Source organism: Macaca nemestrina, chromosome 1 (assembly GCF_043159975.1).
Source record: "Macaca nemestrina isolate mMacNem1 chromosome 1, mMacNem.hap1, whole genome shotgun sequence".
NCBI lineage: Eukaryota > Metazoa > Chordata > Mammalia > Primates > Cercopithecidae > Macaca > Macaca nemestrina.
Window position 1 is genome coordinate 206,531,605 of NC_092125.1, and position 125,746 is coordinate 206,657,350.

Here is a 125,746-nt window from a genome sequence, read left to right on the forward strand (position 1 = left end):
ATGTTGGGGTGCTTCTCGAATGAATAAATTCAAACCATAAATAGGTCGCTCAAAATATTCAGAGTAAGCCGGGCGCGGTGACTCATGCCTGTAATCCCAGAACTTTGGGAGGCCGAGGCAGGCGGATCACAACGTCAAGAGATCGAGACCATCCTGGCCAACATGGTAAAACCCCATCTCTACTAAAAATACAAAAATTAGCCAGGCGTGGTGGCGTGCACCTGTAGTCCCAGTTACTCAGAAGGCTGAGGCAGGAGAATCGCTTGAACCTGGGAGACGGAGATTGCAGTGAGCCGAGATCGTGCCACTGTACTCCAGCCTGGGCGATAGAGCCAGACTCAATTTCAAAAAATACATATATATATTCAGAGTGATCCTGCAAAAGGGACATTTGATTGTGACACATCTCTGTTAAAACTCTTCCATGCCTCCCCAGCACCCCTAGAATCCAGTCCAATCTTCCATCTCCACCTCTCCCCACTCACCAGCCCTCATCAAAGGATGTCCTTTCCCCCAATGAGTCATCATTTTTTCTCTTGCCTCTGGGCCTTTGCACATGAAATTCTGACCACCTGCCTGCCTCTGCTGGCTGACTGTCTCAGACCTGTTCCCTTGTCAAATTCAGAGCCCAGCAAAGCAGGGATACTCAAGACTTTTTTTTTTTTTTTCCAAATAGTTTGACATTCAATAATTTTTTTAAACCACTGAAATAGCCAGGCGCGATGGCTCAAGCCTGTAATCCCAGCACTTTGGGAGGCCGTTCTGGGCGGATCACGAGGTCAGGAGATCAAGACCATCCTGGCTAACACGGTGAAAGTCCGTCTCTACTAAAAATACAAAAAATTAGCTGGGGGTGGTGGCGGGCTCCTGTAGTCCCAGCTACTCGCCAGGCTGAGGCAGGAGAATCGCTTGAACCCGGGAGGCGGAGCTTGCAGTGAGCTGAGATTATGCCACTGCACTCCAGCCTAGGGGACAGAGTGAGATTCCGTCTCAAAAAAAAAAAAAATTAATAAAAAATAAATAAATAATAAAAATACAAAAATTAGCCAGGCATGGTCGTGGGCGCCTGTAATCCCAGCTACTTCAGCAACTGAGGCAGGAGAATCACTTGAATCCAGGAGGTGGGGGTTGCAGTGAGCTGAGATCCAGCCACTGCACTCATTCCAGCCTGGGCGACAGAGTGAGACTTCGTCTCAATAAAACAAACAAACAAACAAAAAAACACTGAAATAGTGTTCATGGGAAAATTCAGAACTCTATTGGAGCTTCTTGGTCTTATTTTCTGGATGGTGAGTTTTGTTTTTATGTTGAATTTATACCTAGGCTGGTATGGCACTAGGTGACACGATCTGGCTCTGGTCTTGAAGTCTCAGCCTAGATGTCAACTACTCCTCCAGACCGGTTTAGATCTCTTCTTGGTGCTCCTGAAGCCTCTCTCTCTCTCTCTTTTTTTTTTTTTTTTTGTGGAGATGGGATTCTCACTATGTGCTGGGATTGCAGGCATGAGCTGCCACACCTAGCCCCCTATGGATTTTTTATATCCATATTTTTGTTTTACTTATTACTTTCCATTTTCTTACCCCAAGTCTGTAAGCTCCCTGAGGGCCTAATATTTTTCTACTTTTTTTTTTTTTTTTGAGACGGAGTTTCGCTGTTGTTGCCCAGGCTGGAGCGCAATGGCATGATCACGGCTCACCGCAACCTCTGCCACCCAGGTTCAAGCAATTCTCCTGCCTCAGCCTTCCAAGTAGCTGGGATTACATGCATGTGCCACCATGCCCGGCTAATTTTGTACTTTTAGTAGAGACGGGATTTCTCCATGTTTGTCAGACTGGTCTTGAACTCACAACCTCAGGTGATCCACCCACCTCAGCTTCGCAAAGTGCTGGGATTACAGGCATGAACCACCACGCCCAGCCATATTTTTCTACTTCTATACCTGCAGTGCCTAGTATAGAACCTAACATAAAACTGACCCAAGACATGTTACTCTCCAGTCTTTTTTTTTTTTTTTTTTAATTTCTTCTAAAAAAAATGGGATACATGTGCAGAACGTGCAGGTTTATTACATAAGTATTCGTGTGCTATGGTGGTTTGCTGCACCTATTGACCCATCCTCTAAGTTCCCTCCCCTTACCCTCCACCCCCTAAACAGGCCCTGGTGTGTGCTGTTCCCCTCTCTGTGTCCATGTGTTCTCAATGTTCAGCTCCCACTTATGCGCGAAAACATGCCATGTTTGGTTTTCTCTTCCTGTGTTAGTTTGCTAAGGATGATGGCTTCCAGCTTCATCTATGTCCCTGCAAAGGACATGATCTCATTCCTTTTTATGGCTGCATAGTATTCCATGGTGTATATGTGCCACATTTTCTTTATCCAGTCTCTCATTGATGGGCATTTGGGTTGGTTCCATGTCTTTGCTATTGTAAATAGTGCTGCAATAAACATACGTGTGCATGTGTCTTTATAGTAGAATGATTTATATTCCTTTGGGTATATACCCAGTAATGGGATTGCTGGGTCAAATGGTATTTCTGGTCCTTGAGGAATTGCCACAATACCTTCCACAATGGTTGAACTAATTAACATTCTCACCAACAGTATAAAAGCATTCCTATTTCTCCACAGCCTCACCAGGACCTACTGTTTCCTGACTTTTTAATAACTGCCATTCTGGCCAGGCATGGTGGCTCACGCCTATGATACCAGCATTTGGGAGGCCGAGATGGGCAGATCACGAGGTCAGGAGATCGAGACCATCCTGGCTGACACGGTGAAACCCTGTCTCTACTAAAAATACAAAAAAAAAAAAAAAAAAAAAAAAAAAAATTAGCCAGGCATGGTGGCGGGCGCCTGTAATCCCTCCCAGCTACTCAGGAGGCTGAGGCAGGAGAATGGCCTGAACCTGGGAGGTGGAGCTTGCAGTGAGCCGAGATTGTGCCACTGCACTCCAGCCTGGGCGACAGAGCAAGACTCTGTCTCAAAAAAAAAAAAAAAGAAAAAAAATTCGCTAGGTATGGGGGCACGCACCTGTAGTCCCAGCTACTAGGGAGCCTGAAGCAGGAGAATCACTTGAACCTGGGAGAGGGAGGTTGCAGTGAGCTGAGATCACGTCACTGCACTCCAGCCTGGTGACAGAGATAGACTGCACTCCAGCCTGGTGACAGAGCGAGACGCCATCTCAAAAAATAAATAAATAAATAAATAAAAATAACCGCCATTCTGACTGGCGTGAGATGGTATCGCATTGTGGTTTTGATTTGCATTTCTCTCAAGGCCAGTGATGTTGAGCTTTTTTTCATATGTTTGTTGGCTACATAAATACCTTCTTTTGAGAAGTGTTCATATCCTTAACTCACTTTTTGATGGGGTTGGTTTTTTCTTTTCTTTTCTTTTTTTTTTTTTTTTTTTTTGAGACGGAGTCTCGCTCTGCCGGATCTCAGCTCACTGCAAGCTCCGCCTCCCGGGTTCACGCCATTCTCCTGCCTCAGCCTCCCGAGTAGCTGGGACTACAGGCGCCCGCCACCTCGCCCGGCTAGTTTTTTGTGTTTTTTAGTAGAGACGGGGTTTCACCGTGTTAGCCAGGATGGTCTCGATCTCCTGACCTCGTAATCCGCCTGTCTCGGCCTCCCAAAGTGCTGGGATTACAGGCTTGAGCCACCGCGCCCGGCCGGTTTTTTCTTATAAATATGTTTAAGTTCCTTGTAGGTTCCGGATATTAGACCTTTGTCAGATCGGTAGATTGAAAAAATTTTCTCCCATTCTGTAGGTTGCCTGTTCACTCTGAGGATAGTTTCTTTTTTTTTTTTTTGAGACAGAGTCTCGCTGTGTCGCCCAGGCTGGAGTGCAGTGGTGCAATCTCGGCTCACTGCAAGCTCCGCCTCCCAGGTTCACGCCATTCTCCTGCCTCAGCCTCCCGAGCAGCTGGGACTACAGGCGCCCGCCACCATGCCCAGCTAATTTTTTTGTATTTTTAGTAGAGATGGAGTTTCACTGTGTTAGCCAGGATGGTCTTGATCTCCTGACCTTGTGATCTGCCCAGAACGGCCTCCCAAAGTGCTGGGATTACAGGTGTGAGCCACCGAGCCCGGCCGATAATAGTTTCTTTTGCTGTGCAGAAGCTCTTTAGTTTAATTAGATCTCATTTGTCAATTTTGACTTTTGTTGCAATTGCTTTTGGCGTTTTTGTCATGAAGTCTTTGCCCATGCCTATGTCCTGAATGGTGTTGCCTAGGTTTTCTTCTAGGGTTTTTGTTCTCTAGGCTTTTTTTATTCAGTCTGCTTTGCAGGGTAGATCATATTCTGTTCCTACTTCCTAATTCTGTCTGAGGAACTCCTACTCACCCTTCAAAACCCCTTCCAAATAGCCTCTCCTCTGTAAGCCTGTCCCAATCTCCCAGTTAAGTTCTCTACTTCTGTAAGCTCATAACTCCTACTGCAATCAGTGTCTTCCGCTTTTATTGTCATTTTTATGTGTATCTTCTCCCTCATCAGATTGGGAGCCACTCAAGGGCAGAGTCTGAGTGGACTGATCCCTCCATCCCCAGTGCCCTGCACAACCCTGGCCAGGGCAGGCAGCAATATATCCTTATTTTTTTTTTTTTTTTTTTGAGACGGAGTCTCGCTCTGTCGCCCAGGCTGGAGTGCAGTGGCCGGATCTCAGCTCACTGCAAGCTCCGCCTCCTGGGTTCACGCCATTCTCCTGCCTCAGCCTCCCGAGTAGCTGGGACTACAGGCGCCCGCCACCTCGCCCGGCTAGTTTTTTGTATTTTTTAGTAGAGACGGGGTTTCACCGTGTTAGCCAGGATAGTCTCGATCTCCTGACCTCGTGATCCACCCGTCTCGGCCTCCCAAAGTGCTGGGATTACAGGCTTGAGCCACCGCGCCCGGCCCAATATATCCTTATTAAATGAATAGACTGGAAGATGTCACAAAGGAGGTAAAATTGAGGCAGGATTTTGGACTGGGTGCTGTGGCTCATACCTGTAATCCCAGCACTTTGGGAGGCCAAGGTGGGCAGATTGCTTGTGCTCAGAAGTTCAATACAAGCCTGGGAGGCTGGGCCGGATGGCTCATGCTTGTGATCCTAGCACTTTGGGAGGCCAAGGCAGGAGGATTGCTTGAGGCCAAGAGTTAAAGACCAACCTGGCCAACACAGCAAGACCCCCTGCCCCACCCCCCATCTCTATTTTAAAAAAGAAGAAGAAGAAGAAGACCAGCCTGGGCAACATGGCAAAACCCTGTCTCTACAATAAATAAATAAATACATAAAAGTTAGCCGAGCATGGTGGCATGCACTTGTAGTCCCAGCTACTTGGAGGCTGAGGTGGGAAAATCACTTGACTCCAGGAGGTAGAGGCTGCAGTGAGTTGAGACAGCACCACTGCATTACAGTCTGGTGCCAGAGTGAGACCTTGTCTCAAAAAAATAAAAAATAAAAAATAAAAATAAATAAAAAATTCAGGCCAGGTGCGGTGGCTCACACCTGTAATCCCAGCACTTTGGGAGGCTGAGGTGGGAGGATCACCTGAGGTCAGGAGTTTAAGACCAGCCTGACCAACATGGAGAAACACCATCTCTACTAAAAGTATAAAATTAGCCAGGCATGGTGGCACATGCCTGTAATCCCAGCTACTTGGGAGGCTGAGGCAGGAGAATCGCTTGAACCCAGGAGACGGAGGCTGTGGTGAGCTGAGATGGTGCCACTGCACTCCAGCCTGGGCAACAAGAGTGAAACTCTGTCTCAGAAAAAAAAAAAAAAAAATTTCAGGCAGGATTTTGAAGGTAGGAGGAAAGAGAATAACAAGTACTTACTGAGGACACAGTACCAATAAGAACAGGCTGGGCACAGTGGCTCACACCTGTATAATCCCAGCACTTTGGGAGGCCAAGGTGGGCGGATCACGAGGTCGGGAGTTCGAGACCAGCCTGGCCAACATGGTGAAACCCCATCTTCCAAAAATTAGCTGGGCGTGGTGGTGGGTGTCTGCAATCCCAGCTATTCAGGAGGCTGAGGTGTGAGAATCACTTAAACCCAGGAGGCGGAGGTTGTAGTGAGCTGAGATCATGCCACTGCACTCCAGCCTGGGTGACAGAGAGAGACTTCAACTCAAAAAAAAAAAAAAAAAAGAAAGAACAATCATAATCGTCATCAGCAGCAGCAGCATCATCATGTCATCATGGGAACTATCACTAAGTGTGCCATAGTGTGATGAGTAAGAGCACAGATTAAGCTCCACCCCTTACTGGCTGTGAGAGCATGTGCAAGTTATACAAATATCCTTGTGCCCGGTGGCTCAAGCCTGTAATCCCAGCACTTTGGGAGGCCGAGACGGGCGGATCACAAGGTCAGGAGATCGAGACCATCCTGGCTAACCTGGTGAAACCCCGTCTCTACTAAAAAAAATACAAAAAACTAGCCAGGCGAGGTGGCGGGCGCCTGTAGTCCCAGCTACTCCGGAGGCTGAGGCAGGAGAATGGCGTGAACCCGGGAGGTGGAGCTTGCAGTGAGCTGAGATCCAGCCACTGCACTCCAGCCTGGGCAACACAGCGAGACTCTGTCTCAAAAAAAAAAAACAAAACCAAATCTCCTTGTGCCTCAGTCTCCTTATCTGCAAACTGGGGTTGGTAATAGTATCTACCGTATCAGGAGTTAAATAGGTAAATATATGCAAGGCGCTGAGAGCTGTGCCAGGTACACATGGGCACTGTGTATTTCCTATCACTGTTACTCTCTCAATCGCTGAAAACTTTGGTCCTGCCAGGCAGTTTTATCTGCCATCTCACTTGGTCCTCACAACAGCCTGAGAGACAGGGACTGTTGTCCCCTTTTACAAAGAAATGAGGCATAAACAGGCCAGGCAGCTTGCTAAGGTCACTTGCTGGGTAAGTGGCAGGAATGGGATTTGAACCTAGGTCTCTCTGGCCCTGCCACCCACCCCATTTCCCTGACCGTGGGACCTGCCTGGAGGAGGAGGAGGAGGAGGAGGAGGAGGAGGAGGAGGAGGAGGAGGAGGAGGAGATGGCATAGTGGGAAGGCAGGGAGGCTTCACCGAGCCGGGGCCTCGGAAGCAGAGCAGCAGGCATTTTTCCAGAGCTTTCATTTCCGTCTGCTTCTTCTAAGCAGGTGAAAAACCCCACCGAGGGCCCTTCCCTGAGTACCCCCGCCCCCACCCTGTTTCCTCCCCCACCCAGCACTGCCTCCATCCCCCACGCTGGCAGGGGGGAGGTCAGGCATGCAGCATGGGGGATGCAGGGGAGGGGAGTGAGGAGGTGGGGGAGCATCATTCCAGATCCTTCTCCTCAGCAACCCCCTCTTCCCCATCAAAGGCACTCAGGGAGGAGAGAGCATTCCAGGTGGAAGGAATGGCAAATGCAAAGGCTGCAGATTAAGGATGTGGAGGTGGGGAAAGCCTGCAAGCTTGGCTGGAACCGAGGTTTGGGGCCCCCTGGGATTGCTCAGTGGAGAAGAACTTGTTTGACGAGAGAAAGAGAGAGAGAGAGAGAGAGAGAGAGAGAGAGAGAGAGAGAGAGAGAGAGACTGTGGACCCAGCAAGAGCTCAGGATGCTAGAGGGAGGGGGGTGACCTGGAGATCATTCTGGGCTCTGAGTACAGTGCTCTCCACCCTTCTCCCCTCAGACAGGGGTCGGGGAGAGGGGAAGAGTGATTCTTCCTGGTCCCTGCGCTTTGTTGCTCCCCCTGGAATTCGTCAGCTGACTGCACTCTGTCAGTTCTGTACCTAGTGCTGGCTCATAGCTTTTTAACACATTCTCTCACTGTATTTGTATTTTCTCTCCAGCTCCATAAGACTAGTTTTATTCACTCCATTTTATAGGTTAGAAAACTGAGGCTCAGCCAGGTTTTTTGTTTTTTGTTTTTTGTTTTTGGCCGGGGGGCTGGGAACGGAGTTTCACTCTGTTTGGCTGGAGTACAGTGGCTTGATCTCGGCTCACTGTAACCTCTGCCTCCCGGGTTCAAGCAATTCTCCTGCCTCAGCCTCCTGAGTAGCTGGGATTACAGGTACCCACCACCATACCTGGCTAGTTTTTGTATTTGTATTTTTAAAAAATGTTTTTCGAGACGGAGTCTCACTCCATTGTCCAGGCTGGAGTGCAGTGGCACGATCTTGGCTCACTGCAACCTCCCGGGTTCAAGCGATTCTCCTGCCTCAGCCTCCCAAGTAGCTGGGACTACAGGTGTGTACCACCACGCCCAGCTGATTTTTTTGTGTTTTTGGTAGAGACGGGGTCTCACCACGTTGGCCAGGATGGTCTCGATCTCTTGACCTGGTGATCCACCTGCCTCGGCCTCCCAAAGTGCTGGGATTACAGGTGTGAGCCACCATGCCTGGCCTCAGTCAGGTTTTGTAACTTGTTCAAGGTAAGACAAGGCATAAAAGGCAGATCTGAGACTTGAACCCAGATCTGTTTCCAGAGATGGCAATTTGGCCTGCTGTACCGACTTAGGCAGCTTTCCCAAAGTGCTCACTGTCCCCATAGCAACAATGAGAAGAACTCTTGTGTGGACTGCACTGCAGGGCCTATTTCTTCTCCTCACAACCGCCTTGTACACAGAGCTGCTACTCCTATTTCACAGATAAGGAAACTGAGGCTCAGAGAGAGTGTGTGACGTGGCCAAGATTATCCAGCCATTCAGCAGCAAAGTTCTGGCGACTTTAAATGTCTTCTTGCTTCTCCTTGTGGAGGAAGACTGTCTGTCACCAGGTCTTATCAGGGAACAGGCAGGGGTTCCTTTTGAGAATTCGTAGGAAAGGAATAGGGGTTGGCCTTTGGAACTGGAGAACTTGCTACCAGCAGTGAGTAATTTCAGTGCTCTGGGAAACAGCTTTAACTCCTTGGGAAGCAGAGGAAAAAAGCTTTTTTTTTTTTTTGAGACGGAGTCTCGCTCTGTCGCCCAGGCTGGAGTGCAGTGGCGCGATCTCGGCTCACTGCAAGCTCCGCCTCCCGGGTTCACGCCATTCTCCTGCCTCAGCCTCCCGAGTAGCTGGGACTACAGGCGCCCACAACCGCGCCCGGCTAATTTTTTGTATTTTTAGTAGAGACGGGGTTTCACCGTGGTCTCGATCTCCTGACCTTGTGATCCGCCCGCCTCGGCCTCCCAAAGTGCTGGGATTACAGGCGTGAGCCACCGCGCCCGGCGGAAAAAAGCTTGAGAGTGGTAGCAACCCCTCTCAAGTTCCATGGCTGTGTTTGAATTCTACCTGTGTTGCTTCCTAACTGGGTAGCGTCCTTGGGCAAGTCACTTAACCTATCTGTGCTTCCTTTACCTCATTTGTTATTGATGTTTTGGAGACAGAGTTTTGCTCTTGTCACCCAGGCTGGAGTGCAATGGCACGATCTCAGCTCACTGCAACCTCCGCCTCCTGTATTCAAGTGGTTTTCCTGCCTCAGCCACCTGAGCAGGTGAGATTACAGGTGCCTGCCACCATGCCCAGCTAATTTTTGCATTTTTAGTAGAGACAAGGTTTCACCATGTTTGTCAGGCTGGTCTTGAACTCCTGACCTCAGGCAATCCGCCTGCCTCGGCCTCCCAAAGTGCTGGGATTACAGGCATGAGCCACCGCACCTGACCCTGTTTTTTTACATTTTTATCTATTTATTTATTTATTTTGAGCCTAGATTATGAAACTGGCTAAATTTTGTATTTTTGGTAGAGATGGGATTTTGTCATGTCACCCAGCTGGTCTTGAACCCCAGGCTCAAGCAATCCCCCGCCTTGGCCTCCCACAGTGTTGGGAATACAGACAGGAGCTACCATGCCTGGCCCCTTCCCCTCATTTGTAAAATGAGGATGATAATAACAGGACCTAATTTATAGGACTGAGGCTGGGCATGGTGGCTCACGCCTGTAATCCCAGCACTTTGGGAGGCCGAGGCGGGCAGATCACTGGAGGTCTGGAGTTCACGACCTGCCTGGTCAACATGGTGAAACCCCGACTCTACCAAGAATAGAAAAATTAGCCAGGCATGGTGGTGCGAGCCTGTAATCCCAGCTACTTGGGAGGCTGAGGCAGGAGAATCACTTGAACTGGGGAGGCAGAAGTTACAGTGAGCCAAGATTGTGCCACTGCACTGCAGCCTGGACGACAGAGCGAAACTGTGTCTCAATAAACAAACAAACAAACAAACAAATAAATAATTTATGGGACTGATATGAGGATTGATGAGTTAATGCATGTAAAGCAATTCGCACATTCCTGGCACATAGCAAATGCTCACTAAATGTTGATCCTTATTAATATTACCACTAAATGCACAATACCACCTCCCACCCTGAAAGCAACTTCTTTATCTGCATTGCCTAAAAGGAAAAATTAAGGCTCCTATTTTTGGACAACCTTCAAGCAATCAGTGTGCTAAGTTTTTCACATTTATGATCATGTTTAATTTGAACATATCTGGGAAATAAAAATAATTATGGCCATGCCTGGAGGCTCACGCCTGTAATCCCACCACTTTGGGAGCTGAGGTGCTGAGTCCAGGAGTCCTAGACCAGCCTGGGCAACACAACAAGACCCCATCTCTATTTTTTTTTTTTTTTTTTTGAGACAGAGTCTTGCTCTGTCGCCCGGGCTGGAGTGCAGTGGTGCAATCTCGGCTCACTGCAACCACCGCCTCCCAGGTCCATGCCATTCTCCTGCCTCAGTCTCCCGAGTAGCTGGGACTACAGGTGCCTGCCACCACGCCTGTCTAATTTTTTGTATTTTTAGTAGAGACGGGGTTTCACTGTGTTAGCCAGGATGGTCTCAATCTCCTGACCTCGTGATCCGCCCGCCTCAGCCTCCCAAAGTGCTGGGATTACAGGCGTGAGTCACTGAACCCAGCCAACTCCATCTCTATTTTTTTTTTTTTTTTTTTTGAGACGGAGTCTCGCTGTGTCGCCCAAGCTGGAGTGCAGTGGCGTGATCCTGGCTCACTGAAAGCTCCGCCTCCCGGGTTCACGCCATTCTCCTGCCTCAGCCTCCTGAGTAGCTGGGACTACAGGCACCCGCCACCGTGCCCGGCTCATTTTTTGTATTTTTAGTAGAGATGGGGTTTCACCGTGGTCTCGATCTCCTGACCTTGTGATCCGCCCGCCTCGGCCTCCCAAAGTGCTGGGATTACAGGCGTGAGCCACTGCGCCCGGCCCCCATCTCTATTTTTAAAAATTATTAAATAAAAACAATTATGATTTTCATTTTATCAATAAGGAAATAGAGGCTCAGAGAGGTGAAGTCACCTGCCCAAAGTCACACAGCTAGGAAGTGGTATAATAGTAATCCCAGCACTTTGGGAGGCCGAGGCAGGTGGATCACCTGAGGTGAGGAGTTCGAGACCTGCCAGACTAACATGATGAAACCCCGCCTCTACTAAAAATACAAAAAAAATTAGCCGGGTATAGTGGTGGGCACCTATAATCCCAGCTAATTGGGAGGCTGAGGCAGGAGAATCGCTTGAACCTGGGAGGCAGAGGTTGCAGTGAGCCGAGATCATGCCATTGTACTCTAGCCTGGGCAACAGAGCAAGACTTTGTCTCAAAAAAAAAAAAAAAAATTCAGCCAGGCAAGGTGGCATGTGCCTGTAGTCCCAGCAACTTGGGGGCTGAGGTGGAAGAATTGCTTGAGCCCGGGAGTTCAAGGCTGCAATGAGCCATGATTGCACCACTGCAAGCCAGCCTGGGTGACAGATTAAAACCCTGTCTCAAAAAAAAAAAAATTAAGTTCAGATGACAACTTGTCCAGTTCATGGATGTGTGTATCAGCTTGAACCCAAACCATCTGCTCCAACTGCTGCCTCAGGCTCACTTCCTTCCATGCTGGGAAGACCAAGCATTGTTTACTGAGCAACTTTTATGTGCCAGACAATTTACATATATTTCCCATTAAATCCTCACCCCCGCCTTATGACCCTCTATTGTTATCCCCATGCCTTAGAAGAGTAGCTGAGACACAGTGAGGTTTGATGACTGTTCAGGTCACACAATCCTCTGTGAGTTGGCAGACCTAAGATTCAAACCCAGGTCGGTCTGCCTCAAAGCTTGCATTCTTTTTTTTTTTTTTTTGAGATGGAGTCTCTCTCTGTTGCCCAGGCTGGAGTGCAGTGGCCGGATCTCAGCTCACTGCAAGCTCCGCCTCCCGGGTTTACACCATTCTCCTGCCTCAGCCTCCCAAGTAGCTGGGACTACAGGTGCCCGCCACCTCGCCCAGCTAGTTTTTTTGTATTTTTTAGTAGAGACGGGGGTTTCACTGCGTTAGCCAGGACGGTCTCGATCTCCTGACCTCGTGATCTGCCTGTCTCGGCCTCCCAAAGTGCTGGGATTACAGGCTTGAGCCACCATGCCCGGCCAAAGCTTGCATTCTTTTTTTTTTTTTTTTTTGAGACGGAGTCTCGCTCTGTCGCCCAAGCTGGAGTGCAGTGGCCAGATCTCAGCTCACTGCAAGCTCTGCCGCCCGAGTTTACACCATTCTCCTGCCTCAGCCTCCCGAGTAGCTGGGACTACAGGCGCCTGCCACCTCGCCCGGCTAGTTTTTTGTATTTTTTAGTAGAGACGGGGTTTCACCGTGTTAGCCAGGATGGTCTTGATCTCCTGACCTCGTGATCCGCCCGTCTCGGCCTCCCAAAGTGCTGGGATTACAGGCTTGAGCCACCGCGCCCGGCCAAGCTTGCATTCTTTCAGGGACTATAAGAAAAGTACAGAGACCCTTGATGAACAGCACCACTTTATTTGTTTATTTATTATGTTTTTAAATAAATGAGATGGGGATCTTACTTTGTTGCCCAGGCTGGTCTCAAACCCCTGGCCTCAAGTGATCTTCCCACCTTGGCCTCCCAAAGTGCTGGGATTACAGGCGAGCCCCCACTTTCAAAGCTGAGTTTCCTCCCCTGTAACATCCTCACTCATTCATTAACAACCATGATACTTTCCTTGGTGGCCCACAGGACCTGAGTGCTCCACCCTTCCTCCCCACTGCCATTATCCCCATTGGTTTCCATGCCTTTCCACACCCTTTCCCTTGGCCTGCGACACTTTTCCCAACCTCTAGTTTATTCAAGAACCCCAGGCCAGGTGTGGTGGCTCATGCCTGTAATCCCAGCACTATGGGAGGCCAAGGCAGGTGGATCACTTGAGATCAGGAGTTTGAGACCAGCCAGGGCCACATGGCGAAACCCCGTCTCTACTAAACGTACAAAAATTAGCTGGGTGTGGTGGCACATGCCTGTAATCCCAGCGACTCAGGAGGCTGAGGCACAAGAATCGCTTGAACCCGGGAGGTGGAGGTTGCAGTGAGTCGAGATTGTGTCACTGCACTCCAGCCTGGGTTGTAGCCTGGGTAACAGAGCAAGACTCTGTCTCCAAAAAAAAAAAAAAAAAAAAAGAGCAAATGAACCCCCATTCATTAACTCACCTCAGACATCATCTCTTCAGGAAAGTCTCCTTTGACCCCACCCCATCCCCTGACATTCACTCTCATAAACACATTGCACTTTACCTTCTGCTTCCTTATCTCAGTTTCTGTTTTTGATTTGTCTGATCATTTGGTTAACAACTTTCTTCCTTCCCAGACTTTAAACTCCATGAGGGTCTGAGTCTGTTTTGCTTGCTATTGTAGCTACGCCACTGTCAGGCTGCCCTCGATGTGGGTGCTTAATAATTTTTCACTGAATGGATGAATCCATGAATGAATAAATAGCTACCAGGCACTTTATATACATGACTCATTAATGCCACAATTAACTCATTGAATCCTCACAACTGCCCTTTTGTAATCATTTCAGAGAAGAAGTAGGTGAGGCTCAGAGAGCTAGAGAGTGGTGGCGCTAGGACTCGATCTCAGGTCTGCCTAACCCCAAAGCCACTGCCTTCGGCACAGCTGCCTCCCAGCACCCAACAGCCACAGCCAGGATTTAAATAGTCCTCGGTTGTCAGACCACATGTCCCAGTTTGAGCCTGGAGGACACCAATTCGGATGGCACCAGGGCCCTGCTGGCACCACCCCCTTGGCTGTCTCTGCCCTTCTGAAGTCTTAGGCTGCTTCCCCTCCCACTCCCTTCTTGGCCTCCTTCCTTTCCAGGGAGGGAAAAGGACTAGGAATTACAGCCAAGCAGCTCTTCTGGGAAAAACAATCCTGTGGTGAAAAGAGGCCTGTTCTGAGAGCAGAGAAACCTGGATTTAAGTCCTGGCATGGAGGCAGCCCTGCTGAGGGCTCACAGTGGCATCACTGCCCCCCTCTGAGACTCTCCATCCTCATTTGAGATTCTGTGTAGGTTCTCGACCCATCTGTCACCCCCTTTTCACGTCCTGACTCCTCGGACCCCAGAAACAGCCTGGGCACACCCCTAGTGTCACTTTTCTTCAGGAACCCTGATGGTTAACAATAGCTGGGGGGTGGCCTGTGCCCAAGTCTATGTTGATCAGAGAGATGAGGGACTGGCCTGGCACCCTTAAGACCTTTCCTGGAATGCTAAAGGGATGCGTGAGGGAAGAGTGCGGGGGGCGAGGGGAGGGAAGTCATTCTCATATGATAATAGGCCTGAAAAGGGAGAAATACAGGAGTGGAAACCAAAAGATACAGGTTTGAGTTCCGGGGCTGTTTCAAATTCCCTGGAGGACCCTGGGTAAGTCATGCAACTTCAGGAAGACTCAGTTTTCTCTTCTGCAAAAACGAGGGTAATAATCTGCCTTACAGAGTTGCCCTAGAGAACCAAGTGAGGTATCTTTGCTAACGTGTGAATTTGTCACATTTCTATCTAGCTGCGGCCTTTTTTTTTTTTTTTTTTTTTTTAGACTCGTTCTGTCTCCCAGGCTGGAGTGCAGTGGCATGACCTCGGCTTACTGCAACATCCAACACCCAGGTTCAAGCGATTCTCCTGCCTCCCAAGTAGCTGGGATCATAGATGCGCACCACCACGCCCAGCTAATTTTTGCGTTAATAGAGGTAGGGTTTCTTTTTTTTCTTTTTTTGAGACAGAGTTTTGCCCTTGTTGCCCAGGCTGGAGTGCAATGGCGTGATCTCGGCTCACCGAAACCTTCATCTCCCGGGTTCAAGAGATTCTCCTGCCTCAGCCTTCCGAGTAGCTGGGATTACAGGCATGGGACACCATGCCCGGCTAATTTTTTGTATTTTTAGTAGAGACTGGATTTCACCATGTTGGCCAGGCTGGTTTCAACCACCCGACCTCAGGTGATCCTCCTAGAGGCGGGATTTCACTTAGCCAGGCTGGTCTTGAACTCATGGCCTCAAGTAATCCACCGGCCTCGGCCTCCCAAAGTGTTGGGATTACAGGCATGAGCCACCGCGCCGGGCCTTTTTTTTTTTTTTGAGACGGGGTTTCGCTCTAGTTTCCTAGGCTGGAGTGCAATGGCGTGATCTCCGCTCACTGCAACCTCCTCAACCTCCTGAGTAGCTGGGATTACAGGCATGCGCCACCACGGCTGGCTAATTTTGTATTTTTAGTAGAGACGGGGGTTTCTCCAAGTTGGTCAGGCTGGTCTTGATTTCCCGACCTCAGGTGATCCGCCCGCCTCGACCTCCCAAAGCGCTGGGATTACAGGCCAGAGCCACCGCGCCCGGCCAGCTGCAGCCTTTTATAATCAACAAGACGAGCATATTCCCCACTCATGCATGAATCCTCAACAAACACTCCCGCATGTGAGGCACAGACGACTGCTCCTATTTTGCAGAAGGACAAACTGAGACCCAGATAAATTCTGGAAGATGTCTGAGGTCGCAGAGTGAAGTGGCTCAACCAGGGATCCGCTCACTTTGACCATGGCTTTTCAGTACTATCCCCCATTCCCAGCACCCGGGCCTCGCCCCACATGGACAGTGCAGGGCGGGCTAGAGCTTGTGACTCACTCTCCCCACCCTACTTTCTGCCCCGGCTGAGACCGGAGTGAAGGGACAACACCATCTGCAACTTGAGGGGTGTCCACAGAAAGTTTACAGGCTTGGCCCCTTCCTTTCGCCAAATATAGCGGTTCTTTGAAGGCTAACAAGAAGAATTAATCTTTCAACACACTCTGTACGAGGTTTTACACTCTCTTCGGTGAGTTTTCCCTACTTTGAACTTAGGAGTCCGTTTGCCTTAATCTCTGCCCCCCACTTCACTTGGTTTGCACCCCGCTGTTTACTCGGATTGCGGAAGTCGCCCGGGTGGAGCTCCGGGGAGGGTACCCGTGAGTACGTCTTTTGCGTAGTTATTTAACTGGCATTTTACTCAGGCCAATGGAATGCCCCGAAGCCCCGGGTGGGTTGGGCAGTGAACCAATCAGGGCCATTGGCGGGGTGTGGCTGCGTCCCAGGGCGGGGAATACCGTAATGGCGGACACGGGCCGGGCGAGCGCAGCTGGGGGCGTAGCGCGCTGAGGGGGGTCCGGCCGTGTGGCAGCCCGCTAGGCGGTCCGCGGGAGCACACTCTGTGCGGAGACTGTGCGGCCGGCCGGCCTTTCCTGTCGCTGACGGCGACTGCGGGAGGCCAGGTGAGCAACAAGTCCCCTTGGGTAGACCCCGCCGGGAGGCGCGGGCCCCGGCCGGGCCGCTCCTCCCGAGCCGCAGGGTTCCGGGGGAGTGGGTGCCGCGACTCTCACTGCGGAGTGGCAGAGGCTGGGCGAGTGGTCAGCGCGGGGTGGTGTCTTAGTCCACCCCACCCCCTCAGGGAGGGAGGGAGTGACCCGGAGTCCCCTTCCGAAACTTGGAGGGGTCCGCAAGTCTGAGGGACTACGAGTGTCCCGACCTGACCTGGTTCTGCCATCAGCTCCCTGTGTGATCTTGAGCAAGTCACTTTCCTCTCTAGGCCTTAGTTTCCCCATGTGTAAAACGAGGGTTTCGTCGGCAGATGTATGTACAGGAGTTGGGTCCCAGCTGTTGTCTGAGATCTTGGACAAGTTCTTCCCCAGGCTGAGCCTCAGTTTCCATCTCTGGACCACGAAGTAACTGAGGTGCTCGTTGAGGCCCCGACCTGCTAAATATTGAGGAGCGGGAGGAGGGCACTGTGTGTGTGTGTGTAAGAGTGCGTGTGGGTGTGTGCGCGTACAGGATGGTCTGCAGAGTAAGGAGGAGAGTTGTCTAAAGGGGCTATTCCAAGGAGGACGTGGGTGCTACCCAGACCATGATGGGGTGAGTTGGGGTCCTCTTGGTTCTCCAGGAACGCTAGAGCCTCTGAGAGGGGAAGTTTTAATACGGTTGTCCATAGAACCAGAGAAGAGGAAGGACTCCTTGGAGCCCCAAGGGGCTCTGATTGGAATTTAGGTCCAGAAATCAGGAGGGTTAGAAGGAGGAGGAAGAACTTTTATGGCAGCCCTACTAGGTGCCAACCCTCGCTTAGGCCTATGAACTTTTACAGTGACCCTTGAGAATTTACACATAAGGAAACTAAGTTTCAGAGGAGTTAAGTAACTTGCCCAAGGTCACACAGTAAAGGGCAGAGGTTACTTAACTAAATTGTTTCCTCTCAGAATCTCTAGGCAAGGGGGAAGTCACTGCCCACTTAAAAGATAGTGTTAGGGAAGTTTGCCTTGTTGCAGATTGGGGCAGAGGTCTGGCCCCAGGTATGTGATTTGACTTCTGGCATGGGGACAGTCTTGATCTCTGGAAGGTTAATTGTAAGTCCAGCCCCTTTATCCAGTCTGTAAGTTGGAAAGAACTATTTGTAAGTCGTAAAAGTCACTTTGAAGTGTGTCAGATCCTCAGAGAGCTCCATTTGAATCCTGGTGGGGTTGCCTGTAGAAGAAAGTTCAGCAGCTGTTAGTGTGTAGACTAGACTTTGGTTCAGGGTGGTGCTAGCCCATTCACTTTTCTCCTCCATCAGAGGGCCACATTTTCTTGGGATGGGAGAAATTTCCCATTTTTTAGTTCAAATTTCTTTGGATTTCTTGGGGTGAAAGGTTCAGTAGCCCGCCTCTGATTAAGCTTAATACCCCTTTCTTTGTGCAACCTGTTATTTGACTTCTAATGAGTGAAGATTGTGGATCTGAGGTAGTTGGGTACAATAACTTGCTGCCCTTAATTTTTCCAAACCTCAGAGCTTTTGATTAATCAGAGTGGTAGGAATGGCTATGGGTATTGTTCTCATATGTGAATGGTGGAGAAGAAAACTGGAAGAGGAAGTTGCTGAGAAAAAGGGCGTTTCTTAGCAGTGGAGCCAGTATGTATTTCTTTGTTTGAAATTCTAAAACCAGAAAAGCAGCAACTAAAGGAGGAAGGAAGGAAAGAACTGTGAAACTCTTTTTCCCGTTCAAATATCTTTAAGAACTGTTCCTGTCTCTAGCCATGTCCCAGGCTCTACTTTCATAGAAAAAGTCAATTGTAATTTGTTCAGTTTTCTTCTAGAATGAAATAATTTTAAATCTTAAAACCTCTGAGAATAATTGTTTAAAAATCAGAGCATTTTATTGAGTAAGTTATTTACAGTGGATTGTTCTTTTTCTCAGCATATTACTAATTCGGTCTTATATATAAAATATATAATATATAATAAAAATATATAATATAAAATAAATATATATAAATATAAATATGTAACATATACAATATATATTATAAATCATATATGAATTTATATATAATACATAAATGTCATATATCATAAAATATATAATATAAAAAATTTATATATAATATATAAATATATATTATATATAAAAATATATAAAACTTATAGTATATAATATATAATACATATAATATATAAAAATATATGTATTACATATAACAAATATATATATATATATCTGTCACCCAGGCTGGAACGCAGTGGCGTGAGCTCGGCTCACTACAACCTTTGCCTCCCGGGTTTGAGCAATTCTCCTGCCTCAGCCTCCCAAGTATCTGGGACTACAGGCATGCAACCCCACGCCTGGCTAATTTTTGTATTTTTTAGTAGAGATGGGGTTTTGCCATGTTGGCCAGGCTGGTCTCAAACTCCTGACCTCAGTTGATCCACCTGCTGCGGCCTCCCGAAGTGCTGGGATTACAGGCGTGAGCTGCCGCGCCCGACTGAGTCTTTGGCTGTATTTTAACTGTGATTTCAACCTAAGGAATTGATTTAGATATTACAGGATGCAAATATCACCATCACTTGAAAAACACATAATAATGTGTTTGGCTTTTGACACGTTAAGTCTTTTTTTTTCTTTTTTTTTTCTTTTGAGACAGAATCTTGCTCTGTTGCCCAGGCTGGAGTGCAGAGTGATCTCAGCTCACTGCAAGCTCCGCCTCCTGGGTTCATGCTATTCTTCTGCTTCAGCCTCCTGAGTAGCTGGGACTACAGGCGCCCGCCACCACGCCCAGCTAATTTTTTGTATTTTTAGTAGAGATGGGGTTTCACAGTGTTAGCCTGGATGGTCTCCATCTCCTGACCTCTGATCCGCCCGCTTTGGCCTCCCAAAGTGCTGGGATTACAGACGTGAGCCACCGCGCCTGGCCTGACATGTTAAGTCTTTTTATGCTTTATTTTCCAGGATTGTGTGTACATGATAGTTGTGAAGACCCTGAATTTATTGCACGTGAAGCTCTATTAATACATTAATTCTCAATGTGTTGTATTTTCTGTAAAATAATTAATCTTACTTGGTATACCAGTTCACAGTACCTTATTCAAAATCCTTGGCGCCAAAAAAAAAGTTATTGGGACCAAATGTATATCCGAATATAAAAATTTTTGGATTTTTGGGTTTTGGAAAATAAATATGATACTATGTGTTATGTAATACCCCAGAGAGGTCAGGGCAGCACTTTTTAAATCAGATGCATTATTATTTCTGTAGTAAAATGTCTGGATGTTCATACTAACTGGGATAAATAAATACTGCACTATTATTAGCCTTAAGTCATTTCTTGTCAGGTTTTGCCTCCAAATGAATAATGAAAAACCTATTTTTCACAGCCTTTGTATTTTGGAGATAAAGTGAAGGGATTTTAGATCTCTATAGGAAAAACTTACATGACAGGCCGGGCATGGTGGCTCAAGCCTGTAATCCCAGCACTTTGGAGGCCAAGGCGGGCGGATCACGAGGTCAGGAGTTCAAGACCAGCCTGACCAACATGGTGAAACCCCGTCTCTACTAAAAATACAAAAATTAGCCGGGTGTGGTGGCGCCCGCCTGTAATCCCAGCTATTCAGGAGGCTGAAGCAGGAGAATCACTTGAACCCAGGAGGTGGAGGTTGCAGTGAGCTGAGATCACACTACTGCACTCTAGCCTGGGAGACAGAGCGAGACTCTGTCTCAAAAAAACAAACAAAATTACATGATAACAAGAGCAATTACAAGGAAAAATATTGTATAGCCCAGCTAATTTCAAAGTCATGGGTCCTAAAAATAATATTACATAGAAGACACCTTTTTTTGTTTCTGTCATACAGAAATCTTACTGTGATTAAAATGTGCCTGATAAGCATTTTTCCTTATCTTACTGTGATTAAAATGTGCCTGATAAGCATTTTTCCTTAAGTACCACAATTTATCTTTTAATATCTTCACTGGTCTCTGAAATGTTAGAATGACACCCTCCACCTCTTTTATTTTATTTTATTTTATTTTTTATTTATTTATTTATTTTTTTTTGAGACGGAGTCTCACGCTGTTGCCCAGGCTGGAGTGCAGTGGCGCGATCTCGGCTCACTGCAAGCTCCGCCTCCCGGGTTCCCGCCATTCTCCTGCCTCAGCCTCCTGAGTAGCTGGGACTACAGGCGCCCGCCACCGCGCCCGGCTAATTTTTTGTATTTTTAGTAGAGACGGGGTTTCACTGTGGTCTCGATCTCCTGACCTTGTGATCCGCCCGCCTCGGCCTCCCAAAGTGCTGGGATTACAGGCTTGAGCCACCGCGCTCGGCCCACCTCTTTTATTTTTAATTTTTAAATTTTTATTTCTTTTATTTTCTTTTTTTCTTTTTTTAAACAGTAGAGATGGGCTTTCGAAATGTTGCCCAGGCTGGTCTCAAACTTCTGGCCTCAAGTGTTCTTCCCACCTTGACCTCCCAAAGTGTTGAGATTACAAGTGTGAGACTTCACGCCCTGCCCCCACCTCTTATTTAAATAGTAATTTGTAGGGTCTTTGCTCATCATTTTTTTGTGTAGCATTTAAGAGAATTGTACTTTTTGCATATAATTCAGAGAAAAACAAATCAAATGCAGATCTGTAGATTCATGTTTGCCAATTTTTTTTTTTTTTTTTTTTTGAGACGGAGTTTCGCTCTTGTTGCCTAGGCTGGAGTACAGTGGTGCAGTCTCGGCTTACTGCAACCTCTGCCTCTTGGGTTCAAACGATTCTCCTGCCTCAGCCTCCTGAGTAGCTGGGATTACAGGCATCTGCCACCACGCCCGGCTAATTTTTGTATTCTCCAAGTTGGCCAGACTGGTCCCAAATTCTTTTTTTTTTTTTTTTTTTGAGACGGAGTCTCGCTCTGTCGCCCGGGCTGGAGTGCAGTGGCCGGATCTCAGCTCACTGCAAGCTCCGCCTCCCAGGTTTACGCCATTCTCCTGCCTCAGCCTCCCGAGTAGCTGGGACTACAGGCGCCCGCCACCTCGCCCGGCTAGTTTTTTGTATTTTTTATTAGAGACGGGGTTTCACGGTGTTCGCCAGGATGGTCTTGATCTCCTGACCTCGTGATCCGCCCGTCTCGGCCTCCCAAAGTGCTGGGATTACAGGCTTGAGCCACCGCGCCCGGCCTGGTCCCAAATTCTTGACCTCAGATGATCCACCCACCTCGGCTCCCCAAAGTGCTGGGATTACAGGCATTAGCCACCGCGCGTGGCCATGTTTGCCAAATTTTAAAGCTGATTTTTTTCCTTTAGAGTACTCTTTTTTTCTGAGATGGAGTCTCGCTCTGTCGTCCAGACTGGAGTGTAGCGGCACGATCTTGGCTCACTGCAACCTCCACCTCCCGGGTTCACGCCATTCTCCTGCCTCAGCCTCCTGAGCAGCTGGGACTACAGGTGCCGCCACCATGCCCAGCTAATTTTTTTTTTTTTTGTATTTTTAGTAGAGACAGGGTTTCACCTTGTTAGCCAGGATGGTCTTGATCTCCTGACCTCGTGATCCGCCTGCCTCGGCCTCCCACAGTGCTGGGATTACAGGTGTGAGCCACCGTACCCAGCCTAGATAGTATGAGGTAAAAACTGTGGATGAGATTTGGGTCAAAATTTTGTTTACTTTTAATTTATGAAACTTCCACAATTTGCACATCTTGGTGTAAGGAGTTTACTAAAATACATTTAATTTTGAGTATTTTTATTTTAAGTGTATGCTATATGAGAAACTTCTGTTTACCAGCCATATGAATTTGGGTGGTTTCTTTAAATGGCCAAGGGCCTCTACTAGCACATTTTCAATAACTCAGGCTACTCTTAGTTTTCTCGGACATCTCTACTGTAGAGTGAGATGGACTGGTATTGTTGGAGGATGAAGAATTATTTTTTCTCTTTAGAAGAAAGCCCCATGACAGCATGGATTTATGGAATTCTGTCCTTTAAGAAACCACGTAGTTGCCTGGTTTGAGGGCCTGAATTCATCTACCTACTTGGGGTGGCTCCATAGTTCCTAAGAATGGTACCTTCACTGTCTTGGAGATACAAGGGATGAGAAGCTGTATCCAGAGTTGCAGGAGTATGATTGGACTTGGGAATGGGAAAAATTATTATTGTTATTATTTGAGACAGGGTCTCACTCTGTTGCCCTGGCTTGAGTGCAGTGGCAGTATCACAGCTCATTCACTGCAGCCTCAACCTCCTACGCTCAAGCAGTCCTCCTCTTGCCTTAGCCTTTCAAATAGCTGAGACTATAGGTGCGTGCTACTATGCCCACCTAATTTTTAAGATTTTTTAGAGATGAGGTCTCACTATGTTGCACAGGCTGGTCTTAAACTGAGCTCAAGCCATCCTGCTGCCTTGGCCCCCTAAAGTGCTGGGATTACAGGCATAAGCATAAGCCACCATGCCCAGACCCCTCACCCCCTTTTTTTTGTTGTTACATGAGATGGAATCTCACTCTGCCGCCCATGCTGGAGTGCAGTGGCGTGATCTCGGCTCACTGTAACCTCTGCCTCCCTCGTTCAAGGGATTCTACTGCCTCAGCCTCCCTAGTAGCAGCTGGGATTACAGGTACGCGCCACTATGCCTGGCTAATTTTGGTTTTTTGTTTTTTATTCCGAGACGGAGTTTTGCTCTTGCTGCCCAGGCTGGAACAATGGCACGATCTCGGCTCACTGCAACTTCTGCCTTCCAGGTTCAAGGCAAGTCTCCTGCCTCAGCCTTCCCAGTAGCTGGGATTACAGGCATGTGACACCATGCCTGGCTAATTTTTGTGTTTTTAGTAGAGATGGGGTTTCACTGTGTTGGTCAGGCTGTTCTTGAACGCCTGACCTCAGGTTATCTGCCCACCTCAGACTCCCAAATTGCTGGGATTACAGGCGTGAGCCACTACGCTTGACCTAATTTTGTGTTTTTAGTAGAGACGGGGTTTCACCATGTTCACCAGGCTGATCTTGAACTCTTGACCTTAAGTGATTTGCCCACTTCGGCCTTCCAAAGTACTGGGATTACAGGTGTGAGATGCTAATAATGCTTTAATATGGCCTCTGTATTGTGCTTCATTCTTGTGTGCTCCTCTTCCATTTCATGGTCAGACCAGGAATACTTAAGCAGCATCCTTGGTCTCTACTCACTGGATGACTGGATGCCAGTAGCACGCCCCTGCCCCAGTTGTGATAACCAGAAATGTCTCCAGATATTGTCTCTTTTATCCTGGGGGGATAGATTTCCCCCTGTTGAGAGCTACTGTATCAATAGGGGTAGAAGTGGTAGAACAATAGAGGAAAGTGATTATAGATGTCCTCAAGTGCATGTTCTCCTTTTTCTCCTTTTTTTCTGGTAATGCAATTCCTGTCTCTGACTTTGGATAAGAAAATGAGAAAAATCAGGAGGTGACCACTTAAAAATAGCCCCATTATTTTTATTCTGTTCAAATTTTATTTTATTTGGTTTAAATATATTAGAGCAGGGCAGATAGCTGAATTATTTATGCAGATCTAGGTAAATTTAATTTCTACCACTGATTAATATTAGATGGAGTAAAGAACTACTGGAATATTATTACCTACCTTGCATGAAAGACTGTTTCTCACAAAAGCTCATAGCTGAAAAGTTGAACACCTAAAGGATAACCAGCACTGCTTATATAAAGAACTTGCCAGAACTTGTCAGGATTCTTTGCTAATTTTTGAGCTTCATGGCTAAGATGTATCTCTTGATGTCCCTGCATAGACACTTTATAACTCCAAAAAGCATGTTTAGAATGGGCATGCTTTTCTAAGCTCAGTATTTTTTGTGACAGGCGGATTGGTCAAGGTAGTGGTCCTTGGTTCCTCTGGGCATTCATAAATTAATGACAAGGTAGTGGTAACATTTGAAGACTTAATTCTCTTTTGGCCAACTCTATACAATATAACATTATAATCATTCATGTCTTAGTCACCATTAAGGTAAAGTTGAATGAGTGTTTTTTCCCCATTCTGTTTGAAGTTATGAATGGTACTTTACAGAATTCAAATGTATAGTTATGAATAGTATCTCAGAATAGTTACCATTTATGCAAATGAAACACACTTCTTAACTTAGAAACCAAACAGAATTGAATTAGAAAAGAGAAGAATAGAAACAAGAATTGTTGAATGCTTGCTGAAGAAATAATGTTCAGATATAGAAGTATCTCAGAAAAATTTGCTTTTCATCATGATTTCCACAAACTAATAAACAATTTGAGATTGATAGGAGACGCTATTAAACTGCCTGTGATATTTCTTTTCAAGCTCTGTTTTTCTTTCTGGTAAAATACGGAGAAGTCTGAGATGTACTCTCAGCTGTAAGATTAATTCCATTTGAACAAAATAGTTTCTTTTTTTTTCTTTTTTTTTTTTGAGACGGAGTCTTGCTTTGTCGCCCAGGCTGGAGTGCAATGGCCCGATGATCTTAGCTCACTGCAGCCTCTGCGCAAGCCCTCCCCACCCACCGCGGGCTCAAGCAATTCTCCTGCCTCTGCCTCCTGAGCTGAGTAGCTGGGATTACAGGTGCCCCACGCCTGGCTAATTTTTGTATTTTTAGTAGAGACGGGGTTTTGTCACGTTGACCAGGCTGGTCTTGAACTCCTGGCCTCAAGTGATCCGCCCACCTCTGCTTCCCAAAGTGCTGGGATTACAGGCGTGAGCCACTGTGCGTGGCCCCAAGTTGTTTATTTTGAGAATACAGAAAGCCTTTTGAGAAAAAGCAGTGGTTTGACTCATTTCCAATTTGAGTGAATATGTGTATGTGTATACACACATGCATTATTTTTTTTTCATACGGAGTCTCCCTCTGTTGCCCAGGATGGAGTGCAGTGGTACGATCTCAGCTTACTGCAACCTCTGCCTCCCAGGTTCAAGTGATTCTTCTGCCTCAACCTCCTAAGCAGCTGGGACTACAGGCGCATGCCACCATGCCTGGCTAATTTTTTTTTTAGTAGAGACCAGGTTTCACCGTGTTAGCTGGGATGGTCTCAATCTCCTGACCTCCATACATGCATTTTTGGTTTTTTTTTTTTTTTGAGACGGAATCTCACTCTGTCGCCTAGGCTGGAGTGTAGTGGCGCGATCTCGGCCCACCGCAAGCTCTGCCTCCCGGGTTCACGCCGTTCTCTGCCTCAGCCTTCCAAGTAGCTGTGACTATATGCGCCCGCCACAACACCCGGCTAAATTTTTGTATTTTTAGTAGAGATGGGGTTTCACCATGTTATCCCAGATGGTCTCGATCTCCTGACCTCGTGATCCACCTGCCTTGGCATCCCAAAGTGCTGGGATCACAGGTGTGAGCCACCGCGCCCAGCCTTATTTTATTTTTATTTTATTTTTTTTGAGAGGGAGTCTCATTCTGTTTCCAGGCTGGAGTGCAGTGGTACGATCTCAGCTCATTGTAACCTCTGCCTCCCGGGTTCAAGCAATTCTCGTGCCTTAGCCCTCTTGAGTAGCTGGGATTACAGGTGCCTGCCACCACACTTGGCTAATTTTTGTATTTTAGTAGAGCCGGCACTTCACCGTGTTGGCCAGGCTGATCTTGAACTCCTGACCTCAAGTGATCTGCCCACCTCGGCCTCCTAAAGTGCTGGGATTACAGACATGAGCCTCCACTCCTGGCCATAGTACTCAGTTTTAAAAGTTTGCTCTTTTTTTTTTTTTTCTTTTTTTTTTTTTGAGAAAGAGTCTCACTCTGTCACCCGGGCTGGAGTACAGTGGTGCGATCTCGGCTCACTGCAAGCTGCACTTACCGGGTTCATGCCATTCTCCTGCCTCAGCCTCCTGAGTAGCTGGGACTACAGGCGCCCGCTACCATGCCCGGCTAAGTTTTTGTATTTTTAGTAGAGATGGGGTTTCACCGTGTTAGCCAGGATGGTCTCGATCTCCTGAGCTTGTGATCCACCCGCCTCGGCCTCCTGGGATTACAGGTGTGAGCCACTGTGCCTGGCAAAAAGTTTGCTCTTAAATCAGGTCTTGAGAAATTTTGTTTAACTGTGAAGAAGAAGGTTTTGGGTCATGCCTATTGATACTCCTTTTCATTCACAGTTGGGAACTATAAGTGAATTTCCCTTTGTAGAATATTGATAGTCTTTAAAGAATAGTATTTCTGAATACCAAACACATCTGTGGAATTATGAGAATTAGAAGACTAACTTCTTCCCTCTCTTTACTTTTAAAGTTCCTTCAGCATTCATTGGATGGAAATTTGCAGAGCACAGTGCTCCACTTTGTTGTATTCCATTACAGTTAGTCCCTAGCACTTGAGATATGTTAGTAGCTACAATTTTTTTTTTTTTTGAGACAGTCTTGCTCTTGTCACCCAGGCTGGAATGTAGTGGCGCCATCTCGGCTCACTGCAGCCTCTGCCTCCCTCGTTCCAGTGATTCTCCTGCCTCAGCCTCCTGAGGCTGAGACAAACCACAACTACTAATTTGCTTATTCTTACATCATATACTAGGATTATAAGCATGTGCCACCACATCCAGCTAATTTTTGTATTTTTAGTAGAAACGGGGTTTTACCATATTGGCCAGACTGGTCTTGAACTCCTGACCTCAGGTGATCCACCTGCCTCAGCCTCCCAAGATTTTTTTTTTTTTTTTTTTGAGATGGAATCTCACTCTGTCGCCTACCTGGGGTGCAGTGGCGCAGTCTTGGCTCACTGCAACCTCTGCCTCCTGGGTTCAAGCAATTCTCTTGCCTCAGCCTCCCGAATAGCTGGGATTACAGGTGCCTGCCACCACGCCTGGCTAATTTTTTGTGTTTTTAGTAGAGACGGGGTTTCACCGTGTTGGCTAGGGTGGTCTCGAACTCCTGACCTCGTGAGCCACCTGCCTTGGCCTCCCAAAGTGCTGGGATTACAGGCGTGAGCCACCATGCCCGGCCCTAGCCAAGATTTTTAGAGGTAAAACTTACATACAGTGAGATAGAAGTATATAATTAGATAAGTTTTTACAAATATAAACACCTATGCAGCCAACACCCACATCAAGAAACAGAACATTTTGGCTGGGCGCGGTGGCTCACACCTGTAATCCCAGCACTTCGGGAGGCTGAGGCGGGTGGATCACCCGAGGCTGGGAATTGGAGACCAGCCTGACCAACGTGGAGAAACCCCGTCTCTACTAAAAATACAAAAAATTATCTGGGTGTGGTGGCGGATGCCTGTAATCCCAGCTATTTGGGAGGCTGAGGCAGGAGACTCGCTTGAACCAGGGAGGCAGAGTTTGCAGTGAGCCGAGATCAGGCCATTGCACTCCAGCCTGGGCAACAAGAGCGAAACTCCATCTCAAAAAAAGAAATACAACATTTTTATAACCCTCCAAAGTTCCCTCCTTCCAGTTCCCCTTCCAGTCAATCTTCACCATTTTATAGGCAACCAATGTTCTGATTTCTGTCCCCACATATTAAATTTACCTGTTCTTGAATCATACAGTATGCACACTTTTGTGTCTGACTTTTTCTGTTCAACATAAAGTTTTTCACATTTGTCCATGTTGATGGGTATATGAACCCAACTCCTTTGATGCGTGTCTAGAGTTCTTTCCAACAAACCGCAGCTACTAATTTGCTTATTCTTACATCATATCCCTTTTTTTTTTTTTTTTTTTTGCTTTGCTATTTGCATGAAATTTATTTTCCACTTCTTTCTTTCTTTTTGAATTTTTTTTGGAGGCAGAGTCTTCCCTCTGTCCCCCAGGCTGGAGTGCAGTTTCAGGATCTCTGCTCGCTGCAACATCCACCTCCCGGATTCAAGCAGTTCTTCTGCCTCAGCCTTCCAAGTCTCTTTTTAGTAGAGATGGGGTTTCACCCTGTTGGCCAGGTTGGTCTTGAACTCTTGGTTTCAAGTGATCTACCTGCCTCAGCCTCCCAAAGTGCTGGGATTACAGGCGTGAGCCACCATGCCCGGCCTGCCTCCCATTTCTGATATCCTGGATTTATTTATTTAAAAAATCTCTTTAAAGTTACAAAAGTAATACTTGCTCATTGCAACAGATTATTTTTTGTTTTTTGAGACGAAGTCTCGCTCTGTCACCCAGGCTGGAGTGCAGTGGCATGATCTCTGCTCACTGCAACTTCTACCTCCCTGGTTCAAGTGATTCTCCTGCCTCAGCCCCTCGAGTAGCTGGGACTAAAGGCATGTGTCACCACGCCCAGCTAATTTTTATATTTTTAGTAGAGATGGGATTTCGCCATGTTGGCCAGGCTGGTGTCAGATTTCTGGCCTCATGTGATCTGCCAGCCTCAGCCTCCCAAAGTGCTGAGATTACAGGCATGAGCCACCGTGCCCAGTCATTGCCACAGATTATATAATCAGAAGTGAATAAAGAGTGAAAGTTTCCTGAGATTTATTTTTGTTTCTGCCTTTTCCCAATTATGAAAATAATGAGTGTTCTTTGTAAAAAAAATAAATAAATAAATTTTAAAAAAAAGATAATATGAAGCAGAAAATAGGTATCAGTCATTATCCTACCAGTTAGCATTTTGATACATTTTCCTCTCTCCCAGAACTTTGTTTACTACAGCTGAGAACATAGTTCAGGGATTTTTAGGTTTCTCTTTTTAGGTTTGTCACCTCCTCATTAATCAGTTCATGTTATTTCAGTGTTCATACTTTGGGCCACCCTAAATCTGACTAGCTGTTGGTACCATGGCTGGCTTGGCCTAATGGGGCACTTCTTTTTTTTTTTTTGAGACAGAGTCTTGTCTATCACCCAGGCTGGAGTGCAGTGGCATGATCCTCTGCTCACTGCAACCTCCGCCTCCTGGGTTCAAGCGATTCTCCTGCTTCAGCCTCCTAAGTAGCTGGGATTAAAGGCACCCGCCATCATGCCCGGGTAATTTTTGTATTTTTAGTAGAGACGGGGTTTCGCCATGTTGGCCAGGCTGGTCTCGAACTCCTGACCTCAGGTGATTCACCCGCCTCGGCCTCCCAAAGTGCTGGGATTGGAGGTGTGAGCCGCCGTGCCCGGCAATTGGGCACTTTTTTTTTTTAACATTTACTGTACACTCCTTTGGCTGGGTGTGGTGGCTCATGCCTGTAATCCCAGCACTTTGGGAGGCCAAGGAGGGCAGATTGCTTGAGGCCAAGAATTTGAGACCAGCCTGACCAACATGGTGAAACCCCATCTGTTATGAAAAAATATACAGGCCGGGCGCGGTGGCTCAAGCCTGTAATCCCAGCACTTTGGGAGGCCGAGACGGGCGGATCACGAGGTCAGGAGATCGAGACCATCCTGGCGAACACGGTGAAACCCCGTCTCTACTAAAAAAATACAAAAAAACTAGCCGGGCGAGGTGGCGGGCGCCTGTAGTCCCAGCTACTCGGGAGGCTGAGGCAGGAGAATGGCGTAAACCCGGGAGGCGGAGCTTGCAGTGAGCTGAGATCCGGCCACTGCGCTCCAGCCCCGGCGACAGAGCCAGACTCCGTCTCAGAAAAAAAAAAAAGAAAAAAAAAAAAGAAAAAATACAAAAATTAGCCGTGTATGGTGGTGTGGCTACTCAGAAGGCTGAGGCACGAGAATCGCTTGAGTTTGAACCTGGGAGGCAGAGGTTGCAGGGCGCTGAGATCATGCTACTGCACTCCAGCCTGGGTGACAGAGTGAGACTCTGTCTCAAAAAAAACACAAAAACCAAAACCATTTAGTGTACACTCTTTTATCACGTACCTCATTCTTCCATACCCACCACTCAACATTTCTTGTAGAATAGGAGACAGTATTGTTCCATGGTTAAGAGTATAGATTCTGGAGTCAGACCATCTGGGTTCAGTTGTGGGCTTCTCCACTTACACTAGCTCTGTAGCCTTAGGTAAATGATACATACAGCCTCTCGTAGCTTCAGAGATCTCATCTGTAAAATGGAGACCTATCTTATATTGTAAAATACAGAGCATATATCAGAGGCGTGTTGGAACTATTATGTGATATTATGTGATATTACTTAGTCCAGTGCTCAATAAGTGTTAACAGTTGTTATAATTAAGAAATGGCATATTTGGTTAGAACATCATCTACCTAATCCAGAATTCTACCCTTTTTTTTTTTTTTTTTTGAAACAGAGTCTTGCTCTGTCACCCAGGCTCTAGTACAGTGGCATGATCATAGCTCACTGCAGCCTCGAATTCCTGGACTGAGGTGATCCTCCTGCCTTGGCCTCCTGAATAGCTGAGACCACAGGTGCCTGCTATTGCACCTGGCTAATTTTTTTTTTTTTTTTTTTTTTTGAGACGGTCGCCCAGGCTGGAGCGCAGTGACCAGATCTTGGCTCACTGCAAGCTCCGCCTCCCGGGTTCCCGCCATTCTCCTGCCTCAGCCTCCCGAGTAGTTGGGACTACAGGCGCCCGCCACCTCGCCTGGCTAGTTTTTTGTATTTTTTAGTAGAGACGGGGTTTCACCATGTTAGCCAGGATGGTCTCGATCTCCTGACCTCGTGATCCACCCGTCTCGGCCTCCCAAAGTGCTGGGATTACAGGCTTGAGCCACCGCGCCCGGCCTTAATTTTTTTTTTTTTTTTTTTTTTTTGAGATAGAGTTTTGCTCTTGTTGCCCAGACTGCAGTGCAATGGTGCAATCTTGACTCTTTACAACCTCCGCCTCTCAGGTTCAAGCGATTCTCCTGCCTCAGCCTCCTGAGTAGCTGGGACTACAGGTGTGCGCCATCAAGCCCAGGTAATTTTTTGTATTTTTAGCAGAGACGAGGCTTCACCATGTTGGCCAGGCTGGTCTTGAACTCCTGATCTCAAGTGATCTGGCCTCCCAAAGTGCTGAGATTACAGGTATGGGCCACTGCACCTGGCCACATCTGGCTAATTTTTGTATTATTTGTAGAAACAGCATCTCCCTGTGTTGCCCAGGCTTGTCTTGAACTCCTGGGCTCAAGCAATCCTCCCACCTTGGCCTCCCAAAGTGCTGGGAATATAGACATGAGCCACCACACCCAGCCTTTGTGTATTCATGGTTAACCAGCTGAACTCAAGTTGGATGATTCCAATTTTGCTGGCAACATCGAAAGCATAGTCAGGAGCTGGTCAAACATATGTTGTCTTCCATTCTGATCAGGGTGTTGACTTTGACCACTTCAGTGTTGTAGAGCTTCTTCACAGCCTGTTTGATCTGGTGCTTGTTGGTCTTGACATCTACAATGAAAGTAAGTGTGTTGTCTGTCTTCTTCATGGCAGACTCAGTGGTGAGATGATGGCATAGGGTTCAAGTTTGTTTCCCCTGGGGGTGCTCTTCTGAGGATATTTGGGCTGTCTCTGGAGCTGCAGTGTCTTGGGCCACCAAAAGGTAGGTAACGTGTGGATCTTGTTTTCTTGTGTGTGGCTGTGGATGCCTTTTAGCATCGCCTTCTTGGCCTTCAAAGACTGCTTTGGCTTTGGCTTTGGAAGGGGCAGGAGCTTCCTTCTTCCCCTTTGGTGCCATCTTGGTTAAAAGGCAGAATTCTACTTCTTAAAACCTTCCACAGGGTTGTTTGAAGGGAAGGCATGAAAATGTTCAGCTTCAAAATTCAGGCCTGTGTTGCCCCAAATTGACAATTTCTCTTATGGGAATGTCACCTATGAATTTATGCTATTTTTGAATTTTTTTTTCTTACATTCTGTACTCCCCACCTGAGTAATGAGTGCTATGCTGTACTATACTTCTTGTTTTTTTTCTTTTTTCTTTTTTTTTTTGAGACGGAGCCTCACTTTGCTGCCTAGGCTGGAGTACAGTGGCACAATCTGGGCTCACTGCAACCTCTGCCTCCCTGGTTCAAGCAATTCTTCTGCCTCAGCCTCCCAAGTAGCTGGAATTACAGGCATGCACCACCACACCTGGCTATTTTTTGTATTTTTAGTAGAGACAGGGTTTCACCATGTTTGCCAGGCTGGTCTCGAACTCCTGACCTCAGGTGATCTGCTTGCCTTGGCCTCCCAAAGTGCTAGGATTATAGGCATAAGCCACCGTGTCCGGCCTATACTATTTCTTTTTTTTTTTTTTTTTTTTTTTTTTTTTTTTTTTGAGACGGAGTCTCACGCTGTTGCCCAGGCTGGAGTGCAGTGGCGCGATCTCGGCTCACTGCAAGCTCCGCCTCCCGGGTTCCCGCCATTCTCCTGCCTCAGCCTCCTGAGTAGCTGGGACTACAGGCGCCCGCCACCGCGCCCGGCTAATTTTTTGTATTTTTAGTAGAGACGGGGTTTCACTGTGGTCTCGATCTCCTGACCTTGTGATCCGCCCGCCTCGGCCTCCCAAAGTGCTGGGATTACAGGCTTGAGCCACCGCGCCCGGCCTACTATTTCTTATATATACTAGATTGGGTAGTAAACCATTATTTTTTATGGGTTCTGATACAAGCAATAGCTACTATATAGTGAATATATACTCTGTGCCAGGCAATGTGCACATCTTCATCTTCACAGCAATCCTTCAAATTAGTTGTTACTTACTGGTAAAAGAGGCACAACAAAATTAAATAACTGCCTGTGGTCACATAGCTAAGCCTACTGGGACTAGAATTCAGAATCCCCATTTCTCTGATTTTAAAACCTGGGCTTAAGAAATTCTTTTTAAATGTATTTCTTGGCCAGGTGTGGTAGCTCACACCTGTAATCCCAGCACTTTGGGAGGCCAAGGCAGGAGGATTACTTTACCTCAGGAGTTTGAGACCATCCTGGGCAACATAGCAAGGCCCTGTCTGTAATTAAAACAATAAATAAATATACTTCTTTCTTTTTCTTTCTTTCCTTCCTCCTCCTCCTCCTCCTCATTCTTCCTTCTTCCTCCTTCCTCCTCCTTTCTCTCTCTCCCTCTTTTTTTTTTTTTTTTTTTTTTTTTTTAAAGAAACAGGGCTTCATTGTGTTGCCCAGGCTGGACACAAACTCCTAGGCTCAAGTAAACCTCCTTCCTCAGCTTCCCAGGTAGCATGTGCCTTTCGTTGCACATGGCTGTTTCTTTAGATTTCTAACTGCTTCATAATTTCTCTTTTTTTTTTTTTTTTTTGAGACGGAGTCTCGCTCTGTCGCCCAGGCTGGAGTACAGTGGCCGGATCTCAGCTCACTGCAAGCTCCGCTTCCCGGGTTCACACCATTCTCCTGCCTCAGCCTCCTGAGTAGCTGGGACTACAGGCGCCAGCCACCTTGCCCGGCTAGTTTTTTGTATTTTTTAGTAGAGACAGGATTTCACCATGTTAACCAGGATGGTCTCGATCTCCTGAGCTTGTGATCCGCCCGTCTTGGCCTCCCGAAGTGCTGGGATTACAGGTGTGAGCCACCGCACCCAACTGCTTCATAATTTCTAAGATGTGATACAGAAGTCTCTATCTACCACTTTGTTTCTTGTTAAAGTATCTAATTTACCATATTTTTAAAAAGACATTTTTTTCCCCCAAGACAGAGTTTCGCTCTTGTTGCCCAGGCTGGAGTGCAATGGCGCGATCTCAGCTCACTGTATCCTCTGCATCCTGGGTTCAAGCAATTCTCCAGTCTCAGCCTCCTGACTGGCTGAGATTACAGGTGCATGCTACCACGTCTGGCTAGTTTTTGTATTTTTAATAGAGACGAGTTTTCATCATATTGGTCAGGCTGGTCTCGAACTGCTGACCTCAAGTGATCCGCCCGCCTCAGCCTCCCAAAATGCTGGGATTACAGGCGTGAGCCACTGTGCCTGGCCTTAAAAAGACATTTTAAAAAATCTGTGCTCATATGGAAGCCCCTCTGGTTCCTTTGGTCTTTTGCGATATCTTTCTAGGCCTTCTCTATTTTACCTTTTTTGTGCTATGATGACTACAACTACACATTCTACTCAAGGTACAGGTACACTTTGGTTTGTACAAGGATAGGATAATATGTTCTGTGTTTCCAAAGCTTTCATAATGACAGCCACTATTTTGTTGCCTTTTTGTAGCTGTATTCAGGGTACAGTCTAGGGACTTTGAAACCCCTTTCCTATGTTAAAACAGGTAGCTTTAGAGCTCATCATCTGATACAGTTTGAGCTATTTTTCTGTCACTAAATTACCTTATTTTTGTCTACATGGAAGCTGTTTTTCACATTCCTGAACACATAGAGCCTTGCACCATTGTACTTCTATGTGTTGCTGTAGAGTCATCTGCAAACTGGGAAGATTTCACTATTGTTTTTTCTAGATAATTTCTAAAAATGTTAATTGTGGTAGATTTCAGCCTTGATCCGTAGGGGACCCTTTATTTATACATCTTTAGAGAAGGGACTGTGTCACAACTCTCTTATTTCTGTTTTTAGATGAATTCTCTGGGGGAAAAATAGTCTACTTATTTGCTTTTTTTGTTTTTTGTTTTTTAGTTTTGTCCACTTAATTCTCATTACACCATGTGATGTAGTTTGAATATGTATCCTCTCTAAATCCCATGTTGAAATGTAATTCCCGGTGTTGGAGATGGGGCCTGGTAGGAGGTGTTTGGGTCATGAGAGCAGGTCCCTCATGAATGGCTTGGGCCATCCCCTTGGTGATAAGTGAGCTCTCACTCTGAGTTCATATGTGAAGTGCCTACATGCACTTTTCCTTCCACCATGAGTAAAAGCTTCCTGAAGCCTCCCCAGAAGCACATGCTGGCACTGTTTCCTGTACAGCCTGCAGAACTGTGAGCCAGTGAAACCTCTTTTCCTATAAATTACCCAGTCTCAGATATTTCTTTATAGCAATGCAAGAATGGCCTAATATACCATGTATCTTCTCATCAAATGTGTGTATGTGTTACCTGAGGCCTTGTAAACAGTAGGTTTTCTGTAAGCCTTTGCTATATTAAACATTCAGCAATAGGCTAATGCCTAGTATTGGGTTATTAGTTTAACATTCAACAGATTTATTAAGTGCCACTGTGTGTCATATACTACTAAGGATGCAACTCAGTGATCTTGAAAGAAACAAGGTCCATGCCCTCATGCAGTTTGGGAAGCCTTGGATAGACAGTAAAGACATAAATAAGACTGGCTGTAGTGGCTCACGCCCACTTGGGGAGGCATGAGGCCAAGTATTTTGGGAGGCCAATGTAGGCAGATCACTTGAGCCCAGGAGTTTGAGACCAGCCTGGGTAACATGGTGAAACCCCATCTCTACAAAAAATATAAAAATTAGCTGGATGTGGTGGTGTACACCTGTAGTACCAGCTACTCGGGAGGCTGAGGTGGGAGGATCACTTGAACCCAGGAGGCAGAGGTTGCAGTGAGCCAAGATTATGCTACTGCACTCCAGCTTGGGCAACAGAGCCAGACACTGTCTCAAAAAAAAAAAAAAAAAAAAAAAAGGCATAAAATGTTAAAGATTGTGATGTATGTTAGAAAATAAAATAGAGTGCTATAATAGAGAGTAATAGAGGAACTTAGATAAGGATGGTCAGGAAAGACTTCTCTGAGAAAGTGATATACTGAAAGTAAAGAATGAAAATGAACCATCCAAATAAAGAAATGAGGGAAGAGAGTTCCAGGGAGAAGGAACTGGTAACGGCAGAGGCCCTGAATCAGGAAAATCCTTAGTGTATTCTGAGAGTGATGGAAGCCTACCATGGCTATATATTAGTGAATGATGGTAACAAAATATGTGATTGGAGAAGGGTAGGAGCCAGATATTTCAAAGCTTTTTAGGACTATTAAGGGGTTCTGTTTGTTTATTTTTTGAGACAAGGTCTTGCTCTGTTGCCAAGGCTAGTGGCACAGTCATGGCTCGCTGCAGCTTTGAACTCCTGGGACTGAAGTGATCCTCCTGCCTCAGCCTCCTGAGTAGCTGGGACTACACCACACCTGCCTAATTTTTCAATTTTGTGTTTAGAGATTGGCTGTCACTATGTTGCCCAGGCTGGTCTCAAACCCCTGGCCTCAAGCAGTCCTCCTGCCTCAGCCTCCTAAAGTGGTAGGCTTTCAGATGTGAGCCACTACATCTGGCCAGGAGTTTTGTTTTGTTTTGTTTTTGAGACAAGCTCCCACTCTGTCACCTAGGCTGGAGTGCAGTAATCTGTGGCTCAAATGATCCTCCCACCTCATCCCCGTGGGTACTTGGGACTACAGATGCAGGCCACCATGCCAGGCTAATTGTTTTATTTTTTATGGAGATGGAGTCTCACTATGTTGCCTAGGCTATTCTTGAACTCCTGGGCTCAAGTGATCCTCAGCTTCAGCCTCCCAGAGTGCTGAGATTACAGGCGTGTGAGCCACTTTGCCTGGGTGTGTTTTATTTTTAAGTAAAATGGGAAGTCTGGAAGAAGTGTTTTGTTTTTAAATTGAAGTGCTTGAAGATTAAAAAAAAAAAACTTTTTAATGAAAAATATCAAGCATATATAAAAGTAAAGAGAATGATGTAATGAACTCCTGTGTATCTATCTCCTAGCCTCAACAAGTATCAACTCATGGCCATTACAACAGGTCTTTGAATAACATTATTTTGTTCAACTTCATTGCGTTATAATGTTGATGAGAAAAAAAAAAGTGTTTCTGGCTAGGGCTACTGTCTGTGTAGTTTGCACATTCTCCCCACATCTGTGTGGACTTTCTCCAGTTTTTTGGTTTCCTCCAGGTACTCTGGTTTCCTCCTGCATCACAAAATTGTGCATGTTTGATGAATTGGTGTCTCTACATGGTCCCAGTCTGAGTGAGTGTGGGTGTGTGTGTAATTGATGGGATGGCATCCTGTCCAGAGTTGGTTCCTATCTTGCTCCCTGGGCTGCTGGGACAGGCTCTGGCCACCCATGACCCTGAACTGGAATAATTAGGTAAATACTTATCTTTCTTGTTTTTATTAATCTTTCTTAAATGTTTGTATAGCTCACATTTGTTTCAGTGTTTAATATTAGAAGTGTTTTGGTCTTTAGAAGTTTGGTGATGTTTTTTGTGACCAGAAATATGCTATAGGAACTTAACTTTACATTAGACTATGGTTAAATTGGTTTTGTTATACATTGCGTTGCTTAAAATGGTGATATCCAAGAATCTGTTGATGAGTTAAGTGAGGACTTACTGTGTTGTTTTTTCCAATACCCCTCTTTCCTCCCCTATTACAATCTTTTCAATGATTAGCAATGTACCTTTTTTTTTTTTTGGGCCATGGGGTCTGGCTCTGTTGCCCAGGCTGGAGTGCAGTGGCGCAGTTTCGGCTCACTGCAACCACCGCCTCCTGGGTTCAAGCGATTCTGCTGCCTCAGCCTCCCGAGTAGCTGGGACTACAGGTGCCCACCACCACGCCCGGCTAATTTTTTGTATTTTTAGTAGAGACGGGGTTTCACTATGTTAGCCAGGATGGTCTTCATCTCCTGACCTTGTGATCCACCCGCCTTGGCCTCCCAAAGTGCTGGGATTACAGGCATGAGCCACCGCTCTTGCCCATTTATTGGCTATTTGTATGTCTCTTTAAATCTGTTGCTTCTTTTAAAATTGGGTTATTTGTCCTTTTATTGTATTTTAATAGTTCTTTATTCTGGATACAGATTCTTTATCAGATACATGATTTACAAAGATTTTCTCCCATTCTGTGGGTTGTCTTTTCACTTTTCATGATCATGCCCTGTAAAGCACAATTTTTTTGTTGTTGTTTGTTTCCCTTTTTTTTTTTTTTTTTTTTTGGAGACAAGGTCTTGCTGTATCTCCCAGGCTGGAATGCAGTGGTGCCATCATGGCTCACTGCAGCCTTGAATTTCTGGGCTCAAGGGATCCTCCCACCTCAGCCTCCTAAGTAGCTAGGGCTACAGACTCACATCCTCATGCCATGCCAATTTTCTTCCCCTTTTTTTTTTTTTTTTATACTTAAAAAGTACCTTGCTTATGATACTTAAACCATAACTTCACCTTTTTTGTAAAGATGGGTCTTGCTTTGTTGCCCAGATTGGTCTTGGAACTCCTGACCTCAAGTGGATCCTCCCCTTGGCCTCCCAAGGTGCTGGGGTTACAGGCATGAGCCACCCTGCCTGGCCTGATTTCCCCCTCGCTTTTTTTTTTTTTTTTTTTTTTTTGAGACAGGGTTTCACTGTGTCACCAAGGCTGGAGTGCAGTCGTAGAATCTCAGCTCACTGCAACCTCTGCCTCCTGGGCTCAAGCAATCCTCCCACCTCATCCTTCCAAGTGGCTGGAACTATAGGTGCTAGCCACCATGCCTGGCTAATTTTTGTATTTTTTGTAGAGACTGGATTTCACCATGTTGCTCAGGCTGGTCCTGAACTCCTGAGCTCAAGTGATCCACCTGCAGTGGCCTTCCAAAGTGCTAGGATTACAGACTTGCGTCACTGTACCCAGCCCTGATTTCCCTTTTTTTTTTGAGATGGAGTCTTGCTCTGGCACCCAGGCTGGAGTGCAGTGGCATGGTCTCAGCTCACCACAACATCAGTCTTCCGAGTTGAAGCAATTCTCCTGCCTCAGCCTCCGGAGTAGATGGGATTACAGGCGCCCGCCACCACAGCTGGCTAATTTTTGTATTTTTAGTAGAGACGGGGTTTCACCATGTTGGGCAGGCTGATCTCCATCTCCTGACCTCGTGATCCGCCCGCCTCTACCTCTGAAAGTGTTGGGATTACAGGTGTGAGCCACCGCACCCGGCCCTGATGTCCATTTTTAAAAGACTAACCCAATTGCTACAAAGAGAGTGGATTATTTGGGGGCAGGACTTGATTGAGGTGGGTTGAACAGAAGGCTACTGCAGAAATCTAGGCAGTGATAAAAGTTTGAACTACTAGGTAGGTGGCTAAAGAGATGGAGAGAAATAGATGTGTTTAGTATATATTTTGGAGGTAGAGCTGATAAAACTTATTGATGGGTTGGATTTGTGGGTCAAGGAAGAAGATAAAGATTGAACAGGCCTTCCTTCTGGACATTCTTCTCTTAGCTTTTATGACACAGTATTGTTCTGGTTCTCTTTCTGCCTTTCTCATCCTCCTTTGTCAGTCTCTAAGTTGTCTCAGGCCTTGCTTCTCTTTTTTTGCTTTTGCATGGGGAGGTCATCTACTCTTGTGTGTGTGGTTTTTTTTTGTTTTGTTTTGTTTTGTTTTGTTTTTTGAGACAGGTTCTTGCTCTGTTGGCCAGGCTGCAGTACAGTGGCGCCATCCTGGCTCTCTGCAGCCTCAGCTTTCTGGGCTGAAGTGAGCCTCCCACCTCAGCCTCTCAAGTAGCTGGGACCACAGATGTGTGCCACTATGCCCAGCTAATTTTATTTTTGTAGAGCCAAGGTCTCACTGTGTTGCCAAGGCTGGTCTCGAACTTACGGAGTCAAGTGATTCTTCTGCGACGGCTTCTCAAAGTGCTGGGATCACAGGTTTGAGCCTCTGTGTGCAGCCTACTCTTGTGTCTTCTATTACAACCTTCATGCAGTAACTCCCACATCTATATTTTTGCCTCTGAGCTCCAGTACCAGAATTCCTATTGGACCACTTCATTGATGTCCTGCTTGCACCTCCAGCTTTTCATGAGCTGTCTGCTTTTGAGAACCTGTGGTCAGATTGTACAGGTTGTCTCCTCCTTGCTTGGGAGGCATGTTTACCGGCTTTAAGGATGAGTTTTATACCTTTTATGTAGGTTTTAATGATGAGTTCTTTGCTTTAGAGAAGTGCATTCCCAAGAAAGATGCATAGCACTCCTGGGCAGCATTTTGTTCTTCAGAACCTTGTGAGGAACACAGGTTCAATGAGAAGGGTCAGCTTATCTCCTGCCCATCCCACTCCCCAGCCCCCCAAATCCCCTGACTTACTGTTCTTCATCCTGACTCATGTATTTCTATTTATTTATTCACTCAGCCAGTCATTTATTGAACACTATTCAGGGCTGGTATAGGTCTGCCAGCATGCGAAACGTGGGCCCCACCATTCTCCCAGTTCATCCGATTTTAAAATCTTAGTTACTGTTGACTTCTCAACTCCTGCCTGTTTTCTTGCCCAGATACTCTCAGATCCCTCCCTGTCTTTTCCTCCCACTACATTTTAGGTCCTGTGTTATCTTTTGCCTTGATTATTTATCCTTATTTTCATCCCCCTCCCCAGCTCTATTCTTTTCTGCTATACTTAGGTGAGGTGTATAGTTTCTTCCTAAATATTCTATCATCTAGAACTCCAAATGTGTGACTCCCAATGCTTATTGACTAAATTACAAACTCAGCCTGATATTTAAGATTCTATGGTCTAGCCCCTACTTGTCTTTCCAGCCCTGCTTCCCACTATGGGTGCAATAATGCGCTCATCTTCATTTCCCAAAAATGTTTCATTATATTCTGCCTCTGTGCTTCTGCTGACACTGTCTGTACACTTCACATATAATACTCCCTTCCACTACATGTCCAAATCCTATTTTTCATGCCGTTATATGACACTCTTCTCTGATGACTTCTGATATACTTAAAAAGTACCTTGCTTATGATACTTAAACCATAACTTCACCTTTTTTTCTTTTTTTGACACAGAATCTCATTCTGTTGCCCAGGCTGGAGTGCAGTGGTACAATCTTGGCTCACTGCAACCTTTCCACCTCCCGGGATCAAGCAATTCTCCTGCCTCAGTCTCCCGAGTAGCTGGGACTACAGGTGCACACCACCACACCTGGCTAATTTTTGTATATGTAGTAGAGATGGGGTTTCACCATGTTGGCCAGGCTGGTCTCTAACTCCTGACCTCAGGTGGTCTGCCAGCCTTGGCCTCCCAAAGTGCTGGGATTACAGACATGAGCCACTGCGCCTGGTCAACTTCATCACTTTTTACCTTGTTTTATGTTTAGGTACTTTTCTCATTTCTCTTATATGACTAAAGTCCTGAAACAGAAACTGTTTCTTATATTTCTGTGCATCTTCTATGTTAGTGCCTTTGTGCTTAATAGTTAATAAATATTTGCTGAATGTGATAATGTTGTAGTGTGTCCTGGAGGCAGTACACTGGGATCGAATGATCTCTTGAAGTATTAGCCAACTCTGTGACTTATTTTCATATATTTTTGTAGATTCAAAAGCTACAAGAAGTTTTTATAGATAAACTTGTCTGCTCATCTCATTTTTTGGAAAATTATAGAAAATTTCAAACATATACAAATGTGGAGAGGATGATATAGTGAGCCCTTATATGCCCAACACTCAGCTTCAACAATTATCAGCTGATGGTCAGTCTTGTTTCATCCATACCCCTATTCATTCCCTCATCCCCCTTGGATCATTCTGAAACAAGTCCCAGACATATCATTTCAATGCTAATTTCTGTGTATAGCTGTAAAAAATAAAAGACACTCTTTAAAAAACATAACCACACTGTATCCTGTTGATGTTTAGATTTCCACAATTAATTTATCTTTCCACTCTCCCTTCATCCCTGCCATCCTTTCTCTCTGAACATTTGGTTTATTTGAATCAGGTTTCAGACAAGGTCGATACATTGATTTGGTTTACATAGCTTCTTTTTTTTTTTTTTTTTTTTTTTTTTGAGACGGAGTCTTGCTCTGTCGCCGGGGCTGGAGTACAGTGGCCGGATCTCAGCTCACTGCAAGCTCCGCCTCCCGGGTTTACGCCATTCTCCTGCCTCAGCCTCCCAAGTAGCTGGGACTACAGGCGCCCGTCACCTCGCCCGGCTAGTTTTTTGTATTTTTTTAGTAGAGAAGGGGTTTCACCGTGTTAGCCAGGATGGTCTCGATCTCCTGACCTCGTGATCCGCCCGTCTCGGCCTCCCAAAGTGCTGGGATTACAGGCTTGAGCCACCGCGCCCGGCCAATTTCTGTGTATAGCTGTAAAAAATAAAAGACACTCTTTAAAAAACATAACCACACTGTATCCTGTTGATGTTTAGATTTCCACAATTAATTTATCTTTCCACTCTCCCTTCATCCCTGCCATCCTTTCTCTCTGAACACTTGGTTTATTTGAATCAGGTTTCAGACAAGGTCAATACATTGATTTGGTTTACATAGCTTCTATGTCTCCTTTTTTCTTTTTTTTTTTTTTGAGACAGAGTGCCCCCTCTTTTGCCAGGCTGGAGTGCAGTGGCGTGATCTCAGCTCATTGCAACCTCTGCCTCCACCACGACACCCAGCTAATTTTTGTATTTTTGGTAGAGACGGGGTTTCGCCTTGTGGGCCAGGCTGGTCTTCAACTCCTGACCTCAGGTGATCTACCCTCCTTGGCCTCCCAAAGTGCTGGGATTACAGGCGTGAGCCACGGTGCCTGGCCTCTTTTACGTCTTTTTTATTTTTTATTTTTATTTTTATTTTTTTTGAGACGGAGTCTCACGCTGTTGCCCAGGCTGGAGTGCAGTGGCGCGATCTCGGCTCACTGCAAGCTCCGCCTCCTGGGTTCACGCCATTCTCCTGCCTCAGCCTCCTGAGTAGCTGGGACTACAGGCGCCCGCCACCGCGCCCGGCTAATTTTTTGTATTTTTAGTAGAGACGGGGTTTCACTGTGGTCTCGATCTCCTGACCTTGTGATCCGCCCACCTCGGCCTCCCAAAGTGCTGGGATTACAGGCTTGAGCCACCGTGCCCGGCCTTTTACGTCTTTTTTAATCTACAGGTTCTCTCCGTTTTTTTTTGTTGTTGTTGTTGTTTGTTTGTTTGTTTGTTTCCGGAGACGGAGTTTTGCTCTTGTCGCCCAGGCTGGAGTTCTGTGGTGCGATCTTGACTCATTGTAACCTCTGCCTCCTGGGTTCAAGTGATTCTCCTGCCTCATCCTCCTGAGTAGCTGGGATTACAGGCGTTAGCCACCACGACCGGCTCATTTTTGTATTTTTAGTAGAGACGGGGTTTGACCATGTTGGTCAGGCTGGTCTCTAACTCCTGACCTCAGGTGATCCACCTGCCTCGGCCTTCCAAAGTGCTGAGATTGTAGACGTGAGCCACCACGCCTGGTCAGTTCTTTTTTTCTCTTGTGGTTTTTTTGTTGTTGTTGTTATTGCTGCTGTTGTTAAAGAAACAAAGTTGTGTAATTTTCCCGTCTGGACTTTGCTAATTGAATTTCTGTAATTCATTTATGTTCCTCTATTCTTTTTATTCCCTATAAACTGGTTGTTAGGTCTAGAGAGTGTTGTCTAATAGAAATATTCAAGCTTCAAATTAAATTTAAAATTTCAGCCTGGTCAACATGGTAAAACCCCATCTATACTAAAACAGAAAAATTAGCCGCTTGTGGTGGCATGTGCCTGTAACTCCATCTACTTGGGTGGCTGAGACTCGAGAATTGCTTTAACCCAGGAGGTGGAGGTTGCAGTGAACTGAGATTGTGCCACTATACTCCAGACTGGGCGACAGAGTGAGACCCTGTCTCAAAAAAAAAAAAAAAAAAAAAATTATTTGGCACGTTAAAAAGATAAGAAGAAACAGGAAAATGCTTTGTCGCCCAGGCTGGAGTGCAGTGGCGCCATCTCGGTTTACTGCAACCTCCGCCTCCCAGGTTCAAGCGATTCTCCTGCCTCAGCCTCCGCAGTAGCTGGGACTACAGGCGTGTGCCACCACGCCTGGCGAGACAGGGTTTCACCGTATCAGCCAGGCTGGTCTCCATCTCCTGACCTCGTGATCTGCCCACCTTGGCCTCCCAAAGTGCTGGGATTACAGGTGTGAGCCACTGTGCCCCATGGAAATTCATTTTAATAATATACTTTATTTTGGCCAGGCACGATTTAAAAAGTAGCTGGGTGTGGTGGTGTGTGCCTGTAGTCCTAGCTACTTGGGAGGCTAAGTTGGGAGCCCAGGTGGTTGAGGCTGCAGTGAGCTGAAATCAGACTACTGCACTCCAGCCTGAAAAACAGCTCATCTCAAGAAAAAAAAAATCACAATAACTTTTTATTGATTATATGTCATTATATCACTGTTAAAATAATAAGAGTTTTCAGGCTAGGGTGTGGTGGCTCACACTGGTAATCCCAGCACTTTGGGAGACTGGGGCAGGCAGATCATTTGAGCCCAGGAGTTTGAGATCAGCCTGGACAATGTGGAGAAACCCCATCTCTATAAAAAATATAAAAATTATCTGGGTTAGTAGTGCACGCCTGTAGTCCCAGCTACTTGGGAAGCTGAGGTGGGAGGATCACTTGAGCCTGAGAAGTGGAGGTTGCAGTGAGCCAAGATAATGCCACTGCACTACAGCCTGGGTGTCAGAGTGAGACCCTGTCTCAAACACACACACACACACACACACACAAAAAAAAAAAAAACAACTAATGAAAAAAATAATAGTTTGCAGCTATTGGTAAAATAAAGTATTTTTGTTTGTTTGTTTTTGAGACGGTGTCCAGGCTGGAGTGCAGTGGCCGAATCTCAGCTCTCTGCAAGCTCCGCCTCCCGGGTTCACGCCATTCTCCTGCCTCAGCCTCCCGAGTAGCTGGGACTATAGGCGCCCGCCACCTCGCCTGGCTAGTTTTTTGTATTTTTTAGTAGAGACGGGGTTTCCCCGTGTTAGCCAGGATAGCCTCGATCTCCTGACCTCGTGATCCGCCCGTCTCGGCCTCCCAAAGTGCTGGGATTACAGGCTTGAGTCACGGCGCCCGGACTAGATTTTAATTCTGTCATTCTTTTTTTTTTGTTATTTATCAAAAAACAACAAATACTGAAATACTTCAAAAAAGAAAAAGTTTACCATATCAACTCTTTGGTTACCCTGGGGTTTGATATGTACAAGGAAGGCAAGATAAATACTTAATTCATTCCCTTTATTCTTTTATTTACTAGTTTTCAAAATAATGAGTTGGTTTTCAGATATACTCCAGAGAGGACCAGTGACTTTTTAGGGTTTTTTAGGGAATGATCAGGAACTTTTAGGTGTTAACATATTTGATGTGTTTTAATCCATTGTAGTTATTCTTATTGATGTTCAATTTGTTTCATATTGGACCAGTGGAAGTTCTTCAAGCTCGCTCCTGATTCCTTTTGACATAACTTCAGCAGTCTTCGATAGTGTTCCTTCCTTTCTAGTACGATAAGGTGTTCCCAACTCATCTTGTACATTTTCTGCCCTTTCGCTTAAGAGCTCTGGATCCTTTTAGTGGAATATTGTGTTTAGAGACCACATTATTAGCTCCCTAATTTTGTAAAAGAGGCAACTGAAGGCAAGAGAATTCGAGTGATTTAACTCAGGTAGCACAGATTTAGTGCCATAATCTGCCCTAGAACCCTAGGCTTCCTTAGCCATTGCCATTTTGTCTTGCTTCCTCTGCCTAGTCTCTAGGACAGGTGGTTTAACTACATTTTAACTTATACTCTAGGGGTCATCAGGGGAAGATAGGTTTTGTGGGTCACCATGGAGGTAGTATTAAACCTCATTAATTTGGGCTAATTGGGGGAAAACCTAGTGAGAGTGTTATAGGTTGTTTTTCTTTAGGTGCAGCTGTTACTTTGAGTTCATACAGTAATTGAAACTAGGCTAATAGTGTTACCAGGTTATTTTGTTAGATAGAGATCCTTGTACCTGGTTTAATGAATAGCTGAGAATGATGTGCAAATTAACTTTAATTGTATGTAAATTAGACTTGAAATGCTTAAAAACAGCTCATTAAACATTTCTCCCTGCGATCTTATTTACACTGTTTTCTTAGTCTTTATTAGAGTGCAGAGGTAAACTTCAGCTCAATTCTGAATTTATCTCAACTTTCATGTGTGGAGTCTGTATTAATAAAGTGTTGCTGTAACGTTCAGAGAATTTTAGAGAGATATTTGAGAAGTAAAGAGGAACAGCATCTGAAAGTCAGACATCTGGCAGTCTCAACCAATCAGAATGTATTTCCTTGCATCTAAAAGTAAGCTGTTTTTCTCCTGCTGCTTTTGGAAATAAAAAATAAAAGTAAAGGCTGTAATCCTAGCACTTTGGGAGGCCAAGACGGGTGGATTATGAAGTTCAAGATCAGCCTGGCCAACATGGTGAAACCCTGTCTGTACTGAAAATACAATAATTAGTTGGGCGTGGTGGCACGGGTCTGTAATCCCAGCTACTCAGGAAGCTGAGGCAGGAGAATTGCTTGAACCCAGGGGGCAGAGTGAGACTCTGTCTCAAAATGAATAAACAAATAAATAAATATAAAAGTAAGCTGAAAGTGCTTCTAAGTGGTAAAGATTGTTCATTTTACCTCAAAAGTAGCATCACCTCAGGGCCTCACTCAGATAATTGTGTGTGTGTGTGTGTGTGTGTGTGTGTGTATTTTTTTTTTTTGGTGAGACAGAGATTTACTCTTGTTGCCCAGGCTGGAGTGCAATGGCTCACTGCATCCTCCGCCTCCCAGGTTCAAGCAATTCTCCTGCCTCAGCCTCCCGAGTAGCTGGGATTACAGACATGTGTCACCACGCCCGGCTAATTTTGTATTTTTAGTAGGAAATGGGTTTCACTGTGTTGCCCAGGCTGATCTCGAACTCCTGACCTCAGGTTATCCGCCCGCCTTGGCCTCCCAAAGTGCTGGGATTACAGGTATGAGCCACTGCACCCAGTGAAAATTGTGTATATTGAGACACAGAGGACCCAGGTGTATGAGGGCTGACTGTGTTGCCTATTGACTCTGTGGCCCAAAGTGTCATTTGACCTCTTTGAGCCTTAATTTATTTGTCTATAATTAGGTAGTTAAAATTGGGAGTAGTAATATATGTTTTTTACTTCACAGACTGCAAGATTCATATCAGCTAATTAATCAAGTGATATATTTATTGAATTAATGAGAGATACGAAAGGACTTTCTGTTTTTTTTTTTTTTTTTTTTAGACAGTTTTCATCTGTCGCCCAGGCTAGAGTGCAATAGTGTGATCTTGGCTCACTGTAACCTAACCTCTACCTCCTGGGTTCAAGTGATTCTCCTGCCTTAGCCTCCCGAATGACTGGGATTACAGGCACCCACCACCATGCTCGGCTAATTTTTTTAATTTTTAGTAGAGATGGGGTTTCACCATGTTGGTCAGGTTGATCTCTAACTCCTGACCTTAGACGATCCACCCGCCTTGGCCTCCCAAAGTGCTTAGATTACAGGCGTGAGCCACCATGCCCAGCTGAAAGTACTGTTTAACTAGAAGCTTTGTATGACCAAAAGTATTATTAGAATAATATGGTTGAGGCTAGGAGGCCGGGGTGGGCGAATCACCTGAGGTAAGAAGTTCCAGACCAGCCTGACCAACATGGAGAAACCCTAATCTCTACAAAGAATACATAATTAGCCAGGCGTGGTGGCGCATGCCTTTAATCCCAGCTAACACGGGAGGCTGAGGTTGCGGTGAGCCAAGATCATGCCATTGCACTCCAGCCTGGGCAACAAGAGCGAAACTCCGTCTCAAAAAAAAAAAAAAAAAAAAGAATAATATAAAGGAGGCATGTTAATACATACTCGTGATCAGAAGCAGGACAGCAGATGGAGATTCAAGTTGTCTGTCCAGAACTTTGTAGCCATTTTACTATATAGGCATATATAAACCTCACACCTCAGGTGCCTCTGACAGTATCACAGTTTTTTTTTTGTTTTTTTTTTTTTTTTTTGAGACGGAGTCTCGCTCTGTAGCCCAGGCTGGAGTGCAGTGGCCGGATCTCAGCTCACTGCAAGCTCCGCCTCCCGGGTTCACGCCATTCTCCGGCCTCAGCCTCCCGAGTAGCTGGGACTACAGGCGCCCGCCACCTCGCCCGGCTAGTTTTTTGTATTTCTTAGTAGAGACGGGGTTTCACCGTGTTATCCAGGATGGTCTCGATCTCCTGACCTCGTGATCCACCCGTCTCGGCCTCCCAAAGTGCTGGGATTACAGGCTTGAGCCACCGCGCCCGGCCCTGTTTTTTTTTTTTTTTTTTTGAGGTGGAGTCTCGCTCTCTCACCCAGGTTGGAGTGCAGTGGCGCAATCTCAGCTCACTGCAAGCTCCGCCTCCTGGGTTCACGCCATTCTCCTGCCTCAGTCTCCCGAGTAGCTGGGACTACAGGTGCCCGCCACCACTCCTGGCTAACTTTTTGTATTTTTAGTAGAGACGGAGTTTCACCGTGTTAGCCAGGATGGTCTTGATCTCCTGACCTCATGATCCGCCTGCCTCAGCCTCCCAAAGTGCTGGGATTACAGGTGTGAGCCACTGCACCGGGCCAGTATCACAGTTTTTTTTTTTTTTTTTTTTGAGACGGAGTCTGGCTCTGTCGCCCAGGCTGGAGTGCAGTGGCGCAATCTCGGCTCACTGCAAGCTCCGCCTCCCGGGTTCACGCCATTCTCCTGCCTCAGCCTCCCGAGTAGCTGGGACTACAGGCGCCCACAACCGCGCCCGGCTAATTTTTTGTATTTTTAGTAGAGACGGGGTTTCACCGTGGTCTCGATCTCCTGACCTTGTGATCCGCCCGCCTCGGCCTCCCAAAGTGCTGGGATTACAGGCGTGAGCCACCGCGCCCGGCTCAGTATCACAGTTTTATAGCAGTACCATTGCAGATGTGAAGACCCCGAGTTTCTAAGAAAAAGTTAAGGCTGGGCGCGGTGGCTCAAGTCTGTAATCCCAGCACTTTGGGAGGCTGAGACGGGCGGATCACGAGGTCAGGAGATCGAGACCATCCTGGCTAACACGGTGAAAACCCATCTCTACTAAAAAAATACAAAAAACTAGCCGGGCGAGGTGGCGGGTGCCTGTAGTCCCAGCTACTCGGGAGGCTGAGGCAGGAGAATGGCATAAACCTGGGAGGCGGAGCTTGCAGTGAGCTGAGATCCGGCCACTGCACTCCAGCCTGGGCCACAGAGCGAGACTCCGTCTCAAAAAAAAAAAAAAGGCTGGGCGCGGTGGCTCAAGCCTGTAATCCCAGCACTTTGGGAGGCCGAGACGTGCGGATCACGAGGTCAGGAGATCGAGACCATCCTGGCTAACACAATGAAACCCCGTCTCTACTAAAAAATACAAAACACTAGCCAGGCGAGGTGGTGGGCGCCTGTAGTCCCAGTTACTTGGGAGGCTGAGGCAGGAGAATGGCGTGAACCCGGGAGGCGGAGCTTGCAGTGAGCTGAGATCCGGCCACTGCACTGCACTCCAGCCCGGGCGACAGAGTGACACTCCGTCTCAAAAAAAAAAAAAAAAGAAAAGAAAAAGTTAAAATATCTATAATACATTCTGTTTAGAAAATAATTGATATGTACAATATATTTTACATATTTTCCTTAAAAATAACTTCAAAAAGCATAGTGTCTAAATAATTATTTACATTATCTGGCCGGGCACGGTGGCTCAAGCCTGTAATCCCAGCACTTTGGGAGGCTGAGACGGGCGGATCACGAGGTCAGGAGATCGAGACCATCCTGGCGAACACGGTGAAACCCCGTCTCTACTAAAAAAATACAAAAAAACTAGCCGGGCGAGGCGGCGGGCGCCTGTAGTCCCAGCTACTCGGGAGGCTGAGGCAGGAGAATGGCGTAAACCCGGGGGGCGGAGCTTGCAGTGAGCTGAGATCCGGCCCCTGCACTCCAGCCCGGGCGACAGAGCCAGACTCCGTCTCAAAAAAAAAAAAAAAATTATTTCCATTATCTGACAGTTCTACTTTATATGAAATCTGCCATTCTCTAAAAGCAGCTAACGGCCAGGCATGGTGACTTATGCCTGTAATTCCAGCACTTTGGGAGGCCAAATCAGGCAGAGCACTTGAGGTCAGGAGTTTGAGACCAGCCTGGCCAACATGGTGAAACCCTGTCGCTACTGAAACTACTGAAATGAGCCGGGCATGGTGGCATGCACCTGTAATCCCAGCTACTCCAGAGGCTGAGGCACAAGAAATGCTTGAACCCAGGAGGCGGAGGTTGCAGTGAGTCTAGATCGCACCCCTGCGACAGAGTGAGACTCCATCTAAAAAATAATAATAATAAAATAATAAAAATAAAAGCAGCTAACACCTGCACTAAATATCAGCAAATGTTCTAAATTCTTTTATTATATTTACTCTTTCATTTTTCTCAATAATCTTATGAAGTAGGTGCTATTATTAATCTCCATTTTACAGATGGGGAAACTGATATACAGAGAGGTTAAGAAATCTACCCAAGATTTTTTATTGGGATTCTGGGTTGAGGAAAAAATTTTCCATAAAGAGGATTAGTATGGGAGGGTATGGTGGCTCATGCCTGTCATACCAGTTCTTTGGAAGGCCAAGATGGTAGGATCACTTGAGCCCAGGAATTTGAGACCAGCCTGGGCAACATGGAGAGACCCCATCTCTCATTTTCTCTCTCTTTTTTTTTCTTTCTTCAAGAGTATTAGTGAGACAACTGGTAGAATTTAGATAATGACTTCATGAAGTTAGATAATAATAGTGTGTTGGCCAGGCGCGGTGTCTCACGCCTGTAATCCCAGCACTTTGGGAGGCCGAGGTGGGTGGATCACGAGCTCAGGAGATCGAGACTATCCTGGCTAACATGGTGAAATCCCGTCTCTGCTAAAAAAAAAAATACAAAAAATTAGCTGGGTGTCGTGGTGGGCGCCTGTATTCCCAGCTACTCAGGAGGCTGAGGCAGGAGAGTGGCGTGAACCTGGGAGGTGGAGCTTGCACTGAGCCAAGATCGCGCCACTGCACCTTCAGCCTGGGCGGCAGAGCGAGACTCCGTCTCAAAAAAAAAAAAGTGTTAATTTTCCTAGTGTGATAATTGTACTGTAATTTGTTTTTAGAAAATAACCCATTGAAGTATTTGGAGAAAGGACATGATGTCTACAACCTATTATCAAATGGTTAAAAAATTAGTAATAAGGCCGGGCACGGTGGCTCACACCTGTAATCCCAGCACTTTGGGAGGCTGAGGTGGGCAGATCATGAGGTCAGGAGTTTGAGACCAGCCTGGCCAGCATGGAGAAACCCCTTCTCTATTAAAAATACAAAAAATTGGCCAGGAACGGTGGCATGTGCCTTTAGTCCCAGCTACTTGGGAGGCTGAGGCAGGAGAATTGCTTTAACGTGGCAGGCGGAGGTTGCAGTGAGTCGAGACTGCACCACTGCACTCCAGCCTGGGTGACAGGCAAGACTGTCTCAAAAAAAAAATTAGTCATAAAATAGTGAGTGGCTGGGTGTGGTAGCTCAGACCTGTAATCCCCACACTTTGGGAGGCCAAGGTGGGAGGATAACTTGATCCCAGGAGTTTGAGGCTGCCTGGGCAACATGGTGAAACCCTGTCTCTACCAAAAATACAAAAAAATAACCAGGCCTATTGGTGTGTACCTGTAGTCCCAGCTACTTGAAAGGCTGAGGTGGGTGGATCACCTGAACCTGGGAGGTCAAGGCTATAGTGAGCCATGATAGCGCCACTGCACTCCAGCCTGGGCAACACAGTGAGACCTGGTCTTAATTAATTAGTTAATTAATTGTGTGTGTGTGTATGTGAATGTGTGTAGAGAGATGTGTAAAGTAAATGTGGCAAAATGTTAGCAGTTAGTGAACCTAAGTGAAGGGTATATGGGAATTCTTTGTAATATTCTTGCAACTTTTCTCCAAGTTTGAAATTATTTCAAAATAAAAAGTAAAAAACTTTTCTAAGTTATACAGCTGAAGAGTATATGTAGCAGGACTAAGATTTGAACCCAGGTCATTTGATTTCAGAATTCATGTTCTGAATTATAGGACTATTTTGCTGTATTCACAGCGTTAGATAAATGAGGTGTATCTGTACTGCATTTTGACTATGGGACTATGATTGAACCCTGAACATGGGGCTATGTTAACAGCTCTGCCTCCTGGTTCTTCAAGGATAGGATGATCATATAATGTAAATTGGTTCACTTTTAAGAGTGAGAGGAAATACTTTTAATAATCACTCTGGGATTATTGATATAGCAAGGTGAATGGACACCCTGAAATGATACCTCTTGGCAGAGTTTAGTTTTCACAAATGTGACAGGGCATGATAATTGCTTCATTTTAATTGAATCTTGTTTACCATGGATTGTTATTTATGTAATACAGGTGCATTTTTTCTTCTGCCATCAGAACTCAGGCCTTTACCTGGTTCATTTTCATATTCTCTCGATTTTGCTAATTCTTTTACTTCCCTCCAGACCACTCAGGAAATACTCTTTGTCAAACTTCATTTCCTCCAAGTCTGAAAAATACCAGCAGGAATTTCTATAACACTTGTCCCATTAAAAAAAAAAAAATTGGCATTTAAAGCCATAAATCCCAAAATATCTTTATTAACATGATTTCTACAAGGAGAGGAGCTGGTAAATGCATCTGCATTACTAGACTGGCAGAGAAATATTACTGTCATCAACTTCCTATAGATATTTGGAAATAACCTTATTGTATGGTACTAGAGGCTGTGTTAATGTTTGTTAAAAAGGATTATACCAGTCTAGACTCAAAGCATATATGTTGTCTCATTGATCTGTTGTATCATACTTATTTGCAGTAACACTGTTCTGGAGCTGCATCCAATTAGAGGTTGTCCTTCATTGATAGAGGGTTAGTATTTGTAGTCAAATCGCTAAACTTTCAAAATTATTCTAATAGAATCTATTCTGGATTTTTAAAGATCAAACTACCTCTTTGCTTCCTTATACAGTATGTATTTAACCAAGTATGTATCCACTAGGGTGATAGGGGGTGGGACAGGCAAGGACACTGAAATTTATATCAGATAGCTTTCTTACCAGTTAACTACTATGGTATAAAGTTTGGGGGAAGAATGGATAAAACAAATGTGAACCTAAGTTTTTTTTAAACCACTAAAATTACTTTCCCCTTAAATTATGAGATGTCCTTTTATAGTAACAATAGTCTTAATTACATTTTTATTTTTTAAAAATAATGTATATTTTATAGTTCAAAGCTGTTTAAATTTCCTATTCTTGGTGGCTGTTTTCTTTAAATTCAGTGAATTCCTATATTTAAAAGGATAGATGTTTTATTTATGTCAAATTTTATGAATGTGGCCCAGCAGGGTGGCTCAATGCCTGTAAATCCTAGCACTTTAGGAGGCTGGATCACTTGAACTCAGGAGTTGGAGACCATCCTGGGTAACAGCCAGACCTTATCTCTACTAAAAATTTAAAAAATTAGCCAGGTATGGTGGCACATACCTGTATTCCTAGTTACTTGGGAGGCTGAGGCAGGAGGATCACTTGAGTACGAGAGATTGAAGCTGCAGTGAGCTATGATCACGCCACTGCACTCCAGACTGGATGACAGACACGGCCAGGTCTCAACAACAACAAAAAAATTCACAAATGAGAATGGCCTCTGAAACTTTTTTTTTTTTTTTTTTGAGACAGAGTCTCACTGGTGTTGCCCAGTGGAGTACAACGGAGCGATCTAGGCTCACTGCAACCTCTGCTTCATGGGTTGAAGTGATTCCCCTGCCTCAGCCTCCTGAGTAGCTGGGATTACAGGCGCACGCCACCTCACCCAGCTAATTTTTGTATTTTTGTTTGTTTGTTTGTTTTTTGAGATGGAGTCTCACTGTCGCCCAGGCTGGAGTGCGGTGGCACGATCTCGGCTCACTGCAAGCTCCACCTCCCGGGCTCATACCATTCTCCTGCCTCAGCCTCCCGAGTAGCTGGGACTACAGGCACCCGCCACCACGCCCGGCTAATTTTTTATATTTTTAGTAGAGAAGGGGTTTCACCATGTTAGCCAGGATGGTCTCGATCTCCTGATTTCGTGATCCGCGCGCCTCGGCCTCCCAAAGTGCTGGGATTACAGGCGTGAGCCACTGCGCCCGGCCTAATTTTTGTATTTTTAGTAGAGACAGGGTTTTACCATGTTGGCCAGGCTGGTCTCAAACTCCTGACTTCAGGTGATCCGCCCGCCTCAGCCTCCCAAAGTGCTGGGATTACAGGCATGAGCCTCTGCGCTAGGCCGCCAATTTTTACAATTTTTATTTTTTTTTGAAACGGAGTCTCGCTCATAGTGGCGTGATCTCAGCTCACTGCAAGCTCTGCCTCCCGGGTTCACGCCATTCTCCTGCCTCAGCCTCCAAGTAGCTGGGACTACAGGGACTACAGGTACCCGCCACCATGCCCTACTAATTTTTTGTATTTTTAGTAGAGACGGGGTTTCACCGTGTTAGCCAGGATGGTCTCGATCTCCTGAGCTCCTGATCCACCCGCCTCGGCCTTCCAAAGTGCTGGGATTATAGGCGTAGGTGTGAGCTCCCACGCCCAGCCTTTTTTTTTTTTTTTTTTTTTTTTTTTTTTTTTTTTTGAGGCAAAATCTCGCTCTGTCACCCAGGCTGGAGTGCAGAGGAGTGATCTCGGCTCACTGCAACCTCCACCTCCCAGTTAGTTTCAAGCAATTCTCCTGCCTCAGCACCCCATGCAGCTGGGATTACAGGCGTGCACCACCACGCCCAGCTAATTTTTGTATTTTTAGTAGAGACGGTTTTTCACCATGTTGATCAGGCTAGTCTTGAACTCCTGGCCTCAAGTGATCCACCCTCTTTGACCTCCCAAAGCGCTGGGATTACAGTGAGCCACCGTGCCTGGCCTAATTTTTGCTTAATTTTTAAAAATCTTTATTTTTGAGGATAACTACAAGTATTAGTTATCTTTAACTAGGATCAACCTTGCATAATCACAATGAGCTATTACAGTAACAAAATAAATACCTATTTGCCTTGAATTACCAATTTTGTGTTTTTTATTTGATATAGGAAATCAACAAGGCCTTTTTTTTTTTTTTGAGTCTCCGCTCTGTCACCCAGGCTGGAGTGCAGTGGCGTGATCTTGGCTCACTGCAACCTCCGCCTCCCGAGTTTAAGCAATTCTCCTGCCTCAGCCTCCCGAGTAGCTGGGACTACAGGTGCAGGCCACCATACCTGGCTAATTTTTTTTGTATTTTAGTAGAGACAGAGTTTCACCGTGTTGCCCAAGCTGGTTGTGAACTCCTGAGCTCAGGCAATCCGCCTGCCTTGGCCTCCCAAAGTGCTGGGATTACAGGAATGAGCCACCGCGCCTGGCCAACAAATACTTTTGACAACATAGTGTGTGCAAAAGACACAATCTCCTGTCCAAAAGAAACCTACATTCTGAGAACACAGAGGTACATTAAAATATTGAAATATTAGGCTGGGTGTGGTGGCTTATGCCTGTAATCCTAGCACTTTGGGAGGTAGAGGTGGGAGGATTACTTGAGGCCCAGGAATTCAAGACCAGCCTGGGCAACATAGTGAGACCTAATTTCTACAAAAAATTTTAAAAATTAGCCAGGAGAGGTAGCTCACATCTATAGTCCTAACTACTCAGGAGCCTGAGGCAAGAGGGTCACTTAAGCCCAGGAGTTTGAGGCTGCAGTGAGCTATGATTAAGCCACAGCACTCTAGCTCGGGCAACAGAGTAAGACCCTGTGTCTTTAAAAAAAAAAAAAAAAAAAGGCCGGGCGCGGTGGCTCAAGCCTGTAATCCCAGCACTTTGGGAGGCCGAGACGGGCGGATCACGAGGTCAGGAGATCGAGACCATCCTGGCTAACATGGTGAAACCCCGTCTCTACTAAAAAAAATACAAAAAACTAGCCGGGCGAGGTGGCGGGCGCCTGTAGTCCCAGCTACTCGGGAGGCTGAGGCAGGAGAATGGCGTGAACCCAGGAGGCGGAGCTTGCAGTGAGCTGAGATCCGGCCACTGCACTCCAGCCTGGGCGACAGAGCGAGACTCCGTCTCAAAAACAAAACAAAACAAAACAAAACAAAAAAACAAACAAAAAACAAAAAAAAAAAGTGACAATATTGTTGAATCCCAGATCTTTATGTCTGGATTATACTCTGCCATTATTCCATTCTTCCATTCTTCTATCCATTTTGTCTTAATAACAATAATTTTTACTAATCCGCCTCGTGGGCTCAAGTGATCCTCCCACCTCAGTCTCCTGAGTAGCTGGGACTACAGGCGTCAGCCACTATGCCCGACTAATTTTTGTAAGGTTTTGTAGAGTCAGAGTTGTCCAGGCTGGTCTTGAACTCCTGAGCTTAAGGGATCCACCTACCTCAGCCTCCCAAAGTACTAGGATTATAGGCATGAGCCACTGCACCCGACCCTACTAATCAATTTAAGAAATACTGTGCCAGTTAATTTGAAGACTTACATAAAAATGGACAAACTCCTAGGAAAAGATAACTTATCAAGATGATGTGAGAAAAAAATAGAAAACCTGGTCGGCATGGTGGCTCATGCCTATAATCCCAGCACTTTGGGAGGCTGAGGCAGGTGGATCACTTGAGTTCAGGAGTTCAAGATCAGCCTAGCCAACATGGTGAAACACCCCATCTCTACTAGAAAAAAATACAGGCCGGGCGTGGAGCTCACACCTGTAAATCCCAGCGCTTTGGGAGGCCGAGATGGGTGGATCACCTGAGGTCAGGGGTTTGAGACCATCCTGGCCAACATGGCGAAACAGCATCTCTACTAAAAACACAAAAAAATTAGCCGGGCGTGGTGGTGGATGCCTATATTCTCAGCTACTCCAGAGGCTGAGGCAGGAGAATCGCTTGAACCTGGGAGGCGGAGGTTGCAGTGGAGCTGAGATCGTGCCACTGCACTCCAGCCTGGGTGACAGAATGAGACTCTGTCTCCCAAAAAAAAAACAAAAAAGAGAAAAGAGAAAACCTTTAACTGTTAAATGAATGGAAGTTTTACTTAAACAACTTCTTCCAGAAGAAAGCACCATGACCAAATTATGTATTTATTTATTTATTCCTAACCACTAGGGAATATCCAAGTAATTATCCAGTTAGATTTGATCACTTTCAAGATACAGCTGTAGTTTTAAAATCAGTTATAAATTTCACTTTCCATGTTGTTGTCCCCCACATTAAAATGGTGAACTATGGTTTACATTTTTACTTCCTGGCCTATTTGATATGGATCTCTACTAAGGGGACCCAATTGTCCTATTTTCTTTTTCATTAGCTCCTGCTGCTTATCTCTTTCCTTGCTTTTTCTCTGATTTTTTTTCTTCATAGTCTGCAAGAGTCAGAAAGAACCTTTCCTTTTTTTTTTTTTTTGAGACAGAGTCTTGCTCTGTAGCCCAGGCTGGAGTGCAGCAGTGCAATCTCAGCTCACTGCAAGCTCCGCCTCCCGGGTTCACGCCATTCTCCTGCCTCAGCCTCCCGAGTAGCTGGGACTACAGGTGCCCGCCACCACGCCTGGCTAATTTTTTGTATTTTTAGTATAGACAGGGTTTCACCGAGTTAGCCAGGATGGTCTCAATCTACTGACCTCGTTATCCGCCTGCCTCGGCCTCCCAAAGTGCTGGGATTACAGGCGTGAGCCACTGCGCCCAGCCTAACTTTTCCATTGTTTAGAGATTTGTTTCCCAGTAGATTTCTGTTCATCTTTCTATCCACTTACCAGGAATTTTATGAAGATTTGATGTGTGACAGAAGTGCTGCTTAGCACGACAAGATTTGAAAGATAGTACCTTCCCTCAAAGAACTCACAGTCTTCCCGTTCCAACTGTAATATGGGATGGATTCTATAATAAAGTAATAATAGAGTGCTCTTAGAGTAGATGAAAGCTTGATTAATTTTTTCTGGGGAATGGGGTCAGGATAGTTTCATGGAAGCAATTACACTTGAACTGGGCCAGGAAGCATTAATCACATTTTAAGAAGCAGGAAAAAAACAAAAAGGTAAGTAACCCAGGAAGTGGGAAATGTCTTGAGTGAAATCACAGAGACATCGGAGTGCAGGGCTTCTGTGGTGAGCAGTGAGTGACGAGGCTAGAGCATTGGAAAGGTGTGGCCAGAAATGAGGCTAAACAAGTACGTTCGTGTCAGATAGTGAAGGGCCTTAAATAACACATATTCTCTCTGATCATTCTTAGTCTGATTTTTCTCAGTCTCGGCCTTTCTCACATCCCACCTCAGTCTCCTGAGTAGCTGGGACTATAGGCGTCAGCCACTATGCCTGACTAATTTTTGTAAGTTTTTGTAGAGGCAGAGTTTTATCATGTTCTCAGATAAAAATTTTCAGCTTTCCTGCTATGTCATGTGTTGATACATGCCAGAGGTTTGGTCATATAGTTTTACCTTGGTGCTGAAAGAGACCAGACTTCCTCTGGTTAATTATTAGGAGGTAGCTGCTGGCACATACTCTAGCCATTCCAGGCTTGCATAGAGAGAGCTTGATCTCAGTGTTTTGGAAAAACAAAAAGTAGCTCCTTCCTATGAAAAGGGTTGGGGATGCTCAGCCTCATCAGTAATTGGAGGAATGCAAATTAAAACTGCGGTGATTTATTGGTTTTATGTTCATCAGATTGGTAAAAATTAAAGTCTGACAAAAAATATTGGGAAGGATGTGAACTAACTAGAACTCTGCAAGCAGAAGTGTAAATGAGCACAACCATTTTGGAAGAACAATTTGGTATTGTCTCATAATTAAAGATGTATATGTCCTGTGACCCAGAAATCCCACTCCGGGGTATCTACCCTAAAGAACTCTTACATATGTGGACTAGGAGACATGCACAAAAACATCCATATAAACACCATTGACAATAGCAAAACAAACTAACAAAAATTCAAGTGGGAGAAAAAATCCCAGTGTCGATCAACTTGAGATTGGATAAGTAAATCATGATATGTTCCTATAATAGAATACTATATAACAGTGAAAGTGAGTAAACTACAGCTATAGCAACATAAATTAATCTCAAGAACAAATTTTAGAGTAGAAAATGTTGCAGAAGGGTATATATGTTAATATTAGAAATAAAAAAATCAGGTCAAGACCAGCCTAGGCAACATAGACACTGTCTCTACAAAAAAATTTTAAAAGTGGCTGGGCACAGTAGCTTATGCCTATAATCCCAGCATTTTGGGAGGCCAAAGCAGGAGGATTCCTTGAGCCCGGAAGTTTGAGACCACCCTGGACAATATAAGAACACCCTGTCTCTACAAAAAATTTTAAAATTATCTTGGCATTGGTGGTGCATGCCTATGACTGCAGCTACTTGGGAGGATCACTTGAGCCCAGGAGTTTGAGGCTGCAGTGATCTGTAATTGTACCACTGCACTCTACCCTGAACAACAGGACAACAGTCTCAAAAAAAAGAAAAAAGAAAATTAGTTGGGTGTGGTGGCACATGCTTATGGTCCCAGCTACTTAGGAGGCCGAAGAAGGAGGATTGCCTGAGCCCAGGAGTTACAAGTTACAAAGAGCTGTGATCATGTACTGCACTCCAGTCTGGGCAACAGAGTGAGAGCCTGTATCTTTAAAATGAAAGAAATGAAAATTTTAGAGTCATATGAAGTTCTAGAATGTGAGACTAAACAATATAACATTTAGAGATAGAAATGTGATAAAACTATAAAGAAAAGGAAATGGTAAACACACACATTTAAGATATTTCAGGATAAAGAAAGGTGATGGCTTTGGGAGAGTATGCAGGGGGCTTTAAGGCTGATAGTAATATTCTCTCTCTCTTTTTTTTTTTTTGAGATGGAGCCTTGCTCTGTTGCCCAGGCTGGAGTGCAGTGGCATAATCCTGGCTCATTGCATCCTCCACCTCTCAGGTTCAAGCATCCTCCTGCCTCAGCCCCCCAGTAGCTGGGATTACAGGTATGCACCACCATGCCCGGCTAGTTTTTGTATTTTTAGTAGAGACGGGGTTTCGCCATGTTGGCCAGGCTGGTCTCGAACTCCTGACTTCAGGTGATCCTCCTACCTTGGCCTCCCAAAGTGCTGGGATTACAGGCGTGAGCCACCGTGTCTGGCCCTTTTTTTTTTTTTTTTGAGACAGAGTCTCACTCTGTCACCCAGGCTGGAGTGCAGTGGCGTGATCTCCACTCACTGCAACCTCCGCCTCCTGGGTTCAAGCAATTCTCTTGCCTCAGCCTCCCGAGTAGCTGGGATTACAGGCACCCACCACCACACCTGGCTAATTTTTATAATTTTAGCGAAGATGGGGTTTCGCCATTTTGGCCAGGCTGGTCTCAAACTCCTGACCTCAGATGATCCATCTACCTCAGCCTCCCAAAGTGCTGGGATTACAGGCGTGAGCCACTGCTCCCAGAATATTCTTCTTAAACTGGGTAATAGATAAACTGGCATTTGTTATATCATGATTCTTTCATATATATATATATATATATATATATATATATATTTTTTTTTTTTTTTTTTTTTTTTTTTTTGAGATGGAGTCTCGCTCTGTCGCCTGGGCTGGAGTGCAGTGGTGAGATCTCGGCTCACTGCAAGCTCCGCCTCCCGGGTTCCCGCCATTCTCCTGCCTCAGCCTCCCGAGTAGCTGGGACTACAGGCGCCCGCCACCTGACCCGGCTAATTTTTTTGTATTGTTTTAGTAGAGACAGGGTTTCACCGTGTTAGCCAGGATGGTCTCGATCTCCTGACCTCGTGATCCACCCGTCTCGGCCTCCCAAAGTGCTGGAATTACAGGCTTGAGCCACCGCGCCCGGCCTCTTTCATATATTTTTAATTTTTTTAATTTTTATTTTTATTTTAATTTTTTGAGATGGAATCCCACTCTGTCACTCAGGCCGGAGTGCAGTGGTGCGATCTCAGCTCACTGCAAACTGCCTCCTGGGTTCAAGCAATTCTGTCTCAGCCTGCCAAGTAGCTGAGACTACAGTTGTGTGACACCATGCCTGAGTAATTTTTTGTATTTTTAGTAGAGATGGGGTTTCACCATGTTGGCCAGGCTGGTCTCAAACTCCTGACCTCAGGTGATCCACCCACCTCAGCCTCCCAAAGTGCTGGGATTACAGGCATGAGCCACTGCGTCCAGCCTATTTATTTATTTATTTATTGACAGAGTCTCTGTCACCAGGTTGGAGTGCAGTGGCATGATCTTGGCTCACTGCAACCTCCACCTCCCTGGTTCAAGCGATTCTCTTGCCTCAGCTTCCCTAGTAGCTGGGACTACAGGCACGTGCCACCAAGCCCAGCTAATTTTTGTATTTTTAGTAGAGACAGGGTTTCACCATGTTGGCCAGGATGGTGTCCATCTCTTGACCTCGTGATCCACCCACCTTGGCCTCCACTGTGCCCGGCCTGCATCCAGCCTATTTTTTAAAAAAACTATATCTCTAAATAATGTTAAAGCATTAAGAAAAGATTGGTGGGCCGGGTGCGGTGGCTCACGCCTGTAATCCCAACACTTTGGGAGGCCGAGACGGGCGGATCACGAGGTCAGGAGATCGAGACCATCCTGGCTAACACGGTGAAACCCCGTCTCTACTAAAAATACAAAAACTTAGCCGGGCGTGGTGGTGGGCGTCTGTAGTCCCAGCTACTGGGAGGCTGAGGCAGGAGAATGGCGTGAACCCGGGAGGCGGAGCTTGCAGTGAGCCGAGATCACGCCACCGCGCTCCAGCCTGGGCGACAGAGCGAGACTCCGTCTCAAAAAAAAAGAAAAAGAAAAGATTGGTGACACTTGATCTAGCCTAGTGTTCTCCCTAGTTCTTCTTTTGCAAATAAACACATTTTTCAGAAAGTAAAAACTGAGGCTCAGAGAGATTAAATACAGTGGTCCCCCCTTATCCAGTTTCAATTACCTGTGTTCCACTCTGGTTCAAAAGCAGGTGAATACAGTGCAGTAAGATGTTTTGAGAGACCACATTCACTTAACTTTTACTACAATATGTTACTATAATTGTTCTGTTACTGTTCTTAATCTCTTATTGTGCCTGATTTATAAATTAAGCTTTATCATAAGTATGTATGTATAGGAAAAAAATACAGAGTTCAGTACTATCTGTGGTTTTAGGCATCATCTGAGGGTATTGGAACTATGATCTGATGATAAGGGGTGACTACCGTAATTTAATTGTTCAAGGAAGAAAGTGTGCCTGGTCTTTCAAACCCAGTATAGCACACTTTCTATCATCCTGTTTTGCAACTCTCCCATTCTGTAGATTCTGCCAATTAGAAGTGCTTCTACTTGGACTGCTTTTTTTTTTTTTTTTTTTTTTTTTTTTTGAGACAGAGTCTCGCTCTATAGCCCAGGCTGGAGTGCAGTGGCGCGATCTCGACCTCGGCTCACTGCAAGCTCTGCCTCCCGGGTTCAGGCCATTCTCTTGCCTCAGCCTCCTGAGTAGCTGGGACTACAGGCACCCGCCACCGCGCCCGGCTAATTTTTTTTTTTGTATTTTTAGTAGAGACGGGGTTTCACTTCTACTTGGACTTCTACCTCAGTCTTTCACTCCCTCATGTAGTACATTTTCCATACTGCTGCCAGAGAGTGCTTTCTAAATGCAAATCTGATCATGTCACTCTCTGGCCTCAATCTTAAATAGCTCCCTATAGCTTTCAGCACACTCTATAAGTGCTGTAACCCGGCATACAAGGCTCTCTGTGCCTCCGCTTCTGTCTGCCTTATTAGCCTCATCACTCATGACTTCCTGCACTTCAGCCACATAAGCCATTTGCTGTTCCTGGAACACGGTTTTTGCCTCTGCATATGCTACTCCCTCCACCTGGAAGTTCTTAACTAGGCTTATTTGTCCTTTACCTTTTCTTAACTGACCCCCCCCTCTTTGCCCCAGCTTGAGCTGGATATTTCCATTATACTTTGAACTTAATATTTGTAGTCACACTTACCAGAGTATTATTGTCCCCTTTATTTATATCTCCAGGAGCTTGCACACACTCTGAGAGCAGAGGAAGTATTAAATTAATATCCTAAGTGTATGTCACAGTGCCTGGTATATAAGTTTCATTGAATGAACAAATAATTGTGTATTACTTTATACAAATACAATATATATGCATGCTTTTTTTTTCTTTTTTTCTTTTTAAGAGATGGGATCTCACTATGTTGCTTAGGCTGGCCTCAAATTTCTGAGCTCAAGTGATCCTCCTGCCTTGGCCTCCCAAAGTGTTGAGATTACAGGTGTGAGACACCATGCTTGGCTCCATATATATTTTATAGTTGTCATTTGTGTGCCAGATTTTCATCAGGTCTACTCATATTTATTGAAGAAAGAAATGAAGAAGGAAGGGAAGGGAGGAGAAGGGAAGGAAACAGAAAAGAAGGGAGGGGGAGGCTGGGTGTGATGGCTCACACCTATAATCCCAGCACTTTGGGAGGCCAAGGCGGGCAGATCACCTGAGGTCAGGAGTTCGAGACCAGCCTGGGCAACATGGAGAAACCCCATCTCTACTAAAAATACAAAATTAGCTGGGCATGGTGGCGCATGCTTGTAATCTCAGCTACTCAGGAGGCTGAAGCAGAAGAATCGCTTGAACCCGGGAGGCGGAGGTTGCGGTGAGCTGAGATCGCGCCTTTGCCTGGGCAACAAGAGTGAAACTCTGTCTCAAAAAAAAGGATGGGGGGCCGGCGCGGTGGCTCAAGCCTGTAATCCCAGCACTTTGGGAGGCCGAGACGGGCGGATCACGAGGTCAGGAGACTGAGACCATCCTGGCTAACACAGTGAAACCTCGTCTCTACTAAAAAAAAAAAAAAAATACAAAAAGCTAGCCGGGCGAGGTGGCGGTCGCCTGTAGTCCCAGTTACTTGGGAGGCTGAGGCAGGAGAATGGCATAAACCCGGGAGGCGGAGCTTGCAGTGAGCTGAGATCTGGCCACTGCACTCCAGCCTGGGCAGCAGAGCGAGACTCCGTCTCAAAAAAAAAAAAAAAAAAAAAGGTGGGGAGGGGGATAAAAGAAAGGCAGACAGCTTGGTGGGTAGATGGGTGGGAGAAAAGTATTGAGGAGAGGAAAACAAGAAGCTGGTTTGGGAGATTCAGGGTCTTATTAACATTTTAGGCCAAGTACCTGGGAAGTTTAAAACACCCTGTATTTCTTTGGACGTGTGTTAATTTTCATGACTTATTCTGACATTCCTTAGCCTTTTTGGAGATTTCTCTCCCTTGGCTGATAACTATCATTTTTCTTTTTCTTTTTTTTTTTTTTTTTTGAGACAGAGTCTCGCTCTGTCACCCAGGCTGGAGTGCTGTGGCCAGATCTCAGCTCACTGCAAGCTCCGCCTCCTGGGTTTACGTCATTCTCCTGCCTCAGCCTCCCGAGTAGCTGGGACTACAGGCGCCCGCCACCTCGCCCGGCTAGTTTTTTGTATTTTTTAGTAGAGACGGGGTTTCACCGTGTTAGCCAGGATGGTCTCGATCTCCTGACCTTGTGATCCGCCCATCTCGGCCTCCCAAAGTGCTGGGATTACAGGCTTGAGCCACCGCGCCCGGCCTATCATTTTTCTTTCTTTACATTAGGGAGTAAGAGCTTTGAGGTACAAGAATGAGATGATTATGGCAGACAGCTCATGTTGGTCAGGGTAGTCTTGGTTTCTAATTTTTTTTTTTTTTTGAGACGGAGTCTTGCTCTGTTGCCTAGGCTGGAGTGCGATGGTGTGATCTCCACTCACTGCAATGTCTACCTCCCGGGTTCAAGCGATTCTCCTGCCTCAGCTTCCCGAGTAGCTGGGATTACAGGCACCTGCCACCATGCCTGGCTAATTTTTGTATTTTTAGTAGAGATGGGGTTTCACCATGCTGGCCAGGCTGGTCTCGAACTCCCGACCTCAGGCGATCTGCCCGCCTCAGCCTCCCAAAGTGCTGGGATTACAGGCATGAGCCACCATACCCAGCCAATAGTTTTTCACTTCTTTCTCTGCTCTGTCCCAGATTGGACCCTTGAGTTTGAGGGGTAAATGTAGATCCTGTCTCGCGACCTGGTGGGATACCAGGAATCTATTTCTAAAACAAAGGTTGAACTTGGGTTATCTTCTCTCAGGAAGCAGTGCTATGAGACTGGAGGTCCAGACACCCTCTTTATCCTTATCTTTGTGAGAGCCAAAGCACGAGAACCAACTATGGCTTCATTCATTTGATAAACTTTTTTTTTTTTTTTTGAGATGGAGTCTTGCTCTGTTGCCCAGGCTGGAGTGCAGTGGCCCGATCTCAGCTCACTGCAACCTCTGTCTCCTGGGTTCAAGCGATTCTCCTGCTTCAACCACCCAAATAGTTGGAACTACTGGCACGCGCCACCATGCCCAGCTAATTTTTGTATTTTTAGTAGAGACGGGGTTTCACCATGTTGGCCAGGCTGGTCTCGAACTCCTGACCTCAAGTGATCGGCCCTCCTTGGCCTCCCAAAGTGCTGGGATTATTGGCATGTGCCACTGCACCTGGCCTTGATAAACATTTATTGACCATTCTCTTAGTACCTAGCGTGGTGGTAGGCACTAAGAGATGACTCATAGCAGCATCCTCAGAGAACTCACAGTCTAGTGAGAGAGCAAGTAAAAAAACCACTCATTTTAATCCCGTGTGATGGTACAGACATGGACAACGTGTTATGGACATTTAGAGAACCATTATGGCATGTGGAAGAGGGGACACCAACTTCCTTTGGGGCAAGGCCCATCAAGAGGTGTTTTGCTTGAGCTCAGACTTGGAATACCTTATAGGCTGGTGGGAATTGTGGTGGGTGGTCAAACTTGAGCAAAGGTATGGAGGTAAGAGAGAACATGGTACAGTGGGGAGCGATGGGAAGGTCTGTAGGACTGCAAAGAAAGGTATATGTGTATGAGAATGTGACAGGAGATGAAACCGGAGCCATATAAAGGGCTGTATTGTGGATGCCTGTGCTTTTTTTTTTTTTTTTTTTTTTTTTTGAGATGAGGTCTCTCTCTTGTCACCTAAGCAGGAACACAGTGGTGTGATCTTGGCTCACTGCTACCTCTGCCTCTCAGGTTCAAGCAATTCTCCTGCCTCAGCCTTCTGAGTAGCTGGGACTATGGGCATGCACCACCGCACCTGACTAATTATAGTAGAGATGGCATTTCACCATGTTGGCCAGGCTGGTCTTGAACTCCTGACTTCCAGATCTACTCACCTCGGCCTCCCAAAGTGCTGGGATTACAGCTGTGAGCTATTGTTCCTGGCCAGTGGATGACCTTTTCTACTTTCCTAGATAAACGGGATTGTCAGTAGAAGTGTTTCCATTCGTCCAATGTTCGGTGTTAGTGTTTCTCTTACTATTGTCTTTTGAGTAAATGAGTTTTATCACTTTTCATTTCTTTGATTTGTTATTTTTATGATACCCAAATTTGGAACTCTCTTTTTATTCTTCAGGTGATTCTGCTTTGAGTACGATCTAGTCAAACCCTACACTCAGGCATTGTGGAATGGATGATACATTGCTTTTAAGGCAGTTTGGAAAGAGGAGGATTTAAATGACCTTCAAAGACTAATGTCAAGCCCCCATGTCAATGTCACTGCAATTCATGCATGCATGGAGAATGGGAAAGCAACTTAATTATGGAGGAGGGGAATTGTAACCCTGTTTGAATGGGTAGTTCAAAGTCCTGGGCCCGCCCCTAAGGCTCAGAAAAGGACTTTCTTACATTTGCTGCCAAGAGGTCAGAGGGAGAGCCCATATAAATACCATCCTCCCTCAGGGTGTGTGAGCCAGTCTTACTCTTTTACTTCCACAGATGCAGAATAGGTTCACCAAATAGTATTCTGATCTCCATTGAACAGAATCTGGCATCATATTGTCCTTCTTTAGAAAAGCAATCCCTTTAAAGCATAGAACATGGCAATTTTAGGTCAGCAGGCATTTAAAGACACCTTTTTAAATTTCAAGGGCTGGCCTAATAAGATATATTTTGTACAAAATACCGGTGTTACCAAGATCAAACTTGAATCGTTTAAATTTTGCAAGGGACTTAGTTTTAGATGCTGGTATACCTTTTACCTGTGGAATTACTTCTTATTTTCTTTTAATGGTGCTGTCCTTCTGGAGCACTGTGATCATCATCAGGTATCAGGCTCCATTCCTTCAGCTAAACTTTGGTAACTGTTCAGAATCCATTAGTGTTTGAGATGAGGGAACCTGCAGTAACCTATGTCACTGTCTTTTTGGATCATAAAATAACTTTTCGTCGTTAGGCTGGATGACTGCAGAAACCAGTGCCTTACATAGTCAGGAGCTGCCGCAACATAGATATAATCTGAACAACCAAAGGAATTAATCACAGCCAGCCTCATGCCTTTCATTAATTTGTTTTGCCAAATGGTATCAGTGAGGCAGAGATACACCTTTGGCTCATTAATATAAGATCTGAATGGGAAAAATCTATTTCATTGAAATCCTTAAGAGTTGCTGAAAACACATGATACGTCTTAGTATTTTTTTTTTTTTTTTTTGAGACGGAGTCTCGCTCTGTCGCCCAGGCTGGAGTGCAGTGGCCGGATCTCAGCTCAATGCAAGCTCCGCCTCCCGGGTTCACGCCATTCTCCTGCCTCAGCCTCCGGAGTAGCTGGGACTACAGGCGCCAGCCACCTGGCCCGGCTAGTTTTTTGTATTTTTTAGTAGAGACGGGGTTTCACCGTGTTAGCCAGGATGGTCTTGATCTCCTGACCTCGTGATCCGCCCATCTCGGCCTCCCAAAGTGCTGGGATTACAGGCTTGAGCCACCGCGCCCGGCCACGTCTGAGTATTTTAAATAGAACTCTTCTAATTTGGAGGGAAACTGCTGTACAAACATGGCCCATTGCTACCTTCACAGCTTATCTATTCATACCGCTCTTGCCTTTTCTGAATTTTGGAAAAAGTTCTGTGTTAATGTAAATATAATTTTATTTTTCTAAATACATACTCATATCTTAAAATAATACTCATTAGTAGATTTTGGTAGGAAAGCTCCATCTTCTTAATTTCTCATTTATATAAGCTTCTTCCCTGCATTCTAGAAGACATTCTTCGGTGTATAGACGGTGTCAAAGCCCATTTTCAAGGCAGTTTATAGAGATTTAGCTATGCAATTTATTTACCATTGGTCACTAAGAAAGTAAAAATGGAAGAACCAGAAGTCCGCTGAGGGAAAATGTTATAACAGCATACTCCAGGGGCTAGAGACCAGAAAGCAAGAAGAATACTCAAGGGTGGTCCCAGGGAGCCGTGATTGATAGTAACAGAATAACAATTAGGTAATGGAAAGTTTCGGCTACTGTACCAGAGACAGTCCTCTTCTTTTTTTCTTTTTTTTGAGATAGGCTGTCACCCTGTCACCCAGGCTGGAGTGTGGTGGCACAATCTTGGCACACTGCAGTCTCCACCTCCCAGGCTCAAGCGATCCACCCACCCCAGTCTCTTGAGTAGCTGGGACTACCGGTGTGCGCCACCACACCTGGCTAATTTTTGTGTTTTTTGTGGAGATGGGGTTTTGCCATGTTACCCAGGCTGGCCTCCAACTCTTGGGCTCGAGTGATCCACCTGCCTTAGCCTCCCAAAATGCTGGTTGGGATTATAGGCGTTTCTTCTAACAAATTTTGTCTTGGAGTTGTCTTTACAAGTGAAGCTTTTGTGATTATTGGAATGCGATAGAATTCATCTCTAGGCTTCTTGTCCCACTAAAGCATTAGAATTTAAAACAGACCCTTTAACATGATTTATAGCAGACAAGAAATAGCAGTTCAGTTTGGGCAGGTGGTATTTAATTGACCCTCTTTGCGGTTCCTGTAAAATTGTTTGTAGGTGAAATCACAACAAAGATCCATAAAGAACAGCTTTATATATATTTTGAAAGAAATATCAGTTTCTTGCATTTTTCTAATGTCAAAGGTTAATTTAAAATACTAATGCTGAAAAGATTAATTTAAGATATTAAATCTAGGCAAGAATACATGTACATATTGTAATTACTTTTTACAATTAAAGTAATTGGATTATATTTAATGAGCTATTTACATTTAATAATTAAAAAAAGACTCATCTTTTCAGTATTCCCTATATGCAGAAATAGATGGGAGATAACTCACTTCTGATGTAATTATCTTAGTTTGGGCTAAATAGGAAAAACAACTGTGCTTTTTAGAAAAAGAGTCAGAAGAATATTATATTAAAATACACATATACAGGTTAAGAATTACCCGTAGGAGCATTTTAGTTCATCGTAAAAGAAGATGAAAGATTAGGTGCTTTAAAAAAAAAAAAAAAAAAAAAGTCCCTGATGAGAAGATTTGATGAGCTAAACAGAGAATGAAACTTAAAGTGATTCTCAGAGACCCTGCAGATAAAAGTAACCTGTCAGAAGTGTTGGAACCCCTAATGCCTAGCTGTTTGAAAACAGGAGTTTGAAAAGCAGTAACATCTGCACATGTTATCTGAGGCTGGGATTTTAAATAAGCCTGTGTTTGTGTTGTTTAAAGGAAAGATGTGAAGCCCCTGAGCATCTGGCTAAAACTGGGTGCAGAGAGGGAGAAAGCAGTATGTTTTACTCATTAAAACCATTTCAGTTTTAGGGTAAATAGGAAGGGTTTCTTGTGTTATCATGCAGTCTTTTTTCCATGGGAAATAAAGTAGTCTGGAATTTGATGGCACTTGTGTATAAAGATGAGAAGTCTAGGCATATTTGTCTAACTTCTTAGTTTGGGTGTTTTGTGTAGAGTCAGTGTGGTGTCATGGAAAGAACATGAAGTTGGGACACAGTTGGATGTGGGTTTGAAAGCTGTCTGACTTTCATAAAGTTGTGAATCACTCTGGGTTTTAGTTTTCTAATCTGTAAAATCAAACTACTACTACTTACCTTGGAAAATTGTTTGGAGGATTAGAAATATTCAAGAAAATGTGAATAAATATCTGGTACATTTTAGGAATTTAACAGGTATTTATTGAGCAGACACTATAGGATGAAAAGAAATTTTAAGAATCTTACTTTGTCACCAGATAGTTGCTGTTGCTACTACTGCTTTATGTTAGGTTTGAAGATACTTTGTTTTTCAATTCCTGTACTCGAAGAGTTGTATACACCAAAAATCTATGCTATAAAATAGACTGTAGTGACTGCTATAAAAGAGGTTCAGCATACCTCATTGACACTTGGAGAGAGGAAAATGACTTTAGACTAGAAGAGTCAAGGAAGGCTTCTTAGAAGTGGTGACACTCACCTCAGGCTTTTAAGATGAAAGGTTTTTTGTGTGTTTTTATAAAGAAATACCACAATCCAGATAATAGTCTCTTGAAGAATGTTTTGCCTTCAAAGTACATAAAGTGAAAATACTGGATTGACTCTTGACTGTGATTTGGAAGACTGATACCCTTTGTTGTAATCCTTAAAATAGGTATAATGTAAGCAGAAGCCATCCATCTTTTTCAGTATTTGTCTCCATATTCCTGAAGAGCCTGTCTCAGAAGGTAAGAGGCCCACCTACTTCTTGGCCTCCACTGAAACCAAATAAAAGAGGACCATTTAGGAACACCTTTGTGTAATGCTCATTGTTGTTTAATTTGACCTGTTCTCTTCAGATAATTTCATTACTAGGAGGTACGTCCATATAAACTCATCATTCCTTCGAGTTAGTAATAATGAGAGCTATCAGTTACTGAATACCTACTGGGTGCTGGGTACCCCTCTGGAATGCTTACATATGTTATCTCATCTTATCCTTAGAACTATCCTAAGTTGGCCGTGATGGTTTATGCCTGTAATCCTAGCAGTTTGGGAGACTGAGGTGGGAGGATCACTTGAGTTCAGGAGTTTGAGACTAACCAGGGCAACATAGTAAGACCCTGTTCCTACAAAAACTAAAACATTAGCTGGGCATGATGCTGCACGCTTCTAGCCCCAGCTACTCTGGAGGCTGAGGTGGGAGGATTACTTGAGCCCAGGAGACTGAGGCTGCATGAGCCACATTCACACCACTGCACTCCAGCATGGGTGACCGACCCAGACCCTGTCTCAAAAAAATAAAAATAACTAAGGCCAGGCTTGGTGGCTCACTCCTGTAATCCCAGCACTGTGGGAGGCCAACGTGGGCAGATCACAAGGTCAGGAGTTCGAGACCAGCCTGGCCAACATGGTGAAACCCTGTCTCTACTAAAAATACAAAAATTAGCTAGGCATGGTGGTGGGTGCCTGTAATCCCAGCTACTCTTGAGGCTGAGGCAGGAGAATTGCTTGAACCCAGAAGGTAGAGGTTGCAGTGAGCCAAGATCGCCCCCACTGTACTCCAACTTGGGCGAAAGAGTGAAACTCCGTCTCTAAATAAATAAATAAATAAATAAAACTATAGTATAAGGTAGTTTGTATTTTCCCCATTTTATGGATGAGGCTCCGAGAGATTAACTACCCTAAGGTTATATAGCTAGTGACTCAAGAAATCCTTGCTCTCTTTGTCTGGACATTCTTCTGGATTTACCAAGCTATATTAATTTTTTTTTTTTTTTTTTTTTTTTTTTTAAGGTGGAGTTTTGCTCTTGTTGCCCAGGGTAGAGTATAGTGGCATGATCTTGGCTCACTGCAGCCTCCTCCTCCCAGGTTCAAGCGATTCTCCTGCCTTGCCTCCCAAGTAGCTGGGATTACAGGCATTTGCCACCACACCCAGCTAGTTTTTGTGTTTTAGTAGAGATGGGGTTTCACCATGTTGGTCAGGCTGGTCGCGAACTCCTGACTTCGTGATCTGCCCACCTCGACCCCCAACAGTGCTGGGATTACAGGTGTGAGCCACCAGGCCTGGCCCTTTGGCTAACTTTTTATGTTTTTCATAGAGATGAGGTTTACCCAGGCTGGTCTCAAACTTCTGGGCTCAAGCAATCTGCCCATCTCAGCCTCCCAGAGTGCTGGGATTACAGGCATGAGCCACCATGCCCAGCCTATTTTCATTATTATTATTATTATTATTATTTTGTTTTTTTTTTTTGAGATGGAATCTGGAGTGCAGTGGCACAATCTCGGTTCACTGCAGCCTCCACCTCCTGGGTTCGAGCGATTCTTTTGCCTCAGCCTCCTGAGTAGCTGGGACTACAGGTGCATGCCACCACCCCCGGCTTTGTATTTTTAGTAGAGATGAGGTCTCACCATATTGGCCAGGCTGGTCTTGAACTCCTGACCTTGTGATCCGCCCACCTCGGCCTCCCAAAATCCTGGGATTACAGGTGTGAGTCACTGCGCCGGCCTTTATTTTTAGTTTTTAACTTTGTAGGTACATAGTAGTTGTATATGTTTATGGGATCCAACAAATTTTAAAATTTCTTTGTAAAGATAGGGTCTTTCTGTGTTGCCCAGGCTGGTTATATTGATTATTTATTTTATTTACTATTTTTTTTTAGAGATGAAGTCTCATTTTTTTGCCTAGGCTGGAGTGCAGTGGAGCAATCAGTCATGGCTCACCACAGCCTCAAACTCCTGGGCTTAAGGAATCCTCTTGCCTCAGTCTCCTTAGTAGCTGGGACTACAAGTGCACACCACTGCACTCAGCTGAGTTTTTCTTTTTTTTTTTTTTTTTTTTGAGACGGAGTCTTGCTCTGTTGCCAGGCTAGAGTGCAGTGGCACAATCTTGGCTCACTGCAACCTTCGCCTCCTGGGTTCAAGCGATTCTCATGCCTCAGCCTCCCGAGTAGCTGGGACTACAGGCGTGTGCTACCACGCCCAGCTAATTTTTGTATTTTTAGTAGAGACAGAGTTTCACCCTGTTGGCCAAGCTGGTCTCGAACTCCTGACCTCAAGTGATCCGCCTGCCTCGGCCTCCCAAAATGCTGGGATTACAGGTGTGAGCCACCGTGCCCGGCTGTGTTTTTCATTTTTTATAGAGACAGGTCCTTGTCATTTTGCCCAGGCTGGTCTCAACATCCTGGGCTCAAGTGATCCCTCCACCTTGGCCTCCCAAAGTAGTGGGATTACAGTCATGAGCCACCACTCCCAGCCAGTATGTATTTGTATATCCAAACATACCTAAACCTAGAAAAGGGGCTGGGTGCGGTGGCTCACTCCTGTAATCCCAGCACTTTGAGAGGCTGAGGTGAGCAGATCACTTGAGCTCAGGAATTCGAGACCACCCTGGGCAACATGGTGAAACCCCATTTCTACCACAAATACAAAAAATTAGCCGAGCGTGGTGGCACGTGCCTGTGGTCCCAGCTACTCGGGAGGCTGAGGTGGGAGGATAGCTGGAGCCCAGGAAGGGGAGACTGCAGTGAGCTGAGATTGTGCCACTGCACTCCCGCCTGGGTGACGAGTGAAACCCCATCTCAAAAAAAAAAAAAAAGTGTTATGATCTTATGGGACCTCTGTCATATAGGTGGTCCATCATTGACTGAAACGTTGTTTTGTGGTACATAACTGTATTCTCTTGTAAGTCTGAGTTATAGAATGCATTTTAGTGTTAGAGAGATTTTTTAAAGACCACCTTGTCCACCTTCTGAAGCCGGAGGATTGCTTGAGCTCAGGAGTTCATGGCTTCAGTGCACTATGATTGTGCCTGTGAATAGCCACTAAATTTCAGCCTAGGTAACATGATGAGACCTTATCGCTAAAATAATATGTTTATATTTCATTGACTCGAGGTATACATTTTTTCCTCACATTTTAACATCGCTTTTTTTTTTGAGACAGGGTCTCACTCTGTTACCAGGCTGGAGTGCCATCACTGCTCACTGCAGCCTTGACCTCCTGGGCTAAAGCGATCCTCCCATATCAGCCTCCTGAGTAGCTGAGACTACAGCTGCACGCCACTGCATTCAGCTAATTTTTGTATTTTTTGTAGAGATGGTATTTCTCCACATTGCCCAAACTGGTCTAAAAAGCCTGAGCTCAAGCAATCCGCTCTCCTTGGCCTCCCAAAGTACTGGGATTACAGGCATGAGCCACCATACCCACCCCATTTTAACATCTCTTGAATCGTAATACCTCTTTCAATCAGTGGCATCCTAAATTTGATGAAATATGGTAGAAACCCGTTGGAACTGTAACTTTTCCATTAATACTAGTGGTAAAGTTCAAGACTTCTGTTTATCATATTAGATCTCCTTGAAAAACCTTTCCCTCTGTTTTTTACATCCAAATTCTACCCAGTTCAGATCTTGGGTTTTGGGTTTTGTTTTGTTTTGATTTTTTGAGACAGAGTCTTACTCTGTCCCAAAGGCTGGAAGGCAGTGGCATGGATCTTGGCTCATTGCAGCTTCAACCTCCCGCGTTAAAGTGATTCTCCTGTCTTAGCTTCTCAAGTAGATGGGACTACAGGTGTGTACCACCACACTTGGCTAACTTTTAAGTTTTTTTGTAGAGACGAGGTCTTACCATGTTGCCTAGGCTAATCTCGACCTCCTGGGCTCAAGTGATCCTCCACCTCGGCCTCCCAAAGTGCTGGGATTACAGGCATGAGCCACTGCACCCAGCCCCAGTTCAGATCTTTAAGGTTCCAAGGAATCTGTTCAGTCCTTTCAGTTCACAGTGATCTTTTCATCCTTTCTATTGTCATAATTGAACTTCTATTTATTTGCTATAGTGTTACTTAACTGTGGTCTTCTTTCTCTCTCCTCAACTAAATTATAAGCTCCTGGAGTCAAGGAAGAGATTTTATACTTCTTTGTGTCTTTTAGTGTCTTCTTGATAAATATTCAGTGACTGATAAGAACACTGTAATTAGTAGTTAACCATTAATACGACCTGAAGCTTATTAAGACAGTATTGTATAATGGTTAAGAGAACCATATATAAAACATTTAGAACAGTGCATGTGCTAGATAGATGTTAATCATTCTACTGCTACTACTACTACCACCACCACTACCATGATACTACTATTACTACTACTGTTGTTTTAATTATTCTGTGCCAGGCACTGTGCTAAACATTTTATAAATGCATTATTTCCTTTTTCTTCACAATAATTTTACAGACGAGGGGTCATGATAATTATTTAACAGGCTAGGAAATAGACTGAGAGATTAGACTGCTTGCCAAGGTTCCAAAGCTATAAAATGTGGCAGTGGTGGAGTGAAACCCACACCTGTGTCTCTTAATGTTCATGCTCTTGCTCTGCCCCACTGCTTACTAGATTTTTAGGGCTTTGGCAACTTCATGGTAAACTGAGGTTAGAAATGAAAGAACAGATACTTATTTTTCCCTCTGCTCAAGGACTTTAGCTTGTAAATCTCATGCTTTGAGTGCTGACTAAACATTGTGAGAGATGTACAGCTGCCCTTTGCTGCTGACTCTTAGTCACTTGGTGGCTTGGCCATTAGTGACAGATGTGTGTGTGACACTTTTTCAGGAATGAATTCTTGTTACAGCTGGCTATTGAATAGTTCATATGGAATTGCATGGCAGTTTGCTCCATAATTCCACTCCCTGTCTCACATGTAGTTGTGATTGCTAGGTCTCTCTCCTCACTTAAGTTGGTGTATTAATAGTCACATCTCAGGACCGCTGCTTCTGCCTGCTCCATGAACACACGGCGTGTTTGTGTATTGCCCTGAAGTGTCAACAGAACATTTTGCTGAATTTTCTTTTTGTTGTTGCTCTGCAACCTTGTTTTCCCTGGCCTTTCTCAGTTGTGTAAAGTTGGTTTCTTTTTTGGTCTTTCCATCCCAGAGAGGGTGCAGTTACTGCAAAGAGAAGCTCGAAATAAGAAGTAAGGCATCATAACAATTAAAACAAATGGTTACACAGCTAGCCAGATGAATTGAGACTTAGTGCCTGATGTGCAATTCAGCTCTTATTATCTCCTTCCTCTTCCATTTTCAAACCTGCCACCGTAGCTAATCCATCAGTGGGTACTCTAATATCTTGTCCAAAGGAAGTTTAACCTAGTACAGTACTCAGTGCAACTTGCAAGAGCCAAGAAAGAGAGGTTGCAGTCTAGCCCCATCTTCTCCATCCCAGAGTAGGATAGTAAAATGGGGTTAGACCCTTCCATAAAACCAGGCTGTGTATTGGACTTTTGGCTGTTTGTCTAGGAGAATACATGCCCAGGTTTGGCTTTCTCCCAGGTTCTTGGAGAGGTAATGCATTTTGTGTCTGTCCTCTTATCTCAAATTTCTGGGTACCACTAATTGGAGAGCACTCTCTTCTGTCATTGGCTATAAATTTAAAAAGAAGCGTTTGAATATGAAGGGTATTTTATTGCGGCTTGTGTGAGTTATTGACATATATCTAGTAATCTAGTGAACTGATTTGTTGAGGCTTGATACTTTTTTTGTTTTGTGTGTGGGTGTTGTTTTTTCAGAACAGCTTAGTTGTTTTTCATGTTAAACTCCTGTGTAAATTTAATGTTCACTTGATGACAATGGCTGAAAGAAATCTGGTACCTTATTAGGGGTAAAGGGTAAGATTTCTCCATTTATGAGTATAATTATTCGTAATCTATATTTATCCAATCAAAGTAAAACCCCATTTAGATGGGTAGTTTGAAGTATTTCAAACCATACAATTTTGGTGATATGGGTTTTACTAGAAATTGGCATTAGATTGGGAAAGTAAAATGAACTTTGTAACTGAAAATCATCAGTGACCACGTTGTAGATCCTGTGTCATTTAAGTGGCTCCATAACAGGGAATTGGGCCAAGATGGAGATACAAGAAATATTTTATGCGGGTAAATCTTTTCCTCAGAGCTCTGAATACTTTGCATATAAAATCTCTGTTTCATATAGCATCTTTCAAGCATTTTTTAGTGTAGTTTACAGCTGGACTAGAGGGATGAATTGAAATTTTATCCCCGATTGCCTGTCATCATTAGACTTAAGAGCTAGAATCCAGGTTTCCAACTCATAGTTTAAATGTATTTTCTTTTGGACAACCAGATGGATCCTGCTAAAAAGAGAGTCTAATTTTGGCCATTTAGAAGACAGTTTTCTATGAAAAAGTTGATACTAGAAGAAACCAATTTTGAAGGTTAAAGAGATTCCCCCAATTTTAGTTTTAAGAACAAAACTATGATTAGACCCTGAAGTGTAAAAAGGTAAGAACAAAAGGTGCTATTGCCCCCAAAAGATAATAAAAAGTGACGGAATTACCAGGTGTGAATGAATGGTCCTTCATGGATGTACCTTGTGCTCAAGGAGTAAGATACTGGAGTGTAGAAGTTCTGTTTCCTCAGCTACTGTCTTGAAGCCTTATCAAGACAAGAAGTATCCCTACATTGATTGGATGTAGGCACAGAATTGGTGTGTCATTCCTTTATTAAATTGGAAATACCTCTTTTAGATCACAAGTAATCTATTTTTCTCAGTTTTCCCAGTCAAATACTTTCTGTGTCTACCCGCAGGAGTTCCATTTCTGTCCTACTAGCTCCTTTGGACGTTGTTTTAGTGACCTAAACGGATTTGTCATTCCTTGTGCTTGGAGAGACAGAGTGGTTATATTTGTTAGTTCAGCCCCACCCTGTATTTCAACAGGAAGTGGGTGGGTGCATAAGCCTATAATGAAGTGTTCTTCCTTGTAGTTGCTGTATCGTAATGAGGACTGCTATATGCAACAGTAAATTCATACTTTAAACATTTTAATATACAGACTTAAATTACAGTAAGACCATGTATTGTCTATCATTTTGAAGTCAAATGACTATTCGACTTTCCAACTGAAATTCTTAAACCTGGTGAAATGCATATTCTTTTTCTTTTTTGTTGCCTTCTTTTTGAGACAGGGTCTGGCTTTGTCACCCAGGCTGGAGTGCAGTGGTGTGATCATAGCTCTCTGCAACCACCAAGGCTCAAGCAATCCTCCTGCCTGAGCCCCCTAAGTAGCTGGGACTACAGCCGTGTGCCACCACACGCAGCTAATCTTTTTGTTTTTAGTAGAGATGAGGTCTGACTTTGTTGCCCAGGCTGGTTTCAAATTCCTGGGCTGAAGCAGTCCCCCTGCCTCTGCCTCCTAAAGTGTTAGGATTACAGGTGTGAGCCACCACACCCAGCCATATTCTTTAACATAAAGAAATGTACCTCTTGAAAGAGGTAACTCGAGAGTAAACCTCTTCTCATATGTCCCCATCCAAAGTGCTGTTAACTACAGAACAGTGGGAAACGCTGAAGTGAAAGCAGAAGTCCTAATTGCCACACATGCAACATCCCCACATGTTCCATCCCCTGCTACTGCTGATCAGCATTTTGGGGGTATGTTTCAAAGAGGAACTGCCTTGAGAAGCATTTCTGTTGTGACGGTTATTGCTATAGCTCAAATATGCTTGCTTTTTGGATATGACCATAGAAATCTGCAGGTGTTATCAGTGACCTTGGCTCAAAATGTAGCATTGTTTATTTGTCATGAACAGCTAGTAATAAACATAGCCAGAATGAGCAGTCATCTGTCTTCTGTCCTGGTAATAACAGGAATTAAGAGTGTGGGGCACAGATGAGTGTATCCGCCCTTCTCTCACAGATATGCCTCCCGTTGTATTTTCTTCTACCCTCTAACCCCCAGCTCACCTCATCCCACCCCACCCCACCCCACCCCAGGCTGTTGGGAGCAGAGTCATGAGAGTTCAGAAAGTAGGGTGGATATCAGAGTCTCTGTTGCCCAGATTGGAGTACAGTGGCACAATCACAGCTCACTGCAGCCTCAACCTTCTGAGTTCAAGTGATCCTCCCACCTCAGCTTCCCGAGTAGCTGAGACTGTAGGCATATAGCACCACACACCCAGCTAATGTTTAGACTTTTTTGCAGAGACAGGGTCTTGCTTTGTTGCCCAAGCTGGTTTTGAACTCCTGAGCTCAAGCAATCTTCTGGTCTCAGCTCCCAAAGTGTTGGGATTACAGGTGTGAGCCACTGTGCCTGGCCCCAGAGTCTCTTTTTAACTTTATACTGACCAAATATGATATATAAAAATATTCCATGATAGGCCGGGTGCAGTGGCTCACGCCTGTAATCCCAACACTATGGGAGGCTGAGGTGGGCGGATCACCTGAGGTCAGGAGTTCGAGACCAGCCTGACCAACATGGAGAAACCCTGTCTCTACTAAAAATACAAAAATTAGCAGGCATGGTGATGTATGCCTGTAATCCCAGATACTCGGGAAGTTTGAGACAGGAGAATTGCTTGAACCTGGGAGGCGGAGGTTGTGGTGAGCCGAGATCGCGCCATTGTATTCCAGCCTAGACAACAAGAGCAAAACTCCATCTCAAAAAAAAAAAAAAAAAAAAAAAAATTCCATGATAACTTCAAATACACAGACTTTAAGAATCTCACTGTTTGAGGGGACCTTAAAGGGCCTCATCCAGTTTCCATTTCAAAGCACGAATACCATCATGGCGTTAACAGTCCAGACTGGTCAGTATACTGCCAGGCCATGGCTAGAAAGGCCTGGCAGTCTTTTATTTGTTTTCACACTCATTCTCAAGTCCCTTAGGCTGAAACTTGCTACAGATGAAGATGGGGTTACTGCTGAATCTGGCCTGGATGTTTGGAGCTGGTCCAAAATACAATTTTTCCTTTGGAATTTTTTTGGGTAGCTAACTCCCCCATCAGTCCAGGAGCCTCTTGGGTATAAATAACCTCAGGGCTCTGTCTGGAACTTCCTTTGGGCCATTCTAGATCTCACAGGTCCTGGTAATTAGACAAATGTAGACCTGGAGAAGGGGCATGATTCGTGGCCATAATCCACCCTTCTCTACAGTCCCTAAATGTGCCTCTGATTGTGTGTTCAGAATGCAAGTGGATGTTGGCTGAGTGAGGAGATTATGGCAGCTTGGGTAGAAGCACATCTAGAAATTTTAGAGCTGAGAAGCTTCTAAAAGATTGTTTAGCTTAGTCCGTTTATTTTGTAGATGAGGACACTAACGCCCAGAATAAACATTATAACATCTTTGATTTAGAAGGCATTGTAGAGGTCATCTAGTCTGACCTTCCAGCGCCTTCATAAGTGCTAGAAATTTCTCCCCCAACATGCCTGATAGCTGATCATCCAGAGCATGGGGCTGGAGAACTCATAACCTTATCTAAAGATAAGCCATTCTACTATAGGACAATTCTAATTAAAATGACCTAGATAAATTGAAATCTACTTCCCTGTAACTTTTATATTCTCAGCAGTTCTAATTTAATTCCTTTCCTATTTAACATCTCCCAAGGTAAGACCTTCTCAAATCCCCAAATTAGCAGATACCACTATAGTATATAATTTCCCTAATCAAAGTAAAAGATGTCTGAAAAAGACCTTCACAGATTCCATAGAGATAAGGCATTCCACTCTTTTGTGTATCCAGAATTTCTTTTTTTGACCAAGAACCACCACTTCATTGGTTTTCTTCACTTTCTCTTCGTTTTCCTTCATTGGGGCTAGCATTCAGCTCTTTTCTGACGCTTTTAATAAAGAAACGTACATTTTATCATTTGTGAGTGTAACTGTATAAAACTAAAGAGAGCAGCAGGTGGGGCTGAAGGGCTGGACTCACCCCTGCAACTGCCACCTGTCTAGTTTCTCAGTTCATATTTGCTAGCTATGGTGGGGTGGGCCTTTACATTTCTACTTTCTCCTTCTCAGCCTGTGAAGAATTTCCCAATTGGTCTTCTTACTTCCAGCCTTCTCCTGCCCAAATATAACTTCTGTGCTTATGCAGAATGATTTGTCTAAAATGCAAATGTGGCCCTGTTGTACTTCCTTAATTCAGTGGTTCCCCAACACCCAGTGCACTATACCAGTAAAGTGCTACTGATGATAGAGAAGCCTTTCTCAACTGGAGTTCCATGAAAGAATTAAATCTTAATGTCATTAGGCATTCATTGTATGTAATATATTAACTTTCCTCCATTGCACCTAGAATGGTGCTAGTTATGTACAGTCTTGAGGGGAACTGAGAAAACAGTCATTCTAATCATCTTTTTTCTGTGGTTCACATGAGGAATCCAGTTATGAAAGACTGGAAGAAAGAGATAGTATATGTTCTTCAGGAGGTCCAGGATCACAGCTGGAAACAGCCTCCAGGAAAAACCCACCAAATTCCTTTGAAGGCTACAGTTTTGTCTTTAAATTTTTTATGTAAATATTGCATTCCACCACATGTCTATGGTTAAAAGTATTTTTAAATATTTATCAATGAGGGGCCGGGTATGGTGGCTCACACCTATAATCCTAGCACTTTGGGAGGCCAAGGTGGGAAGATTCCTTGAGGCTAAGAGTTAGAGACCAGCCTGGACAGCATAGCAAGGCGCCATCTCTATAAAAAATAATAAATTAGCCAGGCATGGTGGTGTGTACCTGTAGTCCTAGCTACGTGGGAGGCTGAGGTGGGAGCATCACTTGAACTCAGATGTTTGAGGTTTCAGTGAGCTGTGATCATGCCACTGCACTCCAACCTGGGCAACAGACTGAGGCCTGGGTGACAGAGTGAGACCTTGTCTCTTAAATAATAAAATAAAATATTTATCAGTGAATAGGATTTATTCTACAGGAGGATTTGCCTAGGGTCTGTGGAACCACAAATAACTGCCTTTTTTTTTTAAAGCCCTGTAGTGGGTATTTTATTTTATATATATTATTTAATGTCTCTAGGAAAATTGCCCCCAAGATCACACAGTTAGTAAGGTGTACTAGTCAGGGTACTAACCTAAGAATGTCTTGACTCCATAAAGCCCATACATTTTCTATAACTTGAAGTGTGAGAGAGAAAGCCTGGAAATCTTTTTGCCCAATTCTAAGTTTATCTTCACCTGAATGTAAGATTTTTTCTTCTTGGTCAAGTTACTGTTGTGGTTCAGATCATGCATAACTCCATACTTCTTGTACAAACCAGTCCTTGATTATCCAAAAGAAAAATGAGCAATGGTGCGTGTAATTTCACATAACAAGGAATTTTGTCTCTTTTTGGTGGCTTTGAAACAAATCACTTTAAACAATAGCAGATAAACTTTTCTAATTGTTTTGCCCTAATAGATATTGACATATTGTTATTTCTTGAGTACCCTCCCGCTGTTTGTAGTAACTGGCCTTTTTGACAAGAAGCCATTTGCTTTTGAAAACTTGGTTCCAGGTAAACCCTAAACAGAATTTTTTGTTCTGCTTATCCAAGGCACTTAGAAAACCACAAATGCTAAAGTACCAAGGTGTTAGAATTTGCCCCCCACCCTCAATCTGAAATTTATGTAGCCATCTGGAATCTAGTTTCCATTAGGTATCCAGAGGGAAAGTCCAGAATGCTCTGTCATTGGTCACATTCAGCACAGCATTTCAAGGTGGTCTGGTTCTTTTAGCTCTTCTGAGAAACTGGAATGAGTACTCAAATGATTACCAGTGGAAGAGCCACAGTGGCTGTTTTCAGTCATTCCTGGCTGTACACCAAATTTCTGGTTGATCTTGAAAGTTTGAAATTTGGGAATCTAAGGACACCTAGAGGATGGTGTTCAGAGCCCTGCAAGGTTCTTTCATGTGTAACCTCCTCCCACCTTTCCGGTTCTAAACTCTTTTTACCATGTGTTGCTGAAGATTGCATCTTAGGACCTGATACCCTTTACATTAAATAAAAGAGGGAAAGAGTTAAATTGGAAAGTCCAGGATTTGGACTAGAAAACCCATGGGGTCAAAGGGAGAATTTAGCAGAGGAGTGGAATGGAAATCATTTCCTTAGACAGTAGACAAGTATTCAGGAAACACCTCTGCACCCCAAAGATAGGCACAGCTGCCACACAGTGACTATTAAAGGGAGGTTCAAAGTTATAAGCAAACAGCTGATTCTCTTGGTTCTTGGGCTGTTGCTGTTGGTGACAGGAAATCTTGTTCCCCAAGCTGCTGGCTTCCTGTTTTATTTTTACTTGTAGCAGATCAGAATGTCCATAACAAGGAGCAGTCTGTTCCAAAGGGTTCTACTCCCCCTTTGAGCCTGAAAGATTTTTTTTTTCTCTTTTGGTCAGACAATATGTCTGTAATGTTTAGTTTGGTTTAAGCATTTTGTATTCACAATCAACTTTTTGGTGATGAGCTGGTATTTTAAGATTTGATGTAAGTAAACCCTTGTTTTGCTTTATATATTTATATATAAAGAGGAGTTTATAATATTGGGGACTTGGCCCAGCTACTCAGAAAGCTAAGGTGGGAGGATCATTTGAGCAAGGCGGTCAAGGATGTTGTGAGCTGTGATTGCACCATTGCACTCTGTACTGGACGACAGAGTGAGACCCCGTCTCAACAAAAAGGCTGGGCGCGGTGGCTCATGCTTATAGTCCCAGCACTTTGGGAGGCTGAGCTCAGGAGTTCGAGACAAGTCTGGGCTACATGGCAAAACCTCATCTCTACAAAAAATACAAAAACTAGTGGGAGGCTGAGGCGGGAGGATCGCTTGAGCCCAGTAGTTGGAGGTTGCAGTGAGCTGAGATCGTGCCACTACACTCCAGCCTGGGTGACAGAGCCGAGACCCTGTCTCAAAAAAAGAATAAAAAATAAGAAAAAAAATTGAGGACTTAGATATGTTAACTTTATGCTTCACCTTTTCACGTGAAGTGAATTTGTCATTTTCCCTAGCATGAAAACCATTAGGCTGTTTTAGATTTTTTTAGTTTCATAAGATGTGGAAAGAGGACCAGTCCAGTGTGCCTTGACTGTAGTCATATCCATTTTGTGGAAATTAAAACTCTCTCCTATCCTTATAAAACTGGGAATTTGGTGATCTAAATCTAAAACAATAGCTCAGCATGAACCTGAAGTGCTGGGGGATTTCCTAGGGAAAGGGGCTCAGCCCACCGGATAAGAAACAGTAACTGGAAGGTTTCCGGATCTGCTCCAGACATTTCCTGCTGTCTCTAGAGCCTTTTGGCCCAGGTGTGTTGAACCGGATGGGAGCGAGAAAGGGAGCTGTTGGGTAGAAGAGAAAGCACCAGGGAATCTTACAGCACAGTTTACTCAGCATCATGTTTGACATATTGAACGTGTAAAATGTTTACTTTATATTCTCTCATTCTGTCAATTTACAAACTAAACTTCAGAGATACTGGCATTAGTAGTTAGCTATACTTTTTTTTTTTTTTTTTAGATTTTGAGACGGAGTCTTGCTCTTGTCACCCAGAATGGAATGCAGTGGTGCAATCTCAGCTCACTGCAACCTCCGCTTCCCCGGTTCAAGCAATTCTCCTGCCTCCTGAGTAACTGGGATTACAAGTACCTGCGACACGCCCGGCCAGTTTTTTGTATTTTTAGTAAAGACCGGGTTTCAGCTGGGCGCAGTGGCTCAAGCCTGTAATCCCAGCACTTTAGGAGGCTGGGACGGGCGGATCACGAGGTCAGGAGATCGAGACCATCCTGGCTAACACAGTGAAACCCCGTCTCTACTAAAAAAATACAAAAAACTAGCCGGGCAAGGTGGCGGGCGCCTGTAGTCCCAGCTACTCGGGAGGCTGAGGCAGGGGAATGGCGTAAACCCAAGAGGCGGAGCTTGCAGTGAGCTGAGATCCGGCCACTGCACTCCAGCCTGGGCGACAGAGCGAGACTCCGTCTCAAAAAAAAAAAAGACGGGGTTTCACCATCTTGGCCAGGCTACTCTCAAACTCCTGGCCTCAGGTGATCCACCTGCCTCAGCCTTCCAAAGTGCTGGGATTACAGGTGTGAGCCACCGTACCTAGCCTAGCAGTTACCTGTACATTAACAGCCATTCACCAAGGAAGGACTGGAAAAGTTATATCCTAATGTATATCAGTCACTATTGGCAGCTTGATTTCATTGTGGAGATTATCAGGTGAGAGTGTTCTTTTTTGATTTTTATAATTGGTGGCCTAGAATCTGATCTGTCCTGGTTATGAACACCCCAAGGATAGGATCTATACCGTCCAGTGTCTGCTGAATGGGCTGTTTTCTAACCATGCCTCCTTGCCTCTGGGGACTCTTGTTGGTTGGAGCAGTAGTTGGCACTTTAACGTTTCTGTGCTGCCTATCACCAGTCCAGAATTTCTAAACTTACATAGCAGATCTTCTAATAGCAAACCTTTAAAAGGGCAGGGGAGGGAGGACTTAAAAATGAAAGAAAAAAAAAGATAGGGGGAGTGAAGATTTTTTTAAAAGCTGTTTTAGATCAGAGTAAGACCAAAAAAAAAAAAAAGGAAAGATTCACACAGCCCTAGTGTGCCTGGAATTTGGAATTTGTGGTTGAGTAATACTTTCCTGTTATTTCTTTTTTAGGTTGTTTTTCATCATTCAGAACATTGCCTGAAGCAGGTCCACCATGCCGTTAGTAACGAGGAACATCGAGCCAAGGCACCTGTGCCGTCAGACGTTGCCTAGCGTTAGAAGCGAGCTGGAATGCGTGACCAACATCACCCTGGCAAATGTCATCCGACAGCTGGGCAGCCTGAGTGAGTGCCTCGGAGAGCCTATGCTTTGCCCTCAGGGGTCGTTGGTGCTCTTTATTTAGTTTCCTTCTCCTCCCGCGTTCCTGTTTCTCCCCCATCTGCCTTCCCTAGGTAATGCGAAAATGTATCCTCCCTCTCCTCCCCAAAGAGAGGCTCCCTTTTGGTGTAGCTTCTCCTCTTCAACCTTCTTTATCTACCACCACCCTCTAAATTCCCTCCCCCCTCCCCCTCCACCTGCTTCAACAGAAATCTGTGGGAAGGGTGGCAGGAAGGGCTGCAGCAAAAACTGCAGACGGAATGACAGAGCAGAATTCTGTGTGTGTAAAGTGGGAGGTTCACAGAGCAGTATCTTGGGTCGGGGAATGTGCCTGTAATTACACGAGCTGTTCGATGTAGCTTGACTTTGTTGAAGCCTCAAATGTGCCAATAGTCTTTATCTACCCAACACCCCCACCCCTTTTCTTCCCAAAGAGGAGTAAAGCAAACATGCCTTTGGAGAGATTCTGACTGTCTTGTCCACCCTGGTACGCATTTAATTGTGCTGCAAGCCCCCAGGTCCAAGTTCAGGGTACAAATTACTTCTGCATTCTCTGGGGTATTGGGAGTTTTGCAAGCTGTGTGAACATACAGTGACACAAATAGTAGCTGGAGCCATTCTTCCTTAGGAGGAAGATGGGGGTTAGCCCAGACTGTTTTGGAGCTGAAGGAAAGCCAGCTCAACTATATATATTTTTTTAATTGGCAAGAATGAATGAGACTGCCTTGGGTGGGGTACATGCATGTGGTTTGGATTTCATTCTGAATCAAGTTGACTTTGTTTGCTTGAAGCTGAGATATGGGAAGGGCAGATGCTTGGATTGGCTCTGCATTTGTCTAGTGCCACTCCAGCTCCCATAAGAACCTCCGTCAAAATGCCATTTTAGTGATCTTCCTTAGCAAAGGCATTTTGGTGTGAATTATTTCAGATACTCACGCCTCCTATCGCATCACTGCCCTTAGTGAAGGCAGTGGAATATCAAGAAAGCCTGCATTCCCCTGTATAGCAATAGGCCCAGCCTTTAAAATAGGAGCCTGAGGAGACAGAACTCTATGACCAGATGATGTATGGAGTCTGAGATTCCTAAGCCTTCACGTACCTCAGGGACCATCTCAGTTGATCCAGGGCTTAGAGAAACCTAGATGGGGCATCATGAAGAAATGAAACCCTGCCGGTGCATGTCTTATACAAAGGAACACTGACAGTAGCGCAACAGCAGTGCAGCTGACAAGGAAGCACATCAAGACTGCAGAGACCTCACTGATTTTTAAAGGCATAATTTCTGCCTCTCTCTCTGAGAAGGCCAAATGGGTGGAAGTCAATCAATCACACACTGGTTCCTTCTTCATAGGACAAAGAACATCTAGCTAATGATGCTTCTTATTTCCACTTACTGAAGTTATGCTCTCTCTCAGCTACATTTCCAGGGTGGTGTTGATGGATGCCGTTGCTCACACTCCCACTTGTGATCAGACCACTCCTATCTTGAGGAAGCTGATCTGAGGGCCAAAGCCACCTTATGCCCAAGGAAACAAGATTTTCTTACATTGTGGGGGCTAACTGACCCTTTATTCATCCAATAAACATGTGTTGAACATATTTTATGTACCAGATGCTGAGGGGATACAGCAATAATAAGAAATGGTCTCTGCCCTCTAGGAGCTCATAATCTATAAGGGGAGGCAGAAATAAATAATTCCTAAGAGGAGAGAATGGGGAGAGAGTGAGAAGGGAACCCACATTTGTTGATTGCCTACTTTATGCAAGGTTTGGATAAGATCTTGACATAGATTATCTCATTTAATCTTCTCAGTAATCCTATGAGATTAGGTGGTGGTATTCCCATATTTCAGATAAAGAAAATAAGGCTCAGAAAAGTAAGGTAACTTGTCTAGGCACAGTGGCTCACGCCTGTAATCCCAGCACTTTGGGAGGCCGGAGGGTGTAGATCAGTTGAGGTCAGGAGTTGAAGACCAGCCTGGCCAACATGGTGAAACCCTGTCTCTACTAAAAATATAAAAATTAGCCAGGCATGGTGGCACACACCTGCAATCCCAGCTACTTGGGAGCCCGAGGCACGAGAATTGCTTGAACTCGGGAGGCGGAAGTTGTAGTGAGCTGAGATTGTACCACTGCACTCCAGCCTGGGCAATAGAGCGAGACGCTGTCTCAAAAAAAAAAAAAAAAAAAAGTAACTTGCCTAAAGAGATACAGCCAGTAAGAGGCAAAGTCACTGTTTAAACTCAGACTTCCTACAAATTTCTCAACTCTGTCCCTTACTCTCTGTCTCTGCCAGTATTGCCCTATTTTAGACTTCATTGACTTTCACCAAGCCTCCCTCTACCTTCTTTCTCTGATCCAGCCCCCTTAAATCTGTTTCTATATCCCTGCAAGAGTGATCTGCCTAAAAATCAAATCTTACTTTTTACTTTTATTATTCTGAATTTCTGAAGCTTTGAAAGTTAATTCTGTGTTAACTTTTGTAATGTAACAAGTGTTTTTATAGTCAGAGTACACATCTCAACTATTTCTCTCCCCTCTTCTTCACTGTGGAGTTATTTAAGTTCCTTGGCCTAGCATTCAGGACCCTGCAAGACCTGTCTTCCTTTCTAGCCTCATTTTCTACAATTCCATGTTAACAATTTTTAAAATTTTTTTTATTTTTGAGACAGAGTTTCGCTCTTGTTGCCTAGGCTGGAGTGTGATGGCGCGATCTCGGCTCCCTGCAGCCTTTGCCTCTGGGTTCAAGTGATTCTCCTGCCTCAGCCTCCCGAGTAGCTGGGGCTACAGGTGCATGCCACCACGCCCAGCTAATTTTTTTTTTTTTTTTTTTTTTTTGAGACGGAGTCTCGCCTAGGCTAGAGTACAGTGGCGCCATCTCGGCTCACTGCAAGCTCCGCCTCCCAGGTTCATGCCATTCTCCTGCCTCAGCCTCCTGAGTAGCTGGGACTACAGGCATCTACCACCATACCTGGTTAATTTTTTTGTATTTTTAGTAGGGATAGAGTTTCACCGTGTTAGCCAGGATGGTCTCGATCTCCTGACCTCATGATCTGCCCACCTCAGCCTCCCAAAGTGCTGGGATTACAGGCATAAGCCACCGCGCCTGGTCAGTTTTTTGCATTTTTAGTAGAGACGGGGGTTCACCATGTTGGCCAGGCTGGTCTCGAACTCCTGACCTCAGGTGATCCACCCGCCTTGGCCTCCCAAACTGTTGGGATTACAGGCGTGATCCACCATGCCCAGCCTTCACTTTAGTCTTTTAAAATGGAAAAAGGGGGCCTGGCACACTGGCTCACACCTGTAATCCCAGTACTTTAGGAGGCTGAGGCACAAGTATTGCTTATGCTCAGGAGTTCGAGACCAGCGCTGGCAACATACTGAGACCCTATTGCTACAAAAATTTAAAAAGTACCCAGGTGTGGTGGTGCACACCTGTAGTCCCAGCTGGTTGGGAGGCTAAGGTGGGAGGATCGCTTGAGCCTGGGAGTTCAAGGCTGCAGTGAGCCATGATCATGCCACTCCAGCACTGGCCAACAGGGCGAGACCTTGTCTCAAATAAATTAATTAAATAGAAGGAAAAAGAAAAGGAAAAAAGAATGAATCATCACCTACTAGTAGTTCTCCTGAGACAGACCATGCTCTCTCATATTTCCAAACAGTGCTCTTGCTATCCTCCCTGGCTGAACAGCCCTTGCCATCTTTGTCTGCCTGGCTGCCTGTAGCTAATCCTTCAAGGTCCAGCTCAGGAATCTTCTCTTCCAGGTTGGGCTAAGAGTGCTCCTCTGAGCTCCCATTATATGCCTGTATTATCCTATCACATTATATCACAAATCACCTATGGCTCATACTCAATTAAAAATTCTTGACTGGGCACAATGGCTCATGCTTATAATCCCAGCACTCTGGGAGGTTGAGATGGGAGGATTGCTTGGGCCCTGGAGTTTGAGATAGCTTGGACAACATAGTGAGACCCTTTCTCTACAAAATATAAACTAAATTAGCTGGGTGTGGTGGCATGAGCCTGTACTTCCAGCTATTTGGAAGGCTGAGATGGAAGGCTGAGGTAGGAGGATCGTTTGAGCCCAGAAGGTCAAGGCTGCAGTGAGCTGAGATGGCGCTGCTGCACTCCAGCCTGGGTAACCAAAAAAGAAAATTGTTGAAGGTAGTAATCATGTGTTATTTGTCTTTGAACCCCAGTGTCTACCTTGTGTAGTACCTGTCACCCAGTAGAAGCTCATTAAATGTCGAATAACTCACTCCTATATATCTCCCACTATTCCATGCTGTTGATGCACAAAGAATGTAGGAATGGAAATAATACTTTCTGTGGGTAGTGGGGGCACAGGTAGGGATAGGCAGGGTCAAGGAAGACTTCATAGAAGAGGTTACATTTGAATGGGACCTTGAAAGATGACTGGGATTTCATCTAGCTGAGAGGAGTGCAGGGAAGGGTTCATATGTGCTTCAGGCTCATGACCTTGGCCTCATGTGCATTGTACCTGGGTGGAACTTCTCAATTTAGTACTGAAAGGCTGATTATGGAATGGATAAAGCATAAAACTAAAAATCCCACAGCCATAGATTGCTCCGTGACAGCACATCCAGAATTCTTATTTTTTTCTCAGAACAGTGAGATGGCATTTCGCATATTCGGTTGCTGTATCTTAGAAAATACAGGCACAGCCAGCCAGCACTTTGTATCAGTATTGTGGCCACCCAGGAGAATGGAACCCCCACTTGGGTCATTAGAAAATCAAGCTAGATATTAGGTTTCTAACTGAGTGCAGTGTGGGTGAGGGGGTGGGGCATGCCATTGGGGAGCTCCAAGACTCCCACTCAGACTTCAATAAGAGCAACTTCACATTTTTAAAAATCAGTTTTACCTGTTCTACTTCCACGTAACATTTCATTTGAAGAGTTCTGCTAAGGAAAAAACAAAAATTGAAGACTGCTTCCTAGAATCTTCTGCAAAATGTGGTATCTGTTATGAATGTTGGATAATGATGGATATTGGGTCTCTCTTGGTAATCTAAATGAGTGAAGTTTAACTCTGAACAAGACACTTTGGTTTTCCCTAGTTCAATATCACATTTCTGTTTTCAAAAGTTGGAGTGATTTTAGCACTTGAAGAATAGAGACTATCAAATTACTAATTGGAATTATATTTAAAATTTTCCTCTAAACTTAAAACTTAGGATATTTAGGCTGGGCACAGTGGCTCACGCCTGTAATCCCAACACTTGAGGAGGCCAAGGCAGATCACTTGAGGTTGGGAGTTTGAGACCAGCCTGGCCAACATGGTGAAACCCCTTCTTTGTTAAAAATACAAAAATTACCTGGGCATGTGCCTGTACTTCCAGCTACTCAGGAGTCTGAGGCAGGAGAATCTCTTGAATCCAGGAGGCAGAGAGGCAGAGGTTGCAGTGAGCTGAGATTGTGCCATTGTACTCCAGCCTGGGCAACAGAGCAAGTATCTATCTAAAAAATAAAAAAAAAATTTAAAAACAAAAACTTAAGGTATTTAGAATTTACGCTGTTTTGTTTTGTTTGTTTGTTGTTTGTTTGTTTGTTTGTTTTTTGAGATGGAGTCTTACTCTGTCACCCAGGCTGAAGTGAAGTGGTGTGATCTTGGCTCACTGCAACCTATGTCTCTTGGGCTCAAGCAGTTCTCATGTATCAGCCTCCTGAGTAGCTAGGATTACAAGATGGTATGCCACCATGCCTGGCTAAGTTTTATATTTTTAGTAGAGACAGGGTTTCACCATGTTGGCCAGGCTGGTCTCAAACTCCTGGCCTTCAGTGATCCACCTGCCTTGGCCTCCCAAAGCGTTGGGATTATAGGCATGAGCCACCGTGCCTGGCCTTAGGTATTTATACCATTAAGTCATGTAATGTGGTTGAGGAGTATAAGGAAGAATATCATTGTAACAACTCACATTTTTAGCTCACTTAATCCTTATGGTAACTTGATGGGGTAGTATTATCCCTACTTTACAGATGAGGAAACTAAGGCTGGGAGATTGTGACTTGCTTACGAGTACACAAGTATAAATAGAAAGAGCTGAGACTTTGATTCAGATTTTCTGATTTGAAGTCAACTGCTCCTTCCATGTCTCATAGTATAGTTCTAAGTCTGCCTCAGGCCTGAGGTGATGAGACAGTGGGGAAGCCCTCACACCACTTCACTTCCTCTTAAAATAGAGATCTTATACTTACTAGTTTTATATGTTGAGGTTCTTTGTAAGATTTTATCTTGAAAACCACTGTGCCACACAGAGCCTCTACTTCTACTATCACTACCCTCTTCACTTAAGGACCAGGAAATCCTAGGTACTCTTGGTGACTCTTTTGGTGTAAGTTGATTGGTATTTTTTTTTCCCCTCCAGAATAGCTGGAAGATTAATTGATATTTTTCTTTTTTCTTTTATTTCATTTTATTTATTATTATTATTTTTGAGATAGGCTGGAGCCAGTGGCACGATCTGGGCTCACTGCAACCTCTGCCTCCCAAGTTCAAGTGATTCTCATGCCTCAACCTCCTGAGTAGCTGGGATTACAGGTGTGCACCACCACGCGCAGCTTTTTTTTTTTTTTTTTTTTTTTTTTTGAGATGGAGTCTCGCTCTGTCACCTAGGCTAGAGTGCCGTGGTGCGATCTTGGTTCACTGCAACCTCTGCCTTCCAGGTTCAAGCGATTCTTTTGCCTCAGCCTCCTGAGTAGCTGGGATTACAGGTGCCCGCCACCATGCCCAGCTCATTTTTTTTTTTTTTTTTTTTTTTTTTTTGAGACGGAGTCTCACGCTGTTGCCCAGGCTGGAGTGCAGTGGCGCGATCTCGGCTCACTGCAAGCTCCGCCTCCTGGGTTCACGCCATTCTCCTGCCTCAGCCTCCTGAGTAGCTGGGACTACAGGCGCCCGCCACCGCGCCCGGCTAATTTTTTGTATTTTTAGTAGAGACGGGGTTTCACTGTGGTCTCGATCTCCTGACCTTGTGATCCGCCCACCTCGGCCTCCCAAAGTGCTGGGATTACAGGCTTGAGCCACCGCGCCCGGCCAACCCAGCTCATTTTTGTATTATTAGTAGAGATGGGATTTCACCATGTTGGCCAGGCTGGTCTCAAAATCCTGACCTGACCTTAGGTGATCCGCCTACCTTGGCCTCCCAAAGTGCTGGGATTACAGGCATGAGCCACCATGCCTGGCCTAATTTTTTTGTAATTTTAGTGGAGGCAGGGTTTTGTCATATTCCCCAGGCTGGTCTCGAACTCTTGGCCTCAAGTGATCTGCCCACCTTGGCCTCCCAAAGTGATGGGATTACAGGCATGAGCCACCACGACTGGCCTTTTATTTTTAACAGATATTTTTGAGCTTGGTTTATTTTCCACACATAATGTTGCATATTTCTCTGTTTTAGCCTTCCAAACACAATTTTCCATTACCTAGACAAGCATGATACAGTATGGTTTTTGTAGGAACTTAGCCATATTATGAATAGGGATCAGATAAAATCCTCAACCTGCAGAGTAGAAATGCTTATCAGCTGATTTGAGTTATTTGCGCCCAGGAGCTTCCCATAATTGTTTAGGTCACAAATGATCAGTATGCAAGGACTTGCTTCTTCCTTGATTAGAAGTCCTTATTGACTTAATAAGCAATTCAAAATATGCAGTTGATTGGTCTTATCCCCACTCTTCAGGTTGTACTGGGAAGGTGAGCTGCAGTTCACCCTGAAGGTGTGGTTTTGGCCTTTCAGGCTATTTTTTTTCCCCTCAAATATGGACTAAGCATAAATGTAGTTTCGAAGCTAGAAATTAAATCCTACTTTAAATAGTTCTCAAAAAAAATTATCATTTGATTGGGCACAGTCTCTTATGATTGCCTTCACCTTGCAAGAAGCTCAGATGGTAGGTCTGTGCGCAGTGGCTCGTGCTAGTAATCCCAGTACTTTGGGAGGCTGAGGTGGGCAGATCATCTGAGGTCAGGAGTTTAAGACCAGCCTGGCGAACATGATGAAACCCTCTCTCTACTAAAAACAAAAAACAAGCCGGGTGTTATGGCAGGCACTTATAATCTCAGCTACTCGGGAGGCTGAGGCAGGAGAATCGCTTGAACCCAGGAGGCAGAGGCTGCAGTGAGCCGAGATTTTGCACCACTGCACTCCAGCCTAGGGGATAGAGCAAGACTCTGTCTGGGGGAAAAAAAAAAAAAAAGCTCAGATGGTATATTTATTCATATGCACTACTTTTCATTCCTAGTAAGAATGTGCCTGTGGCTTGGAATGACAATATAGAGGTAGTGTCAAATTGCTGTTATGTTTCTTTGGCTGCAGATTCTCCTTGCATTCCAGGGTTGAAAGTACGGAACTTTTCTTTTTCTAAAAAACAAGACATTGTGGAAAGAGACCACTGGTATGCTGCTTTTCAGAGGGCTTGAAAGTTTCAGCTTTTCACTTGGTTCCTGAGATGTAGATTTGAAGGATTGTAACCTAGAGCAAAGACTTTGAAAGTTGTAGGTGACAAGCTAGGCATGGTGGCTCAACACCTGTAATCCCAGCACTTTGGGAGGCCAAGGTGGGCAGATCACTTGAGGCCAGGAGTTTGAGACCAGCCTGGGCAACCTGGCAAATCCCCGTCTCTACCAAAAATACAAAAATTAGCCTGGCATGGTGGTGCACATCTTTAATCTCAGCTACTCGGGAGGCTAATACATGAGAATTGCTTGAGCCCAGGAGATGGAGGTTGCAGTGAGCCAAGATCATGCCACTGTACTGCTGCCTGGGTGACAGAGGGAGACTCTGTCTCCAAAAAAAGAAAAAAAAATTATAAGTTATAAAACATAAAGTAACCTTTCTACCTCTTAAAAGAAGTTGTACATCTCTGCTATGGGTTGTTGATAAGCTCAGGGCCCCTCACATTTAACACACTAATCATAGTTGTTCACTGTACTTTCAAGGCTCCATTGAGGAACTAATTTCTTACTTTTCATGTTAATTTTAGATACCTAGAATGTCCTCTAAACTCCCAATCTGTTTTTCAGAACCATTTTATAAGGTACTTTTACAGAACAATAAGAGGCTAAGGGCTATGGGCAAATGTGTAGTGTTATTTTATTAGTTTAGTTTTAGTCTCACTCCGTCACCCAGGCTCGGGTGCAGTGGCTCGGTCTCAGCTCACTGCAACCTCCGCCTCCCAAGTTCAAGTGATTCCCCTGCCTTAGCCTCCCCAGTAGCTGGGATTATAGGTGCCTGCCAGCACACCTGCCTAATTTTTGTATTTTTAGTAGAGACGGGGTTTCACCGTGTTGCCCAGGCTGGAAATGTGTAGAAATATTATCTGTTCTTCCAGGCTTAATTTTTTGCATTACACCTTTCAGTTTTATTCAGCCTGTTTTGAGTCTCATGACTGTTCACATCTGTCAAGAAGACTCTATTAGTTATAGAACATATGCAGACTTTCTAAACTATGAAGAGTATTTCTCTAAGAGCAGTCATCTGCATATAGCCCAAACCGTCTTAGGGTATGTGTGTGTGTGTAGTATGTGTTTGGTGGTTAGGGAATACAATCTTTAGTAGCCAGTTTTTCTGACCATTTACATTACTTCTATGCACTAGTGACTTGGTTTCTTTGCTCTTTCCAGGTAAATATGCAGAGGACATTTTTGGAGAGCTCTTTACTCAGGCAAATACCTTTGCCTCTCGGGTAAGCTCCCTTGCTGAGAGGGTCGACCGACTACAAGTTAAAGTCACTCAGCTGGATCCCAAGGAAGAAGAAGGTAAGAAAGCTGAGCTCAGCATTTGCAGGCTTTGCTGAGCAGTTTTATAGAATTTTTCCCCCTGATTTATTTTAAAAAAAGTGAGGGGAGAAATCACAGAGACCTATAGAGTTCTGCTTTGAAGTGACACAAGCCTGAGTGCTGGAAAGAACCTTTTTAGCTCCACCACACCCTCATGCACTCCTTTCTCCCATTCCCCCAATTCCTTCTTTCTCAAATTTCCCCTCCCTCAATCGTATTTTGCTACCATAAAAGTACTTGGAAGATTCATTCCTCCTAAGGAGAGGCCTGCTAGATCTGGCCACATAGTAAACCTTTGTGTTGCCTCATTTTGTTCAGTCGTGAAATGACTGGGCTGCTGACAGCCTTGTGGGGCTTCCCCAGAGGGGGAGGGAAAAAAAGCCTGACTGCAGACAGCCGCAGCCAAGAAATGCAGCAGCTGAGGCCTCTCTGACTGGTGTGACTCAGTGTTTGCTCAAATAGCCTGTCGTCCATTTTCTAACGCCTTCCATCTTCTCTCAGTGTCACTACAAGGAATCAACACCCGAAAAGCCTTCAGAAGCTCCACCATTCAAGACCAGAAGCTTTTTGACAGAAACTCTCTCCCGGTGCCTGTCTTAGAAACATACAATACCTGTGATACTCCTCCCCCTCTCAACAATCTTACCCCTTACAGGTAATGGCTGGCTAGCTCCTCCCTTTTTCAACCTGTGGTTTAATAACACTAAATTGTCTTTTTATCTGAAGCAGTTGTTTACATGAGAGGATTGTATCTAAAAGCTTACTGCCTACCCCAAAGTTGTCTGTGGCAGCAGAAACTAAAATTTACCCCATAAACACTTGTCACTTATTATTGTTTGGCTTCTGAAATTCACAGTGAATGTAATACATATTGAAAGTTTACTGTAACCATAGCATGCTACAGAGTTTAATTTCATATAAACCAGGTCCATCTTGGATTCCATCCAAGGAATTTAGTTATTATAGAACCAAAAGGACTTTGTTACAAGGCGGTCCTACAGCATGGATCCCAGGGGCAACATTCTAGCAAGGCTCCCACTTACTTGGAAACCACTAGATTACCAGATGTTTGGGTGTGTTAGTGGGGCCAGCCTCTTGGACTGGCTGCTCTGGGCCCAGAGGGGTCTTTCCAAAGCTTAAGGAGTAATTGGCATTCTTCCAAATGAGCATCGTTCACTTTGTTTTGAACATCCTTTGGACATTTCCTTCTGAAAGGACCTACTCTGCTGTCCCTGGACTTGAAAAAGAACATAGCCTTATAGACAACTTAAAGCCCCTCTCCTCTAGTGGTTTGGTAGTATTGTCATCCTGCAAAAAACCACTGAAGAGGGACAGAAGGTGAATATTTATCTTGCTTACATCCGTACATATCTTTGGAGCAGGTAAAAAATAATTACAGATAGCTGGAGGCGGATGTCTTCTATCAGACGTGTACACTGCAAGGTAGAGTGTGTGTGTGTGTGTACCCATGTGAAATTCAAGGACACCAGTCCAATTCAGGGAGCCTTCTCACACAGATACAAAGTACATGGCATCTGTCCTTCATTTTACTGTGTAAAATTATGTTTGCCCCTTGGCTTTCAAAGGGACCAGCACAGCAGGACAGAGGTTTGACTCTGCAGCCTCCATTATTGAGTCTAGTTGGGTTTGGGCAGAGGAGTTATTGGGCAGAAAGGGGTCATACAACTGATAATATTGTAGGGAGTATGACATAGGGTTTGTGTAGTGGGATTAGATAAACAAATGATATTAGGAGAATTTTTTTCTTCAGTTAATGGTATTTTTCTTTTTAGCATATAGTATCAGAATTAGCATGGCCTCTCAGTTATCTGAACTTGGCCCAACAGAAATGAGTAGTGGTGTATCTAACTCAGGAGAAGATTTAATATAGAAATTATTAATGTTTTATTTGGAAGCACTTTCTGTGTTGTGATAGGATTGGAGGGCAGGGAATAGAATTGCCTTTCCATTTCTTTTTAGTTCAGAATAATGTTAAGATAAATGTTCACTCCTAAGCACATACTTTCTGGATAGTGAGAGGACCTTATCTATGCCAAAGTGCAAGATTCCAACCAGGACCGTTGAGTCTGGCAGATAGCCCTTATATGGACACTCAATAGTTTACTGTGTCCCACTGGCACAGCCACTAATTAGGAACTGGTGATTAAACCTTGTGGTCTTAAAACAGCTGGCCATCTTTTCTCACTGGAGCCCCCTTGTGGTTGGGGTGTGTGTGGATGCTGAGCTATTCTAGAAGGGAGCAAGAAGGTGGAGTGCTGTGGCTGGTTTTCTGTGTGTGCAGAGAAATAACAGCCGTACACACACACTTTTCATGTATATATGTGTACATATGCATACACATGAACCCCCATATGTGTACACAGGTTTCCGGTGGGTAGGAAGCTACTGATGCTTCCTAAAGAGTCCTGCGGAACTGGTGGGAAAAGAGGAACCAGTGGTAGAAATCCCCTCTGATGTACCAGGATATCCGAATATCCTCAGGGAGCTCTCTGTGGCCATGCAGATCATTAGAAGTAATCAGGATCCCTGCTGCTATCACCTGTTCTTGCCCTGACAATGCAAATTCATCTACCAGGAATTGAAAGTAAGGCTAAGGTTCTTTAAAAGTCTGATAAGTAGAGAGGTGCCATTCGGGGGCATTGAAATGTTGGTATGGGAGAGGAGGTATGCAATCGATTCAAATGACTTCTTGATTCCTTGGTGTAAAAACTGCTAACTGGTAGGTGTTTGGAATATTGGATTTGGTTGGGAGCTCATCTGTCTACTGACAGCTACTTGTCTTCATTTCTATCCCAGGGACGATGGAAAAGAGGCACTCAAATTCTACACAGACCCTTCATACTTCTTTGATCTTTGGAAGGAGAAGATGCTGCAGGACACCAAGGATATCATGAAAGAGAAGAGAAAGCATAGGGTGAGGGGAAAGGGGCCTCTGTTCTCCACATCAGTAGGCACGATTGTGGAGGGGGATAAAAAGGAAGCCAGTCTTATGTGAAGTAATCATTTCGAGTGGCTGCTTGCTTGGATGCCAGGTGAAACTCTTAAAAAAATGTGTCCACACCAAGCACAACCAAGATGAAAGTATAAATCACACCAAAAATGTGTTTGTTCCCCCCAGTGCTATTAACAATTGAGTATATTCAGGCTGAGTTTTAGAAATTGACTTTTCTATTCACCATTTATTTCTCTTGCAATTTGCACCTGACTCTGCTGGACACTCAAGCTAGGCTAGTCCCTTCTCCACCAGTTTTGCAGCTCATTTCTCAGAGATCAGCACAAGGTTCTGCAGTGTTTGATTTGCAAAAGGAGCAGTTTAATGCCTTCACTACTGACTGGATGGGGCTAAGGTGGGGGGATATATATGTAGGTTTTGGAGATTCTCCCTCCCCATAGACTCTCCCTGGTATGTATGTGACCTACCAGTTGCAACCTCAATCCCATTAGCATGGCTGCCAGGAGGCCCAGGAGAGTGCCAGGGGCAAGAGCAGCTGCACAGGCTGAAAAATTCTTCATTGGGTTTTGTTTTGTTTTGTTTTATTTAAACTATTTCTTATATATGCCCCAGATAACTGCAGGTCTCATTACATCTCATCTCTCTTGACTGACCTTTGGGGCCAAGCAAATAATAAATAGCTGTTCACTAACTTCTAGCAATTAGAGCTTTTCAAAAATATGAATGAGTTATCCAAAGAGGAAGTGGGGTTCCCGTTGCTGGAGGCATTTGAGTGTGGGATTGAGCAAATGTTTCACCCAGGGATGGTTTGGATTAGATGGCCTCTAGGTCACTTCAAACCCAGTAATTCTGTAAGTTCTGTAGTTATTATGTGTTGTCTAGGCAAATCATCTCTTAGATATGCATCCATGAAGATGGGTAGAATTTTAATGAAGAACTTTGGAAAATGTTCTACAAAGACCTTCCTGTTCCTTTTCATTATAGAAAGAAAAGAAAGATAATCCAAATCGAGGGAATGTAAACCCACGTAAAATCAAGACACGTAAGGAAGAGTGGGAGAAAATGAAGATGGGACAAGAATTTGTGGAGTCCAAAGAAAAGCTGGGGACTTCTGGGTAGGTGATGCTTTTGTACTGTTGGTAGCATTCTTTGAAGGGAGTGGGGACAACAGTCTGACAGCTCTGGTGTGACACCTTTCACACCCCCTGAAGTCTGTCTCTGTGGCTTAGATCAATACCACTGTTAATCAGCTACTTTAAAGTGCATCCCTCTGGTGATTAAAATTTGCTAAATAAATCAAGAGACTCAGCAATTTAAATGAGGTGACTGGAGGGGTCTGGAAAAGAAAGCCCATGACTCCTAGTGCCCTTACTCTGCGAGACACACATCTAAGGGCCCCAGAGGAAAGACTGGAAAGGGAAGAAAAGTGGTCTTGGGAATCCTTTGCCTCCAGAGCATTGATTTGAAGGTCATGCCTAAGAACTGGGCATTTCACTCTCAGGGCTGGGGAGGGCCAGGCAAGAAAGCTGTTCACATCACCAAAGCAACTTTTCAGTCAGCCTTTGTCAGTCTTGGGAGAGAGGCTGGCCAAGGGACTGAATGCAGACCTCATAGACAGTGTGGGAAAGGTTGCTCGGCCAGTATTGAAGCTATATATCTCTGTGGAGAAATAAGAGGTGTCAGTCTGACCCCATTTCCCAATACCAAATCACACTGGAGGTTTAAAGGGGGGAAAAGATGGTTTTAAAGGTTGGTTTGATGCTTATCCTGGTGTCTGACCTGGTTGACATTCAAAGCCAAGTCACCATGACTGCTTGGCATGAATGTCGCCCTGGTTTTTACTCTAAATACATTGCATCATGGCTGTCAGAGAACCATGCCAGCCTATGCTGGGTGTCTAGGAATGATAAAAGAAAAGAGTTGAGTTGTTCTTGCTTTTAGAAATAACTCTACCATGAAAATCTCGACTTTTAAAAATCTTGACACTTCTGACACTTGTTCTTCGTGGATTAAGAGATCTGTTTTAAAGAGTGATGAAGATGGTGAAAGAAAAAATGAACCTTTTTCTCTACTGGGAAATCAGCCCTGAGGGTACCTTCATTACCTTCACCTCCCAGTAAAGGGGGCCATTTTGTTCCATGGACCCCTTTTCACTACTGATTGGGTGGGGCTAGGGTCAGTAGCACTGTTCAGACAGGCACTTGTCATAGGTTCAGTGACTCTAAGGCCAGAAGCTTGTGTGTTCAGAATGCCAGCTACCCATGTGTGTCTTTTATTTGTGGAGTAGGAAGATGAGGATTTGTCTCCCATTTTCCTGTTGTCCAGGCGGTTTGGAGTTGGGGCTTCATGGTTTGTCTATCTGGACATGCCTGTTGGTGAACCTATAAAGAGACGTGCCAAGGCTCCAGGGCTCCAGGCCTTGGGGATTTTCCACATCAGAGCATCTTTTGATTCAGTTAGTTTCCTCCAACTCTGTTCTCCCTGGGGTCTGTTTTAGATGAGTTCTTTAGACCCCAATAATAGTGGAAAGAGGGGGAAGTGGAGCAGAGCAGGCCAGATTTTGTTAGCTGATGCTTGGTGTATTTGTGCTTGTTTGAAGTTTTGTTGTTGTTCACCCAGAACAAATTCACCCAAGGCCCAGTGCACTGAGGGACAGGTTTTCATGAGGCAAGCCCTAGCACCCTACTTTAATCGTCAGCTCATTTTGTTTGATAAGAGACCTGGCAGAAAGACGACATTTACTACCACATAGCACCCTGCATTCATCCTGAGCTTGATTTTGCAATCCAGTGCCTCCTTGGCCTTCCAGCTTTCCAGAGGCTTGCTGACCTCAAAATCAGGCTGTGTGCCAGTCACGTGTTTGCAGCTCACTAGCCTCTGGGATTTGGCTTCACCCTTTGCCACAGGACTTTGGGATTCAGGTATATCGGCACCTGACACTGGGGAGATAATTTAAAAGAACTGCTGGGCTTGACAAGGCCAACACTGAGCAAGGAGCAGTTTTGATAATCTGGGTTGAATCCTGTTACTACAAACAATTCAGCAGAAATATCTGGGATATATTTGACAATAGAATATTTAGTCTTAAAATAAAATTTCAGTGTAACAGAAAATATGTGGGAAATATACCTATTTTATTTCTCCCTAATAGCTTTTGTATCAAATGCATTTTTGTAGTACCTTTTAAGAAGAAAAAACCCACTCAGGCTCTTTAAATGACAGTTTTTGGCATTCGGTTCATTGACAGGTATCCACCCACCTTGGTGTACCAGAATGGCAGCATTGGCTGTGTTGAAAACGTGGATGCAAGTAGCTATCCGCCACCACCACAGTCAGACTCTGCTTCTTCACCTTCTCCTTCCTTCTCCGAGGACAACTTGCCTCCTCCACCAGCAGAATTCAGGTAAATGGTGGTACCTACTCCATCCACTGTCGGTGGTTATACACTCAAGAACAAAAGGATGGACCAAGAGCAGTGGCTCATGCCTGTAATCCCAGCATTTTGGGAGGCCAAGGTGGGAGGATCTCTTGAGGCCAAAAGTTCAAGACCAGCCTGGTTAACATAGCAAGACCTCATCCCTACTAAAAACCAAAAAAATTAGCCAGGCTTGGTGGCACACGCCTGTGGTCCCATCTACTCAGGAGACTGAGGTAGGAGGATCGCTTGAGCCTGGGAGGTTAAGGCTGCAGTGAGCCACGATCATGCCACTGCACTCCAGCCTGAGTGACAGAGCAAGACCAAAAAAAAAAAAAAGAGTTAAAACCCTAGGTCAGGATCACTAAAATAACTTCAAACAAGACTGTCTAGATCATAGAAATAATTAACACTCTATATATATGTTGCTTCATTCCCATTGGAGTCCTCTTTTGAGATAGGTACTGTTATTCTCATGTTATAATGAGTAAACTGAGGCACAGGGGGAGTCAATGAAATGACCCAAAGGTCACAGCCAGTAAGGGCAGAGCCATGATTGGTCAGTTGGACTCCAGAACCTATATTCTTAACTACTCCTGTTTAGCCTAGACCCAAACAAATAGAAGTTACCACCTTCTTTCTTGTTTTTTCCTTAACTTTATTCATTTATTTATTTATTTATTTTATTTTTTTATTTTTTTGAGACGGAGTCTTGCTCTGTTTCCCAGGCTGGAGTGCAGTGACCAGATCTCAGCTCACTGCAAGCTCCGCCTCCCGGGTTTACGCCATTCTCCTGCCTCAGCCTCCCGAGTAGCTGGGACTACAAATGCCCACCACCTTGTCAGGCTAGTTTTTTTTTTTTTTTTGTATTTTTTTAGTAGAGACGGGGTTTCACTGGGTTAGCCAGGATGGTCTCGATCTCCTGACCTCGTGATCCGCCCGTCTCGGCTTCACTATTTATTTATTTGAGACAGAGTCTCTGTCACCCAGGCTAGAGTACAGTGGCGTGATCTTGGCTCACTGTAAGCTGCGCCTCCCGAATTCATGCCATTCTCCTGCCTCAGCCTCGCGAGTAGCTGAGACTACAGGCGCCCGCCACCACACCCAGCTAATTGTTTGTATTTTTAGTAGAGACGGGGTTTCACTGTGTTAGCCAGGATGGTCTCGATTTCCTGACCTCATGATCTGCCCGTCTCGGCCTCCCAGAGGACTGGGATTACAGGCATGAGCCACTCTGCCGCACAGGCCTTTTCCTTAACTTTAACTCATCATGAAATGAAGTGGTACAATCCGCTCTTCAGGAAATAGTTAGCAGATACCTTGCCCAGTTGTCTAGGAACCTAGCATAGAGTCACTTCCTCTCTTAGTGCTGGTTAGTTTCACTGCTATGTTGAATCTCCAGAAACAAGGAAACAAAGGGAAAAGGGGGATGAAACTCCAAATTCGTCCATTTTTATATTTGTCAGTGTCCCTGGCAGAGGTGTACAATGGAAGTGTTAGGCAGTAATGACTGAAAAGAGATCTGAGAATTGTTCAGATTGCACTGTTTTCTCCGTTACTTTTGTCCCTTCTAATGCCTGATAAATGAGAGCTTTGAAAGATGCACTTTTCTCCTTGGATACTGCTTAATTAGAGATTGAATATGTTGAGGACCCCTCAGATGGAGACCTAAAGCAGTGCTGCCCTCCTCCTCTCCCCTCGTTCTTCTTGGCCCTAGAAACCATTAATCCCAAATCTCCTGCTTCCCAAATCACTTCCTGCTGGTGGCCCTGTCAGATGCAGCTAAGACTGGAAGGTCTGTGGAAAATTCCAAAATGGCTGCTTTTCTAAGGCGTAGCTGTTAGTGCAGGGCAGATACAAAGGTGGAAAAAGAAAACCTTCTGCTTCACACATGGCCTGAGACCTTGCAGCTGCAGCCAAGCAAATCTGATCCCAGGAGAGGTGTAGCCGTAATCCTCTTTCAGGCCTGGGTCAAGAGTCTGGTGGCACATTCATTTCCCATCTCTGCGGATTCTCAGATTGAGATTCATTCTCTCTCAAGATTTTCCCACATGAGCACTGAAGATGCATTCACCTAAATCTATATCCCACTCAGGTGTGGTCAGCCTGGCTTGGGTTTCCTGCCCTCTCCAATGCTGGTGAATGTTAATAGCCTGAGAAACAGAGCCTAGTGTGTGGGTGGTGTTTGAATTTTTATTCCAGTTCTTTCTTGCATGCACCCTTAACCTGGCTCCAGGATTAAATTAGCAACTGCCATGGACCATCCTTCTTAGAGAAAGGGAGGGAGGGTGCCTTCCCCTTAGAGCTGGAAAGGCAGAGGGGTCTGAGAGATGTCTCAGCTAGCCCTTACCTGATAGAGGAATCTCAAGTCCACTTCTTTCAGGTAGTTTTACTCAATCTGGCTATCCTCCTCTACTGGTGGGAAGCTCATTACCTTACAAGGCTGCTTATTTCATTATTTGTCTGTTCTGACCATCTGTAGGTTTTTCTTTCTGTTTAAGCCAAAGTGAAATGGTATAGTCAACCAAGATAAACCTCGGCTTATAGACAAGGCTAACTGTAGGTAGGTGTTTGCATTCTAAGGTTGATGGTGAGTGTTTTTTCTTTGGCCTTTTAGTTACCCAGTGGACAACCAAAGAGGATCTGGTTTGGCTGGACCCAAAAGATCCAGTGTGGTCAGCCCAAGCCATCCACCACCAGCTCCTCCTCTAGGCTCTCCAGCAGGTCCTAAACCTGGGTTTGCTCCACCACCTGCCCCTCCACCACCTCCGCCTCCAATGATAGGCATCCCATCTCCACCACCACCTGTAGGATTTGGGTCTCCAGGGACGCCTCCACCACCCTCACCCCCATCTTTCCCACCTCACCCTGATTTTGCTGCCCCTCCACCTCCTCCTCCACCACCGGCAACTGACTACCCAACTCTGCCACCACCTCCCTTGTCTCAGCCAACAGGAGGAGCACCTCCTCCTCCCCCTCCTCCTCCTCCTCCTCCGGGGCCCCCTCCTCCCCCTTTCACTGGTGCAGATGGCCAGCCTGCTGTACCACCACCGCTTTCTGATACCACCAAGCCCAAGTCCTCCTTGCCTGCTGTGAGTGATGCCCGTAGCGACCTGCTTTCAGCCATCCGTCAAGGTAAATTTCAGTGGTGGGTCTGGGACTGTGGAGCCTTGTCTTTCTGAAGCTGGGATGATTGATTGGGGGGTGGGTGAAGGGGTCCCTTTGCCCTTCCCAGGAAACAGCTTTCATTGGGTGGGGAGAGATTGGGACATTAGGTCTGGGAGCAGACCGAGAAAAGGCTTCACCCTGAAAATATGGAGATTTAGATTTCTTTCCACCTTGGTTTAAAAGTAAAGGATTCTTTTCTTTTTTTTTTTTTTTTTGTTTGAGATGGAGTCTCACTCGGAGTGCAGTCAGTGGTGCGATCTTGGCGCACTGCAAGCTCCGCCTCCCAGGTTCACGCCATTCTCCTGCCTCAGCCTCCAAGTAGCTGGGACTACAGGCGCACACCACCACGCCCGGCTAATTTTTTGTATTTTTAGTAGAGACGGGGTTTCACCGTGTTAGCCAGGATGGTCTTGATCTCCTGACTTCATGATCCGCCTGCCTCAGCCTCCCAAAGTGCTGGGATTACAGGCGTGAGCCACTGCGCCCGGCAGTAAAGGATTCTTAAGCTGGGATCTTTGAAGTCCTTGGAAATGTATGCTTATGCGTGTTTGCATGCATTTTTTTTCTTGGGAAAGGATCCCCATTTTTCATCAGTTTCTCTGAAGGGTTTTGTGCCTTCGAAAAAAACAAGAATCACTGTCCTAGTGGGCCTTTGTTCAACTGGACTCAGCAGTCCCCAGCCTTCTTCACTGCTCTGCCTTTGTGTCTTCCTTCCTTGCCCCCTGCCCTCTTTCTCACCCCTTTTTTCTCCCATTTTCTTTTATCTCCTCTTTTCTCCTCTTCCCTCCCCTCCCCTCCCGCTTCATCATTTCACCCTCCTGGAACATTGGAGCATTTGTTCTATCAAGGGGCCAGGTGTGGTCCCAAGGGGTTATCGTGGTTTGTTCTGTTTGTGATCCTCAAAAAACTTCTAGTCTAGAGAGGACAGTCTATGGCAGCTGAGCCCCATTATAATTGATGGAATTGGGCAGGCTGAGGATCTGCTGGATGGAATGTGGTGCCTGCTCCCCACTTCAAAGCCTCATGAGAAGTCCTTACCAGCCTGAAAGTGTGTAAACCAGAAAGGACAGCAGGCTGCCTTTCAGACACACCTCACTAGTTTCATACACTCATCTTCTGCTTTTCCATAACAACCTTCTTTTTCTCTGTCCTTTGCAATACCCCTTACCCACTGGTGGCCACTCCCCCTTACCCAGTTCCAGATGGATTCCAAGGCTGAGGACACGCCTTCCTCACCCCTCTGTCTCTTTGCCACCAGGTTTTCAGCTGCGCAGGGTTGAGGAGCAGCGGGAACAAGAGAAGCGGGATGTCGTGGGCAATGACGTGGCCACCATCTTGTCTCGTCGCATTGCTGTTGAGTACAGTGACTCAGAAGATGATTCCTCTGAATTTGATGAGGACGACTGGTCGGATTAACGCTTTCTGCCTGCTGTCCACCTTCTTTTTCTTTCCTTCCTACCTGCCTTCTTTGATGCCAACTCCAACAGATCCGTAGGGGAGAAAGGGGAGGAAAAAAGTAATTTTAAGGGGCCAAAGCTTTCCCTGAAGCAACCAAAGATATATCCAAGTGCTTCCTCCAAATCAACATGTATTTCCTCTCCCCATTGTCAGGCCCTTTGGGGCTCCTGAAGTTCAGTAGCTGGGATGTTCCCTCTTTCCTTCAAGTGCCTGTTGCATATTGAAGGGAAGGAGAAATCCCAAAGCAGATTCCTTTGATCAGGTTTCCGTTGGAGATGGGGCCTTCCCTTAGGAGCCATATTCAACTACAGTCTTCTAAAACCCGTGCCCTCAGCCACTTCAAATAATGCCAGCCACTCTCTGGTTCTAAAGCAGGGGGAGTGGCCTGAATGGACACAGCTGGCCCCTTTCCTGTGCCCTGAAAGGGCAGAGCAGGCCGAAGGCTCCAACGGCCAGACTGCCTCACCCTTTGCCCTAATCAGCAGGGTGGGCCTGCCTTGTGCTAAACGATCTCTTATGCCTGGGATGCCCTTTATTCCAGAAGGCATCAAGCCTCTAAAGAATGTCTCACCTCCTCTGCCCAAAAATGATGCCTTTCTGTAGGCTGGAGTTGTTGCCTCCCTCCCAGGATCCCTTTGGTGAGTATGGTGTTCAGGATGCACCACCACCACCTCTAGATGCCTTCAGGCAACACAGCCCAGTTTTAACTTCTAGTATCCATGACCAAACTGTCCCTGACACATGAGAACAGGGGCCTCTTCTGGCTGTCAGGAGCAAAGCCTGAAGACTTGGAGCTGCAGGACTGGAAGAACAGTGGAGCCCCATGGGTCCCACCCTTTAAGGGTGCTGAGGCCTAGAGATGGGAAGTGACTTGCTCAAGGTCACACAATTGGATAGTGACATAGCTAGAGCCCAGAGTTCCTGATTCCAAGTCACCTGTGCTTTCTGGGACCAAAGAATGGGCACCTACTGGAGTCTGGGCAGAGCTTTCTCGGCTGTATTGCTACTCCAGACCTCACCATAGGTTGGGGTCCCAGTAGGAGGGCTCAGGGTCTGTGCCAGCCCTGTCAGTGCTGCTCAAACCTTCATAACCTCTCTTGTCATTCTTTGTTGCCCCTTTTCTGTCACCAACCAACCACATAGCCTTGGGACCAGCCCTTTTGGGGGACTAGAAGTAGTGAGAGAAGGAGGGGGATAGGCAGCTGTGACAGGTGCTGTTTTCAATTCCTCTGCAACTCCTCCCCCTTTTATTTCCCCAGTTTAAACAAAGATTCTGCCAACTGTGGAAACTTCAGTTCCTCAGGCTGCCAGCCGTGCCGGTACCTGCCTTGGGGGGCCTGGCAGCCGTGAAGTAGGCTGAAAGGCAGAGGGGCTCCAGGTCCTGTTTCCAGCTCCCCTCACTGCACGTGGTGAAGCTCCCTCCCTCCCTCCCTCCCTGCTTTTCCCAGAGCTAATACACAGGTGCTATTATTCAGAAAAAAACTGGTCAGCTCTAGCCAACAGTGAGGCTTCTTCTCTTCTGCCCTAACTATTGTGTAGCCTCGTATGCTGAAATCGGCTTCTGCTGGTTTCTCCGGCTTTCAGAGCCCTGAAACAAAGAGAAACAGGATCTGTCCCTACCCAGCACAGCAAATAGTCGTAGTAATTGCCAAAGCCCTCGTAAAGCCCTCTGGCTTGAGGGGAGAGTGTAGTCATGGGTTCTGCTTCTGTGCCCTTGCTGGCCGCTTCCCCTCTGCTTTCTTTCCTGGAGCTCAGGGTGTGGGGACTGAGCCTGTAGGGGCCAGGATGCACTCCTGCCGTGGCCACTCCCAAGTGTGCCCTCTTCCCTCTCTCCAGATCAGGTGTCTCTGGCACAGGACTTGGCACCAAGCTCCATGCTGAGACACCAGGCTATGTGGACCCCCACCTTGTTTCCCAGCCTGCACCTTAGAAGCCGAAGGCGCTTTCATCAGAACCCTAAAATGGCCGTTGAAGGCGTCTGGGCCACAGCCCAGCAGTAGCTAGAGAGGCAGGCAGAGGGCAGTGGTTCTCCCAAATAGGAGACCTGGGGCCTGGCCAGGCCAGGGTTTGGAACTAATGGCTTTGACTGAATTACCCCCATCCTCCTCCTTTCCGGAAAAGGGAGAGCTAGAGCCACTCACTGTCATTCTGCTCTGACCTTGAAGGGGGCGGTGTTGGCCTGCCTTCTGGAATGGACTGAGTCCATCGTGGAAAGGACTGGGGGCAGGAGGAGGTGGGGAGGGGCACTGCCTGTGGAAGGTAGGATTAGATCATTAGCTCAGTGACCTCCTAGGGTTTCGATGTGCTGTGTTCTCATCCTACAGCTGGTTTGGTAATGATCTGCAAGTCCCGGAGAGCAACAGCACAGCTCTGCCTGACGCTCTCATTAAAATCTATGCAGCCAAGCTCGGCACTTTGTAGCAGCCGGCATTGCGAAGCCGCCTCAACTCGGGGGGCCGGGGACCCAGTGAGCTGAGAGGCCCTCTGGGCTCCACTTATGCATATGCACCAAAAAAAAAAAAAAAAAAATGGCTTCTTTAGACCCAGAGCCCTTTAAGATGATAAAGGACCCAATGCAGGTAATCCTGTTTTTGGACTCACGTAACACAGAATGCAAAGTTTAGTGATTATTTAATCTGGGCCTAAGCTAGTGAGAGTATGGAACAATGGACCATAAGGACTCCTAAGCGCTGAAGCCAAGGAGTTTCCTCCCTTCCTGGTTCACCCCGCCCAGGGGACCTGCCCCCATTCCTGTGGCCCTGGGGCCCAGCTTCCAATAGTGTCAGAAGCGACTTGTGGCTTTGCCTTGGTTGTGAGATGGGTACATTCCAAAGGAGCAGCTCGGGGGAGGAGGCGGGCTCAGCCAGCCCTTGGAGGCTCAGAGCAGCTGGCCCAGGCTCCAGCTTGCCTCTAGTGGAAGCTCGAGCGCCCTCAGAAACGACCCTGGCCAATGTCACTGCATAGCCGAGGCGGTGTTGTCAGGGCTAATGTGAAATCTCTTCCCGTGGCGCCGATCCTCCGACTCTGCAGCGCCAACTTGGACAGATTGAGGTCTCTGTGGTTTTGGTGACCCTGCTTAAGCATTCCCACCGTGTCCCAGCTCTGCTCTAGGACTACCTCCCACTGTGGCCCCTCACCTGACCTCAGGGCATGGGGAGGGAGGGAGCCAGTGCTCCAAGGCCAGGGGGCTTTGCTCATGAGAGATGTCAGGCTTCCTGGAGGCATCAGGCTTTGAGCCCTGCTGGGGTCCAGCTGACCTGGGACCAGGTGTCGCACAGAGATGTGCCTTATTGTGTGCCTCCTGCCGTGTTCACTTTAACTGTGCCTCAGTGTGGGTTCACTTTAACCGTGCCTCAGTGTGGGTTAGGGAACAATTTTGTTATTGTATTAAGTTTATTCAGTTAATTCACTTGAGGAACTAACCAAGTTTTACTTTCTGTCTAGAATGATGTACATGTAGTAGAGTAAGCCATAATGCTCCCGAAGTGCCTTGTTTTCTCTGATACAAACATATTTATAAGGACGTATTCCAGTGGGTTCTTGGGTGTGTTTGCCACATCAAGATTTTAGGGAATGCGTGTATGTGTAGTAGGGACGCTGTTTGAAAACAGGCCCTCTTCCCTTGAGGATGGGAAAGGAGTTCTTCAGTTGGAGATCTGGGCAGTGGGTTAAGCCAGACCCCTAAAGTGACCCTTTCCTATTCTGCCCTGTTCTTCTCAGACCCTCAGAAAGACATCCAATTTTTTTAAAGCCCTGTAGCTCCAAGCCTGGTCTTACTTGCTTCCCTGCCAGGCTTATCGTGTGTATACCACCTTTGCGCCCCATTGACCTGAAGGTTCCATGTAACTGGATACACATGAATACTTAAATGCCAACATTTTAAATAATTTGATAAAGTCTTTGTAGCCACTCAGCCACCTCTGGTGTTTGTGGTATTGTTTTAATGGGACAAGGGATTAGAAGGAAGTGATACTAATAGTCACAGGTGGTGGCCAGAGCTCAGGAGGGGGCTCCAGTGTGGGTGGGCCTGAAGGGCAGGAGGCTTTTGGGTGCAGAAAGTGCACCATGTGCAGAAGGCTGGAAACCATTTCAATTTAGGAGGAGACCCAGGTTGGAGGGCCTGCAGGCCCAGATACCCAGTCCCCTTCTCACCATGAGAAAGGGGGTGTGCCGGGGCCGCAGGAGACAATCTGCTGGCAACTGTTTGCATCAAGCAGGAGAGGAGTACAGGCTGAATGCTGATGCTGCGCCCAACATCTGGCCGGCATCTTGTCTGCCTTTCAGACCCAAGCAACTTACCTTAAATAGAACGATTTACAATGGAATCCGATAAAAGGTTTAGGCTGCTGCATGCCCCTTCTGCCTGAGGAAGGCGAGGGGGCTGGGTTTGTATTCTGACCCAAAAAATGACCTACCCAGGAAGCAACGGTTGTTCCAAGCACAGCTGCTGCGGGTAACTGTCCCTGGGGGTAATTTATGAGCAGACACCCAGTTCCGGACCCAGCAGACACAGTGTAGTGGCCCCCGGGAGAGGGGCGGGAGCAGAGTTGGTGACTCTGCGGGTCACGCCTGCTGTTCGGAGAGTCACCCACTGGCGTCCCAGGAGAGGGGGCAGAAGTTTTGAATTGTCAGCAACTGCTGCGCCAGCCGCTCTGAGCTCATCGCTGGAGGTGGTGGTGCAGAGAAGGGGGCTGCGGAGCCAGTTCGCCCCTGCAAAGCCCCTTCCCTCCACCCGTCTGCTCAGGCCTGTGTTTAGTCAGCACTTGGCTTCCCAAGGCCGGTGACTGACAGGCAGCCAGACGCCCGCCCTGGCAGAAGACAAAATGGTGGTTCGGGAGCCGCCCTTGCTAGGGAATTGGAGAGAAGGAATGTGGCTCTGGGAAGAAAGAGGCCTGAGCTTGAATTCTGGCCCTGCCACTCGGGAGCTGTGACCCTGTGCAAGTCTCTTCACCTCCTTGGGCTGATCCTAAGAAGAATAAGCATTTATTGAGCGCCCACTACCTGCCAAAGACGGCATATCTTTTATTTCGTTCTTAAGAGGCAAGGGTCCCCCATTTTACACAGGAGAGAAACAGGTTCACAGTTGCCTGAGATCACAGCTGGCCAGGAACAGTACGTGGTTCAAACACAGGCCCCTCTCTAGCCAGAGCCCAATGCTGTGTTTACCATGCAACTGAAACAGCTTAAGAGTCTCCATCCAAAATCATTGAGGGCTTTAACGTCGTAGGGAGCCTGTTAAAGGTTTCCATTCTTACCTGCCCCACTCCCTGGTGCCCACTTTTATAAGGGCAGTAAATGGTGATGGTCATTTTTGCTCTTGCTTTGAAATACAGTGAGCTTGGCTGAGGGCCTGCCTATCCCAGACTGTTAGAGCAGAAGTGTCTGCACCCTTGGCTGCCTAAGAACAAAGTGGATTCCCTGGGTATGGGCTGGGGCTTCATAGAGCCACACGAGTGGGCACACATGAGGACCAGTGCACATATTGTGCGCAGATCCCTGTCATTTACACAAGGACACAAACCAGCACATGATTACAGGAACCCATAATCGCAGGCAGCCCTCACACATTGCTCAGGAGCTGTCCTCCCTACTTGCTGCCTCCACCAGTTCCTCACTGCCCCCTCCTGGCTGCCCAGTGGCCAGGGCAACCTGGCACTGTTTCCTGGAAGTTCTGCTCTGGGCTAGTTAACTAGTTCCCTCCTAGGTCATGGGGCTGGGAGCTGTTTCAGGTGCTCCCCCTGAACTGCTCCTCAGCCCCAGGAGGTGTGGGTGGTTAGAGGGTGCTCTTGAAGCTTAAGGACAAAAAGCCTTTTGTGGACCAGGCACAGTGGCCTACACCTGTAATCCTAGCACTTTGGGAGGCCAAGGCGGGCAGATCACTTGAAGTCAAGAGTTCAAGACTATCCTGGCCAACATGGTGAAACTCCATCACTACTGAAAATACAAAAACGAGCCAGATGTGGTTGCGTGCACCTGTAGTCTCAGCTACTCGGGAGGCCGGGGTACAATAATCGCTTGAACCCAGGAGGCGCAGGCTGCAGTGAGCTGAGATTGTGCCACTACGCTCCAGCCTAGGCAACAGAGTGAGACTTCATCTCAAAAAAATAAGTTAAATAAATAAAAGCCTTTCACATCCAAAGGAATCTTTTATGGGAGAATTGCCAGTCCCTTGATGACAAGGAGAGCAGTTAATACTTGGGGGCAAGGGGTCCTGCCTAGATGCCTTCCCTGCCTTTACCGAAGAAGCTGTCCATGCATGTCCACAGTATGCACACACGAGCTCACACTGCACACATCGTTAAAAAGGAGCAGACTTCCTGGCTGAGAAGTCAGAGGTCAGATCTAGCTCCCACCTTGGGCCTCAGCTTCCTCACCTATTCAACAAAGAGTTGACTGTGATGATGTATGCAGCCCCTCCACTCTGGCTTTGCACCATCTTGGGAACTGATGCCACTCCCAGAGTATGAGTCTTGGAAATATTACAAATACAACGCCTTTTGTTTCTATTGTATAGATGAGGAAACAAGGTACAGAGAGCCACAGCAACTTGCCTGAAGTCACACAGCAAGCTAGCAGCAGACATTTGAAATAGAAACCTTCCTTTTTCCAATGCCCTAGACTGCCTACGAGAGCAGTAACACCTTGTGGGCTTGAGCCACAGCCAAGGAGACTGAAACTGCAAGGGAAGCCAGAAGTTCTGGCCTTTTGTCTTGGAACCATGACAGGGTCCCTGTGGCTGCCTGAAGGCTTAGGGGGAACCCAGAGGAGGTCCCAGGCTTAGGTATTTAGCATGGAGGCTGGGAAGAGACAGGTTGGAACTTGAGTAGGTTCCATCACTCCCTCTCCCCACTAGTAGACTGAGCAAACCTCAAGCTTTTATGTAAAGCCAGAGGCTAGCTAAAGAGCGTTCTTCCTAGCATGTGGCCACTTGGTAGCTTGTTCATCAGGGTATACACACACATGTGAGCTGTGTGCATGGATGTATGTGCATGCATATCTGGACTCCACATGTATATATCACAATGTGGATAGTAGTTGGATGTTGGTGCATGCCTGCAAGTACACTTAGGACCTTCATGGGCATGTGTATGTTTGTGAGCCCATATACATGCAACTGCATGTGTGTTTGGATGTAAATATATAAATGATGTCTGCATATCTGGCAGGTGACTATGAACATGTAAAATTTTGCTTGCATGCATACTTGGTACATTTTTGAGTGTACTTGGGTATGTGCAGATGTTCACCTGTTAGTGTGCCGAGCGGGGTGGAATATGTCTGCACACATGGCTGGTGAGTGTGTGTAAATGTGCATGCAGGGCTGGCTTCAGGTGACTATGTAGATAATGAATCATAGGAGTACCCTCCCAAGAGAATAGGAAGCCACTGTTCTGCCCAGCCCTGGAATAGGGGGTGCACTGCCTGGCTCCACCCAGGCACTGCGCTTGCAGTGCCCCCACCCTCATCCTCTATATGCACAGTATTCCCTAGACCAATCCTGCTTGGCCAATTTGCAGCCTCTAGCTCCCAGCTCCTGAGAAGGCCTGCAGCAAAGTCAAGGGGCTGGTGGCCAATTAGCGAGGGGGTTAATCATGGATCGGGGGCTCCCCGGGGGGCGGGAAGCTGAAGGCAGGCATTGGGGTTGGCAGGAGCATGAGCTGCCTGTCATGAGGCAAGGGGAGAGGGGAGACAAGGAACGGAGGTTGAGCCAGCTGGTTGGTTCTGGAAACCGAGGGTCAGCCTGTAAATTCAGGATTGCTGAGCACTGCCAGCAGCAGGGAGCATGTGCGAGTGTGTGTACGCTGTGTGAAAGCGCGTGCACATGCATTCAAGTCCTTGAATCTGGTGCTGCTTGCAAATGTGTATACATGACTATGGACATTATATACACGTGCAGTTGTGTGTATGTGTGAATGTGCTAATGGGTTTAGGTATGCATACATGTTTGTTGTGTCTGTGTACACATACTTGTACACAAGGGTGTGCAAGGGCATATGTGTGCTTCAGCACTAAACATGCACAGAAAGTTGACATGGTCAGTGTACACATGTACAATGATGTATCTGAACAAGTGTGTGTGTGCTAGTGTGCTGGTGTAGGTATGGGTGTACCTACGTATGTGTCTGCATGTGTGTGCTCAGAACAGCCAGGGGCCTAGACACGTGTGCCTGCATGTGACATGAGTGTGTGTCTGTGCCCTCAGGTCTCAGCATGGAAGGAGCTGGGGGATGTGGGACCGGCGGTCTCCAGGCTCCCGGAGGGAATCTGACAGCCGAGCCTTGCCGCAGCCCCCAGCCCCAGGAGCCTGTTTTCCAGCCTGCGGAAGCTGTGAGCCTGTGAACTCATCTTATATTAATAGCTGCTGTCTCCTCACTTATTGCAAGGAGAGGCGGACATGGCCCCTGCGGAGGCTCAGCACTCAGGGCTGCCCCCACACACCCACACAGGACCAAGGGAGGCGGGGAGGAGAGATGGGCTCCAGCCCCATCCCAGGGCCTACCCCAGCAGGAAGGTGGAGCTCTTGGCCCTAGCCTTGCCTACCCCAATTCAGGGGGCCATGTCACACCCCAGCTGACCTTCCTGGACCCCTGTAGCTGGGTGGGATCAGGCATGGGGGTTGGAAAGCTGGCAGAGGCAGAGAGACACGCAAGCAAACGCGTGCACGCGCGCACGCACACATACACACACACACACAAGCATGCGGTGCTAAGCAGCTCCAGGCTGAGCACCAGAGGACTCTGAGGCTTGAAGGAGACACAGGAGGCCTCAGTCTGAGTGGGTAAGACAAAGTCCTACCCTCAGGGGTCCTCAATCTGAGGCAAAAGACATGACCCTGTTCTCAAGAGGCCCCCAGCCTGAGTGGGGAGACAGCCCAGCTCTCAGAAGTTCCCAGCCTGACAGGGGAGACATGACTTTGTATTCAGGAGCCCCTAGTTCTGAGGAGAGAGAAAGATCTGCCTTCAGGAGCCTTCGGTTTGAGGAGACAGATATCCCTTCTCTCGGGGACCCTCAACTGGAGAAGGACATGCAGCCCCGTCTCCATTCTGAGGACGGGGGAAGACTTCTCTATACATGTTTACTCAGGGGAGGTGTAGTAAGTCATATTGTATGGATCACATTCTCACAGCCACAAAAGGGCTCAGGCAGGGAGGCTTCCTGGAGGAAGCAGGGAGTGGAGGTACTGGGAAGAAGCGCTAAGCTGATCTGCAGAATTCTGAGAGGAGGGAAAAGCCAGCCAGCCCCACCATACACACAGGGCCCAACCTGAGGGACAGATTCAAACACCCCTCAAAGTAGGCCCAGGACCCAAGGCAGAGACCCCAGATCCAGGCTGCCAGAAACACCTCAGCTCCAGCCCACAGCCACCCCCAGAGGGACAGAGGAAGCCCCTCGGTGCAGGGGCCTGACACAGGCCCTCCCAGACACAAGGATGGCAGCAGGTCCCTTCTTGGGCCCTGGAGCTGGAAGCTGGGCTGGGGAAGCAAAGGGCTGAGCCTCACCCAACATAGGACGGGCACTTGGCCCCTCTCCTCTGGACCTTGGAGGGCTCCTCAGGAGCATGATGGTGGGGGCAGCAACAAGGCCCTGCCCTGTGCCGTGCCTCCAGAGGTCTGGGTTTAACCCGGAGACCCCCTGCTTCCCCCAGCCTGGGGATTTGTCCCAGTTTCCTTGCTTGATGTTTCTGGGTTGTTCCTGAAACACCCTCCCTCATCCAGGAAAGAGAGATTTGGAGTCAAATGGACGTGGGTTCAAATCCCAGCTCAACTCCTTACCAACCGTCTGACTTTGGACCAATCCAATGTCACCTCTCAGGGAGGCTTTTCCTGGGCACCCTCATTTAAAAATTACTCACATCTTCCCTATCCTTCTTCCTCTGCTCTTTCTCTGAGGACTTACCACTGTGTAATGTTACATTTTTGGAAAAACTTTGTATTACTATTTCTCCCAGCTAGAATTTAAGCTGTCCACAAGGACAGCAGTGAATGAATGAAGGCCCACTACTCTTGGAGCCTCAACTTCCTCTTTTGTAAAATGGGGAAGAGCAATGGTATCCATCTGACGAAGCCACAGTGATGGTGTGGAAGGTTTGGCGTGGGGCAGGGGCTTGCTGAGTAGGAGCTTTTCCCAGGGACCTGTCAGGAGGGTGGGGATAGAATAAAGCTTGGCCTGACCTGGTGCAGCCTCACCACTTTGTGCCTGGGCCTGTTGGCGTGACGACCCTCTTCAGACTGTTGGGGAGGAATTTTTTTTTTTTTTGAGACGGAATCTCGCTCTGTCACCCAGGCTGGAGTGCAGTGGTGCGATCTCGGCTCACTGCAACCTCTGCCTCCCAGGCTCAAGCGATTCTCCTGCCTCAGACTCCTGAGTAGCTGGAATTACAGACTCCACATCTGGCTAATTTTTTGTATTTTTAGTAGAGACGGGGTTTCACCATGTTGACCAGGCTGGTCTTGAACTCCTGACTCAGGTGATCTGCCCACCTTGGCCTCCCAAAGGGCTGGGATTACGGGCATGAGCCACTGCACCTGGCCAAGGGAGGGATCTTTACACTAGACAAAAGGGCTCTGCCAGAGAAATGGAGAAAGGCCTGTGTCCCAGCCTGGCACAGCTGTGCGAGTTTGAGCAGATGGCTGCTCCTCTTTGGGCCTCAGGCTCCCTGTCTGTATATGGAGGGGTGAGCCAGAAATGCTCTGAGAGCCCCACCTCCAAGCTTTGCCCAACAATAAGGCCTGGGAAGCTGGGAGGCTTGGCCAATCAGAGTTTCCTCTTCAGCCACACCCCAAACCTGTTGCTGCCCTGGCATGATAGACACTTTCCTTCTGGGGTCAGCTTCCTCTCCCCAAATACCCAAACTCTGGGTCCTGCACACATATGTCCCCAAAGGCACAGACTGATAATCACCCACCTTTGCGTAGAAAAGCTCTTCTGACTCCAAAATGACCAGACCCCCTCTGACCATTTCCCAGATGTGGCCCTAAAAATGAACCCCAAAACAAATCAGGGTTCAGCTGGGCGCAGTGGCTCACGCCTGTGATCCCAGCACTTTGGGAGGCCAAGACGGGCGGATCGCCTGAGGTTGGGAGTTCAAGACCAGTCTGGCCAGCATGGTGAAACCTCCGAATCTACTAAAAATACAAAAATTAACCAGCGTGGTGGCAGGTGCCTGTAATCCCAGCTACTTGGGAAACTGAGGCAGGAGAATCATTTGAACCCGGGAGGCGGAGGTTGCAGTGAGCCAAGATCGTGCCATTGCACTCCAGCTTAGGCAACAGAGTGAGACTCTGTAAAAAAAAAAAAAAAAAAAAAAAATCAGGGGTCCAGAATGCCCTAAGCTCCAGGCTTGGGAAGGAAGGAAATTGCTCACTACACAGCACAGATTCTAGAAACAGATGCTCCTGGCTTTACCATTTTTTAGCTGTTATGTCCTTGGGCCAGCCACTGTCCCTCACTCAGCCTCAGCTACCTCGTTTGTAAAATGGAGAAGACACTACCTGTGCCATGGGATGCTTATTAGGCATAAGCGAGGTGGCATGTGTGCCAGACACACAGTAGGCACCCACAATTAGAAGGACCTATTATTATTAAGGAAACACATGCTTTGAGCACATTCATCATGCCTAAGCCCCACAATGGCCAATGTGGGCAGGATGTGGGCATCCTTGACCCAGGAAGAGCCAAGCACCCAGGTTCCTGTCGCCAGGGGGAGGTAAGGTCCTTGCCAGTCAGTGCCCAGGTCTGAGCAGAGGAGCACTGACATCTGAGAGGGAGTCACCTGCCAGCCACCCTCCACCCTCTGTCCAGCTCCCCAGGTCCCTCAACAGCCCCCCCAGGCCTGGCTTGACCCTCTCATTCCAGGCCATCCTCCATCAGGCCCCACTCCATGCCCTCCACACACACATAGGGAAACATATTTATGACAAAATCATTTTTTATTGAGTTAGGTTGGAGACAGGAACAGGGAATGCACTGGGGGCCATACCCCGGTTGGCAGAGGGGTGGGGTGTTGGCTCGTGCCCCCCCCTTCTAGGGCACCGCAGGATGAGGCTTGGCCCCCGGGCCATGGCTGTGGCGCTGGACGCCAGGCTGGAGTGGAGCTGGGGTTGCATTCTGGTCCCAGCTGCCTGGCTGGGCTGCAGTTTTCCCCAAATGGCCACCAGAGGGCAGTCGGACCCCAGCGCAGAGGAATTTTTGGTTGCTCAGGTGATGGCTTCTTAAAAAAATAAAAAACCAGAGGCTGGTGTGTTCCCCTTCCAAACCCAAAGAGGGCAGGCCTGGGGAGAAGGCTCTGGTTTCTATGATCTCTTCGATAAAAAATAATCCAAAATAATAACAAAATACGTGGTTTCTCTTTCTCCCTTTCCCCCCTCCAGGAACTGAGGTCAGAAATGGGGGTGAGGGGACAACGGGTACCCTGGTATGGCCTGGATATCAAGGTGTGGGTATCTTTTCCCCCCTTACCACCCATAAGTAAATTTATAAATAAATAAATCATAAATAGACACTCTCTTTGTATGTGCGCGTATATAATCTTTCTCTCTCCTATTTAGGCAACTATGTGACTAATCTCTCTGACTCTTTAGTTCAGAAATTCAAACGTAAAGTGACATGGTTAAGGTCAAGTGTGGGGGAGGAGGGACATCTGGGACTTGGAATGGCACTGTAAAACTCCCAGCATTCCGGAATTGCAAGCCAGCTGGGCTGTGAGACATTTCTGAGTAGATCCCTGACCACCTGAACATTCTGGAACCATGGAGCCAGCTGGACCCCCACAGGGATCTGAACAAGAACCTTCAAACACCCAATGTCCTAGAACTCCAGAACCAGCTGGGTCTGGGGGGTGTGGAGCTGGGGGTTTGGAAAGAAGCCCTGGAGAGCCTAACATTCTGGGATTCTGTAGTGATCAGGGCTGAAGGATCACGAAGACTCAGCTAGACATCACTGGGGGAGCGGGATCGGAAGGGTATCTTGGAAGAGGAACAGCAGCAGCAGACAGCCCACAGCACTTTCTGCACATCCTGGTTGCGGAAGGCATAGATGATAGGGTTGATCATGGAGTTGTAGGTGGCGGGGAGCAAGGTAAGATAGGTGTAGAGAGGCGGAGAGTGGGCATCACCCAGCAGGCAGTAGACAGTGAAGGGCAACCAGCAGGCGGCAAAGGCTCCAAGCACCACGGCCAGTGTGGCAATGCCCTTGCGGGTGGCCACATAGTGGGAGGCAGGCAGCAGGTGCCGCTGGAGGGCAATCTGCTGGGCATGGCGGCAGACGATGCGGCAGATTTGGGCGTAGAGCTGCAGCATGATGCCAAACACCATGAAGAAGGCAATGGCCAGGACTACCAGATGGTTCTTGGAGAGTGGATAAACCACGCCACATGTGGTCAGGCCATCCAGGCAGTTCCAGGCCATCACAGGCAGCAGCCCCAGGCCCAGGGCACCTCCCCACACTAAGGCCAGCATCACATAGGTCCGTGTCACTGTTGTCTCTGAATAGTAGGTGAGGGCATTGTACAGAGAAAGGTAGCGGTCAACAGTGATGGCCAGTAGACTGCCGATGCTGGCGGTAAAGGCCATTGCCAGCACGCCAACCAACACCAGGCTCATCTCCGCTGAGCCAATGCAGAAGACGGCAGCAAAGTGCAGGACCAGGCCCAGGCCTGCCAGCAGGTCTGCCACGGCCAGGCTGCCCACCAGCAGGAACATGGGGGCACGGAAGGCGGGCGTGCCCACGATGATGGCCACCACTAGTGCATTCTCGCAGGACACCAAGGTGCCTGAGATGCAGAGCACCACATCCCAGGCCTTAGGTGAGGGCAGCGGTGCAGCTGGACCTGTGGGCCCCTCTGCTGGGCCCACGCTGCTTACATTCACGTTGCCTGAGCCAGCTGAGAGCCAGGCCAGAGGGCTGCCTGCACCCCACATCATGGTACCTGTAGGAGAAAGGCCTTGTGAGAAGCTGACCAAGCTGGATGATGCGAGGTGGGGTCTGGAGGGGGTGAGGTGCCCCTCAGGATACATGGTGGGAGTCTCTCCTCAGGATACCTTATAGGGTCCCAACGCCTTATCCCCACATTCATCCCCTGGGGCTCTTCCCAGGATACCGCTGTCCTCTCCAATGCCCCCAGGCCTCTAAACAGGGGTCTCTTCCTGGGGATCCCTGTCCTAGGTCCTGCACGTCTCTTTTTCCATGTGTGTGACCAGAGGAGAGACAGAAGAAGGGGTACTATAAGCGGATGAGGGCCATAGGATCCAGGGGATGCCCCCAAAGGCTCAAGATTGGGGTAGGGAAACATCTGGAGACTGAGCGGCTCTGCTCCCTCCCATCAGAGATGATGATGCTAGCTCGTGCCTGAGTCTCCCAGACCCCTCACGATTCTCAGTACTGCCAGCCTTAGACTCCGCCCCCGGGGAATGCGCGTGAAGCTCCCACCAGCCACCACCCCGCACTCCCGCGGTAACACCTGGGAATTCAGACCCCACCCGCCACCCTCCCAGGCTTCTGTCCCTGGCTGGACCCTTCTTTCTGCCTGCATCTCTAGGTCTCTAGGCAGACCCCCCTGCTGGAAGCCCGGATCCCTGAGTCAGATGCCTTCTTCTGCCCGGACACCTGGATTTGGGGCCTGACTCCGCCTTCTGTCTAGATACCTGGATTCCCAAGTCGGACACCTCCTGCTGTTCGGACGCCTGGGTCCCTGCCCCAGACGCCTCCTGCCGGCTTAACCTCAGATGACCATCAGTCCCTCCAGGGCCTCGGGTCCCTGCAGGAATGCTCACCCTTCGCCGGGTCATCCAACTGAGCCCCAGCACTCAAGCACTTAGGCCCACGTCTGCTAACCCAGAATCGCCTAAACCCAGAATTCCCACCTGGAACTCGGACCCTGGCCGGCCGCTAGGAGTCTTCCGCCGGCCCAGTGCCCCAGCATCCTGCGTGCCCTCCAGGACCCCTAGTGTCCGCGGCGGGGCCCACTACTCACCGCTCAGGACCAGGCGCGGCCAGGCCGCGGGGAGGCTCCGCTCGGGTCCTGGCGGCGCAGGGCGTGCGTGGACCCCGAGAAGCCCCCGCGGCCGCGGGAGAAGCGGCGTGAGTCACCCCGCCCCGCCCCCGGCCACCGGTTCGGTGACGTCAGCGGCCCGATTAGCCAATGGGCGCGGAGCGCTGGGGCGCAGAGCGCGTTGCGCGGCATAGTAATGAGGCCTCGCACCGCCCGCTCCCCCATTCATAAAAAGCGACCGTGGCTGCGGCCCCGCCTCCTCCCGAGTCGGCCCGCGCTGTCCTTGACGCGGCGCCCTCTGCGGGCCGGGGGTTTCAGCGGCGCCGGTGGGAGAGCCTTGTAGTCTCAGGGAGGCTGCTGGGAACGTGGTGGAAGGGGACCCGGCTAGGCTGTGGGGTGATGAGACCCTTGGGTGGCAGAGAGGCTGACGAGATCCAGATGACGAAGGAAGAGCTTGTGATGGGGCTGGTTAGGCGTCCCTGGTGAGGATGACAGGGTTGCCAAGATGATGGGGCCCTGAGGTGACGATGACGGGGAGCACGAGGGAGCGGGGAGGTGGGTGGCAGTGACATTAGCATGGTGACAGAATCTTGGGGGGCGTGATGGCCGTGGGACACCAACGGTAGAGAGGAAACCCCCAGGGCAACCATGGCAGTGTGACGGTGACTCTGCAGCAGGGAGGAGTTCAGGGACCCCGGGATGGCAGAGGCGGCAGCCTGGGAACATGGAGTGTCCAGGTGACTTCAGGTCACTATGACCCTGTCAGAAGGGCTGGGGTACTGAAGCGACAATGCTAAGCCATGAGGGCCGTGGGGCCCTGGAAGGAAGATAGCAGGTGGCCGTGGTGAGTGGGCTCCAGGGTGAGGGGCACAGGGTAGAGCGTCTGGACTGACAGTGACCAGGCAGGTAAGTTGGTGCCAGGGCAGGTCCCATGATGCTGGGGCTGGGATAAGAGCTGGGTGACGTCACTCATGTCAGCCCAATAGCGCCCTCACAGCACCGGAGGGGTGGGCCTGGCAAGATTTCAAAACCTGAATTATTTATTCAAGGATCTAGAAAGCCAGAGGGGAGGGAGTCGGGGGTGCACTTCCCCGAAGCAGGAGGAGATGGGGAGCCGGGAAGAACTTGGAAGCAGAAAGCCTGGCAGCTCAGTCCTCAGGGCAGGCCCCTCTTAGCCTCTCATTTTAGGCATCCTGATGGGTGGAGCAAGAAGGAGCTCCCTCTTCCCCAACGCCGTCTGCCCTTAGTCCAGGGGAACCACTCTGGGCAGATTTCTCCAGATGTGACAGATGTGGCCAGTCCTGTGGCAGGGGGACTGACTGCTCTTTCTCCCTGTGTTTCTTGCCTTGATGCTCCCTGGAATCATGCAGGCCTGTGGGAGGGAAGATGAGGTTAAGAGGCCTGAGGATCCCAGGCCCCACTGGACACCCCCATCACAGCACTATCACCGCAGCCCCATGGTCAGCCTCCACCAGGCAGGTTTTGGGTTTGAGTGTGAGGCAGCAGAAGGTCAAGTGGCAGGAAACATGGGAAGAGGAGGGGTTGGAGCTGGAGAAGAAGATTCATTTCAGGTTGGATGTGGTGAGTTTAGGGGGCTTAGGGAGCGGAGGTGGTCAAATCTCAATTTCTCCATTTCCTAGCTGTGTGACTTTGGAGAGTTTCTTTAGCTCTCTGTGCCTATTTCCTCATCTAAAAAATAGGGATAATATTAGTTCTGGCCTCATGGGGTTGTTGAGTGGGATCTGCACGCCGTTGGCCATCAATGTTACAGTTGGCCAATGAGGGACACACCTGGCGGTGTAGGTGTGCAGGTGGCACACCTGCCTAAAGTTTTAGGGGTAGAGGACATCACCCAGGGGCGGGAGCAGAGAGTCAGGAGGGGCTTCAGGGGTTCCTGTTCCTGGGCTCTTGCTCCTGACTGTTCCCTCTGCCTACAACCCTTCTCTTCATCCAGGTCTCTGCTCCCAAGTCACTTCTGAAACAGGCTGCTCTGAACTCTCAGATCGCCACTGACCTCCCCATCACTCTCCCTCCCCTTCTCTTGATTTATTCGTTTTCGGAGGATGAAGTGCTCTTGAAATTATAAACAAATTCATGTTTGTTTGTTTTACTACGTGTCAACCCCACTAGAATCTAAGCTCCAAGAGGATAGTGACTATATCCCATTTCTGCTGGAGAACAGTGCCTGACATGTAATGGGTGTTGAAGAAATAATCATGGACTGGATGATTGACCTAAAAGGGAGCAACTGGAGGAAAAAGGAAAACAGAGAGAGTAGTAATATGCCTGGTGCCCAGGAAGGTGGGGGTGTCAGAGAGAGGATCCAAGGGCATCAGGGCCCCAAGCCTCAGGGATCCACTTTCTCTCCCATCAGAGCTAGGTCCCTACAGAGTTCTGGTCTCAGCGATGGGTGAAGGCTGCGGGGAGGTTGGCATCAAAGGGGGGTATGGAGGACTATCTTCTGCTACTCTGAATGGCGATTATATATTTTTTAAGTTTTCATAGTTTATTAATCCTCTGGTGAAAAATCTGCACCGTCGCTGCAGCTAAAGTCATTCCTGTTTGCCAGCACCGGCACCACACTCTTGTGACTCCCTGACTATCTTCATTCTGTTCTTGAGTTCCTTTAGCTCTTTTCTCGAGGTCTTTTTCTTTTTTTTTTTTTTTTTTTTTTTGAGACGGAGTCTGGCTCTGTCGCCCGGGCTGGAGTGCAGTGGCCGGATCTCAGCTCACTGCAAGCTCCGCCCCCCGGGTTTCCGCCATTCTCCTGACTCAGCCTCCCGAGTAGCTGGGACTACAGGCGCTGCCACCACGCCCGGCTAGTTTTTTGTATTTTTTTTTAGTAGAGACGGGGTTTCACCGTGTTAGCCAGGATGGTCTCGATCTCCTAACCTCGTGATCCGCCCGTCTCGGCCTCCCAAAGTGCTGGGATTACAGGCTTGAGCCACCGCGCCCGGCCTCGAGGTCTTTTTCTTTCATGTCTTGCAAGTCTGCGTTTGGATTAATTTTTCTTTGCATAATCCAAGGAATCATAAATCATACCCAAGCCAACACCACCAAAATAGGTTCTGTTTTTATTTTATTTTTTTGAGACAGGATCTCAGTCTGTCGTCCAGGCTGGAGTGCAGTGGTGCAATCACTGCTCACTGTAGCCTCAACCTCTTGGACTCAAGCAATCCTCCCATCTCAGCCTCCAGAGTGACTGGGATTACAAGCACGCGCCGCCACACCCGGCTAAGGCGTGAATTTTTTGTAGAGACAGGGTTTCGCCACGTTGCCCAGGCTGGCTTGAACTCCTAGGCTCAAGCGATCTGCCCACCTTGGCCTCCCAAAGTGCTGGGATTACAGGCATGAGCCACTGCGCCCGGCCCAAAATGGGTTCTAAATACAAAGATGACATCCAGTGTGGTCTTCTACTTTTTGAGTGGTTTTCTGTGTTAGGCATTGTTGCCTTCCCAGGGCGAAGGACACGGAAAACCATTTATTTCCGCTGAAGTACTGGTTGGTCGTGAACTTCCTGATCCCGATAGTTATCCTGTGGTTTGCAAGTGAGGTTGATCCCAAGGCAGCCAGGGAGGAAAAGAGTACAGTGACATTTCTTTTCTTTCTTTCTTTTTGTTTTTCTTCTTCTTTATTTTTTTTTTTGAGACAGTTTCCTTCTTGTTGCCCAGGCTGGAGTGCAGTAGCGCAATCTCGGCTCACTGCAACCTCCGCCTCCTGGGTTCGAGCAATTCTCCTGCCTCAGCGTCCCAAGTATCTGGGATTACAGGTGCCCGCTACCATGCCCAGCTATTTTTTTTTTTTTTTTTTTTTTTTGAGACGGGGTCTCGCTCTGTCACCCAGGCTGGAGTGCAGTGGCCGGATCTCAGCTCACTGCAAGCTCCGCCTCCCAGGCTCACGCCATTCTCCTGCCTCAGCCTCCCGAGTAGCTGGGACTACAGGCGCCCGCCACCTCGCCTGGCTAGTTTTTTGTATTTTTTAGTAGAGACGGGGTTTCACCGGGTTCGCCAGGATGGTCTCGATCTCCTGACCTTGTGATCCGCCCGTCTCGGCCTCCCAAAGTTCTGGGATTACAGGCTTGAGCCACCGCGGCCGGCCTTTTTTTTTTTTTTTTTTTTTTTTTTTTTTTTTTTTTTAGTAGAGACAGGGTTTTACCATATTGGTCAGGATGGTCTCGAACTCCTGACCTCAGGTGATCCACCCTGCTCGGCCTCCCAAAGTTCTGGGATTACAGGTGTGAGCCACAGCACCTGGCATGCAGTGACATTTCTAACCCCAAGAAACCCAGGAGAGCCAAGAGACTAACGGGGGGGCTATGTGTTTTCACATGAACTGCATGTGCTCTCCCTCACGCACCAAAACTGCTCATACCAATCAGGTCTCCATTCCCTGCATACTTGCTCTCTAAAGGAAGAGATAGTTCCTTCTCTCCTGTTCTCCTCTGTCCCTACCTCATTGATACCTCCTCCAACCCTTCCCACCTACCAGGTGCCGGGCCAGAGCCCAGGGCTTACAACAACCTGGCAAAAGTGAGGGACCATGTCCCCATTTCTTGGGTGAAGTCCAGGAAAGCCAAGGGACTTGCCT

General features: G+C 46.4%; 2 protein-coding genes across 5 annotated transcripts; one reads left to right on the plus strand and one right to left on the minus strand.

The window, feature by feature from the left end:
- Positions 1 to 16,295: 16,295 nt before the first annotated feature.
- Positions 16,296 to 110,083, plus strand: LOC105494538 (WASP family member 2). 4 transcript variants are annotated; one of them, XM_011763049.3, is made up of 9 exons: positions 16,296 to 16,478; positions 85,156 to 85,328; positions 95,000 to 95,134; positions 95,657 to 95,810; positions 97,973 to 98,090; positions 99,114 to 99,244; positions 101,377 to 101,532; positions 104,162 to 104,679; positions 105,971 to 110,083. In XM_011763049.3, the coding sequence occupies exons 2-9, from the start codon at positions 85,199 to 85,201 to the stop codon at positions 106,126 to 106,128; spliced, it is 1,500 nt and encodes a 499-aa protein (XP_011761351.1). In that variant the 5' UTR covers positions 16,296 to 16,478; positions 85,156 to 85,198; the 3' UTR covers positions 106,129 to 110,083. The 4 variants fall into 4 exon arrangements, with proteins under 4 accessions (XP_011761351.1, XP_070953936.1, XP_011761352.1 ...); XM_071097835.1 differs by lacking the exon at positions 16,296 to 16,478 and adding an exon at positions 16,644 to 17,115; XM_011763050.3 differs by lacking the exon at positions 16,296 to 16,478 and adding an exon at positions 31,717 to 31,825.
- A 7,998-nt stretch (positions 110,084 to 118,081) lies between these two features.
- LOC105494537 (G protein-coupled receptor 3) lies at positions 118,082 to 121,257 on the minus strand. Its single transcript, XM_011763048.3, has 2 exons — positions 121,142 to 121,257; positions 118,082 to 120,097 (listed from the first exon to the last, which is right to left on the minus strand). Exon 2 carries the CDS (start codon positions 120,090 to 120,092, stop codon positions 119,100 to 119,102), a length of 993 nt encoding a protein of 330 aa, XP_011761350.1. The 5' UTR covers positions 120,093 to 120,097; positions 121,142 to 121,257; the 3' UTR covers positions 118,082 to 119,099.
- Positions 121,258 to 125,746: the final 4,489 nt, after the last annotated feature.

What these genes read in the sequence shown, in the direction of transcription:
- LOC105494537 (XM_011763048.3), bottom strand. Translation starts at nt 120,092, where the DNA reads ATGATGTGGGGTGCAGGCAGCCCTCTGGCCTGGCTCTCAGCTGGCTCA.
- LOC105494538 (XM_011763049.3), top strand. Translation starts at nt 85,199, where the DNA reads ATGCCGTTAGTAACGAGGAACATCGAGCCAAGGCACCTGTGCCGTCAG. An exon ending in CCTCCACCAGCAGAATTCAG is followed by an intron (nt 101,533 to 104,161) that starts GTAAATGGTGGT and finishes TTGGCCTTTTAG; the next exon opens with TTACCCAGTGGACAACCAAA. An exon ending in GCTTTCAGCCATCCGTCAAG is followed by an intron (nt 104,680 to 105,970) that starts GTAAATTTCAGT and finishes CTTTGCCACCAG; the next exon opens with GTTTTCAGCTGCGCAGGGTT.